The sequence below is a fragment of the Lonchura striata genome, chromosome 26, assembly GCF_050655825.1.
Source record: "Lonchura striata isolate lonStrDom1 chromosome 26, ASM5065582v1, whole genome shotgun sequence".
In the NCBI taxonomy this organism is placed as follows: domain Eukaryota; kingdom Metazoa; phylum Chordata; class Aves; order Passeriformes; family Estrildidae; genus Lonchura; species Lonchura striata.
In genome coordinates, this window is record NC_140728.1 from 5,329,695 (window position 1) to 5,470,338 (window position 140,644).

General features: G+C 55.8%; 3 protein-coding genes and 1 pseudogene across 21 annotated transcripts; all 4 read right to left on the reverse strand.

Moving 5' to 3' along the window:
• Window positions 1–266: 266 nt before the first annotated feature.
• Window positions 267–72,744, reverse strand: ATP2B4 (ATPase plasma membrane Ca2+ transporting 4). 9 transcript variants are annotated; one of them, XM_077789074.2, is made up of 22 exons: window positions 72,604–72,744; window positions 44,375–44,855; window positions 38,108–38,305; window positions 36,129–36,386; window positions 33,535–33,660; window positions 33,040–33,165; window positions 31,390–31,425; window positions 29,329–29,490; window positions 28,708–28,922; window positions 28,391–28,633; window positions 27,127–27,368; window positions 25,575–25,809; window positions 23,713–23,892; window positions 21,996–22,083; window positions 21,788–21,894; window positions 20,166–20,357; window positions 18,467–18,680; window positions 17,188–17,399; window positions 15,512–15,619; window positions 13,954–14,136; window positions 10,523–10,612; window positions 267–3,367 (listed from the first exon to the last, which is right to left on the reverse strand). In XM_077789074.2, the coding sequence occupies exons 2-22, from the start codon at window positions 44,568–44,570 to the stop codon at window positions 3,071–3,073; spliced, it is 3,708 nt and encodes a 1,235-aa protein (XP_077645200.1). In that variant the 5' UTR covers window positions 44,571–44,855; window positions 72,604–72,744; the 3' UTR covers window positions 267–3,070. The 9 variants fall into 9 exon arrangements, with proteins under 9 accessions (XP_077645200.1, XP_021394470.1, XP_085417444.1 ...); XM_021538795.3 differs by having other exon boundaries at window positions 10,420–10,612; XM_085561318.1 differs by lacking the exon at window positions 72,604–72,744 and adding an exon at window positions 66,439–66,649 and having other exon boundaries at window positions 10,420–10,612.
• Window positions 8,928–10,412, reverse strand: LOC146765284 (uncharacterized; annotated as a pseudogene).
• Window positions 72,745–102,820: 30,076 nt separating the features above from the next.
• On the reverse strand, window positions 102,821–109,095 carry OPTC (opticin). 11 transcript variants are annotated; one of them, XM_085561325.1, is made up of 7 exons: window positions 109,053–109,095; window positions 107,528–107,774; window positions 107,074–107,212; window positions 105,994–106,152; window positions 104,924–105,126; window positions 104,141–104,236; window positions 102,821–103,145 (listed from the first exon to the last, which is right to left on the reverse strand). In XM_085561325.1, the coding sequence occupies exons 2-7, from the start codon at window positions 107,747–107,749 to the stop codon at window positions 102,975–102,977; spliced, it is 990 nt and encodes a 329-aa protein (XP_085417451.1). In that variant the 5' UTR covers window positions 107,750–107,774; window positions 109,053–109,095; the 3' UTR covers window positions 102,821–102,974. The 11 variants fall into 11 exon arrangements, with proteins under 11 accessions (XP_085417451.1, XP_021394462.2, XP_085417454.1 ...); XM_021538787.3 differs by having other exon boundaries at window positions 107,528–107,787; XM_085561328.1 differs by having other exon boundaries at window positions 107,528–107,827.
• A 3,282-nt stretch (window positions 109,096–112,377) lies between these two features.
• Window positions 112,378–124,390, reverse strand: PRELP (proline and arginine rich end leucine rich repeat protein). Its single transcript, XM_021538786.4, has 3 exons — window positions 124,026–124,390; window positions 117,237–118,188; window positions 112,378–114,513 (listed from the first exon to the last, which is right to left on the reverse strand). The coding sequence occupies exons 2-3, from the start codon at window positions 118,171–118,173 to the stop codon at window positions 114,335–114,337; spliced, it is 1,116 nt and encodes a 371-aa protein (XP_021394461.1). The 5' UTR covers window positions 118,174–118,188; window positions 124,026–124,390; the 3' UTR covers window positions 112,378–114,334.
• Between the last annotated feature and the right edge of the window lie 16,254 nt (window positions 124,391–140,644).

A 140,644-nucleotide genomic window follows, 5' to 3' on the forward strand; every position in this document is an offset into this window, starting at 1 on the left:
CTGAGCTAAAGAAAACTAGATTTTTTTTTTCTTTTTCTTTTTTTTTTTTTGTTTTTTGCATAATATTTATATATAGCATTCTTTCTCCCTCCCCTCCCCACCCGCTCCTAAAATGGCAACTAAAACAACAAAAATAGAGCAAAGCAAAGGAACGACCAGACCCTTCGTGGCAAACCCTGCCAAGTCACAGATTTTTGGGAGTGACTTCGAGAGCCTCCAAAGTTGGCTTGAAGTTGTTGTTGGTTTGAGTTTTGAGTCTTTCTTAGTTTGTTGTTTTTTTTTTTTTTTCTAATTTCTTTTTTTCAACAGGTCTGAGGTATTAAAAAAAAAAAATATCAAAAAGGAAAAAAAAAAAATCGGTGCATCCCCCCAAAAAAGTATTTAATAAATATTTAGTAAGCTTGTAAGAACACCATATAATTTTTTTTTTTTTTGGCTTTTTTTTCCGCAAGTATTTAAAATAGAAAAAGTGATTTTTTTTGTTGTTTTGTTTTTTTTTTTTTTTAAAGCAACGTCACCTTTAGCACAGAACCAAAACCCCACAACCGCCCCTCGTTTGGGGTTTGCTTTTGTTGTTTTTCCTGGTGTTGAACCCCAAATCCCCTCACTCCCCTGGGTTATTTTTTTTTGGGGGGAAGGAGGAGCCGGGCATGGGGTGGACACTGAATTTGCACCCGGGACGGGCAGTGGTGGCAATTTCTTCTTCTTGCTGTTGGCAGTGAACAAAGCCCAGCTCGCCCAGCACCAGGGTGCTCGGGAAATTCGGAATATAATTTGGGATTTTTGGGATGGAAAGCTTTTCCTCAGCAGGAAGGAGCTGCTCCTTCCTCCTCCTCCTCCTCCCACGCCACGGCGGGGCCGGGGCCGAAGCGAAGACACTTGGTTTGTGTTTGTGGTTTTATTTAAGGAACACTTAAATAATAATAAACATTTAAATCCTGGCAAAGGCTCGCTCTGGGCCCGGCGTGGCAGGAGGTGCTGCAGGCAGTGCTCGGACAAGGCACGGGAGATCCCGCTGGGAGCTCCTGGTGGGATGGGGCAGGAGGAGAGCCCAGCCAGAGCCAGCCTTTCCCAAAAAACCAACCAAACAAGCCTCACTCGGCCTTTGGAATCACGGGGTTTGGGATCCCACGGTTTGGAAAAGCAGGGTTTGGATCCCAGGGTTTGAAATCCCAGGGTTTGGATCCCAAGGTTTGAAATCCCAGGGTTTGAAATCCCAGGGTTTGGATCCCAAGGTTTGAAATCCCAGGGTTTGGATCCCAGCCTTTGGATTCCAGGGTTTGAATTCCGAGGGTTTGAAATCCCAGGGTTTGAAATCTCAGGGTTTGGATCCCAGGATTTGAAATCCCAAGGTTTGGAATCCCAGGGTTTGAAATCCCAGGGTATGGATCCCAAGGTTTGAAATCCCAGGATTTGAAATCTCTGGGTTTGGATCCCACGATTTGAAATCCCAGGGTTTGAAATACCAAGGTTTGAAATCCTAGGGTTTGAAATCCCAAGGTTTGGAATCCCAGGGTTTGGATCCCATCCTTTGGAATCCCATCCCTGGGAATCCCATCCCTGGGAATCCCAGCCTTTGCAATTCCAGGGTTTTCCCATCCAGGGGTGGGAATGGCCTCGCTTCCAGCTCCTCCAGAGGGGACGGGGCAGAGCAGGGAGGTGGCAGAGCTTCCCCAGCCCTGCCTGCTGCTCCAGAGGGACAATCCAGAGGCAGCTCCAAGGAAAAGGGGAGGAGACGAGCTCCAAAAAGAAGCAGCCAAAGTGAGCTGAGGTTCCTCCAGCAGCTCCTGCCGCCATCCAAGCCAGAGCTCCGGGAAAATCTGGGATCACAGCTGGAGCAATCCCTCCCAGGATCCAGGAGCGTTCTCAGCATCCTCCACTCAGCCTCCCACGGCTTTTGGGCAGGGCTGGAGCCTCCTCCCGGATCCCTGCGGGGCTGGGGGGACCCCAAAAGCACAGAGCAAAAAGGGCAAAAATCCCCCTGCCCTGGAGGGCAGGAGCGGGGAGAGCTGCAAAAATCCTCACCCCAGAGTTCCCCAAGAGCAAGAGCAGCAGAGACCCTCTCCCAGAGGAGAAGAGAATTCCTGGAGAATTCCTCAGGAAAAAGCTGCATCCCTCACATCGGGGGGACTCTCCTCACCTTTTCCCTGGCAGTTTCACCTCCGCTTTTGCAGGAAAATCAGAATATCTCCCCTCCAGCAAGGTTGGAGCCAAGCCCCACCTTCGTTTCTCATCTCCCAGTTTGGAAACAGAGAGAGGAAAACGTGTGGGCACTCACAGAGGGAGAGCTGGAAAAAGCCCAGGTACCATTTTTGGAAGGTGGAAGACTGGTGGGCATCCCTGGATCTCTGAACCTTGGAGTAAACACCTTCCCCTGGCTGGGATTTTTTAGTTTATTCCTTAATTTTCACACTGGAGCAGTGACTGCCCCTCCCCACTTCCCACTGGGGGAACCAGGGGGGCGAATCCCACAAGCAAAGAGCAAACCCCAACGTTAGAAGGAACAAAAAAAACCCCAAAAAATCACGTGTGGAAAAAAAACAAAACCACACACACAAAAAAAAAAATAAATCAAGTCACAAGTGCACCCACAGCCTTCGGGCTGAGGGCGTGTAAGACTACAACAATTTGAATTTCCCTGGAACATGCATTTTTCCAAAGTGAAAACCCCCTGACTCCAGGTGCCTGGAGCCCAACTCTTGGAGAGGAAAGAAGCTGGCAGCTTCCCCTGGGTGAGTCCCACGGAAAATCAGGGATGGAGATGCACAATTGGTGGTTATTTTTCGTTGGTTTTTTTTTGGCTTAGCCTCTCTCCCAACACCCAGCGTGGTGGTACTCTGCTTCCCACTGCTAAATAACGGTAAAAAAAAAAAAACAAAACCAAAACCAACAAAATAAAAATAAAACCCCAAAAAACGGATAAACACCCCCCCCCCAAAACCCAGATGATGATACAGGCATGAGCAGTTTGACACGGAGTGGCCGCAGCGTGTGTGATCAGTTACTGCTGCTGGCATCACACAGGGTTGAGGTGGATGAGGATGAGGAGGAGGAATTCCAAGTTCTAGGGTCAAACAGAGGTCTCCAGGCTGTGGAAGGGGCTCCCGGGCTCGGGGAAGCTGAACTGGCTGTCCACGGCGTTGTTGTTCCTGTTGAGGGCCGTGGAGCCCCCCAGGCTGCCCCCACCTCGCTGTTGGAGTCCCTCAGGCTCGGGCTCGTCTTCGGCGCCGTCCAGGAATGGTGTCCGAGGCTCGTCTTCCTCCAGGATGAACTCGGGGTGAGTCATGAAGTTATGGATGGAGCTTCTGGATTCGGGTTTCTCGAGGCCTTCGTAGAGGGAGCTACGGAACGCATTCACCACTTTGATCTGGGCGGCGTGGGGAGGGAAAAAAAAAAGGGTCAGTGTGGTGCCAGGGGGCAGGGATGGAGGGAGAACGTGGAAAGAAACGATGGAAGACAACCGTCAAACAAACAAAAAAAAATAATAAAACAGCACAACCACGACAAAATCACCACTGAACAGACAGCTGGGTCAAAAATGAGACATCTACGGTGAACTGGGGGGGGTCAGGGTCAGGCACTACGGGGGCGGTGGGAACCCACCGGCTACGGGACGGCCTCAGGAGCTGCAAGAAAAAGACACGGGGCGACTCAAAAGCGGCGCCCCAGCACCACGGGTCTGGACGGACGGAAGCCAAAAGGCGTTAATTAGTCGTTAAGTTCGTGTGTGGGTGCGCGCGCGCCTCGGGGTGCACGGACACAGGACAATGGAGGAGGTGGGGGGAACTACGGCTCCAAAAAAGAGGTGGGTTAGGCAAAGAGCATCTACTGTGGTGTGGGACTGATTCGGTCAAAGAGAGAAACTGGGAGGTTCTAGCCAGGCAGGAGCCTGGGGAAGAGCTGGAGAGGAATGTAAATAATTCTTTATCTCTCTTCTTGTTCACATTATTTACAGTTAAGTTCTATCACTGTGTGTCAAGCACTGTACACCAATGGGGTGAGTTGTTTTCAGGACCAATGGAGTTGGTCCTCGCGGTGTATTTTGAATAAATCAGAGTTTTATTCTCAGGTTTTTTTTCCATTGGACCAATGGAGTTGGTCCTCGCAAAGCTCTGTATAAAGAGCAGTGTATTTTGAATAAATCGGAGTTTTACTTTCAGGTTTTTTTTTCCATTGGTCCAATGGAGTTGGCCCTCACAAAGCTCTGTATAAAGAGCAGTGTATTTTAAATAAATCAAAGTTTTACTCTCTGTTTTTTTTTTCCATTGGACCAATGGAGTTGGCCCTCATGGTGTATTTTGAATAAATCGGAGTTTTACTCTCAGTTTTTTCCATTGGTCCAATGGAGCCGGCCTTCACAAAGCTCTGTATAAAAGAATGATGTGTTTTGAATAAATTGGAGTTTTACTCTCAGTTTTTTTCCATTGGACCAATGGAGTTGGTCATCGCAAAGCTCTGTATAAAAGAATGGTGTATTTTGAATAAATCAGTTTTACTCTCTGTTTTTTTTTTCCATTGGTCCAATGGAGTTGGCCCTCACAAAGCTCTGTATAAAGAGCAGTGTATTTTAAATAAATCAGAGTTTTACTCTCTGTTTTTTTTTTCCATTGGACCAATGGAGTTGGTCCTCACGGTGTATTTTGAATAAATCAGAGTTTTACTCTCAGTTTTTTTCCATTGGACCAATGGAGTTGGTCCTCACGGTGTATTTTGAATAAATCAGAGTTTTACTCTCAGTTTTTATCATTGGACCAATGGAGTTGGTCCTCACGGTGTATTTTGAATAAATCAGAGTTTTACTCTCAGTTTTTTTCCATTGGACCAATGGAGTTGGCCCTCACAAAGCTCTGTATAAAGAGAGGTGTATTTTGAATAAATCGGAGTTTTACTCTCAGTTTTTTTCCATTGGTCCTATGGAGTTGGTCCTCACAAGCTCTGTATAAAGAGCAGTGTATTTTGAATAAATCGGAGTTTTACTCTGTTTTTTCCATTGGTCCAATGGAGTTGGCCCTCACAAAGCTCTGTATAAAGAGCAGTGTATTTTGAATAAATCGGAGTTTTACTCTCACAACCTTCTGGTCAGAGTCCCTTCATCCCCGTCCCGCCCCAACAGCGACACTGTGGAGCCGTGGGTGGGGTTGGGAGGGTCCTTCCTACAGCTCTGCAGAGGAATGGGGCTGCACAAAGGTGGCTCCAGGTTTTTTTGGGGCTCCTGGAAGCACCAGATCCACGTGGGTGCGTGAGGATCCAGGTGAAAATCCAGCTCGGTGCGGGGTTCCCCACACTGCTGGAGAATCTGGAGCCTTCCCTGCACCTGCAGATGTTCAGGTGGTTTGGATCTTCGTGACTTTGTTGTGTTCTTGTCCCCAAATGTCCCTTACGCCCCCAGGATTACAGGGGGGGCACACAGATGCCTCCACCAGCACACGCCAAGGACTCAGCTCACCCCCACTAATTATTGCTTCATTTTGCTTTTTGTCAGAGGCATCAACTTTCCTGCACCAAATAAATGCTAGCAAGAGGAAATTTTTGTCCTTTGAAGTGTCTAAATCCACGCAGGTGAATTTGGGACAAACACACTGCCAGGGCTGCTCCCGAAGGGAAAACTTTCAATGATTTTTGATACTCTAGATCCTTTTAAAAATGGGCACGAAAGGAAGGGAAGGGAAGGGAAGGGAAGGGAAGGGAAGGGAAGGGAAGGGAAGGGAAGGGAAGGGAAGGGAAGGGAAGGGAAGGGAAGGGAAGGGAAGGGAAGGGAAGGGAAGGGAAGGGAAGGGAAGGGAAGGGAAGGGAAGGGAAGGGAAGGGAAGGGAAGGGAAGGGAAGGGAAGGGAAGGGACCTGCACCTTCCCTGCACCTGCAGGAGACACCCAGTGGTTTCCAAAGGCAGTTCCACCAGCCTGGAAAAATGGGAATTAGATGGGGCTGGCAGCCAGTTCAGATCCTGTTGGATATTCTGAGGGAATTCCAGCCACACACCATCCTGGGAAAGCCCTGGGGCAGCTCCACCGAAACCCAGGCTCAGGCAGGAGATGCAGAGCAGCAGGGAACGGCTCTGCCACCCCCACTGCGCTGGGAGGGAGAGCTCTGGGAGCACACCCGGATGGTGGCTGGCAGGGAATTCCCTGCTCCCTCCAGATCCTCTGGAATTCCAGCCTCAAGCCCTTCCAGCTCACAGACTGTGGCTCAGGTGGGTGGCGAGTGTCACATCCCAGCTCTGCTGGGGCTCCAGGGAAGCAACAGCAGTTGTGGAGCAGAGCTGCTGTGGGACCAATCTCCTCTCCCAGACCCCTGGAGGTTTGTCCAGCACCCCTGGAAGCAGCAGGGAAGGCTCCCTGGAGCAATTCCAGTGCTGGGCTGTGCTCAGTCTCCTGCTTTGCTCCTCCTCAGCTGCCTCCCCCTGCTCCTCACCCCTGCCCGCTGCCGTGGTGCCCCCAGGGCTGAAAGTGCAGCACAAACAGGAGGAGATCCACAGATCCCACAGAAGGGATTCCCTGTGGGAATCCTCCCAGCGGAGGGAGCCGAGGGGGGACGGTGCAGAAATCCCCTTGGTGGTGAGGGGGGGCAGGGAGATCACCCCAAATCCTGGTGAGATGGGCTGGGCTAAGCTGTCCTTTATTGGAACTGTCCCTGTATTTAAATTGTCCCTCTACTTAAACTATTCCTTTTATTTAAACTGCCCCTAAACTGTCTCTTTATTTAATCTGTCCCTTTATTTAAACTGTCCCTGGGTGTGGCACCCCTCAAAGTGGGAATTCACCTCTCCAAGTAGGAATTCACCCTCCAGATGGGAATTCACCCCTCCAGGTGGGAATTCACCCCTGTAGGTGGGAATTCAACCCCCCAGCACAGCCAAAACCCTCCTGAGGATCTCTGATCCCACAAAAGCAGCACAGGGAATTCCTTCCTTGTGTCTGGAACTCTGGTGTTGTCCCTGCCCCCTCTCACCAGGGATGCCTTTCCCGGTGTGTTTTGCCCATGGATCAGGAGGAATTGCTCCCTGGATCAGGAGGAATTTCCTGGCACGGGCTCGGCCCATCCCAGCTGGAAGCAGCCCCAGGAGCTCCTGCACAGGGAGCAGGGCACACACACCTCAGCCTGGAGCACCACTGGCTTGGAAAAACGGGAATTTGAGGCAGCTGGGAGCCAGCTCAGAGCTGGATTTGTGCACCGATGACCTTGGATCAACAGGACAAGGGACACCACGGGGCCACCTCACGCTGATCATCTGCCACATCAGCAACGGCTTGAGAGCAGCAAGTCCTGAGCCCTAAAACACCACTGAACCACGGAGAACAAATCCAACCAAGCCAAGGAGAGCCCAGGGACTGCCAGAGCCACCAGGAGGTGGCCAAGGAGAGCCCAGGGACTCAGAACCACCAGGAGGTGGCCAAGGAGAGCCCAGGGACTGCCAGAGCCACCAGGAGGTGGCCAAGGAGGGGACTCAGAACCACCAGGAGGTGACCAAGGAGAGCCCAGGGACTCAGAACCACCAGGAGGTGGCCAAGGAGATTCCAAGGACTGTCAGAGCCACCAGGAGGTGACCAAGGAGATCCAGGGACTGCCAGAGCCACCAGGAGGTGGCCAAGGAGAGCCCAGGGACTCTGAGCCACCAGGAGGTGACATCTACAAGCTCAGACTTAGGAGCAGCTCCACAGAAGCCTCCCCCTCTCACGTGGGAGCAGATCTCCCCTCCCAAGCCCTGGAGATTTGTCCAGCACTGCCAGGAGCAGCAGGGAAGGCTCCTTGGAGCAATTCCAGGGAATCTGTGCTCCGTCTCCTGCTCAGCCCCCTCAAGGAGCTCCTGCTGCAGCTTCCCTCACATTTTCTCCCCCTTCTCCATCACCTGCTGTGAGATGAATTCAGCTGCTCCCTCTCCAAGGGAGGGAACAGGGAGGAAATGTGTTCTGAATGAGGCAGGCAGCGCCAGCAGAGCCGAATTCCAGCCTGGAGCTGCCCCTCCCTCCCTCCCACGGCCCAGCTCCCGCCTCCTCCCCACCTGGAAGCTTCAAATGCAACCTCCAGGCTTGGAATTGATTCCCGTGAAACCTCCACGTGCTTGGGAGGGAGTTACATCCCTCAGCCCAGGGCAGAATTCCCTGCCAAAACCTGAACATCAATTCCTGAGACATCTCCAGGAGGGACACAGCAAGTCCAGCCCTGGAAAAAACTCATCCACGGGAGAGGGAGACCACGGATCTGCGTGGAGGGAAGAGGAGATTTGGGAGAGAGAAAGAGAAGCAGCAGAGGGAAACAAGAGAAATCCAGGCAAGAAAACAGCAGGAAATTTGGAGACCTGGCTTAGCTCCTGGTGAAGTTTGCACGAGCTATCCAAGTTTTCTATTCCCTCGCTGCAAAAACATGGATGCACAGATTGCATTTTGGTCTCATTCCCACCCCCCCTCTGAGCCCCTCCAAGCAGATTTGATTCCATCAGAAAATCCTGGAGGTTTTCCCAGATGCAGGAGGAGCAGGAGGCAGCTGTGCTGCTCCAGAATCGCTGGGGTTAAACTCAATCAGCTGCCAGCCTCAGAGTCAGCTAAACAGAGAGAAAACAAAATTATCCCAAATTCTCTCTCCTCCCCCACAGTGCATAAACAGCGGAGCCTGAAAGCTCTCCAGAAAGCCACCGAGGGTTTTTCTCTAATCAGAGAACAGGGATAAGTGACTGTGCAATAAAAAAGCCAATTATCCAGCAGAGACACATTCCCTGCTCCCAGCCTGCAGACAGAATCCACGGCCATGTGCTCACCAGCCCCAACACCCGACACACACGGGGGTTCTACATCAGACAGGGCCTTTTTTGGGGGGTCTGGAAAGCCAGGACCCAGCATTCCCATTGATATCCAGCAGGAATGTGGCTTCCATGCCCTTTTCCATGCACAGTTTTGTGTCTGCACACCCTTGGATCCAGAGTGTGAACAGAGAGAGAGCCCTGCACCACACAGGGCCTTTTTTTTGGAGGTCTGAAAATCCAGTGCCAGATCTAGAACCCAGCATTCCCACTGGGATCCAGAAGGAATTGTGCTCCATGCCCTTTTCCATGCACATTTGTGTGTCTGCAGACCCTGAGATCCATCATGTACAGAGCAGACCACAATGGACAGAGAGAGAGAGAGCCCTGCACCACACAGGGCCTTTTTTGGGGTCTGAAAACCCAGAATTCCCACTGGGATCCAGCAGGAATTGTGTTCCATGCACAGCTGTGTGTCTGCATACCCTGAGATCCAGAGTGTGCAGAGCAGACCAGAATGAACAGAGAGAGAGCCCTGCACCACACAGGGCCTTTTTTGGGGGTCTGAAAACCCAGTGCCAAATCCAGGACTCAGAATTCCCCCTGGGATCCAGCAGGAATTGTGCTCCATGCACAGCTGTTGTCTGCACACCCTGGGATCCAGAGTGTGAACAGAGAGAGAGCCCTGAACCACACAGGGCCTTTTTTGGGGTCTGAAAACCCAGAATTCCCACTGGGATCCAGCAGGAATTGTGCTCCATGCCCTTTTCCATGCAGAGCAATGTCTGCACACCCTGGGATCCAGAGTGTGAACAGAGAGAGAGTCCTGCACCACACAGGACCATTTTTGGGGGTCTGAAAACCCAGTGCCAAATCCAGAACTCAGAATTCCCCCTGGGATCCAGCAGGAATTGTGCTCCATGCCCTTTTCCATGCAGAGCAGTGTCTGCACCCCCTGGGATCCAGAGTGTGCAGAGCAAGGTGGGCACTGAGGATCCTCTGCCTGCCCTGGGCACCAGCAGAAGCCCGGGGATGTCCCCAGGGCAGCACAGGGATGTCCCCAGGCCGTGCAAGTCCCCAGGTGGGGACAGAGAAGGGGACAGCAGCCCCGAGGTGTCACCAGCTGAGCCATGGGCAGGAAAAATTCCTGCTTGTCCCTCCCGGCCCAGCCAGCCCTGGGGACAGTCCCAGCAGCCACTCTGCCTCCAGAAAAGATTCCAAGCAACTCCTCTGCCCATCCCTGGCGTGTCCCAGGGCCGGGCAGTGGGAAAAAACCAGCAGGATTTGGGCTCAGCCTTGCCCTTCTCCCAGCAATGCTCGTGAACTCGGGGGTTTTTTGAGCAAGAACTGCCAATTTTTGCCCGTCCTCAGGAGGGTGGGCTCAAACACCAGCCCTGCAAAGGAGGAGAAGAGGTAAAACTGGAAGAAGCAACAAGGAACTGGGGGGGGAAAGGACCAGAAAGGTTCATAACTTTGTTAACAGCATTAAAAAACTGGGGTTTTGAAGGGTTTTGAAGGGTTTTGAAGGGTTTTGAAGGGTTTTGAAGGGTTTCCCGCCCTATCCTTCAGGTTTGGGATCGAGTGTGTGAGTGAAGGCGGAGAGGGAGCGAGAACAGGCGGGGTTAGGGGGGTGCAGGTGCTCTCTGTGGTTATTAAAGTCATGCATTGTAATAGACCATCACTCACTGCCCGCAGGAGGAGATGCAGCAGCAGCAGCAACAGCAGAAGTGGTGGGAGTGGAATTGACGGAGGAAAGAGCTACATGGGTTGGGCTAGAAACATTTTTTACATCGTGGTGCTGGCTCACGATGGAAGGCTGTCTCCTGAGGGCTCCCTGCAAAGAGGAGGCGCCGGTCTGGAATGTGTAAACTACGTCCATCTGCAAAGAACCAGAGAGTGAGATAGCGACACCCGGCCAGGGACAGGGACAGGGGACAGGGGAGGGCGGGCAGACACACAGACAGCGAGGAAGGAGGAGGATGGAAAGGTGAGGAAGAGGAGGAGGAAGAAGGAAAAAGCCACCCCACCCCGCCCCACGCTCCCCGAAAGCCACGTGGGGTTTTTGAGAATGTCTGGCTCTGCCCTTCCAGGGCAGCCAGAGCGGCAGGGAGGATCCCCCCAGCAGGAAAAGGGCTGTGGTGGGAGGCAGTGGCAGAGGAAACATCCCAAAAATCTGCAGGAGGAGCAGAGAGAGACGGAGAGGGTGGGCAGAGGTGCAAGTGGGCAGCTGGTGGGGAAGGGCTCCTGCTGCCCCAGCCCTGTGGGGCAGCTCTGGGGACACCCCACGGGCTCCCCTGGCAGCAGGAGATGCTCCAGCCCCTCTCCCAGGCCTCAGGGCTGCCCTGTGGATGTGTCCCCAAGGCTCCAGGAGCTGAGCAGCATCTGGGGAGCATCCAAATTGCTGGGTGATGCCAGCCCTGGGGCACCTTCTGGACACCTTCTGGGCACCTCCTGCAGCCCCAGCTCTGGCTGTGCGGGGGCTTCACGCACAGATTCGCTCCTGCCACACTCCCATGTCACAGCCTGGGCACAGAAAGGTCCCCCTGAGCCACACTTTTCCCTCTCTCCTGGGATTATAAGAGGAGCGAGGACCTCACCATCCAGGCTGGGAATTTTAGGAGCAAGGACCTCACTCGTTTCCAGGCTGGAAATTTTAGGAGCAAGGATCTCACTCACTTCCAGACTGGGAATTTTGTGTAACACCAGAGAGGTGCAAAGATCTCTCGTCCAGACTGGAAAATTTCTGGGACAGCAGAAAGAAGCAGAGACCTCCCAGTCAGGCTGAGAATTTTAAGGAACACCAGAAAAGAGCGGGGACCTCACATCCAGGCCCCATTCCGATGTCCCTCTTCTCCCCTGGGCTGGGGGAAGAGTCCTGTGCCCTTTTCAGACAGGAGCCCCCGACAATGCTCAGGTTGGACCCCAAAGATGCTCCAGGACGTGCCAGCACTCGTTTCTCATGTGGCAGGAGCTCAGCCCCAGCACAGGGAAACTCCCGGGAAGCTCCAGGCTCGGCCCCAGAGCTCCCAGAATTCCAGCACAGCTGCAGCACTCCCAGAAGATGCTGGAAGTTCCCAGCATGTTCCTCATGTGAGTGAAGAATGGTTCCCCCCACAAAGAGCCCGGCTGCTCCTCGGGGCTCACAGCCAGCCAGGAACCTTGAGCATCACCTGGAAGCCATCGAGGTGTCACCTTGGACATGGAGGTGACACCTTGAACATGGAGGTGACACATTGAACATGGAGGTGTCACCTTGAAGCCATGGAGGTGACACCCTGAAACCATCGAGGCGTCTACCTTGAAGCCATCGAGGTGACACCTTGGACATGGAGGTGTCACTTTGAAGCCATGGAGGTGTCATTTTGAGGCCATGGAGGTGTCCACCTTGAAGCCATGGTGGTGGCACTTTGAAGCCATGGAGGTGTCATTTTGAGGCCATGGAGGTGCCACCTTGAAGCCATGGTGGTGGCACTTTGAAGCCATGGAGGTGTCATTTTGAGGCCATGGAGGTGTCCACCTTGAAGCCATGGAGGTGTCATTTTGAGGCCATGGAGGTACCACCTTGAAGCCATGGGAGGTGTCACCTTGAAGCCATCAAAGTGTTACTTTGAGGCCATGGAGGTGTCACCTTGAAGCCATGGAGGTGGCACCGCAGAGGTGGCAGCTCTCAGAGAAAGGCAGTGAACCCTACCCTGTCCCCAGGCCTCCTCACAGGGACAGAGGAGGAGCAAAAGTGACCCAGCAGCTCTGCACGCCCGGGGACACCAGGACTTCCCTCCGTGGGACAGCTGTGGCCTGGCCTCCAGGGACAGTGAGGGGCTCCTGCTTGGTGGGAGCAGAAAACCCCTCTTGGGGTGGGGGAAAGGCAAAAATCAGGGAAAGGAGGCAGGAAAACCACGTGATGTAAGAAGAAGATGGAGAGACTTTCTCCCCTGGTGTGCCATCGGTGGCATGCCCACCCTCCTGTGCCACCAAGATGGCATGTCCTGCTGAGGTGACCTTCGGTGGCACATCCTGCCAAGGTGACCTTCGGTGGCACGTCCAAGATCCTGTGCCGCCGAGGTGACCATTGGTGGCATGTCCTACCAAGGTGACCTTTGGTGGCACACCCACCTCCTGTGCCGCCAAGGTGACCATCAGTAGCACGTCCTGCTGAGGTGACCTGATCGGTGGCATGTCCACCCTCCTGTGCCACTGAGGTGACCATCAGTGACATGTCCTGCTGAGGTGACCTTCGGTGGCACGTCCTGCCAAGGTGACCATCAGTAGCACATCCACCCTCCTGTGCCATCAAGGTGACCATCAGTGGCACATCCTGCCAAGGTGACCTTGGGTGGCACGTCCAAGCTCCTGTGCCACTGAGGTGACCATTGGCGGCATGTCCTGCTGAGATGACCATCGATGGCACCTCCTGCCAAGGTGACCTTCGGTGACACGTCCAAGCTCCTGTGCTGCCGAGGTGACCATTGGTGGCACATCCACCCTGCTGTGCTGCAGAGGTGACCATCGGTGGCACGTCCACCCTCCCCTCCTGCCAAGGTGACCTTTGGTGGCATGTCCTACCAAGGCGACCTTTGGTGGCACACCCACCTCCTGTGCCGCCAAGGTGACCATCAGTGGCATGTCCTGCTTAGGTGATCGTCGATGGCACCTCCTGCCAAGGTGACCATCAGTGGCACATCCTGCTGAGGTGGCATGTCCACCCTCCTGTGCCACTGAGGTGACCATCGGTGGCACATCCTGCCAAGGTGACCATTGGTGGCATGTCCACCCTCCTGTGCCACTGAGGTGACCATCAGTGGCATGAGGTGACTATCAGTGGCACGTCCACCCTGCTGTGCAGCCGAGGTGACCATCGGCGGCACGTCCTGCCGAGGTGACCACCAGTGGCACATCCACCCTCCCATCCTGCCAAGGTGACCATCAGTGGCACATCCAAGCTCCTTGTGCCGCTGCTGTGATCATCAGTGGCACGAGGTGACCATTGGTGGCACGTCCACCCTCCTGCTGACCAGCAGCACAGTGCCTGCAGCAGAACAGCCTCCCCACCTCCAGCTCTCCCAAAATCCAGCTTATCCCGGCTCCCTGGAGCGGCACAGGAGGAACCCTGGCCCGGGAGGTGATGGCACCAGTGAGCAGCACCTTTCCCCCCGGCAGGGGACAGAGAGGAGGGGACACAGCAGGCAGAGCCCCCCGCCCGGCCCCGCTGCCCCCCAGTACCTGGGTCTGGATCCTGTTGAGCCCCCGGAACCACAGGATCTGCCCCCGCCGCAGCTCCATCTCGGCGTGGTCGATCTCGTCCACGTCCTCGGGCAGCTCCTCCTCGGGGATCTCCTCCTTGGTGATGCCGTGCCCGGCTTCCTTCAGGAACTTCAGGTGGCTCGTTGGGACGGTGCAGATCAGCTGGGGACATTCGGGGACACAGCAGAGACTCAGCCTGAGGTCGTGCTGAGGTCTCAGGGTTTGGGTTTTATGGTTTGAGGATTCTTTAGCGTGTGGGGCTGAGCTTCGTGCTAAGTGTTGGTGAGCTCTCTTCACAGAGTAGGGAGACAAAACAGTTCCTTCCCCATGGTCCAAATTTCAGATTATAAAAATATCAGGCCCTCTCTATGATCCAAATTTCAAATGATCCAAATTTCAGGCCCACTCTATGATCCAAATTTCAAATGATCCGAATTTCAGGCCCACTCTATGATCCAAATCTCAAATGATCCAAATCTCAAATGATCCAAATTTCAAATGATCCAAATCTCAAATGATCCAAATTTCAGGCCCTCCCTAAGATCAAAATTTCAAATCATCCAAATTTCAAATTATCCAAATCTCAGGCTCTCTCTATGATCTGAATTTCAAATGATCAAAATATCAGGCTCTCTATGATCTAAATTTCAAATGATCCAAATTTCAAGCCCAAGAGCATAAACACTGTGGGCTGAAGAGATAAAAACAAGCAGGATGGGAGTGCATGGGCTAAAGCTGTAATTGCATAATTAACTCCAATATGCAAATGGAGCAGAATTGATAAAAGTGAGAGCCCCCGTGAGCGGTCGTGCATTTTGGGACCATTTTGGGTCCATCTTGGGCTCATTTTGTGACCATTTTGGGTCCATTTTGGATTAATTTTGGGACCATTTGGGGCCATCCTAGGTTCATTTTGTGACCATTTTGGGTCCATTTTGGATTCATTTTGGGACCATTTTTGTTTACTTTGGTTCATTTTGTGACTATTTTGGGTTCATTTTGTGAGCATTTCAGGTTCATTTTGTGACCATTTTGGGTTCATTTTGTGACCATTTTGGGTTCACTTTGTGACCATTTTGGGTTCATTTTGTGACCATTTTGGGTTCACTTTGTGACCATTTTGGGTTCATTTTGTGACCATTTTGGGTTCACTTTGTGACCATTTTGGTCCATCTTGGGTGCAGCCCTGGCTGGGCTCTGGTGCTGCCCAAGGTGGCTCCATGGAGGAGATCCCTTAATAAATCCCTGCTTTATCCTTTAGCTCTGTCTGGCCTCTGCTCTGGCTCAGCCTTCCCAAGGCAGCAGTGCCAGTGCCACCAGCCTGGAGGAGCTGCCAGGACCCGGTGGGAGCACTGGGGATGTCCCTGTCACCGCGGGCCGTGTCCCTCTGCAGCAGGAGGAGACCAGCCACCTCCTCTCCTGCTGCTGGGCTGAGGAGGGGCATCATCCCCTTCCTAAACACCTTCCCTGCAGAAAATCCAGGGAAAACAAATGCAGGGAGAGAAAGATGGGGCAGGATTTTGGGATTGGCCCTCACCTGGCCCCACAGGAGCTCTCCCACTCCGATGAAGATGCACCAGAACCACTGGCTCAGGGTGAGCCCGGAGCAGCTGAAGGGCTTCCCACCAAACTCCACGATAATGATCTGCAGCACACGAGACAGGAGTCACACCCTGGGCATGGAAACGTCCCCCTGAGCCACACTTTTCCCTCTTTCCTGGGATTACAAGAGGAGCGAGGACTTCACCATCCAGGTTGGGAATTTTAGGAGCAAGGACCTCACTCACTTCCAGGCTGGGAATTTTAGGAGCAAGGACCTCACTCACTTCCAGGCTGGGAATTTTAGGAGCAAGGACCTCACTCACTTCCAGGCTGGGAATTTTGTGTAACACCAGAGAGGTGCAAAGATCTCTCGTCCAGACTGGAAAATTTCTGGGACAGCAGAAAGAAGCAGGGACCTCCCAGTCAGGCTGAGAATTTTAAGGAACACCAGAAAAGAGCGGGGACCTCACATCCAGGCTTGGAACTCTATGAAACACATCCCAAATTACTCTAGACCCCAAATCCTGAAATCCCAGGATGTTTTGGGCTTCAAAGGATTTAAAGCCCACCCAGATCCACACACAGGGACACTTTCCACCAGCTCAGGTCACTCTGAGCTCCACAGAACAGAGCCTGCCTGTGCCACAGCCCCTGGTGTGAAAAATCTACTCAGAGAAAAATTCAGATAAACATTCCCAGGCCTTGCTCTGGGAAGTTTGGAGAATTAAAACCATCCTGCAGCTGGTGCTTTGAAGGTGGTGTTCACTTGCACGAGGTGCAAGAAGGGTGTTGTTCCTAATTAGCCAACGGTGTGAGGGGTGTTGATTAAGGGGTGTTGATTAAAGGGTGTTGATTAAGGGGTGTTCATTAAGAGATGTTGATTAATGAGGTCCAACTTTCTCAGAATTGTTAATAAAAGAAATGTATGGTTTCTAATAAATTTGCTTTTTGCCTTCTGAGAACTTGAAGCCTCTGTCACTTTATTCACCTTAATATGACAGCAATGGCCTGGAAACCCTTCAGACAGGATAAAAAAGCACCAAACCAGTTTTCCACCAGAAAGAAATTCCCACAGCCTGATCCAGCACTGTGCCTGGAACTGGGGTAAAAAGCTGCAAGGAAATCCAAATCCTGGGGCTACCATGGCTCTCCTGGATCCAGGAGAGACCCCAGGACAGGGCAGGTCCCTGCTCTGGGACCTCCAAGGAATTTCCAGCTGTGGATACTCTCAGTTCAGTCAGAGAGAAAAAGAAAGATTTCTGCCAGGCAAAGCCTGGGAAAAAGTCTGTGAGGAATGTAAACAATCGATTATCTTGTTTTCCATTCATATTGTTTATAGATGTGTTCTACCACACTGACCTAAGTGCAGTGCACCAGCCAGGTGAAATGTTTTTTACTCTAGGACAGATGGAATTAATGTTCGGATGTTCTCTATAAAAGAGAGAAGTGCTTTTAAATAAACGCTCATTTGCCTTCTGAAGATGGAGTCTTCCCTACCTCAACAGCAACACCAAACCCCTTACTCAAACCCAAACCAAACACCCTAAAAAAATTCCTTTTTGGCTTTTTAGTCCATCCTACAGATTTGGAAAAAGCGTTCCCATGCTCTGGAAGCCATCCCAGCGGAATAACCCACGGAGCAAAGGAAAAACCCCCCCAGGCTGGGGTCACCTGGGCGAAGAAGGTGCCCAGCACCACGCTGCAGAAGATGGGGTTGCGGTAGACGCCCTCGAAGACGTTCCTCTCGCCGTGGATCTTGCGGGCGTTGATCTCGTTGAAGAGCTGCATCATCACGAAGGTGTTGAAGACGATGGTGTAGTGCTCCGTGGGCGGGGAGTGCAGGGGCGCGTTCCGGCCGCTGTCGATGTCGAAAAACTGCTCCCCTGAGCAGGAGGAGAGGGGGTTTGGGGAAGGGAAGAGTTCTCTTCTTCCCTTTCTCCTTTTTCCCTTTCCTTTTCCCCCTTTCCCTTTCTCTTTCCTTTTCTCCTTCCCCTTTCCTTTCCCCCCCTTTCCTTCTCCTTTTTCTCTTACCTTTTCTCCTTCCCCTTTCCTTTCCCCCTTCCCTTCCCTTTCCTTTTTTCCCTTTCCTTTTCTTTTTCCTTTTCCCTTTCCTATTCCCCCCTTCCCTTTTCCTTTTCTCTTTTTCCTTTTCCCTTTCCTTTTCCCCCCTTCTTTTCCCTTTTTTCTCTTTCCCTTTCCTTTTCCCCTTTCCTTTTCCTTTTTTTCCTTTTCTCTTTTTCTTTTTCCTTTTTTTCTCTTTCCCTTTCCTTTTCTCTTTTCCCTTTTCCCCTTAACCCTTTACTTTCCCTTTTTTCCCTTTGCTTTTCTTTTTCCTTTTCCCTTTCCTATTCCCCCCTTTCCTTTTCCTTTTCTCTTTTTCCTTTTCCTCCTTCCTTTCCCTTTTTTCTCTTTGCCTTTCCTTTTCCCTCTTTACTTTTCCTTTTTTCCTTTCCTTTACCTTTCCTTTTCCTTTTTTCTCTTTTCCTTTTCCATTTTCCCTTCCCTTTTCCTTTCCTCTTTTCCCTTTTTTCTTTTTCCCTTTCCTTTTCTCTTTTCCCTTTCCCCCTTCCCCTTTCCTTTCCTTTTCCCCCTTCCCTTTCCTTTTTTTCTCTTTCCTTTCCCTTTTCCTTTTTTCCCTTCCCTTTTCCTTTTCCCTTTTCCCTTTCCTTTTCCCTTTTCCCCTTCCCCTTTCCTTTCCTTTTTCCCCTTTCCCTTTCCTTTTCCTTTTTTCTCTTTTCCTTTTCCATTTTCCCTTCCCTTTTCCTTTCCTCTTTTCCCTTTTTTCTTTTTCCCTTTCCTTTTCTCTTTTCCCTTTCCCCCTTCCCCTTTCCTTTCCTTTTCCCCCTTCCCTTTCCTTTTTTTCTCTTTCCCTTCCCTTTTCCTTTTCCCTTTTCCCCTTTCCCTTTGCTTCCCCTCTCCCGTCCCGCGCGGGCGCCGCGCTCGCTCTCACCGGCGAAGAGCAGGGTGAAGATGATGGTGAGCTGGTAGACGGCGTGGCCCAGGATGTTTTTCATCATGGTGCGGGAGATGAGCGGCTTGTTGCGCCCGTAGGGTTTGCGCAGCAGCAGCGACTCCGACGGCGGCTCCGTGGCCAGCGCCAGCGAGGCGAACGTGTCCATGATCAGGTTCACCCACAGCATCTGCACGGCCTTCAGCGGGGAGTCCTGGGGGAGAGCAGTCACACCACCAAAATAAAGATTTGTTCTCTCTTTGTTTCGTTTTCCTCCTGAAAACCTCTCCAAAATCACTCTTGGGTACATAACAACATCCCAAATATTTCTCCTTTCCTCCACGGCCTTCAGAGAAGAATCCTGAGGGGGAGAGCAGTCACACCACCTAAATAAAACTTTGTTCCCTCTTTGTTTTGGTCTCCTCCTGAAAACCTCTCCAAAATCACTCTTGGGTACATAACACCGTCCCAAATATTTCTCCTTTTCTCCATGACCTTCAGCAGGGAGTCCTGAAGGGGGAAAGCAGTCACATCACCTAAATAAAACTTTGTTCTCTCTTTGTTTTGGTCTCCTCCTGAAAACCTCTCCAAAATCACTCTTGAGTATTTAACACCTTCCAAAAACATCCCCAAATATTTCTCCTTTTCTCCACAGTCTTCAGAGAAGAGTCCTGCAGGTAAAGACTGGGAGAACACATCAACATGACCAAAATAAACATTTTTTATCCTTCTTTGTTTCACTCTCCTCCTGAAAACCTCTCCAAAATCACTCTTGGGTACTTAACACCTTCAAAAACATCCCCAAATATTTCTCCTTTTCTCCATGGCCTTCAGCGGGGAGTCCTGAGGGGGAGAACAGTCACACAACCAAAATAAACCTTGGTTCCCTCTTTGTTTCACTCTCCTCCTGAAAACCTCTCCAAAATCACTTTTGGGTACTTAACACCTTCCAAAAACATCCCCAAATATTTCTCCTTTTCTCCATGGCCTTCAGGGGGGAGTCCTGAGGGGGAGAACAGTCACACCACCTAAATAAAACTTTTTTTCTCTTTAGTTTCACTCTCCTCTTGAAGAGAACTCCAGAATTGCTCTGGGGTATTTAACAACTTCCTAAAACACCCCTCAAGATATTACTGCTTTTCTCTTGAGACTCCCATGTCCCACCCACCCAGGTGAGACCTTCAATGTCCCACCTGCCCAGATGAGCTCACCTGGGTGATGCAGGCACTGGTGAAGGCCATGATGATGCCATCACTGTGTTCCACCCAGCCAGGTGAGACCTTTAATGTCCCACCTACCCAGGTGAGACCTTCAGTGTCCCACCTACCCAGGTGAGCTCACCTGGGTGATTCAGCCACCAATGAAGGCCACAATGATGCCACCACCATGTCCTACCTGGCCTGGTGAAAATTCACATGTCCCACCCAGCCAGGTGAGACCTTCAGTGTTCCACCTGCCCAAATGAGTTCACCTGGGTGATGCAGGCATCAAAGTCCACGATGATGCCACCACCATGTCCCACTCACCCAGATGAGACCCTGCATGTCCCAGCCACCCAGGTGAGACCTTCAGTGTCCCACCTACCCAGGTGAGCTCACCTGGGTGATTCAGCCACCAATGAAGGCCACGATGATGCCACCACCATGTCCTACCTGGCCTGGTGAAAATTCCCATGTCCCACCCGCCCAGGTGAGCTCACCTGGGTGATGCAGGCGCCGGTGAAGGCCACGATGACGGCCACCACGTTGACGGTCAGCTGGAACTGCAGGAACTTGGAGATGCTGTCGTAGACGTTGCGGCCCCACATGACGGCCTTGACGATGCTGGTGAAGTTGTCGTCCGTCAGGATGATGTCCGAGGCCTCCTTGGCCACGTCCGTGCCCGCGATGCCCTTGGGGACAAAGGGACAGTTTCATGGACGTTCCCGGCAGGAAAAGCCCCCGACGCTGCCCAGAAAGCTCCAGAGCCTTCATGGACATGCTCTGAGGGAGCCCAGGTGGCCCAGACAGAGCCATGGTGCAGAAAAACTGGGAAATAGGTGGGAAACGGGTGGGAAATGGGTGGGAAACGGGTGGGAAAACGGATGGGGGAAACGGATGGGGGAAACGGATGGGGAACAAATGGAAAACTGACAGGAAAACAGCTGGGAAACAGATGGAAAACTGATAGGAAACAGACAGGGAAACAGCTGGGAAAATGCTGGAAAACAGATAGGAAAATAGACAGGAAAGCAGACAGAAATCTCCTGGAACACAGCTGGGAAAATGCCAGGAAACAGCTGGAAAATGGCCAGAAAACCAGCTGGAAAAGAGCTGGGAAACAGGAAAACGGACAGGAAAACGGACAGGAAAACAGGAAACAACTGGGAAACATCTGGAAAAAAAGGTGGAAATCTCCTGGAAAACGGCTGGGAAAATGCCAGAAAACAGCTGGAAAATAGGAAAACAGCTGGAAAATAGCTGGGAAACAGGAAAACAGACAGGAAAACAGCTCTCTCCCCATGCCAGGGATTGGCTCCATCCCGGGCTGGGCGCCTCTGCTGGGAGCTCAAAGGAGCGAGAGCTCGGCCCGGAGGTTTCTGCCCCAACCCCGGCCCCAAAAATCCCCAAAAATCCCCCAAAATCCCCGGCAGCGTCTCCAGGGCAGCGGGCCGGGCTGTGCTTCCAGGAGCCAGCACAGCGAGGCGCTCGCCCCGCAGGAATTCCAGGCAGGAATTCCAGGCTGTGCCCAAAAGGAGATTCCCCAGATCCCAATCCCACCTCAAAGGGGACATCCCTGCCCGTGGCAGCACGTGGGGTTTAGGGGAACAGCCCTCCCTGCTTCTGGAATTGCGTTTGGATGTCCAGCACATTCCTAAAAACGCTTCCCAAAAATCTCTCATTTGCTCGAAGCTCCCTGTGCAGCCTCCCCACCCAGCTCCTGCTCACCTCCCTAAAATTAATCCATAGGGAATCTGTGAAAAACAACAGGTTTATTTCCCTGCTCCTTTCAGACAGCATAAAAAAGCATCAAGCCAAAATTTTCCACCATTCCCAAAGTCTGATCCAGCACCGTGCCTGGAATTGGGGTGAAAAACTGCAGGGAAAACCAAATCCTGGGGCTCCCATGGCTCTCCTGGATCCAGGAGAGACACCAAGACAGGGCAGGTCCCTGCTCTGGGACTTCCAAGGAATTCCCAACCCCTTGCTCAGACCCAAACCCAACATCCTAAGAAAATTCCTTTTTGGGTTTTTAGTCCATCCCACAGATTTGGAAAAAGGTTTCCACGGTCTGGAAGCCATCCCAGTGGAATAACCCACGGAGCAAAGGAAAACCCCCTACCATGGCAAACCCAACGTCTGCTTTCTTCAGGGCTGGGCCATCGTTGGTGCCATCCCCCGTCACAGCCACCACCTGCCTCTGGTCACCCACGGTGCTGTCGATGATTCCTGCGAAGGAAAGGAGAAATGAAACCCCCACGGGAAGGATCCCAGCCTGGATCGGGCTGGAAAATCGCCAGGGAGGAGCCCCTGGGGAGGGCAGTGCCCACCTTTCACCAGGGTGTGCTTGTCCGTGGGCGAGGAGCGCGCCAGCACCCGCAGCTTGGGCCAGATCTTGTCCAGCTGCTCCTGCTCCACCTGCAGCAGCAGGAAAAGGGAAGTGATTCCCCCCCAGGAATCTTCTGTCCCGCCTGGGAGCAAATCCCAACTGGGACGGGGCAGTGGCTTCACCCCAAACACTGCTGAGCACCCCAGCAGCTTCCTTATCCGAGGAAATTAGGGAAAGCCAGCAGGATTCGGGAGAGGTATTGGGATCGGGAAAACCCAGCAGGGCTCGGGAAAGCCAGCAGGATTCTGAACACCCATCAGGATTCGGGAAACCTCTCAGGATTTGGGAAACCCATTGGGATTCAGGAAACCTCTCGGGAATTGGGAAACTCAGCAGGGCTTGGGAAACCTATCAGTATTCGGGAAACCCAGCAGGATTTGGCAAGCCCAGCAGGATTTGGGAAATATGTCAGGAGTTGGGAAACCCCTCAGGGTTTGGGAAACCTCTCAGGAGCTGGGAAACCCCTCAGGATTTGGGAAACCCAGCATGATTTGGAAAATTCATCAGGATTTGGGAAACCTCTCAGGATTTAGAAAATTCATCAGGATTTGGGAAACCCAGCAGGATTTGGGTTAACCCCTCAGGAGTTGGGAAACACCTCAGGATTCGGAAAACCCAGCAGGATTCGGGAAACCTAGCAGGATTTGGGAAAACTCATCAGGATTTGGGAAACCCAGGAGGATTTACAGGATTTGGGAAACCTCTCAGGATTTAGAAAATCCATCAGGATTCGGGAAACCCATCAGGATTTGGGAAATCCATCAGGATTTACAGGAATCAGGAAACCCCTCAAGATTTAGAAAATCCATTAGAATTTGGGAAACCCAGCAGGGCTTGGGAAACCTCTCAGGATACAGAAAACCCCTCAGGATTCGGGGAAACCCAGCAGGATTTGGGAAACCCCTCAGGATTCAGGAAGCCCCTCAGGATTCAGGAAACCCAGCAGGATTTAGAAAACCCCTCAAGACTTGGGAAACCCCTCAGGATTCGGGAAACCCCTCAGGATTTAGAAAACCCCTCAAGACTTGGGAAACCCGTCAGGATTCGGGAAACCCGTCAGGATTCGGGAAACCCCTCAGGATTCGGGAAACCCAGAAGGATTTGGGAAACCTCTCAGGATTTAGAAAACCCCTCAGGATTCAGGGAAACCCCTCAGGATTCGGGGAAACCCGTCAGGACTTGGGAAACCCATCAGGATTCGGGGAAACCCCTCAGGACTTGGAAACCCCTCAGGACTTGGAAACCCCTCAGGACTTGGGAAACCCCTCAGGATTCGGGAAACCCAGCAGGATTTGGGAAACCCCTCAGGATTCAGGAAGCCCCTCAGGATTCAGGAAACCCAGCAGGATTTAGAAAACCCCTCAAGACTTGGGAAACCCCTCAGGATTCGGGAAACCCGTCAGGATTCGGGAAACCCCTCAGGATTCGGGAAACCCAGCAGGATTTGGGAAACCTCTCAGGATTTAGAAAACCCCTCAGGATTCAGGGAAACCCCTCAGGATTCGGGGAAACCCGTCAGGACTTGGGAAACCCATCAGGATTCGGGGAAACCCCTCAGGACTTGGAAACCCCTCAGGATTTAGAAAACCCCTCGGGATTCGGGAAACCCCTCGGGATTCGGGACCCCCCCCAGCACTCGGGGCTCCCAAGCTGCCCACCTCTCCCTTCTCGTTGCGGATGAGGCGGTTGAACTCCTTCCCCTCCAGGCACAGGAAGTCCTCCCCGGGCAGCAGGATGCCACACTTGGTGGCGATGGCGCGGGCGGTGTTGATGTTGTCCCCCGTCACCATGCGGACGGTGATGCCCGCGCGCTGGCACTTCAGGATGGCGTCGGGCACCTGGGGACACGGGCAGGGTTGGCACTGGGAACTGAGAGTTTAACAGGGTAGCAATCCGTTTGGATTTGGGTGGAATGTGCCACTTTGAGCTTGCTAAATGTGCTGTTTAGTCTGGTGACTGCAGGCCTGGCGAAGCTACCCCAGCTAAGGAGAAAGAATGCAAATTTCCACACTGAAAGGTAAGAAACAAAAAAAAACTCCTCGGACCTTAAAACGAGCAGGGCAAAGTAACCCAAGAGTTCTTTCTGTACTTTCTGACAAAAACTAAGTACAACTAGCTGTAATCATAATGTGAAATCAGCAGAACAAACATGCATTGACCTATTGTGAAATTTTATACATATAGAAATTAATAAGAGTAACAAAAAAGGATGAGGAGTTCTCAGAGGTTCACATATCCATTAAAGGAAATGAGTCCTGACATGCGTCCACAGCACTGTAAATAAACATAACCATTCCCTACAAATCTTTATTGGAAATGTGGGGTTTGATTTTTCACCCGCGTTTCAGAACCCAAGGTGAGGGGACACAGGGGACAGGGACTTCCCCAGCAGCTCTGGGGTTGCTGTCACCACATTTTAATAAATCTTTGCCTCCTCGTCCTAAAAGGATCTGGAAAAGGCTCTGGAGGGGTGGGGGAGCTGCATCTGCCACCCCAAGGGGATGGGACCTCACTGCCACCTTGTTGTCACCTCCCTGGGTGCCAAGGCCGTCCATAAAAGCAGGAATTTCATCCTCTGCCACCCCTCTGCTGGGTTTAGCCATCAGGGAGCAGAGGGGGAAGAGAGGAAATTGGAGTGAGCAATGAGCAAATCGAATCAGGAGCCTCCAGAGCCGCTGCAGCTGGGGATCCCTAATGCAATTCCCAGATTGCCAGATCCCTGAACATCTCATCAGGGACCAGGGGAGCTCCAAACTGCATCCAGAGGCAGGAACAGGGGGATTATTGCATTAGCCAGCACACAGCTCAGAGGGAAAACCAGCTCCAGCAGCCCAGGGATTCTTCCTGGCTGTTTCCATCCGCCTTTGGCGCAGCCTGGAGCAGCACAGACCCCAAGGATCGGGAATTTTGGGTGCCGTGGCATTGTTTTGTCCAAAAGTGGGAGAGAAATGCCCACAGCAGGGAGCTGGGGGCACATCAGGGATGGGCAGAGAGGAGCTGCTGGAATTCCTGAGGGGAAATCAGGGACGGGCATAGTAGAGCTGCTGGAATTCCTGAAGGGAACATCCAGGATGGACACAGGGAGCTGCTGGAATTCCTTGGGGGAACATCCAGGATGGACACAGGGAGCTGCTGGAATTCCTGAGGGGAAGTCAGGGATGGGCACAGAGGAGCTGCTGGAATTCCTTGGGGGAACATCCAGGATGGGCATAGAAGAGCTGCTGGAATTCCTGAGGGGATCATCTGGGATGGACACAGAGGAGCTGCTGGAATTCCTTGAGGGCACAGCTGGGATGGACACATGAAATACTGAGGGGAACATCCAGGATGGGCACAGGGAGCTGCTGGAATTCCTGAGGAGAAATTAGGGATGGAGATAGAAGAGCTGCTGGAATTCCTTGGGGGCACATCCAGGATGGACACAGGGAGCTGCTGGAATTCCTGAGGGGATCACAGCCCTGAGCAGCAGGAAAAGGGCCGGGAGCAGCCCCGGCCAGGGGGGCCAGGTGGGATTTGGTACCTCGGGCCGTACGGGATCCTCGATCCCCACCACAGCGATGCAGGTCAGCTCAGACAGGATCTCGTTCTCGCTGTCCCAGTCGGGCTCCGGCTCCGCAGGGAAATCCCGGAATGCCAGGCAGATGGTCCTGAGCCCGTGGCAGGCCATGGGCTCGATCACCTTCTTCACCATCTCGTCCCTGTCCTTCACCTTGAACACCCGCGGCTCGCCGTTCTTGTCCAGGATCTTGGTGCACCTGAGGGGAGCGGGAGGTGAGGCAGTGGCACGTTCCTGGCACCCCAGCCACTAAAAAGGGGCTGTTCCTTTTTCACAGCCCCCTCCAGATTACCTAAACCCACCCAAAAACCACTCGGCACGTTCCTGGCACCCCAGCCACTAAAAAGGGGCTGTTCCTTTCTCACAGCCCCCTCCAGATTACCTAAACCCACCCAAAAACTACTCAGCACGTTCCTGACAACCCAGCCACTAAAAAGGGGCTGTTCCTTTTTCACAGTCCCCTCCAGATTTCCTAAATCCACCCAAAACACACTCAGCACATTCCTGGCACCCCATTTCCAAAAAGGGGCACATTCCCCTTCCACAACTCCCTCCAACTTCCCCAAACCCACCCAAAAACCACTCAGCACGTTCCTGGCACTCCATTCACTAAAAAGGAGCTGTTCCTTTTTCACAGCCCCCTCCAGATTACCTAAACCTACCCAAAAACTACTCAGCACATTCCTGCCACCCAAATTTCCAAAAAGGGGCATATTCCCCTTCCACAGCTCCCTCCAAATTTTCCAAACCCACCCAAAAACCATTCAGCACATTCCTAATACCCCATCCAAAAAAGGGGCTATTCCTTTCTCACAGCCCCCTCCAACTTTCCCAAACCCACCCAAAAACAACTCAGCACGTTCCTGGCACCCCATCTATAAAAAGGAGCTGTCCCTTTTTCACAGCCCCCTCCAGATTACCTAAACCTACCCAAAAACCACTCAGCACATTCCTGCCACCCAAATTTCCAAAAAGGGGCACATTCCCTTTCCACAACTCCCTCCAAATTTCCCAAACCCACCACAAAAAAACACTTGGCATATTCCACAAAAGGGGGCTAACGCTTTCTCACAGCCCCCTCCAACCTTCCCAAACCCACCCAAAAAACCACTCAGCACATTCCTAACACCCCATCTACAAAAGGGGGCTGTCCCTTTCTCACAGCTCCCTCAAACTTCCCCGAAACCACCAAAAAAACACTCAGCACATCCCTACCACCTCATGTACGAAAAGGGGCTGTCCCTTTCTCACAGCCCCCTCCAGATTTCCCAAAAAACCACTCAGCACATCCCTAACACCCCATCTACAAAAGGGAGCTGTCCCTTTCTCACAGCCCACTCCAACCTCCCCAAAACCCACCCGAAAACCATTCCTGCTTCCATCTGGACATCCCCTTTCCCTCCAGCTTCCCCAAAACCCCACCGGGCACCTCCCAACACCCAGCCCCATGCCCCCCTCGCCCCGTGGGGCAGCCAGACCCCCCAGCTCCGGGGGCTGGGGCAGCAGCGGGGTTTACTTGCGCAGGATGATCTCGGAGGCGCCCTTGCTGTACATGCGGAAGCCGCCGCCGCCGCTCCTCAGCACGGTGCTCATGGACTTGCGCACGGAGTTGAAGGTGTAGACCTTGTAGAGCTTCTCCTCGGGCACCTCGTTGCGCACGGCCTGGTAGTCCTGCTTCAGGTCCAGCACGAAGCCCAGCAGGGCACACTCGGTCTTGTTGCCCACCTGGCGGGGCAGCCCCCCTTCCTTCTCCGGCGGCTGTAAAAAAAGGATGGAGAGGTGGGGCCAACCCCAGGCGTGGCAAGCACGTTTCTGGATCTCTCAGTATTTTTTCATACAGAAGAAAGAGAACAATTTCTATTTCTGCTTCTTGTTTTTCCCACGTGGAATGTGTTTGTGGAATTCTTTACCTGGGTGATTGCTGGGTTGGATTCTGGGGAGGATTGTTTGAGCCTGGTGGCCAATCCAATCCAATCCAATCCAATCCAACCCAATCCAATCCAATCCAATCCAATCCACCTGGGGCTGGGCTCTCCAGAGAGAGTCAGGAGTTGTGAGTTAGATTTAGTAGATTTGTAGTTTTAGTATCTCCTTTAAATAGTATACTAATGTATTATAGTATAGTTGTAATAAAGAAATCATTCAGCCTTCTGAGCTGAGTCAGACATCAGTATTTCTGCCCACCAGTTCACCTGCATTTACAATAGGATGGAGTGATGATGGAACAATGGATGGAGTGATGGATGGAACGATGCCTTAACTTTCAGCTTTTATGTTTTCCAGGCTCTGTGCTGCATTAATAAATAACTCTGAACTGCACGAGCTCTCCTCACAGCTCAGGCACACAGAACAATCCTTTTCCAGCCCCACAACCAAGGGCACCGCTGCAGCTTCAGCCCCCAAAAACAACAAACAACCCCAAACAACCGGGAATAGGGGAGAGCAACCTGGGAGGATAGGACTGCATCACCTGGAGCTGGAATTGGACAATTAACCCCAAAATGGAAATGGACCAAAACTTATAAAAGTGTCAAAACTCATGACTCTGAGTCGTGGAGCCATGGGCAGGTTCTTGTGCTGGCCAAGGTGTGTCCTTGAAGGTTCACCTTGGGCGGGTAGAACAGGGGACAAGGTGAGGGGACACAGGGGACACAGCAGCTCTGGGGTCACTGTCACATTTTAATAAATCCCTGCTTTACTCCATTAACTCTGTCCAGCCTGTGTTCTAGATTCCCACTCAAGGCACCGGGACACCCCTGAGCTTCGGTGCTGCAGCTCACCAGGATTTTGGAGGTGTAGGCAGAGTTGATGGCCACGCCGTGGACGATGAGGTCCAGGATTTTGGGCAGGATGGCCTCGGGGTCGGGGATCTGGCGGTAGTGGGTGTCCCCCACGTAGGCCTGCACCACGGTCATGCGGTTCATGGTCAGCGTGCCCGTCTTGTCCGAGCAGATGGCCGTGGCGTTGCCCATGGTCTCGCAGGCGTCCAGGTGCCTCACCAGGTTGTTGTCCTTCATCATTTTCTGCAAACACCCAGAAGGTCAGGGCTGAGCTCACCCCGGTCACCCCCATCCCTCCTCACCGCCCCAAACCTCACCTTGACGGAGTAGGCCAGCGAGATGGTGACGGCCAGCGGGAGCCCCTCGGGCACGGCCACCACCAGCACGGTGACGCCGATGATGAAGAACTTGACGAAGTACTGGATGTAGATGGGGGTGCACTCGGCCAGCCAGGGCCGGCCCTGCACCCCAAAGGTGTCGATGACGAAGTAGAGCACCAAGATGATGACGGTGATGGCCGACATGATCAGCCCTGGGGACGAGGACGAGGTGAGGGGACACAGGGGACAGGGACAGCCCTTCCTCACCAGCCCTGGGGACACTGGGGACAGGGTCAGCCCTTCACCAGCTCTGGGGTCACTGGGAACAGGGACAGCCCTTCACCAGCTCTGGGGTCACTGGGGATGGGGACAAGAATGAGGTGAGGGGACACAGGACAGGGTCAGCCCTTCCCCACCAGCCCTGGGGACACTGGGAACAGGGACAGCCCATCCCCACCAGCCCTGGGGACACTCGGGACAGGGTCAGCCCGTCCCCACCAGCCCTGGGGACACTGGGGAACAAGCAGAGCCCTTCCCCACCAGCCCTGGGGACACAGGGGACAGAGACAGCCCTGTCTCACCAGCTCTGGGGTCACTGTCATTGTCAGTGTCACTCACCTGCCTTCCCGATCTGCACCGCCAGGCGCGTGAGCTTCCCCTGCAGCACCGACTTCTCCTTCTTGGGCACCTTCACCTTCTTCTTCTCCTTCTCCTCGTTCTCCACCCCCTCCTGGCTCTTCAGGGGCTGGATCTCTAAGGCCACACCATCCTGAGTTTTAGCTACAGCCCGGGGGGCAAAACAAGACACCACGTGTGAACAGGAGAGACCCAGGCCAGCCTGGAGGACACCACTGAGGAGGATGGTGGTGGCAGAGAGAGAGAAAGAGAGAGAGAGAGAAAGAGAAATCCAGGACAAGAACCACTCCCGACCACACATGCGTCCGAGCACATGGAAGCTCCGTGTCCTGGGCCCTGCCACCTCTCTCCGGGGTGGTTTTCTGCCATCTACCCCCTGCCCATGGATAAGGGATCCTCAGAGGTGACTGTGGCACCCGTCACACCTCTGCAAGAGACCCTCTAGGCCAGATTTTGGGGTCTCTTCTGGCCTCTAAGCCTGCAGAGGACTGGGAGCGCTTTGGGATGAGCCCAGAGATGCCCCCAGGTCCCCAGCAGGAACCACTGGCCAGGGAAGTGACGGAGGGGGTGGGATGGAGGGGAGGGTTAGAGACTGGCATGGAGACTGAAGAGCAGGGAGCCAGGGAGCCTCCAATCCCAGCCTGGAGCCATCCATCCACCACGCCTAGGGGACCCGAGACAGCCGGGCTTCCTGCTCCTAAAACTGGGCTCATCCAGCTGGAAGGCTGCCCTGGGGGAAACCCACGCCTGGAAGCTTTGGAGCCCACCAGAGGCTCGTGCTGAGCTGCTGGAGCAGCAGAACATCCCGGGACCTGTCCCCTTCCTGAGGCCACCCCGGAGCAGCTCCACAGGGGAACCTCGACGGTGACAAGAGACCCGACACGGACACAACAAAGCACCCGGACACACCTGAGGGCAAGGAGGGCAACTCAAACTGCTGAGAGAGAGAGAGAAACAGAAACAGAGAGAGGGGTGCAGAGAGAGGTGCAGAAATGGGGCTTCCTCCACAGCCTGCAAAGAACAGGGTGAGAAACACTGGCGAGGAGACGCTCACGGAGTCGAGGCCATGGCAGGACAGGGTGCAAGCGTCCCGTGGGCCAGGCCCTGGCAGAGATCTCATCCCAGGAATGCCAGGAGGGCACCTCAACCACCAAACCCCTGCTGGGACTCACGGAGCTATCCCAAGAAAGGGATGCCGTGCCAGAAGTCCCGCTGGAAGAGCCTTGTCCTCCCTGAAAAATGGCTTTTCCCCATGTAGGAACAGCAGGAAGGTTCATCCCAGTGATGCCTGAGGATTTTAGCTTTTATCTTTTTCATACATTTATAAATTTTAGCTTTTTTTCCATAAGTTTTATGGACATTTATAAATTTTAGCTTTTATAAATGTATACATTTTATAGATATATAAATTTTAGCATTTATACATTTTAGCTTTTCTCTTTTCTGTACATTTGTAATCCTGCAGTTCTTTAGTGTGTAAATCTAAACTCTATACACAGTGGGAGCTGCTGCTTTCCCATTTTTGCAAAACAATTCCTCTCCAGGCCTGGCAATCAAGGACACCTCACTGCCTCAAGCCAGAGAGATGGGAACAAAAATGATTTGGGGAGGAGCAAACTTGGGTTAAACGACTTCATTACCTGAAGCTTTAATTGGAAGATTAACCCCCAATACGCAAACAACCCAAACTTATAAAAGCGTGAAACCCGTGGTCCATTTCTGGCTGGGTTTCATCTGCCTAAATGTACCTGGAGGCCCTTCAGTAAATAAAACTGCTTTTTATTCCCTTCATTCTGTTTCTGGGCAGTCCCACCAAGGCACCAGCAGCCCGTGCCGGGGTTTTGGGGACAGTTTTGGGGATGGTTTTGGGGACACCAGGACGCCGTGCCAGGGGACCCTTGCACCCTGTCCCGGAGAAACGAGGCGAGAGTCCCGCCGGAGCAGCAAAGAGCACAGACTGATGAGGAGAAGGAAGGAAGAGGAAGGAGGAATGCTCGGTAGTTAGTGTGGTGCTGGTTCAAAGGATGGAGAGGCTGGCGTTACCTTTGTTGCGGTTTTCGGGGGCTCCGCTTTTTTTACCTGTTCAAAGAGAGAAAGGGGGGAGGGCTGAGCACACGGAGCCGAATTCCCCATCCTGGGATGCTCCGAGGGGGTCACTCCTGTGGTCACCCTCGCCTTGGTCCGCACTGCTCGAGGCTCCAGAGCTCCCTGGGCACCCCATTGCCAAGGATTCTGATTTTTCCCACCTGCAAATCACCCCCAAAACCCGCAGAGTGCATCGAGGGTGCTGGAGGTGCCTCAGGTTTTCAGGAGGAGAAATCATGGAGCAGATTTTCAGGAGAAGAAACCCTCCTGCAGCTCCAGGTCCTTCCCTCCCGCTGCCATCAGATCCATGGAGCAGATTTTCAGAAGAAACCCTCCTGCAGCTCCAGGTCCTTCCCTCCCACTGCCATCAGATCCAGATGGGAAGCTCAGACTTGTCCCCCACCATGGGCAGCCCCAGACCCAGAGCAGGGAGGTGTGACCGCCCCAAAATCTGTCCAGGTGGCACACGGGGGTGCCCATGGCTGCTGCACCTCCACCAGCTTCAGGTGACAAGGGTTTGATGCCACCCCACAGCTCCCGTGGGGACAAACTGGTGGCACCCCGCGGCCTGCTCTGCTCCCACATCCATTGAGCTTGAAGGCTGGGAAAGCTCCAAGCACTGGGTGGATCCCAGGGCAGTGCCATTCCCAGGGCATCTTGTCCTGCCATCTCCACGGTGGCAGCTGAACCCAGGAGCTCCAAAGCTCCCAAATCCTGGCGATCCTGGAGCTGGGAGAGGCAGGATCCAGCTGGGAGCTGGGGAAGGTAGGATCCACACCCATAGGTGGGGAGGCAGGATCAGGTTGGAGCTGGGAAAGGCAGGATCCAACTGGGGAAGGCAGGATCCACACCCAGAGCTGGGAGCGGCAGGATCCAGCTGGGGAAGGCAGGATCAAGCTGGGAGCTGGGAAATGCAGGATCCAGCTGGGAAATGCAGGATCCAGCTGGGAGCTGGCAGCCAGCACAGCCCGGGAGCCTCTCCCACCTGGCATCCCCTCCTGGGAAGGGCTCCCTGCCGCGGGGATGCCAGAGCAGCTGGCAGTGCCAGCCTGCTGCTGTTGCCAGTGCCTGATCCCAGTGAGGCCAAACCTGCTGAGCAGGGCATCAGGGACACGGGGAGCTTCCCCAGCAGGGAATAAACAGCTGGATGTGAAAGCTGAGACAGGAGAGCACTCCAGCCCCAGCACAATGGGAACACCTCGGCCTGGCTGCTGTCCTCTGCTTCCTGCCATCCCCTCCTTTCCCCCTGGGAGCTCAGGAAATGCTCAGGAGATCCTCAGCCAAGTCCTGCAGGGTTTGGATGGGCTAAAAACACCCTGTGGGCACCCAGGACTCACCTTCCCACCACCACAGGGTGGGCAACGAGCACCACGGGGGAGTTGCCCACCAGGGGATCCTTGACTCCCCCACCTCACAGCTCCAGGATGGAGAAGGGTCCTAAAGAGGTCTGGGAGCACCTGCACCAGGTGGAGGGGACAGGGAGGGACCCCCAACCTCTCCCTGTTCCTGTCTGGGCCGGGGGAGCTGACCCCGATGTGGAAGGAGCCTGTGGATGCTTCCCAGGAAAGGGAAAAGGAGGGAAAAGGCAGGTTCAGGACATGTCCTTACCTTTCTTCACTTTCTTCTCCTCGTCCCCTTCTCCTGCTCCCAAGAGGGTGAAGATGATCCCTGTCTGGGAGTTGATGCCCACGGCAGTCACCACCATCCTGCCCGAGCCCTCCATCACGTGGGTACCTGGCAGGGCAGCAACGCCGTGGGCACACAGGTGAGACCCCCAGTTCCCATCCCACACAACCCCAGACTTGGAGCTTCTAACCGACTCCTAAAAGGAGGAATTCTTTAATGATTACTTGATGTAGCAGCCCCAGTCCAAATGAATACCTACCAAGACTATTTCCCTTCTATCACATGTGTAAGTGCATTTATTTAGTATCTAGTATAAATTCTAAAAACAAAGCATCTTTGACTCAGAAGAACCTTCCGCCCCCTGCCACGGACAGGGCCAACCTCCCCTATCCCAGATTGCTCCAAGTCCCACCCAGCCTGGCCTTGGACACCTCCCTGAGAGCAGGACACACCCTGATCCCAGCCCTGAAGCCTCACCTGACAGCAGCATGGGGTCTTTATCCATGGATTTCTTCACCTGGTCTGACTCCCCTGTCAGCGAGCTCTCATCTATCTTCAGGTCATTGCCCTGGATCAGGATCCCGTCCGCTGGCAGGAGATCACCTGGGAGAGGAGGAAAACCAGGGATCAGCCCAGCCTGCCTGCCCCAGCCCACAGGAGTGCTCCAAAAGGATCCAAAACTCCAGCTCCAGAGGGAGGAGAAGCAGCAGGTGGGGGTTGTAAGGGACAGGTGCAATCCAATGAAATCCAAGAGCTCCCAAATCCTCGCTGCAGAGTCCTGGGGAGGATTTTGCTCAGTGTTTCCCCATTTGGTTTTAATGAATCCTTCCCAGAGCTCCTGATGCATCCAAAATCCACCCTATCCACCTGCCAAGTATGGAATCGGGCCCTTGGGAAAACAAACACGATGCTGGATCAATCTCCTTCCTGAATGGGAGGAATATTCCCCCTGGGAAACGAGGAGCAGGGCCTGATGGATCCCAAGGGCTGCAGCTCCTGGATAAGGAAACATCCACCAGGACCTCCAGGCCAAGGAAATATTCCCCAGCAACTCCTGGGTAAGGAAATATTCCCCAGCATCTCCTGAATAAGGAAATATCCAGCAACATCTCCTGGATGAGGAAATGTTCCCTAAAACCTCCTACATAAAGAAATGTTCCCCAAAACCTCCTGCATAAAGAAATGTTCCCCAAAATTTCCTGGATAAAGAAATGTTCCCCAAAACCTCCTGCATAAAGAAATGTTCCCCAAAATCTCCTGGATAAAGAAATGTTCCCCAAAACCTCCTGCATAAAGAAATGTTCCCCAAAACCTCCCGGATGAGGAAACACTCCCCAACATCTCCTGGCCAAGGAAGTATTCCTCAACATCTGGATAAGGAAATATCCTCAACAGGGACAAGGTTTCTGGGAAAATAAACTAATACAAACTGATAAAATACACTAATTCTGATCCAGAAGCTCCTTAAAGTTCCAGGGCAAAAAGGGAAGGTGAGTGTCCTCAAGGGAGAAGGGCTGGAGGAGTGTGGCATTCACATTCTCAGGACAGAGACACAATTCTGTCTCTCAGGAGAAGCACAGGGAGAAGAAGAGAAAACAATCTTTATCTCTGCTCCTTTGTTTTCCCCATGTGGAATTTGGTGTGGAGATTTTACCTGAACTCATTGTTGGATTGGATTCTGGTGAAGGTTGTTTGGGTTCAGTGACCAATAGAGAATATTTTGAAATATTTTGGGCAGGGTTATGGAGATCCTGGAATTATAGAATTCCAGACTGCTTTGGGTTGAAAGGATTTTAAATCCCATCCCATTCCATGGGCAGGGACAAACTTCCATGATCCCAAGGAGCTGCCAGGGATGGGGCAGACACAGCTGCTGTGCGTGGGACTCTCAGCAGAGTCATGAGTTTGTAGTTAATTAGTTAGGTAAGTAAGAATTAAGCATGTGGAATTGGATAGTATCTCTTTAAATAGTATATTAATGCAATATAGTTTTAATAAAGCTATCCTTCAACCTTCTGATGGGGAGCAGACATCATAATTTCTTCCCTGATTTCCGATGGAGAAGCGGGGAGGAGTGCAGCAGCCAGAGGCCCTGCGAGGCCTCCCTGGAGGTCACTTGCCCAAGATAAGAAGTGCCAAGTCATGATGAGTGGACCAAAGAAGCCCCTCTTCCTCCTTCAGACCCTCATGATCTCTCTGTAAGACCATAGGTGATATTCACCTCGAGCCTGGCCATCGGACAATTCCTGTACCCTACATAAGCCCCGTTTCTGCCCATTTTGGCAGAAGAGCTGACACTGAAATGCTTTGCAGGAGCTGCCAATAAAGACACAGCTGTGGAACCTCATACAGCCTTCTCCTCTCTCAGCCCTGCGTCTGCTGAGGCACTTAGTGAACAAAGAGCTGGAATCACTGAAGGGCTGAATTCACCACAGAGCTGAATTCACCAGAGCTGAAATCACCAAGAGCTGGATTTACCAAAGAGATGAAATGACTTCAGAGCTGAATTCACCAAAGAGCTGGAATCACTGAAGGGCTGAATTCACCACAGAGCTGAATTCACCAGAGCTGAAATCACTAAGAGCTGGATTTACCAAAGAGATGAAATGACTTCAGAGCTGAATTCACCAAGGAGCTGGAATCACTTAAGAGATGAATTCACCAAAGAGCTGAAATCACTGAACTGCTTAAATCACCAAAGAGCTGAATTTACCAAAGAGCTGAAATCACTTAAGAGATGAATTAACCAAAGAGCTGATGAAATCACCAGAGAGCTGAATTCACCAAGGAGCTGAAATCACTTAAGAGATGAATTCACCAAAGAGCTGAATGCACCAAGAAGCTGAAATCACTTCAGAGCTGAATTTACCAAAGAGATGAATTCACCAAGGAGCTGAAATCACTTAAGAGATGAATTCACCAAGGAGCTGAAATCACTTCAAGAGCTGCTCGCTAAGCTTGCCCACGGCTGGGACCCAGGACAGGCTGTGCCCATCATCCCAGAGCGATCCAGGACACCGCAGCTGCGTTAGAGGGGGATCCAGGGGAGGGACAGCCCCAGCTCCACTCACCGTACTTGATCTGGGCGATGTCCCCCACCACGATCTCGGCCACGGGGATCTGGATCACCTGGCCCTTGCGGATCACCGTGAACTTCTGCTCCTGCTCGATGCGGCTCTGGAGGCCCCGGAACTGCTTCTCCTTGCTCCAGTCGTTGAAGGCCGTCACCAGCACCACGATGATGACGGAGAACAGGATGGCAGCGCCCTCGATCCAGCCCGCCTGCGACTCGCCCTCGTCCTCCACGCCGCCCGTGGACTGCCCGCACACTGCCCGGGAGAATTCCCATGGGATAACCGCACACGTTGCCCAGGATAACCCCAAACACTGCCTGGGATAACTGAACACACTGCCCAGGATAACCCCACACGCTGCCCGGGATAACTGAACACACTGCCCAGGATAACCCCACACGCTGCCCGGGATAACCCCCACACTGCCCGGGAGAATTCCCGTGGGATAAACCCCACACACTGCCCGGGATAACTGAACACACAGCCCGGGATAACCCCACACACTGCCCGGGATAACCCCACACACTGCCTGGGATAACCCCAGACACTGCCCGGGAGAATTCCCATGGGATAATCCCACATACTGCTTGAGAGAATTCCTGTGGGATAACCCCACACACTGCCCGGGATAACCCCACACACTGCCTGGGATAACCCCACACACTGCCTGAGAGAATTCCCATGGGATAACCCCACACACTGACTGGAGCAGGGAATTCCTGCTTGGATAACCCCACACACTGCCCAAGGGAATAGATAACCCCATACATACCCCTGGAGAGAATTCCCCATTGGATAATTGCTCCTCCCACAGCGACCCCAAAGATGGGGAGATGCCACCACCCAACGCCCCTATCCCATCCCAAACATCCTGTTCCCACAGGAAATGGGGCACATCCCAACACCTCCATCCCAAATCCCTGCTCCCACAGGGAACAGGACAGATCCCAGGATATCCCCACAGGGAATGGGGCCGATCCTGGAGTGGCCATCCCAAATCCCTGCTCCCATAGGGAATGGGGCACATCCCAACTCCCCCATCCCAATCCCTGTTCCCCCAGGGAAGGGGCAGATCCCAGGATATCCCCACAGAGAACAGAGCAGATCCCAGAGCACCCATCCCAAACCCCCATTCCCACAGGAAAAGACCCGATCCCGGAGCACCCATCCCAAACCCCCATTCCCACAGGGAAGGACCCAATCCCGAAGCCCAACCCAAACCCCCATTCCCACAGGGAAGGGGCCGATCCCGGAGCACCCATCCCAAACCCCCATTCCCACAGGGAAGGACCTGATCCCGAAGCCCATCCCAAACCCCCATTCCCACAGGGAAGGACCCGATCCCGGAGCACCCATCCCAAACCCCCATTCCCGCAGGGAAGGACCCGATCCCGGAGCACCCATCCCAAACCCCCATTCCCGCAGGGAAGGACCCGATCCCGAAGCCCATCCCAAACCCCCATTCCCACAGGGAAGGACCCGATCCCGAAGCCCATCCCAAACCCCCATTCCCACAGGGAAGGACCCGATCCCGGAGCCCATCCCAAACCCCCATTCCCACAGGGAAGGACCCGATCCCGGAGCACCCATCCCAAACCCCCATTCCCACAGGGAAGGACCTGATCCCGAAGCCCATCCCAAACCCCCATTCCCACAGGGAAGGACCCAATCCCGAAGCCCATCCCAAACCCCTGATCCCCAGGGAAGGACCCGATCCCGGAGCACCCATCCCAAACCCCCGTTCCCACAGGGAAGGACCCGATCCCGGAGCACCCATCCCAAACCCCCATTCCCACAGGGAAGGACCCGATCCCGGAGCACCCATCCCAAACCCCCATTCCCACAGGGAAGGACCCGATCCCGAAGCCCATCCCAAACCCCCATTCCCACAGGGAAGGACCCGATCCCGGAGCACCCATCCCAAACCCCCATTCCCACAGGGAAGGACCCAATCCCGGAGCCCATCCCGGACTCACGCTCGTTGTCCCCGCCGGGGGGGTGGTAGAAGGAGAGCCCCAGGGAGATGATGGCGGCGATCTCCAGGATGATCAGCGTCACGTCCTGCAGCGCCTCCCACACCAGCTGCAGGAACGTCTTGGCCTTCTTCGGGGGGATGAAGTTCTGGCCGAAGACCTGGCGCCGCTTCTCCAGGTCCGTGGGGTTCCCGGACAGGCCTGGAGGGTGGGAAAGCAGGGATGAGGGCAAATCCCACTCTTGTCCCTCTGGAATTCATCCCGGAGCAGCTCCCTGCCTGTCCCGGGTGGTGCTGGCAGTGGGGAGCCAAGGTGCAAATAAATAAATAATTAAATAAATAAATAACAAATAAATAAATAAAATATAAAATTAACTAAATAAAAATACAAATATATAAATAAAGCATAAACAAAAGCTAAATATAAATAAATTAGAAATAATATAAATAAACTAAAATTAAAATATAAACAAAAAGTAACATATAAATAAAGTATAAACAAATAAATAAATTAAATAATATATTATAAATGTAAACAAATAAACACATAATAATAAAATATAAAGTATCAACAAATAAATGATCTAAATAAAAACAAATTATAAATTAAATATAAACAGATACATAAATTATATAAGAATTATAATCTAAACAAAGTATACACAAAGAACTAAAATTGTTAAAATGAAAATATAAAGTATAAATAAATGAATTAAAATTAAAATATACATAAAGTATAAATAAATAAAAAGAATAAAATTAAAATATAAATTAATTAAGTATCAACAAATAAATTAAATAAAGTATAAAGCATAAACAAAATATAAACAAAACATATAAAATAAAAACATAAAAATAAAGTATAAATAAATAAAATATACATAAATTATAAACAAAGGTATTAATAAATAACACATTAGAAGATAAAATAGAACTATATAAAAACATAAACAAATCAATCAAACAAACTATAAATAAACCAAACAATGAGCAAATAAATAACTAAATAAAACAAACAAATAATCTATCAGGCTGCAGCCTGGCGAGTGCCCAGGTGCTGCCAGCTGGCACCGGTAGCCTTGTTTACATCAAATGAGCCATAAATCTGGGTAAATCTGGGCAAATCTGGGCAATTCTGGGTAATTCTGGGCAAATCTGGGCAATTCTGGGTAATTCTGGGCAATTCTGGCACCGGCAGCGCCCGTGGCCCCCTGAGCCCTGCCCATGCCAGCCCCTGGAGCCACAGGAATGTCCCCAAGCCCTGGGGACACCAGACCCGAGCTGGGATTTGCTGCTGGAAAAGGGTGGGAGACAGGGAGGGAGCAGGACACGGAGCTGGGAGCGGGGATGGGGGAAAAATGGGGAAAAATGGGGAAAAACAGGGAATGAAAGGGAGGCTGAGCCCCTCCTGAGCCCTACAGGCAGCGCCGGGCAGCCGTGGCAAGGTGGCACCTCTGATACAGCCATAAATGCCAGCGGGGTTTTGGGATGGAGCAGTGGGTGACAAAGTGACAGGGCCACCTCTGATACAGCCATAAATGCCAGCGGGGTTTCGGGATGAGAGATGGGTGACAGTGGCAAAGTGACAGGGCCACCCATATTAAAGGCATAAATGTTGAGGGGGGTCCCAGGAGGGGACATGGCAGTGTGACACAGCCACCCCTAATAAAGCCATGAATGGTGACAGAGTTCCAGGAGGGGACAGGGGGTGACAGTGGCAATGTCCCCCATAAAGCCACAAGGGCTGAGGGGGCACCAGGACACAAAGCAGTGATGGTGACAATGGCAAAGTGACGTGGCCACCCCTATTAAAACCTTAAATGCTCATGGGGTCCCACCACTCAGGGGTGACAGTGCCACCCCTAATAAAGCCATAAATGCTGAGGGGGGTCCCAGGAGGGGACAGTGGCAGTGTGACACAGCCACCCCTAATAAAGCCATAAATGCTGAGGGGGGTCCCAGGAGGGAGCAGTGGGTGACAGTGGCAAAGTGACGTGGCCACCCCTAATAAAGCCATAAATGGTGACAGGGTCCCACCAGGCAGCAGTGGGTGCCAGTGGCAAAGTGACACGGCCACCCCTAATAAAGCCATAAATGTTGAGGGGGGTCCCAGGAGGGGACAGTGGCAATGTGACACAGCCACCCCCACAAAGCCACAAGGGCTGAGGGGGTACCAGGACATGAGCTGGTGGTGGTGACAGTGGCAAAGTGATGTGGCCACCCCTAATAAAGCCATAAATGCTCATGGGGTCCCACCAGCCAGGGGTGACAGTGGCAAAGTGACACAGCCACCCCTAATAAAGCCATAAATGGTGACAGGGTCCCACCAGGCAGCAGTGGGTGACACGGCTGTGTCCCCAGACAGAGCAGCCCCCCCTGCCCAGCACCACCTTAAGGGACCCCCCCACTCCCGTCCTTCTCCACCTTAAGATGTCCCCGGGCACTGCCAGGTCCCGGGATGCTCCAGGAATAATGGCCCTGGTGGCCCTGGGCACATCCCTGCGGTGCCTGGAGCAGCCTGGCAGTGACAGGGGACCCGGCCTCGCACTCAGGGGACAGCTCCGAGTCATTCCAGGGGACACCCCCCTGCCAGCCGTGTCACTGTATGGGACACCCCCTGCCAGCCCTGTGTCACTCTGGGGGACACCCTCCTCCCAGCTCCATGTCACACCAGGGGATGCCCTTCCTAACAGCCCGGTGTCACTCTGGGGGACACCTCCCTGGCAGCTCTGTCATTTCAGGGGACACCTCCCTGCCAGCTCTGTCACTCTGGGGGACACTCCCTGCCAGCGCTGTGTCACTGTGGGGACATCTCCCTGCTAGCACCATGTCACTCTGGGGGACACCTCCCTGCCAGCTCTGTCATTCCAGGGGACACTTCCCTGCCAGCTCCATGTCACTTTGGGGACACCCCCGTGCCAGCCCTGTGTCACCCTGGGGACACCTCCCTGCCAGCCCTGTGTCACCCTGGGGACACCCCCGTGCCAGCCCTGTGTCACCCTGGGGTCACCCCTGTGCCAGCCCTGTGTCACTCTGGGGGACACCCTCCTCCCAGCTCCATGTCACACCAGGGGATGCCCTTCCTAACAGCCCGGTGTCACTCTGGGGGACACCTCCCTGGCAGCTCTGTCATTTCAGGGGACACCTCCCTGCCAGCTCTGTGTCACTCTGGGGACACCTTTCTGTCAGCCCTGTGTCACTCTGGGGACACCCCCCGTGCCGCCCCGTGTCCCTGAAGCAGGATCGATCCCCTCCCGCTCCAGCCCAGCTGCAGGGAGGGGACAGCTGGCAGCTGGCAGCTGGCACAGCAGCCGGGCTGTCCCCACCCAGCCGTGACGAGGAGGCTGAGCAGGATCCTGGCATGTCCCGGCCTCCATTCCCGACCAGAGGGTGGAAAATGTGGCTCATGGCCACGGAGCCGTGGGGACACACGTGGGGACACACGGGGACACGGGATGGTCCCACAGGACACAGATCCCAAAGCAGATCCCACCCATGGGAACGATCCCAGGGCTGTCCCCCACCCTCCCTGGGGAACTGGGGGGGTTTGGTGGCTCTGTGCTGGCACAGGGAGGGTGACAAAGAGCACGTGCCACCCAAATGCCACTGCAGGGTGTGGGGGACCGATTACAAGGTGACAAAAAGCAGCAGCCCTGGGCAGGTGGCACCCATGGGGCCACTCTGGGGTCAGGACTGGCACAGAAATGGGGCAGAAATTTTGGGTGGAGGCCACACGTGACAGCAGGGAGCTGTCACCAGTCCCTGCTCTGCCTGGGGACAGCGGCTGTGGGGTGGCACGAGGAGATCCCCCGCAGGAATGGGGCTGGGGGTGAGTCAGGGTGGCTGTGCTGGCACCAGGCACCCAGGGGACACGGGTGACTCAGAGGAGCCACCACCCGCTCGTGGCACCCCAAAGCCGCTTCTGGAGCAGCCCTGAGGGTTTTGGGGCTGCTGGAGCTGCCAGAACCAGCAGACCCCAAAGTGACACCGGGGACCCCTCACTGGGGACCCCAAGGAGGGCTCTGGGGGACTGTGGACAGTGTTTGCCCATGAGGACAGTGCCAGGCTGGAGAGGGGACACCAGTCCTGCAGCACAGGGTGGCACCGAGGCTCAGAAGGGATCCAGGTGGGATCAAAGCACTCCAGAACAGGATCCTAAAGGATCCGACAGCAGGACAGGGGTGCTGGCAGGACACCCCGGGCTGGCCCTGCTGGTGACACGCAGGAGGACAAGGCCCTGTGCCACCCCAGAAGGGTGACAAGCAGAGGGACAACGAGAATGGGGATGGGGACAAACATCTGGAAACAAGGACACCAAGCTGACCCCACTCAGTGGGGTCAGACAGAGGTGCCACAGGTTCCCTTGGGGTTTTGGTCTTGCCAAAAATCCCCGAGGATTTGGAGGAGAGAACCTTTCCAGCGGGATTTGGGACAGCTCAGCTCCATGGCAGGCATGTGCCAGGGTGGGACTGAACCCTTCACCTCCCCTAGAAGAACCTTTTGGGTTCTCCTCCTGCCTCTCTTCCCGCCCCAAAGCAGCGTGATCCCACTTTGGCAAGGCCGAGCACATTGTTTTGTGACCTGAGCTTCGTATTTCCACCGGGATTTCCCCCCCTTCTCGAACGACATCCCGATATTGTCTCTCCTTCCCGGTCCCGCTCGCAGCTGGAAAGCTGCAAACCCCCCCCTTGCAGCACTAAAAATATCCCACAGATTGTCCCAGCTGAGTCCCCATCCCACAGCTACAGGGCTGAGTCCCCAAGAGTCCCCATACCACAGTTCCAGGGCTCAGTACCCACGGATTGTCACAGCATTGTCCCCTTCCTACAGCTTTTGGGCTGAGTCCCCATCCCACAGCTCCAGGTCTGTGTTCCCAACCCAGATTGTCACAGTCAAGTCCCCATCCCACAGTTTTAGGGCTGAGCCCCCATCCCACAGCTCCAGGGCTGTGTCATCATCCCAGATTGTCACAGTCAAGTCCCCATCCCACAGTTTTAGGGCTGAGCCCCCATCCCACAGCTCCAGGGCTGTGTCATCATCCCAGATTGTCACAGTCAAGTCCCCATCCCACAGTTTTAGGGCTGAGCCCCCATCCCACAGCCCCAGGGCCCAGTTCCCATCCCACAGCTCCAGGAAACCCCTCAGAGCTGGAATCAGGAGCTCTCTGCCCCTGCACCCCCTCAGTGCCACCAGCCCCGCTGCTGAGGGGACCCCAAAAGCCAGCCCAGACCGTGAGGGCAGAGGTGCCACCCTGAGATCCTTCCAGAGGTGACCCCAGGTGTCACGGCCACCACCCCAGCTGCACTGCCCAGGTTTTCCTCGGAGCACCCTCAGACCAGGAGGGACTTGGTCCCACCTCCCCATCCCTGGGTGCATCCCCCACCCCCTTTGGGGACGCACTGTCCATGTCCATCACCCAAAGTGCCACCAACAGCTGCAGGTAACACCCGGCCACCTCACCAGCGCCCTCCAACCTTTACACCTCCCCTCCCACTCCGTAAATGATTGAACAGGGAACAGCCGGAGAAGGCCAGATCCCACATCTCTGACCATCCCAGAGGTGACAACCCCAGACCATGGGACAGCCGCTGGAGACACCATCGAGTGTCACATTCATGTGGTTCCATCCCAAAAGTGACACCCCCAGGCCACATGACAGCCACCGGAGCCACCACCCTCAGATGTCACCTTCACATGGTTCCATCCTGGAGGTGACAACCCTGGAGGTGATAATCCCAGATCATGAGAGCCACCACCCTCGAGTGTCACCTTCACATGGCTCCAATCCAGAGGTGACAACCCCAGACCACCTTTGGACGATATCTCCATGTGGATCCATCCTGGAGGTGACAACCCCAGACCGTGGCAGCCACCATCTGCGGGTGCCACCTTCACATGGCTCCATCCTGGAGGTGACAATCCCAAAGTTGACAACCCCAGACCCTGCAAGCTACCATCTTCAGGTGTCACCTTCACATGGCTCCATGCTGGAGCTGACAACCCCAGATCGTGGGAGCCACCACCCTTGAATGTCACCTTCACATGGTTCCATCCTGGAAGTGACAACCCCAGAGATGGCAACCACAGACCGTGGGAGCCACCACCCTCGGACATCACCTCCATGTGTCTCCATCCTGGAGGTGACAACCTCACAGGTGACAACCACAGACTGTGGGAGCCACCACCCTTAGACATCACCTCCATATGTGTCTCCATCCTGGAGGTGATAACCCCACAGGTGACAACCCCAGCCCATGGCAGGGCCACTCACCTTCGACCGGCGACGTCTTCAACCTCTTGCAGACGTTCTGGACGCCGCCATAGGAGTCATTGAGCCGGGCCACGGCCTCGGCGCTCCTCAGCTCCATGAGGTTCCTGAGCTCCACCAAGGAGCACCCAAAGTCCCCCTCATGGCTGCCCTCGGCCACCGAGTTCCCGGGGTGGTGGTCGGCCACGTTGTTCGTCATCTTGTCGCGGCGACGGTGCCACCGGCGCGGCGCTCCTGGGGCGGCCTCGCTCGCGGCTCCGGCGGCTCCGGTGGGGGATGCTCCGTGTGGCTCCTTCCCTGGGGGCTTCCCGGGGGGAACGGGCGGCTCTATCCGAGCCCAAGTTGTCGGGATGAAGGTGTAAACAGGATGTGCATGTTACCGCGGAGGCGACCTTAGCAACGCCCGGCGTGCAGCTCCTGCAGCGGGAGGAGGAGGAGGAGGAGGAGGAGGAGGAGGGCTCCCTGGATACCACAGCAACTGGAGCTGCGAAAACAACCGTGGGAAACAAAAATATCGGCGTTAGGAGGGCTTGGGAAGGAGCGAGGCGCCCCATGGGGTGGGACAAGGGAGAGGTGCTACCCCACGGGGGGGATTTTTAGGGAGAATGCGGTGTCAGCGTGGTTTGGGCAGGAATTCCTGGGTGAGAAGTTGAGCTCGGGGTGTGGAGCAGGGGAAAGCCGCAGCTGCGGGGCCGGGCAGGAAGAGGAGCCCAGGTGGTTCTTCGCTTTCAGCCCAGACAAACCCTCCCATCGATTTTGGGTTAAAAATACCCCTCGGCAGTGGGAAACAGCTGCTTCCTCCCCTGGGCAGGACGTGGGGGCCGGAGCATCGCTCCCCGCCCTGCCAGCAGGTAGGCAATGATCCCAATATCCCAAAATCACAATGTCCAAATATCCCAATGTCCCAATAGGCCAAATTCCCAAAATCCCAATATCTCAATGTCCCGATATCCCATATTCACAATATCCCGATATCCCAATACCCCAAAATCACAATGTCCAAATATCCCAATATCCAAATATCCCCAAATCCTGATATCCCAATGTCCCAATATCCCAAATTCCCAACATCTCAATGTCCAATATCCCAAATTCTCAATATCCCAATATCCCAAAATCACAATGTCCAAATATCCCAATATTCAAATATCCCAAAGTCCCAATATCCCAAATTCCCAATATCCAACTATCCCAATGCCCCAACATCCCAAATTCCCAATATCTCAATGTTCCAATATCCCAAATTCCCGATATCCCAATATCCCAAAATCACAATGTCCAAATATCTTAATATCCAAATATCCCAATGCCCCAATATCCCAAATTCCCAATATCTCAATGTCCCAATATCCAAAATTCCTGACATCCCAATGTCCAAAAATCCCAATATCCCACTATCCCAATATCCATAGGAAAGGGGCTGCATCACCCCATGGGCTCTACATCGGCTGGGAGACGCCACAGGAACCACAAAAGAGAAGAGGGAAGTGGCAGAAAAGCCACCAAAACCTGGGATTTTGTTGGAAATCGAGGCTTTTCCTGTTCCGAGGTGGTTCCCTGAGGCCAGCGAGTGGCTCTCAGTGTCCCCAAGAGCTGCCACCTGGGGTCACAACCCCACAGCAAGCCCCTAAAACACTTCAACCAAGCCAGGCAAGGACCACGAGCATCCCACAGCTCCCCCATTCCTCAGGGATTTTGGGGCTGGGATTTCCTGCTGGCATTTCAGAGTTCTAGGGACAATCAGGGACATGGAGGGAACAGCACAGGCCAGAGGGGAAAAGGGCTTTTTGTCAGCCAGGGTTAGCTGTGTTCTCAAGCTCCAGGGAAGCTGCCGGCACTCCAGAGGCAAAAAGGCTGCGAGGAGAGGCTCTCATGGAGAGAAAACAAAATCTTTCTGAGGGCAAAATAAATAAAGAACAGGCAGCATCCGCCCCAGACGGGGCCCAGGGGTGGCAGAGCAGCCTGGGGAGGGATGGGGAGGGAGAACGTCCACGGCTGATCCCAGAACACACGGGAAGCACCAGCCCTCACAAACCCCACAGAAAGGCACCAAATCAGCACAGGGGTGTCCCAAACTGCCCCAATTCCAGCCCCAGCGCCATCCCAAACTGCTCCATCCCAAACTGCCTCAATTCCAGCTCCAGGGCCATCCCAAACTGCCCGTCCCAAAGTGCCCTGATTCCAGCTCCAGGGCTATCCCAAACTGCTCTGATTCCAGCCCCAGAGTTGCCCTAATTCCAGCCCCACATCTGTCCCAAACTGCCCTGTCCCAAACAGCCCCAATTTCAGCTCCAGGGCCATCCCAAACTGCCCCAATTCCAGCCCCAGAGCTGCCCCAATTCCAGCCCCAGAGCTATCCCAAACTGCCCTGTCCCAAACTGCCCCAATTCCAGCTCCAGGGCCATCCCAAACTGCCCCAATTCCAGCTCCAGGGCCATCCCAAACTGCCCCAATTCCAGCCTCAGAGCTATCCCAAACTGCCCTGTCCCAAACTGCCCCAATTCCAGCTCCAGGGCCATCCTAAACTGCCCCAATTCCAGCCCCAGAGCTATCCCAAACTGCCCTGTCCCAAACTGCCCCAATTCCAGCTCCAGGGCTGCCCCCCAGACTGCCCCAAACTGCCCCAATTCCAGCCCCAGGGACTTTTCAATCTCTGGAGCAGCAGAAGCCCAAAGAACCGAACCCTCCCTGCCTGGCCCTCCTTATCCCACCAGCAGCACCCCCAGGGCAGCTCCCGGCGTTATCAGGGCACCACAGGCACCAACCGAACCTCGGGGACAGCAGTGACACTGTCAGTGTCCCCTCCTCAGCAGTGTCCCCACCTCGGGAGGGACCCGTGCTCCAGCTGCAGGGAGCGGGGAGCACGGCAGGATGGGGGGAACAGGGATGGGACACAGGGATTGGGACATGGGTATGGGGGACAAGGGGATGGGGACACTGGGATAAGACACAGGGATGGGATACAGGACACTGGGATGGGGACACGGGGATGGGGGAACACGGGGATAGGACATGGGGATGGGGAGAACAGGGATGGGACACAGGGATGGGGAACAGGGATTGGGACATGGGTATGGGGGACATGGGGATGGGGACACTGGGATGGGGGACACAGGGATGGGGGACAGGGATTGGGACACGGGGATAGGACACGAGGATGGGACATGGGGATGGGGAGAACAGGGATGGGACACAGGGATGGGGAACAGGGATTGGGACATGGGTATGGGGGACATGGGGATGGGGACACTGGGATGGGGGACACAGGGATGGGGGACACAGGGATTGGGACACGGGGACAGGACACGAGGATGGGACATGGGGATGGGGAGAACAGAGATAGGACACAGGGATGGTGACACGGGGATGGGGACACAGGGATGGGGAGAACAGGGATGGGACTCAGGGATGGAAGGACACAGGGATGGGACACACAGATGGGACACTGCAGCTCCCGGGACACCCAGAGCTTTGCTCCTGCCCCATCCAGCAGGGATGGATCCCTGCCCATCCCCAGCCCCGTTCTCCCACGGCTCCTCGTGGAGCTGAGCTCATCCATCCCTGCCAGGCAGCAGCTCCCAGCAGCGGGAAGCAGGAGGTGGCAGGCCCAATTAAGCAGGCTCCTGCTGATTAAGAGAAAAAACGCTAATTCCCCCACCCCACCACGCTCATTTCCTTCTCTTTCATAGCAACCGGCGCTGTCTGAGGAGTGCTCAGAGGTTAAGAGGGAGACAGTTAATTAATACTGTAACGGCCTAGCCCTTAATTACCCCTGACAGAGCTCAGGGGGCAGCGATCAGCACCATCCCTGTGTCCCACTGCAAGATTCCAGCCTGGAATTCGCTCTGTCCTGAGGAGAAAGGAGGGACCCAGCACCATCCCTGTGTCCCACAGTCAGATAGATTCCAGCCTGGAATTCGCTCTGTCCTGCGGGAAAGGAGGGACCCAGCACCATCCCTGTGTCCCACAGATTCCAGCCTGGAATTCGCTCTGTCCTGAGGAGAAAGGAGGGATTCAGCACCATCCCTGTCCCACAGTCAGATTCCAGCCTGGAATTCGCTCTGTCCTGCGGGGAAAGGAGGTATTCGGCACCATCCCTGTGTCCCACCCTGCAATCCCAGCCTGGGACCGAGGTGTGGGATGGCTCCTGTCTGCTCCAAGCATCCTCCCGCAGCCCTTTTGGGATCACAGCCCCGTTCCCAAACCTGCCCCATCCCACCAGCACGGCTCCCTGGCCGAGCTGGGAAGGATCCACCCGGATCAGAGCCATCGCTCTGAGGAGATCCCAGTGACTCCAGCGGGTTCTGTCCTTCACTCTGGGAATCCATTCCCAGAGCCCCAGGCCCTGGAGAGGAACAAGCGCTCCCTGAGGGATGAAAACAGCCCAGGTGGGAGAGGAGTGTGAGGGGAGGAAGGAGAGGAGTGTGAGGGGACAAGGGAGAGGAGTGTGAGGGGATGAAAGAGTGTGAGGGGAGGAAGGAGAGAAATGTGAGAGGACAAGGGAGAGGAGTGTGAGGGGAAGGAAGTGGGGTGTGAGGGGATGAAAGAGTGTGAGGGGAGCAAGGAGAGGAGTGTGAGGAAAGAACACGGAGTGAGGGGAGGAAGGAGAGGAGTGTGAGGGGACAAGGGAGGGGAGTGTGAGGGGAAAGAGTGGGGTGTGAGGGGAGGAAGGAGCGGGGTGTGAGGGGAGGAAGGAGAGCAGTGTGAGGGGAAGATGGAGTGGGGTGTGAGGGGACAAAGAAGTAGGGTGTGAGGGGAGGAAGGAGAAGAGTGTGAGGGGAGGAAGGAGCAGGGTGTGAGGGGATGAAGGAGAGGCATGTGAGGGGAGGAAGGAGCGGGGTGTGAGGGGAAGATGGAGTGGGGTGTGAGGGGAGGAAGGAGAGCAGTGTGAGGGGAGGAAGGAGCGTGCGGGCTCCAGGCAGGAGGAGCTGGCGAGGAGCGGTGGAGCCGGTGCTGCAGCTGAACCTGCCCGGAATAATAAACGGCAGCCACGGCACCTCTGTCCTGCCAGGGACAGTGCCCGCAGCCAGCGCCACCGCCCCAGCCTGGCCTGTGCCCACCCCAGCCCCAGGACCTGCTGGATTTACCCTCGCAAAGCGCTCGGAAAGCGACGAGGAAAAATTAATCAGCTGGAGGTGCCACAAGTGGCAACTCCAGCCACGCCGTGGGGTGGCCCTGCTGCCGTGCTGGTGGCACCAGGAGCTGGCATGTGCCAGCAGCAGCCCTGGTGGGTCCCTGGGTGAGGACAGGGATCCTCCTGCCTCAGGACATCGGATCAAATCCTGATGGACAGCGGGAGCTGCTCCATCCTCCCAATGGAGCAATCCCTGCCCAAGCTCAGGAGGTTTTTCCATTGGTCCACGAAGGAGGATGAAATCCGTGCCCCAGCTGGGACATCTCCCACCCACAGGCCAAGGAAAAGCATCACCAGCCACCACATTCCCTGCCCAGAGCCACAAATACCAGCTCAGATCAGGTGGATCAAGGTGGGATCACCTTCCCCGAGCACCTGGATCCCAGCCCCACACTCTGCCCCTCTCAGCAGCACCCACCAGAGTCCAACTCCTCTCCCAGTTTGGGAATGGGGTGTTGGGAACACTTGGCTGCCGGAGGTTGCCATGGCAAACTCAATGTAAAGCTGTCAAGGATGCTGTTTATGTTGCCAAGTGGGGAGGAAGGGAAAAAAAATAATAAAAAGAAAAAAAAAAACCCACATAAAAATCAACTCCCCCAAAATTCCCCTTCCTTGGCTCGGGTTTGAGATTTTTTTTCTCGTTGGGAATCTGAAGCTGCATCTGCAGTGGGATGAGAGAGGCTGCACGGACAGGGACGTTCTCCAGATGCACAGACGGACTCCACGAGCCAAAGTTGCCAATTAAAGGAGAAAAACGGCCTTGGAGCACCTTTGCTGCCCCTGGAGAGGCCACAGGGAGGTGAAAATCCCCTGGAATGGCTGAATCCAGGGAGGAATCACCGGGAGAGACCCATGGGGTGCTGCCATCACCGTGGGGAGGTTGAGGAGGGGACGAGACCCCCCTGCAGCCCCCCAGAGCCAGGGGAGGCGCCTTCCCAGCGGGAATGTGGGACCTGGGCTCTGCACTGGCACCTGGGCACAGCGTCCTGCCCCGCACCAACAGGTGACAGCCCTGGGGACAGGGAGGGCACCGTGGGGCTGTGGTGACAGCTTTGGGGACAGGGAGGGCACCGGGAGAGGGGTGACAGTCTTCGGGACAGGAAATGGACAGCGGGGCTGTGGTGACAGCCTTGGGGACAGGGAGGGGACACAGGGAGGGGACACAGCGAGGCTGAGGTGACAGCCTTGGAGACAGGGGGCTGCGGCAGGCAGGTCCCCGTCCCACCAGGACACGGCCACGTGGAGCAGGTGGAGCCCAGCCCGGCTGATGGGGGATGCCACGGGGGATCTCAGGGGGATGCCACGGAGGATTTCAGGGGGATTCCAGGGGGATGTCACGGGGGACTTCAGGGGGATGTCACGGGGGATTTCAGGGGGATGCCACAGAGGATTCCAGGGGGATGTCACGGGGGATTTCAGGGGGATGTCACAGGGGATGTCACGGGGAGTTTCAGGGGGATTTAAGGGGGATGTCACGGGGGATTCCAGGGGGATGTCAGGGGATTTCAGGGGGATGCCACAGAGGATTCCAGGGGGATGTCACGGGGGATTTCAGGGGGATTTCACGGAGGATTTCAGGGGGATGTCACGGGGGATGTCACGGGGAGTTTCAGGGGGATTTAAGGGGGATGTCACGGGGGATTTCAGGGGGATGTCACGGGGGATTCCAGGGGGATGTCACGGGGGATTTCGGGGGGATGTCACGGGGGATTCCAGGGGGATGTCACGGGGGATTTCAGGAGGATGCCACAGAGGATTCCAGGGGGATGTCAAGGGATTTCAGGGGGATGTCACGGGGGATTTCGGGGGGATGTCAAGGGATTTCAGGGGGATGTCACGGGGGATTTCGGGGTGCCCAGCGTCGCCCCGGAGCCGCCGCGGGCAGCGGGGGGCCCGGCCGCCCTGGGCGCCCCTCCCCTGCACACTCACCAAATCGCAATGTGCAGATGGCAGCGGCTCCGCTCCCGCTCCTGCCCGATCCCAGCAACACCCCTGGCAAGGGAAGCCTTCCCTGCTTAACCCCTGCGGCGCCGGGCCCGCGGGGGACACCGCCGGGCTGGCACCTCCCCGGACGAGGCGGGGGCGCAGAGGGACGAGCCTCGTGCTCAGGGCTGGCTGAAAGGGGCAGGGGACATCCCAGCCGGCATTGTCACCTTCGGGGAGGAGGGGCAGGGTGGCAAGAAGGTCACGGTGGGGGAACCGCCATCCCGGTGTCACGGAGAGGAGAAGGGGACAAAGCCAGGCTGTGACAGACCCCGGGACAAGCTCAGGGACCTTGTGCCAGCTCAGGAGGATCTGTCCCCTTCCCTCGGTCACGCTGTGCCGACAGCAGAAGCGGTGGCACCCGGGGACAGCCACCTGTGGCACCCGCGGGATGTCCCCTCCTCCCGCAGCAGCATCCGCTTCCTCCGCCAGGGGTGGGGACAGCGACACTGCCCTGCCCGCGGGGTCACCCGCACCCGGCAGCGACACCCCCGCCACACCCGGGGGACACTCCAGGGCCAAACCCTGGCACGGGGGACACCCCGCTGACCGCCAGACCCGGCCCGTTCCTGGGGGCAGACGGGGAAGGAGCCCGCAGGCTCCATCCTGCGAGAGGGGATGAACCTGGGGGGGATAAACCTGGGGGGGATAAACCTGGGGGGGATAAACCTGGGGGGATGAACCTGGGGGGGATAAACCTGGGGGGATGAACCTGGGGGGATGAACCTGGGGGGATAAACCTGGGGGGGATGAACCTGGTGGGGATAAACCTGGGGGGGATGAACCTGGTGGGGATAAACGTGGGGGGGATGAACCTGGGGGGGATAAACCTGGGGGGATAAACGTGGTGGGGATAAACGTGGGGGGGATGAACCTGGGGGGATGAACCTGGGGGGGATGAACCTGGTGGGGATAAACGTGGGGGGGATGAACCTGGGGGGGATAAACCTGGGGGGATGAACCTGGTGGGGATAAACGTGGGGGGGATAAACGCGGGGGGGATGAACCTGGGGGGATGAACCTGGGGGGGATAAACCTGGGGGGATGAACCTGGGGGGGATGAACCTGCTGGGGATGAACCTGGTGGGGATAAACGTGGGGGGGATGAACCTGGGGGGATGAACCTGGTGGGGATAAACCTGGGGGGGATGAACCTGGGGGGATAAACGTGGTGGGGATAAACGTGGGGGGGATGAACCTGGGGGGGATGAACCTGGGGGGGATGAACCTGGTGGGGATAAACCTGGGGGGATGAACCTGGGGGGATGAACCTGGGGGGGATGAACCTGGGGGGATGAACCTGGGGGGGATGAACCTGGGGGGATAAACGTGGTGGGGATAAACGTGGGGTAAAAGCCCTGGAAAAGGAGCAGGAAAACGCCCAGGAAGCGCTGGGGCCTCATGGAGAGCGGCGGCAGCAGCAGCGCTGTGCCAGGGAAACTGAGTCACCAGCAGAGTGACAACGGGGCAGGACGCGGGGCTGGAGGCGCAGCCCGGGAATTCCTGCGGGAATTCCTGCGGGGATCGGCCCCTGGGGCTGCTCCTGGGCAGGGCTGGGCAGGGCAGGCTCCCCTCATCCCCGCGGGTCCCCACGAGTGACAATTCCTGTCTCCTGCAGGTGACAATTCCCGACTACCGTGAGTGACAGTTCCTGTCTCCCACGAGTGACAGTTCCTGTCTCCTGCAAGCGACAATTCCCAACTCCTGCAAGTGACAGTTCCTGTCTCCCGCAATTCCAGTCCCCCACGAATGACAATTCCCATCTCCTGCGAGTGACAATTCCTGTCTCCCGCGAGTGACAATTCCCATCTCCTGCGAGTGACAATTCCCATCTCCTGCTAGGGACAATTCCAGACTCTCGCAAGTGACAATTCGTATCTCCCCACGAGTGACAATTTCCATCTCCCGCAAGTGACAATTCCCGACTCCCACACCACTCCTCCCCGTCCACGACATGGGGTTGGGGACGAGGACGGGGACACGCCACAGCTCCCACGGGCTCAGGGTGCCACACGCTGCGGGCAGGGAGCCGCTGTCCCCGCGGTGTCACCGTCACCCCCGGTGCCAGCCCCGCAGTTTTTCCTCCCACACGGCTGTGCCAAGCACACAATTCCCGGTGCCAGCAGGCAGCCACGGGGCTGCCACGTGCAGGGCACAAGGCTGGGGGCCTGTCCCCAAACCAGCTGTCACCCCCTTGGCCGTAGATCCTCGTCCCCACACCGGTGACACCGAGGGTGGCGATGCCAGCAGAGCGTTGTCCCATCCCTGCCTGTGTCACACCATCCTCCTCCTCCTCTCCTTCCTCCTGCCAGGCCCGTGGGACCCACAGGAGGGATGGCAGCAGGGCCAAGGTCACAGGGAAAGCAGGAGAAGGCAGGAGGAGGTGACATTCCCCAAAACGAATGTCCCTGCCGCCACCCTGCAGGGCACTCACGCGGCCGCCACCGCCCCGCTCATTCCAGCTGCCCTGGCTCCCATTTTGCTCCTATTTTGCCTCCTGCTAATTGACGTTGGAAAACTGCTGGGTTTTGGCGTGCCCAAGGCAGCAATTAACTCCCGCAAAGGGCAGGGAAGAGGCTGGAGGCGGAACGCTGGGCACAGCCTTGGCACGGATGCGGCCATCCATGACGTGGCTCCCCAAATCCCGCTGCCCTGAGCCCCAAAATCTGCATCCCTCAGCCCCTAAACCCACAGCCCTGAGCCTCAAACCCCCCAGCTCTGAGCCTGCTGCCACCAGGGGCTGTGACAGCTCATGGTGTCCAGGCTTCCAAAAGTGTCACATCCACGTGCCAAAGCCACCACCGGGCACAGCTGGCAGTGCCGGGGGTCAGGAATCTGAATCGGGGCTTCCCCGAGCCTCAGGGTGCAGCAGCCCAGGAATTCCAGGGGGGGTGGAAGTAAAAGAAAAGCAGGGAGCCTCCAGGCGAGCTGTCAGGGGGAATGTTTCCATCTAAGGCCTTGGTATTTCTCCGGCGGCGCCTGCACTAAATCAGCGCCGCTCCTCTCATTATTCTCTCCGTGCTTTACAAGGTAGCACGGTGCAGGAACGCAGGAGGATGGGCAGCAAAGCCAGCCTCTCCTGCAGCAGCAAACACCTGCAGGCCTCACCCTCTGCAGGGGCACAGCATCCCCCTGGGGACAGCCCCTCTGCCACCTCCCGAGCAGCCTCGGCGCTTTCAACACCAACACGGTTTTGTTTGTGATCATCCGGCCACCAAAATCACAGAATACATCTTTCACCTGCCTGTAACACCCAGAGGATTTCAAAGGACATGTTGATGTGGTGCTCAGGGACATGGTGTAGTGCTGGATTTGGCACTGCTGGCTTAAGGATTGGATTTGACAATCTTAAAGATCTTTTTCAACCCCGACAATTCTGTGATTCTACGCAGCAGCCCTCAGGTAGGGAGGAGCTGGGCTGCCTTGCTCTTTGCTCTGTGTCTGTCCCTCTCTCCCCCAAATTCACCTGCTCCCTGGAGGTGACAGTGGCACAGCCCCGGTGCTGCCAGGTTGGCAGGACTGTCCTGGATGCCAGCACGAGGTTTTGCCCGCTCCTTCTCCATCCCACCTGGCACCAGGAAATGGGTTCTTCATCGGGGAGCCACCACGGGGTGATGTGGCAGCAGCTGGCACGCAGTGGGTGCCCCTTCTCTGCTCTGTTCCCTTCCCTCCGGGCAGATCTGCTGCAGGGACGTGTCCAGGGCAGCAGCTCCCACCCCGCTGCCCCCTCCACCTCTCCTCCCTCCTCCAGACCCATGCTGGGCTCAGCTTGGCGCCGATTCCCAGCCCCAGAGCGAGCCCAAAGCCGAGGTTTGGGATTTGGACAGCTTGGAATTGTGGAGCAGGACTGGAGGATAACAGCAAGGCAGCAAACCAGGCCCTGGGGCTGCTCTGGCAGCACCTCCAGGATGGACACGGGGCAGTGGCCACATCCCAGCCCTGTCAGAGCCACCTGGACCCTGCCAGCCGCTGGCACACCTGGCCAGCCGGGAGCTGGCACCGGGAATCCTGGCAGGATGGGGATCCCGTTGCCAGGGTGGTGCTGCAGAATACTGGAAAGATGGTCTCTGTAACATTCGGGGGAAACCGAATATCCTCAAAAAGTGACATAACAGATTCAAAAGAGAAGAAGGAAAGGAGAGGCTGAAAAACCTCAACCCCTGCTCCTCCCCTAACAATTACTAATAAACCCCCAGAACATATTACTGGAACTAGGATGCAGGGGAGGATGAAAAACCATAAACCATACATATCTTGAACAGACTCCAGTATCTTCACAAGCCTTAAAAATCACTTTCACTGTCCTGGGAGGTCCCTGAGGAGCAGGAGAGGCCAGGGGAAGGCTGGGGGCAGTGTCCAAGCTGGCCAGGCTGGAGCAGAGGGCAGGAGGGAGGAGCCCGGAGCCCTCTGCTCCAGAGCCGTTCCTGGGCAGAGCCCCAAGCAGGATTTTTTTTGATTTTTGCATCTCAGGATGGACAGCGGGATTTTGGCAGGAGATGGGGCTGAGCCTGGTGAATCCCAGCCCAGGGAGGGATGCTCCTGCCATCCCATCTCTCTCATGGGATGGGGCAGCCCAGGAGCAATTGGTGTCCAGCTCATCTCTCCACACACCTGAGATCTCCCAAATCCCGATTCCCACCTTCCCACATCCCGTTTGGAAAGCGCAGGAATTTTAAAATCGGCTTAAATTCCATCCAAACCCAGAGCACGGCGCAAAACAACACTCGGGGGGACAGGAGAGCCACCGGGCAGGACAGGAGGACACAGGCCCGGTGTTTTCAGCAAGATTCCACAGGGACAGGGGATTCCTACCCCGAAAATCCCTGGGGGCTGAAAATAGGGCCCCGTCCCTTCCTCCAGCAGCAGCAGCCGGGGGAAGCATCAGCTGCTGCGGGAAGGCAGGAGGAGGAGAGGGGCAGCCCGTGGGATTTTTGGGGTGCCCAGGACACCCTGGGGCACCTGGTGGCTCACCTTGTCACCGCCGGGAGCTTCGTCCTCCCTGCTCCGTGAAGAATCCCGTGGGGAAAATCAAAAAATTAAAAAAAAAAAAAAAAAAAATCCCAAACCGGCAGCAATCCCTCCCAAAAACGCCCCTGAGGAAACTGAGGCAGGAGAGGCAGAGCTGGTGGGGCAGCACAGGGAAATTTGGGGGATCCCCTAAAGCTGGGGTTGTGGCAGGAGGGGATCACCAACAATTCCAAATGTGCTGTAGGAGAACCCCACCAATTCCAGATGTGCTGTAGGGAATCACCAACAATTCCAGATGTGCTGTAGGGGAACCCCAACAATTCCAGATGTGCTGTAGGGAATCACCAACAATTCCAGATGTGCTGTAGGGGAACCCCACCGATTCCAGATGTGCTGTAGGGGAACCCCAGCGATTCCAGATGTGCTGTAGGGGATCGCCACCAATTCCAGATGTGCTGTAGGGGAACCCCAGCGATTCCAGATGTGCTGGAGGGTGACAATTCCAGCGGGCGGATCCCGAGGGTGGTGGCAGCCCTGGGGACACGGGGAAGGGCTGGGGACAGCGCTGTCCCTCCTGCCACCGCGTCAGCTGGGAGGAGCGTCCCGGCTCCGAGAATTCCCGCTCTGGATCACATCCCTGCCAGCCCGGCTACCTGCAATCACTTTCCCCACACTCCTCCAGCACTAAGTATGTATTTTCCCAACCAAAAAAAACCAAAAAAGCAAAAAAAAAAAAAACCAAAAACCAAAAAAACCCAGAAAAACCCCAAATAAACCAATCAAACAAAAAAATCCAGGAAAATCTCAAAAAAGTAAGAAAAAACCCAAATAAACAAAGCAAACAAACAAAAACCCAAAAAGCAAAAAAAATCCCAAAAAAACCCCAAATAAACCAAACAAAATGAAACAAAAAAAACAAAAACATCAAAACAAAACAACAACAAAAAAAAAACCAAACAAACCAAACAAAAAAAACCCCAAAAACCCCTAAAAAACCAAAAACAACAAAAAATATCAAATAAACCAACCAACCAAAAACCAAAAAAAAAATCAAAAAAAAAAGCAAAACAAAAAATAACCCAAATAAACCAACCAACCAAACAAACAAAAAAAAACAAAACAAAAAAAAATCCACCAAAAAACCAAAACAAAACACACACAAAAAAAAAACAAACACAAAAAAGCCCAAAAAAACCTCCTAAAAAAAACCCCAAAAAAACCCACCAAAAAAAACGAGCCCTGCACCGATTTTCTAAGGGACAGACCCGCAACGACGAGGGATGGAAGAGGAGTACGAACAAATGAAATAAATAAATTTAAAAAAAAAAAAAAATTAAAAAAAAAAAGGCTGCGAGCGCTTTTCGCTGCCGCAAAAGGGTTAAAAAAATAAAGTCGGGAAAAGCGATAGGAAAAACACACGCGGCTCCCAGGGAAGAGCGCGCCCGGCTGCTCCCGTTTCCCTTCCCAACATGCCCCGCTCCTGGGAAAGTGTGGGATGTTTTCCATATATAACTGCAAACTGTTCCATGCAGTAAGAAGTCTAATTAAAGGGAGCCAGGCGAGCAGGGAAGGAGATATTTACCCGGGAGAAAAGAAACCCCCGACCCCATCCGTAAAAAATCCGAAATGCAGACCCTCGCCCAGCAATGGGGGGGGAGGAAGAGAGAAAAATAATAATAAAAAAAAGTAATGTGGTGGTGGGTGTGGGAATCGCCAAAAAAAAAAAAAAAAAAAAAGGAAAAAAAGGGGAAAAAAAAACCAGGCGGGAGAGGCAAATCAGAGGATGGAAAATATGGAGAAATAGGAGGGGAGAGCCAGATGGGCCAGGAGAGCATAGGGAGGGGCAGGGCAAGAAATAGGGAAAGTTCCTCGGAGCTGGGATGAGCTGGGAATAAACTGGGAATGAGCTGAGAATAAACTGGGAATGAGCTGGGAATAAACTGGGAATGAGCTGAGAATAAACTGGGAATAAACTGGGAATGAGCTGGGAATGAGCTGAGAATGAGTGGGAATAAACTGGAAATGAGCTTAGAATGAGCTGGAAATGAGCTGGGAATAAACTGGGAATGAGCTGGGAATAAACTGGGAATGACCTGAGAATGAGGTGGGAATGACCTGGGAATAAACTGGGAATGATCAGGGAATGAGCTGGGAATAAACTGGGAATGAGCTGGGAGGGGGCACAGCCACCCGCCGGGAGCCTCCCAGGCTCTTCCCCCCCAGGTGGAGAAGCGAAGATTTGAGCAAAGCAGCCGGAATGGGCTTGGAAAATCAATGGAATCAATCGGAAAGGGAATCTAGGCGGGCGGGAGAGATGGAAAGGGGGTGGGCAAAGCCTGGAGGCACCGCAGGGCCCCAGGGTGGGTGGCAGGGAAGGGGCAGCACCCTGGGCACCCATCCCGGGCACCCACAGGCTCCCAGCCCGGCCCAGCTGAACCCCACCGGTGTTCTGGGGGAGCTGTCTCTCTTCCCGCGTCCAGGGGGATGGGAAAAATCCTTGGGAAAAGCCTGGATGTGCTTTCCAGAGGCGCTTCCTTCGAGCTGAGCTTCCCACCAGCGCCAGGCACTCGCCTCAGCCAGAGCAGGGACGGCGTTCCCGCTTCCCGGGGCAGTCACAGCAATTAAAAACCCTGAGCAGGCTTTAATTAAGTGCTGATTGATTATATGAGTTTGGGGAGAGGCACCACCACCACCACCACCACCATCATCATCATCATCATCATCTCCATGGGTGATGATTCCAACTGGATGCGGCTCTTTGCTCCCTAAAATTGCACCTTGTCCTGTTGCCACCCCGCAGTCACCCCGATCTGCAACCATGGAGTCTGGGGTGTCATTCCCGGCCCTGTCAGTCATTCCCAGCCCTGACATTCCCAATCCTGTAATTCCCAACCCCGACATTCCCAGCCTCACCTCCACACCCCTGCCCTGCATCCCAGCATTCCTGACCTGCCATCCTGTTCCCTCCTCCCAGCAGCTCCCAGCTGCACCAGTAACCCCGGCAAACTGGGATATCCCTCCATAAACTGGGATATCCCTCTGCAAACAGGGATATTCCTCCATAAACTGGGATATCCCTGCAGCAGACTGGGATATTTTTCCATAAACTGGGATATCCCTGTGCAAACTGGGATATCCCTCCATAAACTGGGATATTCCTCCATAAACTGGGATATCCCTCCCCTGGGACAGACATCCCTGCCAGGAGGGATTGGGGTCTTCCAGCCCTGCTGCACGGCCCCAAAACCAAGCGCTTTTTTTGCCATAAACGTGTCACAAATCCCAGCTAACCCCAAAAAAAAACCCACCTGCAGCGACACTGGGATGGAATCCCACCATGGTTTGGGATGGAATCCCACCATGGTTTGGGATGGAATCCCACCATGGTTCGGGATGGAATCCCACCATGGTTCGGGATGGAATCTCACCATGGTTCGGGATGGAATCCCACCATGGTTTGGGATGGAATCCCACCATGTTTTGGGATGGAATCCCACCATGGTTCGGGATGGAATCCCACCATGGTTCGGGATGGAATCTCACCATGGTTCGGGATGGAATCCCACCATGGTTCGGGATGGAATCTCACCGTTGTTCGGGATGGAATCCCACCATGGTTCGGGATGGAATCTCACCGTTGTTCGGGATGGAATCCCACCATGGTTCGGGATGGAAGCGATGAAAAGAGACCTCAAAGCTCATCCCATTCCCTGGGCAGGGAAACCTCCCGTCATCCCAGGGTGCTCCAAACCCAGCGTGGCCTCGCTCGGCTCAGACACAACGGGAACCAGGACACAGCCCAAACGACGTCCCAAAAAACCCCAAAAGCTGCGCCCAGCCCCCGGGCAGGAGGGACGGGCGCTCTGGGGTCGGCGGAGGTGACGGTGGCCACCGGCCCCGCTGTGCTGGCCCGGGCCCAGGGGGGCCCCGAGCAGCAGCGCTCATCCCGCTAATCCCGGGATAATTGCGGCTTTAGCAGCGATAGGGCCCAGATTAGCGGGGAAATCCCGGAGTTAGGGGCACCCAGCTGGCACCGAGCGGCACCGAGGGAGCCAGCGGAGAGAGGGATCCCGGGAATACAGCGAGGGATCTGCGGGATACAGTGAGGGATCTGTGGGATACAGCGAGGGATCTGTGGGATACAGCGAGTGAGGGATCCCGGGAATACAGCGAGGGATCTGCGGGATACAGTGAGGGATCTGTGGGATACAGCGAGGGATCTGTGGGATACAGCGAGTGAGGGATCCCGGGAATACAGCGAGGGATCTGCGGGAATAGAGGGAGGGATCTGTGGGATACAGCGAGTGAGGGATCCCAGGAATACAGCGAGGGATCTGTGGGATACAGCAAGGGATCTGTGGGATACAGTGAGGGATCTGTGGGATACAGCAAGGGATCTGTGGGATACAGCGAGTGAGGGATCCCGGGAATACAGCGAGGGATCTGCGGGAATAGAGGGAGGGATCTGTGGGATACAGCGAGTGAGGGATCCCAGGAATACAGCGAGGGATCTGCGGGATACAGCAAGGGATCTGTGGGATACAGTGAGGGATCTGTGGGATACAGCGAGTGAGGGATCCCAGGAATACAGCGAGAGATCTGCAGGATACAGAGAGTAAGGGATCCCGGGAATACAGCGAGGGATCTGTGGGAATAGAGTGAGGGATCTGCGGGATACAGTGAGGGATCTGTGGGATACAGCGAGGGATCTGTGGGATAAAGTGAGGGATCTGTGGCATACAGAGAGGGATCTGCAGGATACAGTGAGGGATCCACATGAATACAGTGAGGGATCTGTGCAAATATAGTGAGGGATCTGTGGGATAAAGTGAGGGATCCACAGGAATACAGTGAGGGATCTGTTTCATACAGCAAGGGATCTGCGGGAATATAGTGAGAGATCCACAGGAATACAGCAAGGAATCTGTGGGATACAGTGAGAGATCTCTGGGATAAAGGGAGGGATCCACAGGAACACAGTGAGGGATCTGTGGGAATACGTGAGGAATCTGTGGGATAAAGAAAAGGATCCACAAGAATACACTGAGGGATCTGTGGGAATGCAGTGAGGGATTCAGGGGAATACAGCAAGGAATCTGTGGGATACAGAGAGGAATCCTGGGAATACAGTGTGGAATCCCAGGAATAGAGTGAGGGATCCCAGGAATACAGTGAGGGATCCATGGGATACAGCAAGGCATCCATGGGAATACAGTGAGGGATCCCAGGAATACAGCGAGGGATCCACGGAATACAGTGCGGGATCCCGGGAACACAGGGAGGATTCCCCGGACACCGGCACCCAGCAGGGACACACACACCCAGCCGTGGCTCAGGGTGTGATTCCCGCCCCCCATCCCAATGGAAAAATGCCAAACCCACGGCCAGGATTCCCCTCCAGCCCAGCTGTCCCTGCCGGAATCCCCTCCGCTCCCGAGGCTCTGCCTCCTTTCCCCTTTCCCAGCATTTTCCCTGCAGGATCAGGGGCCTTCCTCACCCTCTCCATCACCTTCCAGCACGGCCAGGGGCTGGGCAGGGGGGTTCGCTCCTGGAGTAACGAGGTGAGTGGGAATGCAGGGTGGAAGCTTGGATTGGGGCTGTCCAGAACTGTGTGGGATCCTCCAAAACTGGGTGGGATCCCCCAGACCTGTTTGGGATCCTCCATAACTGTTTGGGATCCTCCAGAACCGTTTTGGATCCCCCAGAACTTTGTGGGATCCTCCAGAACTGTGTGAGATCCCCCAGAACCGCTTGGGATCCTCCAGAATTGTTTGGGATCCCCCAGAACTGTTTGGGATCCTCCAGAATCATGTGGGATCCCCCAGAACCGTGTGGGATCCTCCAGAACTGTGTGGGATCCCCCAGAACTGTTTTAGATCCTCCAGAACTGTGTGGGATCCCCCAGAACTGTTTTATATCCCCAAAAATTGTGTGGGATCCCCCAGAACCGTTTTGGATCCCCCAGAACTGTGTGGGATGCCCCAAACCCTTGTGGGGTGCCCCAGCACCACCCTGGCTGCTCCCACACTCGAGGGGAGGCAGGTCCCGGGTGAGCAGGCTGAGATTTGGGAAAATCCCTCTGCTCCCTGCTGGCTTTTCCTGGATCCCTTCCCAAAAGCCCCGTTCCCAAAGGATCACCCCGAGAGGGGACAGATCCCAGCCAGCTCCCGGGCACGGAGACCCAACCGAAGCGGGCCAGCGCCGGCAGCTGCGGCCGGGGCAGCGCCAGGAGGAAGGGAGGCTCCTCATCGTCCTTCCCAGAGGGAAAAGGGACAGTCCCGAGCCTGGAAAGGCCAGGGAACACTTCCAGCTCCTGGCTCTGACCCCCGGGGCCGCAGGGCCACGTCCCCCCGGCGCTGCAGAAATTCCATCCGCAGCATCTGCCCGGGATTCCATCATGCACTTCACGTCCCACTGCAGGAGCCGGAGCATCCCCCGGCTGCTGACCTGCACGGAAACACTGACTGCTGCTGCTGCTGCTGCTGCAGGGAGCTGCAGCAGGGCAGGAAAAGCCATTCCTGCACCTGGCTCCAGGCAGGAGATGCTGCAGCAGGTGCCCGGTGAGGTGAGACAGGCACAGAGCGCACCCACGGATGGGGAGAGGTGGGAAAACAGCGCCAAAAAAAGGGAAGCAGGGAACGGGCAAGAGCTGGCACAACAGAATCCAGCGGCGGGGACGGAGCTGGAGCACGGTGGGGATGGGTTTTGATGGGATGTAGGCATCCTGGGGAATTCATGGATACTGTGGGAGTCCAGGGCTTCCCTCTGGCTGCCCTGGGACCCGGCAGAGGTCAGGAACCCCCCTGGACAGAGCCCCCAGAGACACTGGCTGTGATCTCTGGCCATGGAAAAGAGTTTTCAATCTTACAGGATCAATTACCAGCTCTGAGGGTTTGATATAAGGAATAATTAAGTGTGGCACAGGTGCAAAAGTAAAATTTTAGGATTCTAGATGAGGGGTCCAAAGGGGACAAGAGGGAGGAAATTGGGTGTGCCTTGTCCTTTTTCTCCTTCTTCATGCCCTCCATGTCTCACTGTGGTGTTGGCATTTTTCTGTTGGTTCAGGCTGGGGACACACTGTCCAACGTAGGTGACAGATATTGGCACGTTCTTGTAAATGCAGCCCAGGGAGTTTCTGGTATTTAATGTTTGTCACATCCCACTGAGGGCAGAGCCCCACACGCTGCCCTGCAGGACAGAGCTGGGCAGGGCAGCAGAACATGTGAGAGATAAACAGAATAAACAACCTGGAAACCAGCACAGACCAATTATGGCTTCTGCTTTGGCAGCGGGGCTGACAGAGACTTTTACAATCTCAGAATCATCAATACCAAAAATTCCGACAGATACCATCACAGCCCCCTCTGGATGAGCTTCCCCCAAAACAAGAAGAATCTCAGCACCCTGCACGTGCTTCCAGCCTTTTCCACCTCCTCTAGGAACCCCAGCCAGCACCCAGCGCTCTCCAATAAATCCAAAATGTCCCTGAGGTGAGAAACCCGTGGATTTAACACCCCGTGGAACAGCCAGGGGCACAGCACACCCCAGGGACGCCAGAGCAGGCAGCAGGATGAGGTTTTCCAGCTGGATTGCCCCATGGGGATGCTGTTTACTTTCTCCTTCCCCCAGGAAATCTCCTGCTGGCTCAGGAAACACCCTCAGGCACAGCTCTGCAGGGAGGAGACACTTCCCAGCCACAGCTTTGGTCCTCCCTTTCATTTTTTTGGCCAGTCCACTTGGGGTCAGATTGGAGAGCAATCAGTCACTTGGGAAATAACACCACTCCAGGCCTCCTCCCTCAAAGAAACCTCAAAAGACAGCATTTAAGACGAGCTTAATTTGGACAACTAAAAATAGCCAGCACCAGTCACACTGGAAAATGCAGGATGTGGAGCTTCACCCTCTCCCAGCTCCAGCCTGCACACAGCGGGGGGGTTGTGGCCTCCAAATTTTGGGGATTTGTCCCACAGGGAATCCAGCAGGACCCTCTGGGGCCCATCCCAGAGCCCTGCCCGGCTGCTCCGAGGGAAGTGCGGGGACCCAAAACTTTCCCAGGCAGGATGTGGTGACTCAGAGCCACGTCTGCAGCGGGACACCCAGGAAAGCTCCCAGCCACGCTCCCCAGCTTCTCCCAGCCCAGCCATGGCTCCGATCCCAGCTCCTGCAGCTGATCCAGCTCCCAGCCAGGCCTGTCCATCGGGATGAATCCTGGTTGTCATTCCTGCTGCTCCAGAGGCTGTCACCCACGCTGTCACCCCTCTTCCAGCCTCGCTCCGGCCATCCTGGGGTTCACCCAGCGCCAGCCTGCCCTCATTTCCCTGCACTAATCCCTCCCTGCTCCAGAGGCAGGAATAATTTTTAACTCAAGGTTCACGCCTTCAGGATTCAACCTGAATCCTGGTTGTCATTCCCGCTGCTCCCGAGGCTGTCACCCACGCTGTCACCCCTCTTCCAGCCTCGCTCCAGCCATCCTGGGGTTCACCCAGTGCCAGCCTGGCATTCCCAGCTGCAAATCCAGCCTGCCCTCATTTCCCTGCACTAATCCCTCCCTGCTCCAGAGGCAGGAATAATGTTTAACTCGAGGTTCACGCCGGAGCACCAGCTCCCTCCCAGCCCGGGTCAGCCCCAGGCGTGTCCCCGGCGCCGAGGCCGTGCCGGATCCCTGCCGCTGGCACGGGCACGTGCCCGGCTGTGCCAGGAAGCCCCTCCGGAGCTGCGGGAAGCTCCGGGAAGCTGGCACGGCGCGCTGCCAGCTGCAGCCATCCGTCACGCCGGGACTGGGACGCAGCCGGGCTGAGCTCTGCAGGTGCCACGAGAAAATCCCACATCCCGCTCGGAGCCGTCGCATCTCCCCCGGCATCATCCCAAAATCAGCGGCCTTCCACGGAGCAAGGAGGAGAGGGGGCAGTGCTGGAGGACTGAGCCATCTCCCGGCTCGTCCCGCTGCCCCTGGGCTGCCTGTGGAATGGCAGGAGTGGGAAAGCAGCCTTCCTCCAGGATCCTGGGCTGTGTCCCCAGCAGCACGGGGTTATTTTTAAGAAGCTGGAAAGTGAGGCGAGGAGCTGGAATAGCGAGGGGGCCACGCCACTAAAAGCCTCTGGAAAGGCTGGAGCCCTGGAGAGGCGAGGGGAGGCATTCCCAAACAGGAACAAAAGGCGAGAAGCGAAAAGCCGAGGGCATTCCAGGGGCCAGGAAGAACCGAGGGCATTCTAGGGGCCAGGAAAAGCCGAGGGCATTCCAGGGGCCGGGAAAAGCCGAGGGCATTCCAGGGGCCAGGAAAAGCCGAGGGCATTCCAGGGGCCAGGAAAAGCCGAGGGCATTCTAGGGGCCAGGAAAAGCCGAGGGCATTCCAGGGGCCAGGAAAAGCCGAGGGCATTCCAGGGGCCAGGAAGAACCGAGGGTATTCTAGGGGCCAGGAAAAGCCGAGGGCATTCCAGGGGCCACGGGCACCTCCCGGCTGAGCGAGGGGTGTCGAAGGGACACTAAAGCTCCAGCTGCTGCTGCAGGGTCCTTAATTAGCATCTCGAGAAACGGCGCCGAAAAATCAGACACCTACCGCCCGAAATCCGAGCCCGGAGCTGAAAATCCGATCGCCGACCCCGATGCTCAAAGAGCAAAGGTCACTTCCAGCCCCACGCCAGCCCCGCCACCACCCCACGGTCCCCGCGGTGCCCGGATTCACCCCCTGCCCACCGCCACCCCCTCGCAGAGGCAGCACGGCGAGGGCCAGCGGCTTATTTTTAGCCTGGAGAAGGCAGGAGCGGCCATCCCGACTCTTGTCCTTGGCGTGGGACACGCCGCTGTCCCCCCCCGGGCCACCCGCACCCCGCTGCCCCCCGGCTCTGCAGCGCTGCGTCCCCCCGGGGCTGGGCTGCATCACCTCCTCGGGCAGGAGCAGGAGGATGCTGGGCTCAGCCCTGGAGCCGCGGCACACGGAGCGGGGATTATTTACAGCTCCTTAACGGAGCGAGGCAGGGCTGACCTTTGCGAGCCGCAGACAAAAGAGGAGATGTCGGGAATCGCTGCTGCGGGACCCGGCCCGGCGCGGAGGGATGGCAGAGCCACGCTGGGGAGAGTGGGGGGGGTTCGGCAGAGGGGAACCGGCCACGCAGAGCCGAGCTCCGGCGCTGGGATCCCAGCCTGGGAAAGGAGGGATCGGATTCCTTCCTCCCCGGCCCCGCCGGACAAACTCTTCCGGGTGGGGACTCCTACGCGCCGGGCTCTGCCCAGGCACGGCTCGCTGCTCCTTCCCGCAGCAGCCACGGGGGCACGGGATGGGAAAACCGGGACTGCTCCTCGCCCCCGGCAACGCGCTCGGCTCAGCCCAGCTGCCGACTCATCCCTGCCGGGGAAGCGTGGAAGGAAAAGTTTCCCCGTCAGCACAAAGCGCGGACACTTGGCCGGAGCTTCCCCTCGGCCGGTGCTGCCCCGGCCGGGAGCTCCCCACGCTGGGACACGCCAGGGCTCGGCCACGGGTGGCCGCAGTGGGTGGGGGTGGCAAGGGACAGGCCCGGGGTGGCACTGCGGTGGCACTGGGGTGGCACTGGGGTGGCACACAGCCCCTGGTGCCGCAGGGAAGGGAAGGATTCCCGAGGCCGGCAGCTCTCCCATTGGCACTGGGCTACGGATGATCAATCCCGTCCCCTGATGGACGATCGATCCCACGATGGATGATCGATCCCACAATGGATGATCGATCCCGTCCCATGATGGACGATCGATCCCACGATGGATGATCGATCCCACAATGGATGATCGATCCCGTCCCATGATGGACAATTGATCCCACAATGGATGATCAATTCCATCCCATCCCACAATGGATGATCGATCCCATCCCATGATGGACGATCAATCCCACAATGGATGATCGATCCCGTCCCATGATGGACGATCGATCCCACGATGGATGATCCATCCCATCCCATCCCATCCCACAATGGATGATCAATCCCACAATGGATGATCGATCCCGTCCCATGATGGACAATTGATCCCACAATGGATGATCAATCCCATCCCATCCCACAATGGATGATCGATCCCACAATGGACGATCGATCCCACGATGGATGATCCATCCCATCCCATCCCATCCCAAAATGGATGATCAATCCCACAATGGATGATGGATCCCACGATGGACGATCAATCCCACAATGGATGATCGATTCCATCCCATGATGGACAATTGATCCCACAATGGATGATCGATCCCATCCCATGATGGACGATAGATCCCACAATGGATGATCAATCCCACAATGGATGATCGATCCCATCCTATCCCATGATGGACAATCGATCCCGCGATGGACGATCGATCCCACAATGGATGATCGATCCCATCCCATGATGGACAACCAATCCCACAATGGACAATCAATCCCACAATGGATGATCGATCCCATCCCATGATGGACAATCGATCCCACAATGGATGATCGATCCCATCCCATGATTGATCCCATGATCAATCCCACGATGGACGATTGATCCCACGTCCCTTCCCTCACCCTGAAGCTGCAGGATTTGGGCAGAGGGTTGCTGGTGTCACCGCTGTGTGTTCCCTCCCCAGCCAACACTTCTTGGTCCATATTTAGGTCCCCATGTAAGACTTGATGCCATGATCCAGAAATCCCAGGAGAACTCCACCAGGGTCCCCAGCCTGTCCCTTGTCACCAGCCCAGGCTGGTGGGACATGGGGACCCTGGTGGAGTTCTGCACCCTGGAGGGAGCAGGGCCAGCCCCAAAAGGGAATCCCAAAATCCCAAAATTCCCGGGACCTCGCTGTGCATCAGCTTCCCACGTTCAAATCTGAGACCCCTCCCAGAAGCTCACAAATGCAGGAGGACTCTGAACTCAGCTCTTACTCACAGAGAGTTCTCCCAGGATTTAAGGTGCTTAATTAGCGGTTTCAAAGAGTCACCAGCGGGCTGGGTGACACCCCAGCGGGTGTCATGCACTCCACAGGGCTCCAAGCTTCCCTCCTGTCCCTACCCAGCCTTACCTTGTGGCTTTTTTCCCTTTTCCTAACGATCCAGCAGAGGGGCAGGGTTTATAAGTCCATAGAAACTCTATTATCCCCGTACATTAAAGCCAAAAGCAACTAATTAAAACATCAAAGTCACAGGGTTCATTAGCTCAGCCTCAGCGCTGGTAGGAGGTGACAGGGATTGTGGCTGTCACCCGACTGCTCCCAGCGATCCCTGCACCCCAAAACACATTCCCTGTCCCAGTGTCACTGGGAAAACCAGTGGCTTCCACTGGAAAACCGCTGGGCTGGGCAGGATCCCGTCACCTGCCTGTCCCTGTCCCCCAGCTGGTCACCTCTGCCTGCACCAGTGTGGAGAGGAAGGAGGTTGGGGACAGCTCTGCCACCTCTGCCATCAAAGCTCCTTCCCACAGGAGCATCTCCAGCCCCATCACCACCCATCGGATCCCTATTCCCCCCAGCACAAGACAGGGGGACAGGGATGGGTTCAAATTCCCAGCTCTGCACACCAGAGCCCCTCCGGCGTGCCAGAACAGCCATTCCTTACTGGGAATGCTGCAGCATCCCTGGATCCAGGAGTTTCCAGCCAGCCACAGGAGACGGGGGACACCAGGGAAGTGGCACCGCCTGTGCTGCAGTGGCCACTTCCCACCTAAGGGCCTGCATCCATCAGCGTGGTCACACCGAGACCTGGTCACTTCCACTGCTATGGTCACCTCAGTGACCATTGGTCAGTTCCCACTGCCATGGTCACACTGAGCACTGGTCACTGCCATGGTCACACCAAGCACTGGTCACTTCCACTGCCATGGTCACCTCACAGTGACCACTGGTCAGCTCCCACTGTCATGGTCACACCGAGCACTGGTCACTTCCTACTGCCATGGTCACCTCCCACCGAGCAGTGGTCACTTCCACCACCATGGTCACTCCCACTGCCATGGTCACAGTGACCACTGGTCACTTCCACTGCCATGGTCACACCGAGCACTGGTCACCTCCCACCTAAGGGCCTGCATCCCACTGTTGTGGTCACACTGACCATCGGTCACTTCCCAAAGGACCCGCACCCATTCCCACACCCACACTGACCATCGGTCACTTCCCAAAAGATCTGCATCCCATTTCCACGGCCACACTGACCATGGGTCACTTCCCAAAAGATCTGCATCCCATTTCCACGGCCACACTGACCATGGGTCACTTCCCAAAAGATCTGCACCCCATTTCCACACCCACACTGACCATCGGTCACTTCCCAGAGCCACACCGTGTCTCCCCGCCGGGTCTCGCTGTCCCTGCCCGGGCTCTCCCGGACCCAGCGGGATGCCCGGGCTCTCCCCGCAGGTTTTCCGGCTCCTTTCCCAGCAGGGCGCAGCCGTGCCCGGCGGGGAGGAGCCCTGGGCGAGGAGGAAGCCGGAGCTGCCAGCCCAGCCCGGCCCAGCCCTCGGCCGGGCCGTGCTCGGGGAGCAGCAGCAGCGAGCGGGCGGCGGCTGCGAGTCCCCCCCGGCACCGCAGAGATTTGGGTCCCCAAATTCCCCGCAGGCTCCAACCCTGCGGGAAAACTCCGCTCGTGGCCTAGCAGGGAGGAGAAACAGGAATAGAAAAAAAAAAAAAAAACTAGAAGAAAACACATAACCCGAGAGAGGAGCGGGGAACGCGCGGGGAACGCGCGGCCCCGGCGAGGGGCGGGCGGGGAAGGAGCGGGCTCGCCTCGCAGGGCTTGGGGACAAGGGGAAACTCCAGGCTCAGCTCCACCCCGGAGCTTTCGACTGCTAAACAATAGTGGAGAGGAGCAGGCGTCCCTCCCTGCTGCTCTTACTCATCCTGCCCAAGGAGCCGTGCCACCCTTGGGCTGCCCCCGCCCTGCCCGGGGGCTCGGGCGCGGCGGCTCCCGGCTCCGGAGGCGCAAGGCTGGGGTGACAGCGGCAGATTCCCCCGGGAAGAGATGCGGACCCACGGCACGCGAGCGGCGAGCCGGCAGCGCAGGGAATTCCCTCCGTCATCATCGCCAGCGGAAAAAAAAAAAAAAATACAAAAAAAAAAAAAAAAAAAAAAAAAAAAAAGGAAAAAAAAAGGAAGGAGAAAAGAAACCAACACCCAACAACAGAATGCGCCCTCTCAAACCTCTCTACCTGCAGCACTTCTCAGCGCTTTTCCAGCCGGGAAGGAGCCGGGGTAGGTAGGACGGGGAGCGGCAGCCACGGCCCCGCCGGCGGCCAGGGCGGGCCGGGGCCGGAGCCCGCGGGGAACGCGCGGTGCCGGGGCCGGAACGGGGAAGCGCTGCCTCCTCCCAGCTCCAGCCGCACCATCCCGGCACCGGCACCTTCCCCGTGCCGCGGCCATCCGCCAGCCCAGGCGATGCAGCCGGGCCTCGGGCACTCACAATTTGGCCTCCAAGCCCACCCAGCGCCCACCTTTGAGGAAGGGTCCTCCGCCGCTCCGATCCGAAGGGCACCTCCAGCCCCCCCGAGCCGCCAGCCTGGCCGCACGGAGGGGTCCGGGCGGTCACCCGAGGGGGCAGCCGGGGAGGGAAGCCCAGGGCCGGCGAGGGATCCCCGGGGCGCGGCGGGGTGGGGCTGGCGGAGCGCGGGGGCGTCAGCCTCGCTCGCTCATGATTGAATAATTTAGGTGCGTTTCAGTGCTCGGAGAAGCGAAAGATTGAGGGCAATGTCTGGAGGCAGGCAGGGCGCAGGCAGCGGTGCAGCCCCTGCCTTGCCCACGCAGCCCAGGGGGTTTGGGATGGGGGGCTCACCTCGGGGGTCCCCCGGCCCCAGGACGGCTCTGGGTGCCCCATGGCGAGCTCCGAGCACTCACCTCCACCCCGGCTCGCTGCCCTCGGCTCCTGCCCGTCCACCCACGTCCGGGGCTGCCAGTCCACGGCCACGGGCAGAAACTGGCTGCACTGGTTTGGGCTTCGCAATGCAAACCCCCACCCAAGCTCAGGTCTCCAGAGATAAGAGCACAATAACCTATTGTCCCTCCTCCCCTCCCAACATCTCCACTCGCCTCTGGCGAAGCGGGGAGGGACCACCCAGCTCCGCACAGCCCCCCCGCCCCCGCCGCCGGCAGCCCACGGGGGACACGGACCCACCGAGCCAGGCCAGGGATGCTGGGAGGCTCCGGAGCCGGGCTGGGATGCAGCGAGAGCGCTGGGGACAGAGGCAGGAGGAGGCGGACGAGGCCAGAGCCTGGCCGAGCTTGCAATAGATTTCCTGATTTATTTTTTAATTTATTTTCCGCCTCCCCACTCCTGTTTTCTCTGCTGTGGCTCTGCCCAGCTGGATTGGTGCAGGCAGGAGGGAGACGTGCCCAGCCGTGGCGTGGGCAAACCCCCCCTCCCCTCCCACGCACCTCCCCACCGCATCCCACCCTCCCCACGCGCCCCCCACCCGAGTCACCCCACTCCAGGCAGGGAGCAGCCCCCTTTGCTGCCCCACGCGTGGGGGAAAAAAACCACCCCAAACCCACCCACGCAGCACCTTCCCCGCTCTGTCCTTGGGCTGCCGCAAGCCCCCCTCCCCTTCCCCCGCCTCTTCCTTCCTCCATCATCCTCATCCTCCTCCTCCCCGCAATGCCACAACCCGCTGCCTCCCAAAAAATCCAGCAACACGCGCGACCGGGAACCCCGCACCGTCCTCCCCCCCGCACACACACAGCCACCTCAAGGGCGGGCAACAAGTTGTAGGATCCGACCGGAGCATCCTCCCCACCCCAAAACCCGGGGGGCTGCCGGAGTTACCCCCCCCACGAGAAATTTGGGGGCTGCACTCCCCGCAGCCGCCCACGCCCCGGAGCGGCCGGACCGCGGTCACCCCACCACCCCACCCTTCTCCCACGTGGGATTGGGGTCTGGGGGGGGGGTCCCACACCGACCCCCCCGTGATGTAGAACCCACGGCGAGCCCCCCCATCCCACCTGCTGCACCGGGACGGAGCGGGGCGGTGAAACCCCCGCTGCCAGCGCCCCACCGCCCCCACGGCGGGGGCGGCGATGCTCCCACCCCCGGCCCCGACACAGACCCCCGCTCCGCAGCCACCCCACGCCACTCCCGTGCGTCCCCCCGCCGTGTCCCCAACACCTCAAACCCCCCGCGGGACCCCCGTACCCCCAAGCTCTCGGGGTCGTGTCCCCCCCACCCCTTGCACTCACCGGCTCCGGTCCCACGGCGCCCGGCTGGCGGCGGAGCCCCCGCGACTGGCCATGGGCTGGAGGGGGAGCGGTCCCGGAGCTAACGGGAGAAAATGCTTGTCATGGCAACCCCCCGTGCCGTGCGGGGCCGTGCGGGGCCGGGCCGGCGAGGGAGGGGACGGCGGGCAGGGAGGGGGAGGGCTCGTCCCAGCCCGCCGGGGGAGGGGCTCCCTTAAGGTGGCTGCACGCCCCGACGGCCGCTTAAGGGGGACGGCGACAGGAACGGGGTGAAGGGACCAGCGAGGGGGGGGACAGCGGCGTGGGGGACCCCGAACATGGCAGGAGCCCACGGGCAGAGCGGGGGGTGCACGGCTGGAAAGGGTGGGGGCACCCCCGGGTAATATCGGGGACCCCCAAGCAGGGTGGGGACACGCTGGACAGGGTGGCAGATGCACCCCCAGAAAGAGGGGAGACTCCCCCGGGCAATGTGGGGACACCCCCGGGTAATATCGGGGTCCCCAAGCAGGGTGGGGACACGCTGGACAGGGTGGCAGATGCACCCCCAGAAAGAGGGGAGACTCCCCCGGGCAATGTGGGGACACCCCCGGGTAATATCGGGGTCCCCAAGCAGGGTGGGGACACGCTGGACAGGGTGGCAGATGCACCCCCAGAAAGAGGGGAGACTCCCCCGGGCAATGTGGGGACCCCCCCGGGTAATATCGGGGTCCCCAAGCAGGGTGGGGACACCCCCAGGTAATGTGGGGACCCCCCGAGCAATGTGAGGACCCCAATGGGCAATGTGGGGACCCCCAGGTGCCACCCCAGGTACCCCCAAGCAGTGTGGGGACCTCCCCGGACAATGTGGGGACACCCCCGGGTAATATCGGGGTCCCCAAGCAGGGTGGGGACACCCCCAGGTAATACGGGGTCCCCCAGGCAGGGTGGGGACACGCTGGACAAGGCAGTGGGTGCACCCCCAAAAGGGTGGGGACACCACTGGGAAATTTGGGGACACTCCCTGGGCGATGTGGGGACACCCCTGGGAAGAGCTGGGGACACCCCGGGGCGCTATGGGGGTCCCCAAGCAGGGTGGGGACACGCTGGGCAGGGAGGCAGATGCACCCCCGGGAAGAGTGGGGACCCCCCGGGCAATGTGGAGACCCCCAGACACAGCCCAAGGTGCCCCCAAACAGTGTGGGGACCCCCCCGGGCAATGTGGGGACCCCACCCTGAAAGCAGATTGGAGTGTGCACCCCCAAAACCTGTGGGGACCCCCCAGGGCAGTGTGGGCACCCCAAAAACCGCTGGCACCCTCATGCCCAGCCCCCTCCCCACTCCAGCCGTGGAGGTGGCAGAAGGAATTCTGTGACCTGGGACAAAATTGGGGGTTTTTGGGGGGTTTTAGCACTTTTGGGGTGGCTCTGACCCACCCTGTCCCCTCATAGGCAGCACAAATTTGGGGGTGCTGACACCTTGAGATCCAGCACGCCCAACCCCCCCACCCCAAATCCCACCCTCGCCCCTTTTCCTAAAGGAACCCGGATAAAATTCCCCATGGAAGGATTCCATGCAGGGCTTCGAGGGGGTTCCAAAAATCCCCTCCCAAATCCCAGTTTGGGCTCCAGCTGTTCCAGTTTAACCAGTGCAACACCCCTGCGGCCACAGCCCCTCATTAGCCCTCGTTAATTAGCCCCTCATTAGCTATCCCAAGAGGTTTGGGCCTGCACCTCGGGAATTCCACGTTGCCAGCCCTGGGAATTCATTTCCACCCCATTTTCCAGCAGAATTCCTCCCTCAGCTCTCCGGGATGGACCTTCTCGCCCAGCCCAGCCGATCCAGGGGATTTTTTTGGAGCTGGGAATGTTTTTTTGGAGTCACCCGAGCAACATCAGAGCTGCCCGGGTTGGATTTCATTCCATCTCCGCATCCTTTGGAGCACGACTGTGAAAAATGCAGATTTTGTGATTGGCTTTTCGCAAATGGCACGAAGAATATTATGTGTGTAATGTTAGAAAGTGATGCTGTGTTAATTCTCTTCGGTAGTGTGTTAAATGTACTTTTAGGTTACAACTTAATGTTAAAATATAGACTATGTATGTGGGGGAAGTTGTTTTTTTTATTTTTTTAGGAATGAGATACTCGCTTCAAGGAACACCAAAATCTTCTAAAAGAGAAGAATTTATGGCTTCTTATCAGAATAAGCTTAATTTCTTCAGGCCTTGCTCAGATCGAAGACGCCCAGGGATTAAAGGAAACAACTGACATACAACAGACAGAGTTTGTTTTAAATAAAATATATGCATAACCATGAAGGATATATGAATATGCAACAAGTGGATTGGTTTAAGGATGATTCTTTTGTTCACAAGTCATGCTTTTCATGACTTAAAGCACCCAAACATCCATAATTCTTTGCTTTGTATTGTCTTGTATTGTCCTAACTCTAAACTTTATTCCTCTAATTGTATTATTATTTTTATAACCATTTTATTATTATCGAACTTTTAAAATTTTAAAAAAAACAAGTGATTGGGCATTGTTCGCAACCACCTTTGGGAAGAGGAAAATGCCCTGGGTTTGGAATTCCTCCTCAATTGCTCCTTGGGAGTTTCCAGGGTTATTCCTACTGAAAATAAAACATATATATAAATTTATTTATTTATTTATTTATTTATTTATTATGTATATATGTATATATTTCTAGATTTATAGGTTTATAGATTTATAGCTTTATAGATAATAAAATATAAAATATTTCAGGGCTGGGCATTCTCATGACAAAGACTCAAAAACCAAACTCAGGCCCCTTTCACTCACTCCACGTTTGCCCGCCACACACAAAAAAATGGGAATAAACACAGGGATTTTTATTCCTCCACCAAAATCTGCCAGCCCTGAGCAGGCTGGTTCACAGAACAGCTTGGAAAAGAGGTGTTGGAGCAGCTGGCAGGCACGGCTTCCCATGCAGAGCTGCTATTGAGACATAATGGCCTTTTCCAACAGGTTCTGGGAGCTTGGAAGGAATCTCTGACCATCTGGATTTGGGCTCCTGGAAGGAAATCAGCCTTCCTGCCCCAGGGAAGCCGTGTGAGCAGGAATTTGCCGGGAATTTGCAGCATTGGGTTTGGGTTAAAAAGGGGAAAAACAGGTTTTCCACCCCAGGGTAGCGGCTGCGGGAGGGAGCAGCCAAAATCCCGAAATCCGTGCGGGGAAATGTGATTTTTGAGAGGCATGAACGGCCCCAGAGCTTCTTCCAGGCCACGTTTAAGGAGAAGCACATGGAGGAGAAGGAGCAGGAGCAGGAGTGTCACCTCCAAGTCAGCACCGAGCTGTCCCCACGAGCTGCAGATGGGAAAAATTCCTTCACAGAATATTTTGGGACCCTCTGTGTTGGTCTCTGCTTCCCTCCTGCTCCACTCACCTGCTCCTCCCGGTGGCTTGGCCACCCCCGGGGAGGTGACAGAGGTGTCCCCACGCTGCTCGCACTGGGACAGGCTGGATTTGGGGTGGCACTGGGGACAGGATGGTATAGGCTGAAAGAAGAGACAGGCTGAATTTTGGGTGACAGGCTGGATTTGGGGTAATGATGGGGACAGACAGATTTGGGGTGATGATGGTGACGGGCTGGTATAGGGTGACAGATGGGACAGGACGGATTTGGGGTGACAGCAGGGACAGGCTGGATTTGGGGTGACAATGGGGACAGGATGGATTTGGGGTGAATTCCAGGGTGGATCCCTGGGTGGATCCCTGGGTGAATTCCCAGTTGGATTCCTGGGTGGATTCCTGGGTGGATTTCCGGATGGATTCCCAAGTGGATTCCCAAGTGGATTCCCAAGTGGATTCTTGTGTGGATTCCTGGGTGGATTCCCAAGTGAATTCCCAGATGAATTCCTGGGTGAATTCCCAGATGGATTCTTGGGTGGGTTTCTGGATGGATTCCCTGGTGGATTCTTGTGTGAATTCCTGGGTGGATTTCTGGGTGGATTCCCAAGTGAATTCCTGAGTGGATTCCCAAGTGAATTCCCAGGTGAATCCCCAGTTGGATTCCTGGGTGGATTCCTGGGTGGATTCCCAGGTGAATTCCTGGGTGGATTCCCGGGTGGATTCCTGGCTGGATTCCCGGGTGGATTCCCAGTGGATTTCTCTCATTCATTGCACCCAGCTCCTCTGGATCCCCACCACATCCCTGAGGCCTCTCCCTTCCCATTCCCTGGAAAATCAGCCAAACTCCCCCAGTGACCGGCAGCACCCAAATTCTCCACCAAGGACCTAAATCCCCATGGGAATCTCGGCTGTTTTCCTGATTTTTGCCACCTCTTTTCCTCCCCCAGGCTTTTCTGGCTGCTCTGGAAGTGAAGCAGAGCAGTGGGCAGTGCCAGGCCTTGAGGCAGCACCAAGGTAAAATAAATAACCCCAAAATAGAAAACTTCTCCCCCAGGCTCTTCCCTAAAAAAAAAAAAAACCCAAAATAATAATAATAAAAAAAAAATCCACCTTCCCTGATGATTTCCCTTTAAACCCAGCCTCTAATATTTGGATTAATTTGCTTTTAATGCCTCCCAGGCTGGGAACTTGTAGGTGGAGTTTTTGAGCCTGAAAAATGAATTAAATCAGCCGAGTTGTATCAGCCAAGTTACAAACCCATCAAAACCCGGGGCCAGATCCTGATCTCATCCCCGGAGGGGGCGGACGGGGTAAATCCAGCGCTGCTGGAATACGCGGGGAAGGATTTTGGGAAGGATTTTGGGCAGGATTTTGTCACGGAGCTCCGGATTGGATCCCCCCCCACTCCCCGCGGGTTTCTCATGGAAACACTGAGTGACTTTTGGAGCACAAGGCAGAGTCAGGCGTCTGTAAAATCTCTCTCCATTCAAGGGCTAAATATAGGGAGAGCAGCGATGTGCTCGGGGATAAATAAACCCTGGAGAGGCTCTGCCGGGAATGCCGGGGGTCCTGGAGGCACCACGGAGCTGGAGATGCTCCCACAGCTGATGAAAAGCGGATTTAAGAGATTTTTTTCCTGCTTTTTCTCCCTCTTTTCCCAATGCCTGCTCACCCCTGAGCTGCAGCACCCCGAGGTGCCTGGTCAAGGTTTGGATTCTTGCCTGGAATTTGGGATGCCCATGGAAAATGTCCCATGGCATCCACACCAATTCGCTGCTCACTCCAAGGTCTTTGGAGACCCCCCTCCCAAAAAAAAAAAAAAATTCCCGCAGCCACGGAAGTGCTAATTACCCATCACTTCACTAATGAACCTTTCCTAGCCTATTCCTCCTCCCAATCACTCCAACAGCCCCATTAATTCCTAATTAAGCAGCTCCTTCATTAGGGAAAAGGGCCTTGACAGGAGAGGCCAGAGGAGGAATTTGGGGATTGGGAGGGATTTTTTGCTTTATGGCCGTAATTAGCAGATGAAATTATTTGCTCACCTACAGAATTGATCACCAGAGTGCCTGGGAGCCTTTCCCTTCCCCATCCCTGCGCGTTCCCGGTTGGAAGCACGGCGGGATTTAAATTTGTTTATTAAATGTGGGAATCCAGGGCATCCCTCTGCTTCCAGGGCAGCCAGAGGGATGCTCTGGATTCCCATCATTAAACCCCCAAAATTTGTGAATTTGAGGCTCAGGAGGAGCCTCTGGGCTGCTCCTTCCCAAGCATCCCTGCTGGGGATGAGGGGAATTCCGGGCTGCTGGATCCGTGCTTTTCCATGGATGATGAAATAGAATAAAATTTAACAAGGTAAAAAAATCTATTTAGATCTAAGTCAAGTGTACTACACAGCTTACTAACACGAGTAAAATCTCCTGTTTAGTCTGTTAACTATACTGTGCTTGTAAAACTGTCCCAGCTAAAGTAAAAAAATGTGATTTCTAAGGTGAAGAGATAAGAGGAGCACCTTAAACTCTAAAACTAAGAAAATAAAAGTCTGCAAGAATAACCAAAGAGATTAAAGAGTTCTCTATACAAAGGGCCAACTATAAATTGCAACTCAAAATTAACAAAATAACTATGCATAAAATCATATAATCATATTATAATCATATGCATTATAATCATGACAATCATATACTGCATCATATAATGCATATAATCATATTATAAGATTCTATGTATATATAAATTAGTGCAGAATAATAAAAGGAATTTTTGTGCGTGCCCTTTGAAGGGGATCCCTGCGGGAGGGGAAATCCCAGCGTTAAAAAAATGAAAAGTTACCGTTCCCTACAAATCTTTATTAAAATTGTGACATTTTGATTTTTCATCTGGCGAGCTAGCCAGGAGATTTTCTGTCCCCGCAGGGGCAGAAAACTGTCGGAATCCGAGGTATTGATGATTCTGAGATTGTAGAAAGTTTTGGGGGGTTTTTCTGCCCCGCTGCCAAAGCAGAAGCCATAATTGGTCTGTGCTGGTTTCCAGGTTGTTTATTCTGTTTATCTCTCACATGTTCTGCTGCCCTGCCCAGCTCTGTCCTGCAGGGCAGCGTGTGGGGCTCTGCCCTCAGTGGGATGTGACAAACATTAAATACAGAAACTCCCTGGGCTGCATTTACAATAACGTGCCAATATCTGTCACCTACGTTGGACAGTGTGTCCCCAGCCTGAACCAACAGAAAAATGCCAACACCACAGTGAGACATGGAGGGCATGAAGAAGGAGAAAAAGGACAAGGCACACCCAATTTCCTCCATCTTGTCCCCTTTGGACCCCTCATCTAGAATCCTAAAATTTTACTTTTGCACCCGTGCCACACTTAATTATTACTGATATCAAACCCTCAGAGCTGGTAATTGATCCTGTGAGATTGAAAACTCTTTTCCATGGCCAGAGATCACAGCCAGTGTCTCTGGGGGCTCTGTCCAGGGGGTTCCTGACCCCTGCCAGGGTCCCAGGACAGCCAGAGGGAAGCTCTGCATTCCCACAGAAAACACCTGCAGGGAAAATCCCCACCGAGATCCCGAAATGAACATTTTTTTTTTCCCCCCTCCAGTTCCGACCTCGTTTCATTCCTGCCATCGAGGAGGAACCTCGTGCGTGGTGTTTGCAGCGCGGTAACAGCTCGGGGACCTTGGTGGGCCCCAGGAAAGTCCCCGCTGCTGGCGGTGACAGCGCGGTGGGTGGTGCTGAAAGCGAGGGGTGCCAAGTGACAGCTCGGGGACAGGGAGATGAAAGCTCTGCCCGTCACTCCCGAGCTGTCAGCCACGAGCTGGAGAGGCGGAGGAGCTCCCGAGCCCCACTTTGGGGCTATTTTGGGGTCGTCCTTCCCTCCAGGGATGCGGGGAGAAAGGGTTGGGAGAGCTGGAGATGCCCTCGGTGCCACCTGGGTCACGGAGCGTGGAGGGGAAATGCGACAGCCAAAGAAGGGATGATCCCAACAATGCCACTTTTGTCACCTTCACTAAGTTGTGTGGTCGGGAACGGCTTTTCCAAAATCTCAAGGCGCTCCCAAAATGGGAAATCTGGAGGCTGGACCAGCGGTGAAAACCCCAAAGCCACACGGAGCCTCCGGACATTCCCGTCCTCCAGGATTCTCGGGATTCCTGCTTCCAGAAAGGTCCATTTCCCTCCTAACCCCACCTGCAGGTGCTGGGGGACAATAAGGGGACATCGCGGGTGTTGATGCCACAAGGCAAAGCTGTGGTGACACCCAAAAGGGGGGTGAAATACCCAAAAAAAGGGGTGAAATACTGAAAAAAGGGTGAAATAGCCAAAATGAAGGGGTGAAATACACAAAAGAAGGGTGAAATGCCAAAAATGTGGTGAAATGCCCAAAATAAAGAGGTGAAAATACCCAAAATAAATGGTGAAATATCCAAAATAAAGAGATGAAATACCAAAAGAGGGGTGAAATACACAAAATAAAGGGGTGAAATACCAAAAGAGGGGTGAAATACCAAAAGAGGGGTGAAATACCAAAAAGGGGTGAAATACGCAAAATAAAGGGGTGAAATACCCAAAATAAAGGATGAAATATCCAAAATAATGAAATTAAATACCCAAAAGAGGGGTGAAATACCAAAAAATGGGGTGAAATACCAAAAAAGGGGTGAAATACCCAAAAAACGGGTGAAATACCCAAAAGAAAGGGTGAGATATCCAAAATAAAGAGATTAAATACCCAGAAGAGGGGTGAAATACCAAAAGAGGGGTGAAATTCCAAAAAAGGGGTGAAATATCCAAAATAAAGGGTGAAATATCCAAAATAAAGAGATGAAATACCCAAAAGAGAGGTGAAATACCAAAAGAGGGGTGAAATACCAAAAAAGGGGTGAAATATCCAAAATAAAGGGGTGAAATACCCAAACAAAGGGATGAAATACCAAAAGAAGGGTGAAAATTGGTGGAAAAATCTTGGATGCCAAGGTTACCTCTTCCCAAAAGAGGGAATAGGGGAAACCAGACACGTCTCCAAGTGCATCCCCGGGAAAACAAACCAGGAACCTTTATTGGAATAACAACCATCAATAATGCATTGCTAAGGAGCTGCAGATGAGTGCAATTAAAAACAACAACAAAAAAAAAAATAAAAGCAGTGCATTCCCCAAGCAGAAAAACCAAAATTATTCCTCACAGCTTCCCCAAGATTTATGGAAATGAAGCAGTTCCTGGAGCTCGGCAGGGGAGAAAGGGAAAGAAAATTTTAAAAGAAGGCAGGGAAAAAAAAAAAAAAAGAAAAGAAAAAAGCCCCTAATGTAGGGATTTATAAATATTTTACAGCTGAGGAGGAGTGGGGAGCCATGGATATAGATGGGATTGAGGGCGGCCGTGGTGGGAGGAAGGAATTAATCACAAAAACGGAGGAGCAACTTTCCTCCAGCAGCACGTGGCCGCACCCACGGCTCCCCAGGGGCTGCCAGGGAAAGTTTGGGGTTTGCTGGGCGAGGTGCAGATGTGACCCGCTGGTGGTGATGCCCTCCTTCTCCTTGGCACCGTGCCCGGGCCTGGAGGAGGCACCAAGAATTCCTTGGGAGAGGCGGGAGTGCAAATCTTGACCGGGAACAACTCGTGGATAAGGGCTGGGAAAGCCACGCTGAGGAACGAGGGGGTGATGTGGGATTTGGGGCCGCTCAAACACCCCAAAAATTCCTATCACGGGGCGGTGGGATGCCAGGGAGTGGGATGATCCCGCAGCTTGGCATTCCCAAATTCCTGCCGCTGTCCAGAGGGGCCCGGGACTGGGCTGGCAGCTCCCTGCAGCTCCTGCTGGGACGGGAGCAGGGAATGGGCTCCAGGAAATGTCACCTGGGATGGGGACAGCAATGCCCTGTGTCCCTGGGAGCGTCCCCTGCTTCCCTGGAGAACAGCAGAGGAGCAGAGGGAAGCCAAGGACGTTTCATGGGATCCTGGAATGGTTTGGGTGGGAAGGGACCTTGCAGCTCATCCCTGGGGACAGGGACACGTTTCTCTCTGCCAGGTTGCTCCAAGCTGGCCTGGGACACTTCCAGGCAGTGCTCCAGGAGCCATTCCCACCCTCCACAAAGAGCCAGGGGGAGGCTGGGGCTCCTCAAAACCTGCAGGGATCCTTGTGAGGCCGGGATATTTTCCTTTTCCTTCCCAGTGTTTTGCTTGTGCTTCCCAGAGACTTGGCAGCAGCTGGAATGTCCCATCCTTGTTCCAACTGCTGAGCACAGGGACGATCCTGCACCAGTGTGGGATCCCATTCCCAGTCCAAATCTGGCTTCATCTGCTGGGTCCTGGGTGCTGAGATCTCCTTGATCCCCATCCATGGATCCATCCATGGATCCATCCATCCATCCATCCATCCATCCATCATCCATCTAGCCATCCATCCATCCATCATCCATCCATCCATCTATCATCCATCCATCATCCATCATCCATCATCCATCCATCCATTCATCTATCATCCATCCATGGATCCATCCATGGATCCATCCATCCATCCATCCATCCATCCATCCATCCATCCATCATCCATCCATCATCCATCCATCCATCATCCATCCATCAGCCATCCATCCATCCATCCATCATCCATCCATCCATCCATCCATCCATCATCCATCCATCATCCATCATCCATCATCCATCCATCCATCCATCCATCATCCATCCATCCATCCATTCATCATCCATCCATCATCCATCCATCCATCCATCATCCATCCATCCATCCATCATCCATCCATCCATCCATCCATCCATCCATCATCCATCCATCCATCCATCATCCATCCATCCAACCATCCATCCATCCATCCATCCATCCATCCATCCATCCATCATCCATCCATCATCCATCCATCCATCCATCATCCATCCATCCATCCATCCATCCATCCATCCATCCATCCATCCATCCATCCATCATCCATCCATCAGCCACTGTCAAGCTGATTTTCCTGGATTTTTGGTGGGATTTTCCCTGTGGACTCCAAGTTTTTGGCCCCATTTGGAAAAGCAGATCCCTGCCTCGCTTGGGAAGGTGACGAGGACACCCCAGCCACCTGCTGGCCACACACCGCCCCACCCAGGGGAGGCTCAGCTTGGTCACCAGGAGGAATTTTTCCTGGAAAAAGCAGGATTGGAACTGCCCGGGGAGCTGTGGAGTGTCCATCCCTGGAGGTGTCCAAGGGAGGCGTGGGTGTGGTGGCAACGCGGGGACAGGACACGGCTCCACGCTCCCGGAGGGACCCTCCCACCACCGAGTCTGGGATTTTGGGAACACGTCGGGCTGCAGGAATGCCCTCGGATCCCCGGGCTGTGGCTGGGACAGAGTGAAGGTTGAACAGGGTAGAAATCTGTTTAAATTTGAGCAAAATGGGCCACTTTGAGCTTGCTAAATATGTTGTTTAGTCTGGTGACTGCAGGCCTAGCAAAACTACCCCAGCTAAAGAGAAAAAAATGCAAATTTCCACACTAAAATATAAGAAAAAAAACTCCTCAGACCTTAAAACAGGGCAGAGTGACCCAGGAATTCTTTCTATACTTTCTAACAAAAATTAAGTGGAAGTGTGACTAGCTGTAAGTATTATGTGAAATCAGCAGAATAAATATCCATTAACCTATTGTGAAACTCTAGATAAAATTTCATATAAAATTAATATTAAAATTTCATATAAAAAATAATAAGAGTAACAAAAAAGAACCGAGGGTTCTCAGAGGTACGCGTGTCCATGGAAGGGCAATGAGTCCTGACAGGGCTGTAAATAACCATACCGCTGCCCACAAATCTTGATCAAAACTGTAGAATTTAATTTTTCGTCCACGTCTCATGGCACAGATGTCCCTCCCTGCCTGCCTGCCGTGCCTGTGTCGCACATCAGCGGTGACGCCAGCAGCTCCTGTCCCCGCTGACTGCCGCCACAGCGGCTCCCAGCTCCCGGCTCTGACGTGGGAATGTCATTGCCAGCGCCACCGAGCTCTTTTATCCCTTTTTTCCATCCACGCACCGAGCCCCGCGCGGCTCCAGGCGGGGATGGAGCGCCGGGAGGACGCGGGTTTGGCACGTCCCGGCAGCCCGAGGAGCGGGGAAGATGATGAGGGTGATGGGATGGGCCCCGGCAGCTCCTGGTGAACCCGGGTCAGGAATGACACATCTGATCCATGAAGGATGGTGATGGATGAGGCTGAGATCCGGGGAAAAAGAAAAACCCAAAAAAACAACAACAACAAAAAAAAAAACCAACCCAAAACCAAACCAAACCAAATAAACCAAAACCAAAAAGCAAAAAACAAGGAAGGGCAGGAGGGGATGGAGAATCCATCCCCAAAGCCCGGGAAAGGGATGAGGGATGAAGGATCTCTGCAGGGTTGGGACAAAGATCTGGGGTAGGTGTTGGAGGTAGGGATGCAACCCTGAGTCCAGGTGTGCTCCCAGAGCCAAATCTGAGTCCAGGTGTGCTCCAGATCCAAACCTGAGTCCAGGTGTGCTCCAGATCCAAACCTGAGTCCAGCTGTTCTCCAGAATCCAAATCTGAGTCCAGGTGTGCTCCCAGAGCCAAATCTGTGTCCAGCTGTGCTCCAGATCCAAACCTGAGTCTAGGTGTGATCCAGGAACCAAATCTGAGTCCAGGTGTGCTCCAGAATCCAAATCTGAGTCCAGGTGTGATCCAGATCCAAACCTGAATCCAGCTGTGCTCCACTGGCTGATCCCAGAGAAGAACATCTGGTGGTGGAAGTGGTCCTGGGAAGAGCCCCCTGTGCTGGGGGTGGCACAGGGCACCTGGCCTGATCGGGCATCTGGAGGAGCTTCTTGGATGGGAGATCTTGGAGCCTCTTCCAGGGCCTGAAGGGGCTCCAGGGCAGCTGCAGAGGCACTTGGGGCAAGGCCTGGACGGGCAGGACCCAGGGAATGGCTCCCACTGCCAGAGGGCAGCAATGGGTGGGAGATTGGGAATTGGGAATTGTTCCCTGGCAGGCAGGGGAGGAGCTGGGATGGATTTCCCAGAGAAGCTGTGGCTGCTCCATCCCTGGAAGCATCTCAGGCCGGGTTTGTGGGGTTTGGAGCACGCTGGCATAGGGGAAGGTGTCCCTGCCGTGGCAGGAGTGGCACTGGGTGATCTTTACGATCTCTTTCCACCCCAGCCGTGCCAGGGTTCCACAAAGTGAAGGATGGAAAGAGAGTGGTGGCTGATTATCTGGTCTCAGATGAAAGATAGAAAGGAAAGGGTAGAAAGGAAAAGCAGCGTGCATATTTTGTCTCATATTTGAGGTAAATAAGTTAGGTTTTTTTGACATGTGTTCTACAGGGAGTAGAGAAATGCAGCGTTCCCCAGGTGAGCTCTGGGAGCTCCTTCCCGTGGCTGTGCCCCCAGCGAGCCCCGGTTTGCAGGGAGGGACCCGCAAAGGGCTGGGAGGGTCCCGCAACCCCCGGGGAGCCGCAGGCTCCGCGCTCCTCCCCGAGCTCCGCAGAGCCGGCTCTGCTCCCTGTGCCCGCGGATCCCAGCTCCGAGGAGGAGGAGGAGGAGGAGGAGGAGGAGGAGGAGGAGAAGACTTTGACAGGTCCCTCAGGGCACCACGGCCACAGATGTGGGATCAGCTCTGCCCAGCAGAGCCCAGCAGGCAGCAGGGGCAGGAGGCAGAGATTGCCTGTGTGCCATCCAGGAGGGATTGAACCCTTCAGCCCTGCCACGCAGCCCCTCCAAAGATGGCCTGTGTCCCCGTCCCCTTGTGCTGAACGTCCTTCCTCCCGTTCTCCCTGCGCTGAGCCAGGATTGGGACCGAGGATTTGCAGCACAGGTCCTGGAGGAGAGCGGGCAGCTGCAGCCTGGCAGAGCAGGGTCAGGTTTGTGGGCACATCAGAGTCGTCAGTGTCCGGTTTGTGGGCACATAAGTGTCCATCCCCTGGGCACATCAGTGTCCATCCCCTGGGCACATCAGTGTCCGTCCTCTGGGCACATCAGTTTCCATCCCCTGGGCACATCAGTGTTCGTCCTCTGGGCACATCAGTGTCCAGCCTGTTGGTACATCAGTGTCCAGCATGTGGGTAGAGCAGTGTCTGGCCTGCAGACACATCGGTGTCCAGTCAGTGAGCAGATCAATGTCCAATTTGTGGACAGAGCAGTGTCCATCCTGCAGACACTCACTGTCCATCCTGCAGATGCTCAGTGTGCATCCTGTGGACAGACAGATCAGTGCCCATCCTGCAGGCACATCATTGCCCATCCTCTGGACACATCAGTGTTCATCCTGTGGACAGACCAGTGTCCAGTCGGTGGACAGATCAGTGGCCATCCTGTGGACACATCAGTGTCCAGCTTGTGGGCACATCAGTGTCCAGTTTTTGGACAGAGCTGTGTCCACCCTGCAGACAGATCAGTGTTCTTCCTGTGGGCACACCAGTGTCCAGCCTGTGGACACGTGTGGCATGTGGACAGATCAGTGTCCATCCTGTGGACAGAGCAGTGTCCATTCTGTGGACAGAGCAGTGTCCATCCAGTGGAAAGAGTAGTGTCCAGCCCGTGGGCACATCATTGCCCATCCTGTGGACAGACAGGTCAGTGTCCATCCTGCAGACACTGAGTGTCCATCCTGTGGGCACATCAGTATCCAGCTTGTGGACACATCATTGCCCATTCTGTGGACAGATCAGTGTCCATCCTGCAGGCACATCAGTGTCATCAGTGTTCATCCTGTGGACAGATCAGTGTCCACTTTGTGGGCACATCATTGTCCATCCTGTGGGCACATCAGTGTCATCAGTGTCCATCCTGTGAACACTCATTGTCCATCCTGTGGACACTCAGTGTCCAGTCAGTGGATACATCAGTGTCCACCCTGCAGACACTCAGTGTCCATCCTCTGGACACATCAGTGTCATCAGTGTCCATCCTGTGGTCACATCAGTGTCCATCCTGTGGGCACATCATTACCCATCCCATGGGCACATCATTGCCCATCCCGTGGGCACATCATTGTCCATCCCGTGGGCACATCATTGTCCATCCCATTGTCCATCAGCTCTTTTTGTGCCTCATTCTCGGTGGGGCAGCAGCAGCCCCGCGGCGCCGGGCACGGAGCAGATCGGGATCCTCATTCCAGCGGCATTTTCCAGGGAAAAGCAGCCCGAGGTGCAGGAGCGCGCTCAGCCCATGATGGCCTCTCCCTCCCTCCCTCCCTCTCTCAGGAAGCAGAAGTTCCTCCTTCCCTCTCTCCCCACTCAGATTTTCCAGTGACCCAGCGCTGATGGAAACTCGGCCGCTCTCCGGCTCTTTCTTCTTCACAGTGTTTGGGTGTTGTTTATTTTTAATTTTCCAGCTGCACCCCCCCCAGCCCTGCCGCCTCTGGAGCTGGCACAGCGCAGGGCTCGCCCGGTTCTGCTCCGAGCAGGGGAGATCCGCAGGGAAAAGTGGAAAATTCCCGTTCCCAGCTCCATTGGGAATCCCCAGCAAAGGGGAGCAGCCCAAAGCAGGGCCCACCGTGACACAGGGACTGGGCCTGGCCAGGGACAGGGAAGGGACAGAGAGGGGACATGGATGCAGCATCCGCTTTTCTTTGGGATTCCTTAGGGAAAGCTGGAACAGAATTCCCTTCTCTTTGGGATTTCTCAGGGACAGCCAAGAACAGCATATCCCTTTTCTTTGGAATTTCTCAGTGACAGCATTCCCCTTTTCTTTGGGATTTCTCAGGGAAAGCTGGAACAGTATTCCCTTTTCTTTGGGATTTCTCAGGGACAGCGTCTCCCTTTTCTTTGGGATTTCTCAGGAGCAGCATCTCCCTTTTCTTTGGGATTTCTCAGGGACAGCCAGGAGCCCAAGGGGACAGGCAGAGCCCAGCCTGGGACACCCAAACATCCAAAAGGGACAGCCCTGTCCCCCGTCCAGGTGACACTCTGATAACGCAGTGGAAAAATCCGATATTTAAGCATATTTTGGGCATCTGGAAGCAGCTGTAAAAAGCTTCCCAGCCATGGAGAGCCGCGCTGGAGCTCCCCAGCAGAGCTGGGCGTCCCGGCCACATTCACACCTCCTTTTCTGGCAGCAAAACCACTCCCGGCAGGGCTGGATCCCGGCTGGATCCCGGCTGGATCCAGCATCTCCAGCTCCGTTCCCACCAGCTTAATTAACTCCTCAATTAGTCATTAAAAGCCCCAGGTTGGAATCCACAGCCCGCGCTGGAGCGGAGGCACCGGCGGCCAAGCCGAGCCCTCGCAGCGCTCCTTCCCTAAATCTGCTCCTAATTAGGAGTGGACTCACCCCTGTAATTAATTGCTGGAGTCGTTCATTAGCGCCTGCATACCCGGCTCTGTTTGGGAGAGGAGGCGGCGGGGTAATTAATCAGGTTGTGACTAATGAGGGGAGCGTCCAAACCCGTGGCAAAGTCCCCGTACCTGGCCGGGGGACAGCTGGTGGCTTCCAGCGGAAAGTTGGCTTTGGGACAAGCGGGATTTGGGCATTTTTTCCCCCGGCTCTGGCTGCCCGTGGGTGCTGGCAGCTCCAGGGATTGACGCTTGGCGTGACAACGCCGCTGTCCCCGCTCGCCCCGGCCCCGTGTCCCCGCCGAGCCCCGGGGCAGCCGGGCTGGAGCTGGCGGCTCTGATCCCTCTGATGGTATCACGAAATTTAAGGCAGCAAAATCCCATTTTCCCCCCGTTTCCCCCACGATTTTTTTCCCTGCAAATCTTGGAAATCCTCTCGGGGAAGGACAGGGAATATCCCCCATCCTGCGGCACCGCCACCACCCTCAGAGGAAACTCAGGAGGAGCTCAGCGTTTTCCCAAACCTCCTTAAATCCATCCCGTGCCTCAGTTTCCCACCCCCGCAGGCTGCACGAGGCTCGGGGCACCCGCTGAGCCCGAAAGCTCTGGCTGCTATAATTAGGATTTAGGGAAGTGAGAGTCTTTCTGTGCCTCAGCATTTTCCTTTTCCCTCAGCGTGGAAAAAAAATAACACCCCCCGCGCAGCCAGACCCCCCAGGAAATCAGCGCTGAAATCATCTGGGTGAAGCTCAGGGTCATTCCCGGGGGTTTCGAGCAGCTTCCAGACGGTCAAGGATGCTCTCCGGGCTGTTTTTGCAGCTGTTTGACCATAATTGGGTTGGTTTGGGGAGGCACAAACCTTGGGCTCCCGCCACTTTTGCCGGGTCGTGGCGAGGGTCCCAAAAAAAAGTGAGGATTTTGCTACCAAGGCGGTCTCAAATGGAGATATTTAGGGGAAAGAATAAAATAAAATAAAATAAAATAAAATAAAATAAAATAAAATAAAATAAAATAAAATAAAATAAAATAAAATAAAATAAAATAAAATAAAATAAAATAAAATAAAGAAAAATTTAGGGAAAAGTTAGGGGGGGAAACCGCTGTGAGGAGAGGGAGGGGCAGATCTCCGTTCTGGGCTAATGGCTGGTGAAATTACATTAAAAAGTGGAGCAAAGCAGAGCCTGGAAGGCAGATCAATGCGAACAGCACGAGAAACTGGGACGCGGCTCCCAAGCCGGAATGTTTCTGGCTGGATGGCTCCCGCTGGCCTCGGCCAACTGGTCCCAGTTCCCCCCGGGCACTGGTGCCGCTCCAGGCTGCGGGATCACAGCCCAGGATGGGCTCGGTGACCGCACCCCGCTCCTAGCGGGGACAGATTTCTGCGTGAGGCAGCGCCGTCCTCACCAAATTGTGTTTTCGCAGCAATTTCCAAATTTTCCAGCCGGGCTGGAGGGGTCAGGGAATTCCCTGGGGCAGGCGGGCTCTGCGGGCAGCCTCCCAAGGAGGGAATTCCGCGGTTCGTGCCCGCCTGAGGGGGGTGAGGATAACCCAGGAGAGGGAGAAATCCCCTAAAAATCCCTTCGAGCCCTGAGGCAGCACCTGGGGCAGGTGGGCGAGGGGGATAAAAGCGAGGAAATCCATGGAAAACGGGCACAGCTGGGCACGAACAGGCTGGAGAGGGCAGGGATGGGTGTGCAAGGTGCCAGGGCAGCGCAGCAGGACGGGCAGAAAGTCCCCGAAGAGGCGACGATAATGATAATTGTCACGTAACCACGATGATAATTGGGAATATGATACTTGTCATCGTGTTCACCATGAATGGCAATCAGGAATTGGGATAATTAACAAGCTCCGCGGCTCGCTCGGTGAGCAAGGTCGGTGCCACCGCCAGCCCCGGGGCCGCGGCGACATTGACCGGTTTTGTCACCAGAACCGTGGCAGGCGGCTCGGAGTGACGATCCGACCGAGACACCCGGGGCAGCTTTCTGGGAATGGGGTTTTAAAGTTTTGGGGTTTCCTCTCCCAATTCCTGCCTCCCTGGAGCTGCGGAGCTCGCCCAGCCCGGCGGGGACCGTGCCCTGAAGGGAGAGCAGCCAGGCTGCGACAGAATTTATCCCAAAATTCCGCTCCGGAGCCCAAAGTGATTCCGGGGATTTTTCCTCCTTTTCCTCCACTTCCATTTCCCCGCTGTGGCTGCTCCTCCTGGGATCAGGAGGGGGAACATCCACCCATCACCCCGGTGCTCCAAGGGGACCCCCCCAGTTCTCCCCCGCGGCTCGGAGGCCCCCCAAATCCAGCCTCTTGTGCCTCTCGGGGGAATTTGGCAGCAGCGGCCGCTCCTCCCGGATTAATCCCGCTCCTCGGCACGGGCCAAGGGCTCCGACAGGAATAAACACATCCCAAATGCCTTTCCATAAGGGGAGCGAACCTGCTGGCCGAGGTGCCGCTCTCCCGGCTCCTTTCCAGCCCCGCGGTCACCGCGGGCCAGCGGGGAAAGGCTCCGGCACATCCCGGAGTTTTTGGGATGATGCTGGAATTTGTAATGTTGATGATTCTGAGATTGTAGAAAGTTTTTGGGTTTATTTTTTGCTTTGTTGCCAAAGAAGAAGTTAAAATTCGTCTGTACTGGTTTCCAGGTTGTTTATTCTGTTTATCTCTCACATGTTCTGCTGCCCTGCCCAGCTCTGTCCTGCAGGGCAGCGTGTGGGGCTCTGCCCTCAGTGGGATGTGACAAACATTAAATACCAGAAACTCCCTGGGCTGCATTTACAAGAACGTGCCAATATCTGTCACCTCCGTTGGACAGTGTGTCCCCAGCCTGAACCAACAGAAAAATGCCAACACCACAGTGAGACATGGAGGGCATGAAGAAGGAGAAAAAGGACAAGGCACACCCAATTTCCTCCATCTTGTCCCCTTTGGACCCCTCATCTAGAATCCTAAAATTTTACTTTTGCACCCGTGCCACACTTAATTATTACTCATATCAAACCCTCAGAGCTGGTAATTCATCCTGTAAGATTGAAAACTCTTTTCCATGGCCAGAGATCACAGCCAGTGTCTCTGGGGGCTCTGTCCAGGGGGTTCCTGACCCTGCCAGGGTCCCAGGGCAGCCAGAGGGAAGCTCTGCATTCCCACGGGATGACCCCAAAGCCACCCCACGGCAGCACCTCCGCCCCCCACCCCAAACGTGCTGGGGACGGCCGTGAATTAATGAATGAGTGTTAATTAGCGATAAGGAGTGGGAGCTGGCTGTGAAGGGGGACAAAGCAGGGGGTGGCTGCGCCCCTCGCGGGTGTCACCCTCACCCCCCCAGCCGGGATTCCCGAGCAGCTTTTCCCATTCCCGAGTTTTCCCATCCTGTCACGGAGATGTCTCCTTACATAAACCCTGCTAAGTAGGGCGGTCTCTTCTCTTCTATCTGCTGCTGCCATCGCTGCTGTCGCTGCTGTCGCTGCCGGTGGCCCCGGGTCACCGCGCTGTCCCCTCCGCCCGCCCCGCAGCCGAGGGTGAAGCTGGGCTGCCCTGCTGCCCTGCCCCGTGCCGTGCTTTTGGGGTGGCCGTGGGGACAGGCTGGTTTTGGGGTGACAACGAGGACAGGCTGATTTTGGGGTTAACAGGCTGATTTTTGAGGTGGCAGTGAGGACAGGCTGGTTTTGGGGTGACAGCAGGGACAGGCTGGATTTGGGGTGATGTGGGAACAGGCTGATTTTTGGGGTGGCCATGGGGACAGGCTGGTTTGGGGTTACAGCAGGGACAGGATGATTTTTTGGGGTGACAGTGAGGACAGGCTAGATTTGGGGTGATGTGGGAACAGGCTGATTTTTGAGGTGACACTGGAGACAGACTGATTTTTGGAGTGGCAGTGGGGACACACTGATTTTTCAGATGACAGTGAGGACAGGCTGGTTTTGGGGTGACAGCAGGGACAGACTGGTTTCTGGGGTGACAGGCTGATTTTTGAGGTGGCAGTGAGGACAGGCTGGTTTTGGGGTCACCCCCAGCCTGGCCAGTTCATCCAGCAGGGTCCTGGAGGTCTCTGGGATGGCTTTGGGGCAGGAATTGGGATTTTGGTGGAGGGGCTGAGCCCTCCCCGGGGTGGGGACACTGAGCAGGCCTTGGTGGCTCTGCTGGCTCCCAGCTGGAATCAAACCCTGAGCATTGGACCAAAATCCCATTTTCCAGCCCCAGCCTGGCTGTGGGACCAGGGAGCTCCCGGGGCTCTGTTGGGATCCTGATCCATCAGGATCCTGATCCCAAACTGCTCCCAGGCCCAGCTCCTCCATCCTGAGGGAAGCAGCCAAGAGGAACCAAACGCTGGCGGAGCTGGAGCAGCAGCAATTAAACCCAAGTGATTAATCACAGAGAGCGGCCATAAAACTCAGCAGAAGCAGGGAGAGCTGGAGAGGCTCTGGAGCAGGGCTGGGCTTCCAGCAGGATTTGGATTTGGGATTGGATTTGGGATTTCCCTGGTTTCTGAGTTCCCTTTCGGACTGGGAGAAGGATCAGCTTTGGCTTGGGGTTTTTTTTTGGCCGGGAATGTTTTCCCAGCTGGATTTTCCTCCAGGACAACCAGGGCTGCTCTCCTTGGGCTGGAAAACCAGGGCCAGGATTTGCCCAGGGCCTGGAATCCACCTTGGAATGTTTTTGGGATCTTCTTCCACCCCAAAACTCAGAATCCAGGGGAGCATCCAGGGCTTCATCCCGGGGCTGCACCAGGATTGTTCCCCAAGCAGGGACAGGATGCGGGTGGTGGCTGCAGAGGAGCATCCAGCGATCCCAGCCCTTGGAATTCCAGGCTGGATCGCCACACGGCGATGTGGAGCAGGAGTGCAGGGCTGTCCCGCTTCTCGGGATGGCTTTGGGTTGGAATTTTCCGTGTTTGGTGTCCCTGAACACGCGTGGGAGTGGCGGCAGCAGAGCCTGAGCTTCCCACGGCTCCGGTCCCGCATTCCCAGTGCACCCCACAGCTCCAATCCTGCATTCCCTCAGCTCCAATCCCGCATTCCCAGAGCATCCCACAGCTCTGGTCCCACATTCCTAGCACACCCCACAGCTCCAATCCTGCATTCCCAGAGCATCCCACAGCTCTGGTCCTGCATTCCCAGCACACCCCACAGCTCCAATCCTGCATTCCCAGAGCATCCCACAGCTCTGGCCCCGCATTCCCAGCGCACCCCACAGCTCCAATCCTGCATTCCCAGAGCTCCAATGCTGCATTCCCAGAGCATCCCACAGCTCTGGTCCCGCATTCCCAGCCCATCCCAGGCTCCGATCCCACCGCATTCCCAGCACATCCACAGGTCTGATCTCACATTCCCAGCAGATCCCATGGCTCTGATCCCGCATTCCCAGCGCATTCCAGGCTCCGATCCCACCACATCCCAGGCTCTGATCCCACCGCATTCCCATGGGGCTGATCCTGCATTCCTAGCCCATCCCACAGCTCTGATCCCACATTCCCAGCGCATCCCACAGCACAAAACTTTCTTCCCCCCAGGAGAGGAAAGCCGGGGACCAGCACGGCTCATCCCGGAACCCGCAAACTTCCATCGCAAAACAGCCCAGGGCCCGCATCCTGCTCCTCATTTTCCCTGCCCCATCCCTTCCCGGCAATTCCAGGGTGTCAAAATCCCGGTGGGAACTCCAGGAGAGGCCAAGGAATGTCCACAACACCCTCCTGTCCCCCGGAGAGCCAGGAAAAGGCTCCTGGGGGACAGGGATGCTGTTTCCACATCCATTTTTAACGAGGGGTGTCCATCTCCCCTTTCTCTGTGGGAACCGGGAGGCATCGCCGTGCTGGGAATGCAAATCCATTTCCAACACTTGATTATTCTTGTTAATAATAATTTTAAAAATTGGCTGGAAAAGGCGTCGCTGACCTTGGCACAAAGAGCGCGCAGGGACTCGGCACCGGGTGGGGTAAATGGGATTTTTGGCCTCATCCCAAATGACCAGCTCCTCCCGGAGCCGGTCATTAATCCCAGGAAATGCCCTGGGGCTTGGGGCAGCGCTGATTTATTAATGCGGGCTCCCATCCCCGCTGTCCCGGGGCCAAATCCTGAAATCATCCCGTGCACCGCTGCCCCTGGCCGAGGGAGCTGCTGCCAGGCTGCAGGGCCGGCGGGGTGTGCTGTGGGTGCTGGGGGATGTGTGTGCTGTGGGATGCAGGAATTGTTGGGATTCGGGTACTGTGGGATTTGGGTGCTGGGGGATGTGGGTGCCGCAGGATTGGGGTGCTGTGGAATGCGGGAATTGTTTGGATTCGGGTGCTGAGAGATGCAGGAATTGTTGGGATTCGGGTACTGTGGGATTTGGGTGCTGGGGGATGTGGGTGCCGCAGGATTGGGGTGCTGTGGAATGCGGGAATTGTTGAGATGTGGGTGCTGGGGGATTTGGGTGCTGGGGGATTTGGGTGCTGTGGGATTTAGGAATTGTTGGGATTTGAGTGCTGTGGGATACCAGTGCTGTGGGATTTGGGTGCTGGAGGATGTGGGTGCTGTGGGATTTAGGAACTGCTGGGATTTGGGTGCTGTGGGATGCAGGAATTGCTGGGATTTGGGTGGGATGTGGGTACTGTGGGATTTGGGTGCTGGGGAATTTGGGTGCTGGGGGATGTGGGAGCTACAGGATTTGGGTGCTGTGGGATGAAGGTGCCAAGGGATGCAGGAATTGTTGGGATTTGAGTGCTGTGGGATGCAGGAATTGTTGGGATGCAGGAATTGTTGGGATTTCGGTGCTGTGGGTGCTGTTGGGATGCAGGAGTGAAGGGTGAGGGTGCAGCAGGATGTGGGTCCTATGGGATGCAAGTGATGCAGGATGTGGGTGCTGTGGGATGCAGGAATTGTTGGGATGCAGGAATTGTTGGGATGTGGGTACTGAGAGATTTGGGTTCTGCAGGGTTTGGATCCTGTGGGTGCTGTGGGATTTGGGTTCTGCAGGATGTGGAACCTGTGGGATTTGGGTTTTAAAGGATTTGGGTTCTGCAGGATTTGGGTGCTGTGGGATTTGGGTTTTAAAGGATTTGGGTCCTGCTGGATTTGGGTTTTGCAGGACTTGGATCCTGTGGGTGCTGCAGGATTTGGGTGCTGCAGGATTTGGGTGCTGCAGGATTTGGATCCTGTGGGTGCTGCAGGATTTGGGTGCTGCAGGCACTGGCGAGCCCAGTGGATAATCACCCCCACCTGGATCCAAGGATAACATTTCCTTGTGGATTTGGACCATCCCACAGCCAGGAAACCCCTGTGGGGTGAGCACACCCCTGATCAGTGCAGCACAGCACCCCAAAAATGCGGGGCCACCTGGAAAACCCTCACCCCTTCCCATATTCCCTCCCTTGCTGCAAGGAATTTTCAGCATTCCCTCGCTTCCCCCTTTATCCCACAATTTTTCCCAAATGGAAAAAAACCTCAGCACCTCCTTTTCCCTGCTCCTGCCCTGCTCTTTTTCCACGATCCCGCTCCTTGAAAGCGAAATAAACCCCATTTATCACCGGAACGATTTTCATTTCCCGGCTCTCCGCTGATTTATGGAGCTGCTTCCCGGAGCTGCTGGAAATTCAGGAATGGGCTGGGGGTGGCGAGGGACGCTCGGGGACACCGTGGGCTCCCGGAGAGTCCCGTGGCAGCACGAGCCACGGGAAAAGGCTCAAAATAACCCCGGGAGGGGGGAGGTGACAGGGAAGGGACATTTTGCCATCCCACAGCACGGACTCAAACTACGTCAGGGAAGGTTTAGGTTGGATATCAGGAAAAAGTTTTTCACTGAAAGAATAATAAAATACTGGAATTGTTGTCTTGGTTTGAAAAGACAGGAGTCTGTGGAGGAAGGCAAGAGCCTCCTGTGAAATGGAAAAGGTAAAACCCCCTCCCTCCGAATTTCCACAATTTTAAAAAAGGCTCTCAGGCAAAGATATGGGAATGGGAATAAGAGTTCTTTACTAGGAGAAAAGCGAAATAAAAATAATAATAATTAAAAAATGTAATTAGTACAAATGAAACTAGTGATGGAGTCAGAAGCCTGACACCCTGAGGAGTCAGGATGTTGGGAATAGTCCAGTTAAATGGTGGCTGCTCCTCCTGCAGTGGCAGATTGCTGGAGCGGGGATCTGGAGAAGGGTGGAGTTTTCTCTGGAGGTCTGGGGATGGAGGAGTTGGGCCTGGTCTTCCTCTGGGAATCCAGCAGGAAAGAAGCTGCTCCTCTGGGAATCCAGCGAAGTGCTCCCAGTGTCCCAAAAATGCTGATTTTCTGCAGGTAGGAATGCTTGGCTCCTCCCTCTGGGTGGAGCATCTCACCATGGGCTGATGGAACTTTCCCAGCCATGCAGGGAGTCATTAATGACCCATTAACAGAAGATATCTCCCTGGAGGGAGACATTGTTCTTGGAGAGATAAGAAAACTGCCCCGCCTCCAACAGATGGCAACAGAATCCGTGCTGATCTTACAAGCCAGGACAATTGTCTTCCCAGGGAGGCGGTGGAATCTCCATCTCTGGATGTGTTTAAAAAAACCCTGGACTTGGCACTTGGTGCTATGGTCTGGTTGTGGTGTCAGGGCATGGGCTGGACTTGGTGATCTCAGAGGTCTCTTCCAGCCTCATTATTCTGGGATTTTGGGTGTGTGAATCCGCGTGTCCTGGCTTGTAAGATCTTTTTTTCCCTTATTTTTCCCCCTTTCCACGTCCCCAGCGGCCACACCAACCTCCACCCTTGGGAGGAAAAAAAAATCAATATCAAGGGGGAGGAATTCAAATTCCCTCACCTTGCTCTGAGTGCACAAAGGAAACCCCCCCAAAAAAACCCCAAAAAAGGAGAATTTCCCCCAAATCCTCACATCCCAACGAGCAGGGCCGGGAAAAATCAGCTGGGAAAGGTGAGCAGGAATAATTCCTGGAGCAGAAATTTGGGCTAAGCCTGCTATACGTTCCCACAGTTTTCCCTGTGGGGAAGATTTTTCCCTGGATTTCTCCTCAGCTGAGCCGGGTCCTTTCCCTGCAATCTTCCATCCCCAACATTTCTCTGATCATAAATTAGCGATCCTCGCGCTCGGCTCGCTCCGAGCTGTTTCTCTCTTCCCCCTCTGCAGGTTTTTCCACATCCTACAGCGAGGGAAGATCCAAGCTCGGCGTGGTTCTTTTAAAAGATCCATTGGAGTTCCCCCTCCTCCCGTCCGGATCCTCGGCTGCTGCACCCTCTGAACCCCTCCCGAGCAAATCATCCCCCCCAAATCCCACTTGGGAGAGATGGGAGTTAGGTCAAAATTTAAAAAAAAAAAACAAATAAAAATGGGGGAGCGCTGAATTCCCACTGGGATGCTGGATGTGGTCCTTGGAAAATGTGTGATTGAGGCATGGAATTGCCATTCCCGCTGGAATTTTCCTCCTTTTCGTCCCTTTTCCCTGAAGGAGATAATCCCCTGGGAATGAGGGAATTTTCCCTAGAGTGAGATCTCCCCCAAATCCCACTTGGAAGAGCTGGGATTTAGGTAAAATTTTTTTAAAAAACAAACAAAAAAGGGGGAACACTGAATTCCCACTGGGGGAGGGCCTTGTGCCCATATGGATGCTGATCCTTGGAAAATGCGGGATTGCGGCATGGAATTGCCATTCCCACTGGAATTTTCCTCCATGTCGTCCCTTCTCCCTGATCTGATGGGAGAAGATCCCCTGGGAATGAGGGAATTTTCCCTGGAGCGGGATCCGGGATCAGCAGCAGGGTGGGAGAACATTCCCTGCTCTGCTGTCCCCCCCCAAGGAGGTGACACCGCCACAGGGCCACCGCCTCTCTGTCCTGGGATACTCCATCCCCTCCCAGCACCCCGAACTCCCTTCCCCCCAAAAGGAGCCGCTCCCGGGTTCATCCCGGGCCCGCATTCCCGGCAATTCCCGCTTCCCATCCCGCAGCTTTTCCCAGCCTTTGCCAGGGCTCCTGTTGACAGCACCTAACGCGTGGCTGCTAAAAATAGGATGTGGCAACCACATCTCCCACCCTGGAGCCGCGCAGGGCGCAGGATCCCGATCCCAGAAAAAGGCAGGAAAACCCCAGGATGCTGCAGGAACCCCCAAACCCTCGGGAATGCTGCAGGGAGGGGGCTGAGGCGGAGAAATCTGAATTTTTGCGGATTATTTTTATACAGCTCGAGGGGGAGGGGGACGTGGAAAAAAACAAGAAATGTGTTTGCTGCATTTTGCTGCGTTTTCCCCTCCTCCTTTTTTTATTTTTTTTTAATTTTTTTGTTTTGTTTTGTTTTTTTTTGTTTTTCCAGTGGTGAAGGGGAAAATGGGGAGAAGAAAAGCTCAGGCTGTTCCCCTCATCCCGTTCCCATTCCCATTGTTGAGTTTCCCTGGAGGGACCCCAGAGCTGTCTGCACCTCAGGGATAATTCATGGGTGTCCCTTCCATCCCCTGCTCCCACCTAATCAATCCCAGCACTGGGATATTCTGGAAAAATAAAGGGGAAAAACTCCACAATTGGAGCAGCATCATTAATAATCAGAATAATCTGTTAATCCCAGGGGGAATTAATGACTCCAGCAATGACCCCATTGGGATTGGGGCAGGAAAATGAGGTTTTGGTCATTCTGGGGGATCTTCCCTGATTTTCCAGGGCCCAGGAGGATGAAAAGTTCCATCAAGGGACACCAGGGGATGGTTCTGTCCCCACGTGGTGGCCAAAGGGGAAAAGGGAGAAGGAATTTGGGTGGGAGCAGGGAGAAAATTGGGAATGTGGATTTGGAGGGGGACACTGCCGGGCAGAGGGGATGGAGGAACTCCTGGGCACGCACAGGGTCCCCAGGATGTCACCTCAGGGGTGTCACACAGTGTCCCCAGGGATGCCACACAGAGTTGCCCAAAGATGTCACCCCGTCCCTCAGGGTTGTCACACGCTGTCCCTGTGCGATGTCACACGCATCGCCAGGGATGTGACACTCTGTCCCCCAAGGATGTCACCCAGGGCACCCAGGGGTGTCACAGAGTCCCCCAAGGATGTGACAGAGAGTCCCCCAGAGATGTCACACGCTGTCCCTGAGGGATGTCACACACATCGCCAGGGATGTGACACAAGGTCCCTCAGGGATGTCACACACTGTCCCTGAGGGGTGTCATGCGCTGTCCCCCAGGGGTGTCACACTCTGTCTCCCAGGGATGTCGCCCGCTGTCCTCCAGGGGTGTCACACAGCTCCCTCAGGGATGTCACCCGGAGCCCTCAGGGATGTCACACAGCCCCCAGGAATGTCACCCAGAGCCCCCAGGAGTGTCACAGTCAGCCCCCAGGGATGTCACCCACTGTCCCTTACAGCTGTCACCCAGAGCCCCCGGGGATGTCACCCAGAGCCCCCCGAGCCCCAGAGCCCCCCGAGGTGTCCCCGGAGCCCCCAGGGATGTCCCCCAGAGCCCCCCGGGATGTCCCCCGGAGCCCCCAGGGATGTCCCCCGGAGCCCCCCGAGGTGTCCCCCGGAGCCCCCCGAGGTGTCCCCCGCTGTCCCAGCTCCTCCCAGCCCCAGCGAGGCCCGTGCGGTGCCCCCCGAGCGGAGCGGGTCCCGCTCCCCGGGGCTCGGGGCGTTCGCAGAATTCCCCGGCTGAATTTTGGGGCTGGGAGCAGAGCGGGGAGGGGCGGGACGGAGGAGGAGGAGGAGGAGGAGGGGGAGGAAGAGAAGGAGAGGAGGGGGCGGGGGCCATATGGAGCAGCCGCAGGATGCGGAGCCGGCGCTGCCAGAGCCGAGCGATCGATTTGTGCCAGCCCAGCCCCGCCGGGGGAAGGTGACCTTGAGCGGCAGAGCCACACGGCAGGGCCAGGAATCCACCCGGGAATGTTCCCCGGGCGAGGGAAAAGGGATGGAGGGCAGGACAGGGATGAAACCCCCCCCGGGGAGGGCTCTGTGCCCTCCTGGCTGCTCCAGGACAGATCCCGGCGCCTGGGGACAGTCCCTGCCCACGGAGGGGACGAGTGGCAGGAGGCGGTGGCAGTTCCCAGCGAGGACACGAGGGCGCGATCAATAACTGCCCCAATAATCAATAACCGACCCCAAACCAGCCCCAGCTCGGCCTCTCCTGCCCCACCCTGGTCCCTCCTCCCTGGGGGTGGCAGGGACACAAAAGCCACCCAAAGGCACCCGCCCTGAACCTCAACTCTCCCAGCAAAGCCCCGACAGAGCCGTTCACTGCTCTGGGCAATTTGGGAGTTCTGTAAATCCGGGAGCCATCCCCGCGCTGCCCTCACCCTCCTGCCGCAGCCCAGCCCCCGCAGCTCCTCTGAGCCCTTCCCCGGAGCATTCCCGGGCTGTTCCCGAGCCCGGCGGGCATTCCCGGGAGAAGCGGAGGTTCCAGGAGGGAAGGTCCGGCATTCCCGGCGCTGCCTTTGCCCTCTAGCGGGACCAACGCGAAGGACCCGGCGGGGAAAAAATCGACCAAAAATCCACCCCGCTGGAGCCGGATTTGCAGAAATCCCAACTTTTCCAAAAGAAATGAGGAGCTCCGAGGCGGGGTTGCTGCAGGAGAGTTGGGATTTAGGAGCGTTGTCTTGCCTTGGGTGGCTTTGGGGTCCCCTCAGCCAGGATGGGACGGGGGGGGGTCCCACCTTTTCCAGAGCTCTGGAGGGGCAGAGGTGGGGCTGGATTTGGGGAGGGGGTGCTGGGGGCTCCATCCCGTGGGATCAGCGGGATGAAGGCTGGTGGGAAGGTGTTGGAAGGGTGGGTGGGGATGGAGGAGGACGCGGGGGCAACGGATCCGCAGGCTCGAGGGTGACACGACAACAGCGGCTCCAAATCCTGGAATTCTGGATCAAACAACTCCAAATTCCCATTTCCCAAGGATTTTGGGCCAACAATCCACGCCTGGGCTGGGTTTTGCATGGAAAAGGGGAGAGAGGAGGTGCCCACACCGTGCCAGCGCCGCAGGCGCCGCGTCCCCACGGATGAGGAGCCGGATCCTCTTCCCAAGTTTTCTCCAGCCGCCTTCGGATGCCTCCCCGGGCTCCGAGGATGTGGGCTGAGCTCCGTGGTTTCACTTCAGGGTTTTGGATTCTCCAGGGATGTGTCATCCCCCTCGAGGTGTTCCTTACATGTGGATAAAAATACAAGGGATGAATACATCGCCTCGGAAATATCCCACACCGCTGGGCAGCTCCTCCTCTGCGGGGAGCCGGGATCATCCCGGAGATTTCGGCTCCAGGCTCAGGGACTTGGGGATCTCCAGGTTTCTCTGTGGTTCCAAATTCATAGGTACTGTCCCAAATCCATGGATAACATCCCAAATCCACTGACATCATTCCAAATCCATGAATACCATTGCAAATCCAGGGATGTCCTCCTAAATCCATGGGCACCATCCCAAACCCATGGATAACATCCCAAATCCATTTATACCCTCCCAAATCCATGGATACCTTCCCAAATCCATGAGCACCATCCTAAATCTAGGAATGCCCTCCCAAATCCAGGGATGTCCTCCCAAATCTATGAATGCCATCCCAAATCCATGGACACCATCCTAAATCCATGGATACCCTCCAAAATCCATGGGTACTATCCCAAATCCATGGATACCCTTCAAAATCCATGGATACTGTCCCAAATCCATCAATACCATCCCAAATCCATGGGCACCATCCTAAATCCAGGAATGCCATCCCAAATCCATGGATACTATTCCAAATCCATTTATACCCTCCCAAATCCATTTATACCATCCCAAATCCATGGATGCCATCCCAAATCCATGGATACTGTCCCAAATTCATAGTTACACTCACAAATCCACGGGTACCGCCCCAAATGCAGGGATACCCTCCCAAATCCATGGGCACCCTCCCAAATCTAAGGATGCCCTCCCAAATCCAGGGATCTCCTCCCAAACCCATGGATACCATGGCATGCACTGCCCTCAGGGCGGTGTTTACATTTTATGTCAAAAACAACGTGTGCCACGTTTACAATAACCTGCCAAACTCTGTCATTTATGTTGGGCAGTGTGTCCCTACCTTAAACCAACAGAAAAGTGTCACCATCACAGCAAGACATGGAGGAGAAGGAGAAGGAGAAGGAGAAGGAGAAGGAGAAGGAGAAGGAGAAGGAGAAGGAGAAGGAGAAGGAGAAGGAGAAGGAGAAGGAGAAGGAGAAGGAGAAGGAGAAGGAGAAGGAGAAGGAGAAGGAGAAGGAGAAGGAGAAGGAGAAGGAGAAGGAGAAGAGAAGGAGGTCAGGACACACCCAAATCCCTCCATTTTGTCCCCTTGAACCCCATTTTAAAAAGCCCCAAAATTCTAATTTTTCACCCCGTGTTAATTCAACATCCACACCACTCAAACCCTTGTGGTTTGTAATTCCTTATACAAAATTGGCAGCTTTTTCCATGGGCTAAAATTGAAGCCACAGGTGTTTTTGACTTCGTGTCAGGGTCTCTGAGCCCCCTCCAGGGTCTGGAGACAGCCAGGGCAGCCAGAGGGATGTCCTGGATTCCAACAGCTCTGGAGGGAATGAGGGAGAAGCGGGTTGAAGGGAAAATCCAACTTTGCAAATCCAAGCAAAGCTGCTGGGCTGGGTCTGCATTCCCAGCTTCTCTCACTGTCAAGAACAAGGCTTTGAATGCATTTTAAAACCTTTATTTTACTTTCTTTTTATTTTACGCATTTGCCCTGGGATGGAAGACCTCCACTTCCACATTTTCCGTGGAGCAGCGGGGTCTGAGCGCTGTGGGACGGGATCTGGGAACATTTTCCTGTGTCTGCAGCAGCAGGGGCTCAGGAGAAGCGGCCGGTGGGCAGGCGGGGCAGGCAGGAGAAGGCGCTGGCGAAGAGGCTGAGGTTGATGGGGTTCCCGTCCAGGCGGATGTCCTCGAGCGCCCGGCGGATCTGGCCCTGCTCCTGGCGGTCACAGAACGTGTCCTCGTGCATCGTCCGGATGTTGTTGTTCTGCGGGCATGCAAAGGGGACCCGAGTCACGGGAGCAGGAGAGGAGGAGAACCAGGACAAGGACCAGGACCAGGGCCAGGACCACGACCAGGACCATGACCAGGATCAGGAAGAGGACTGGGAAAAAGACCAGGACCAGGAAGAGGACCAGGAAAAGACCAGGACCAGGACCAGGAAAAGGACCGTGACCAGGGCTAGGACCAGGAAAAGGACCAGGACTAGGGAAAGGACCAGGGCAAGGACCAGGACCAGGATCAGGACCAGGACAAGGACCAGGACCAGGACTAGGAAAAGACCAGGACCAGGAAAAGGACCATGACCAGGGCTAGGACCAGGAAAAGGACCAGGACTAGGAAAAGGACCAGGGCAAGGACCAGGACCAGGACAAGGACCAGGACCAGGAAAAGGACCAGGACTAGGAAAAGGACTGTGACCAGGGCTAGGACCAGGAAAAGGACCAGGACCAGCAAAAAGACCAGGACCAGACCCAGGACCATGACCAGAACCAGGGCCAGGATCAGGGCCAAGACCAGGACCAGGACCATAAAAAGGACCAGGACCAGGGCCAGGAAAAGGACCAGGATCAGGGCCAGGGCCAGGACTAGGAAAAGGACCAAGAATAGGACCAGGACCAGGAAAAGGACCAGGACTAGGACTCAGACCAGGGCTAGAGCCAGGACCAGGACCAGAAAAGGACCAGGGCTAGAGCCAGGACCAGGACCAGGAAAAGAAAAAGGACAATGAAGAGGAGGAGAAGGAGGAGGAGGAGGGGGAGGAAGATCTGCTAAACTCAGGTAAACCTCATCCCACCTGGAGGTTCAGGGAAAGGGACAAATCTGAGTCAAAGGGATGAGGAGGCTGAGCAGGCCCAGGCCTAGGCCCAGGATAAGGAGGACCAGGACCAGGAAGAAGAGGATGAGGAGAAGGAGGAGAAGGAGGAGGAGGAGGGGGATGAGGGCTCTGCTAGGCTCAGGTACAGGCCAACCCTGTCCCACCTGGAGGTGCAGGGAGCGCAGGCTCTCGGGAAGGGGCACCGGGATAAAATCCAGCTGGTTATCGGAGAGATGGAGGAACTGCAGCTGCTTCAGGTCCTGCGGGGAGAGGGCAGAGGGGAACCCCTAAAGATGAACCCAAATAGAGATGGACCCCTAAAGAGGGGAACTCCTAAAAATGAACCCAAATAGAGATGAACCCCTAAAGAGGAGCCCCCAAAGATGAACCCCCAGGAGATGAACAATGATACCCCTAGAGATGAACTCCCTAGAGATGAACCGCTAGAGACGAACCCTTAAAGATGACCCCAAAAGATGAACTCCCCTAAACAGGAACCTTCCTAGACATGAATCTCCCAAGAGATGAACCCCTAGAAATGAACCAATGAACCCCCTGGAGATGAACCCCCTAAAGATGAATCCCACTAAAGTTGACTCTCCCCTAGAGATGAAACCCCAATAGAGATTAAACCCCAATAGGGATGAAACCACAACAGAGATAAAACCCCAAAAGAGATTAAACCCCAATAGAGATTAAACCCTGAAAGAGATGAAGCCCCAGTAGGGATGAAACCCTAATAGGGATGAAGCCCCAATAGGGATTAAACCCCAGTAGGGATAAAACCCCAATAGAGATAAAACCCCAATAGGGATGAAACCCCAATAGAGAAGACCCCTCTGGATCTGACCTCCCTAGAGCTGACCCCCCTGGAGCTGACCCCCCTGGAGTTGACCCCTTGTCCCACCCCTCCTCACCCCTGTCCCCACTCCGGAGCAGGGACCCACCCGGAAGGCCTCGGGGCGCAGCCCGGCGCTGGCGATGCGGTTGTGGCGGACATCCAGGCGGACGAGGCTGCGGGGCAGCTCGGGCAGTGCCGGCAGGCGGTTCTCGGGCAGCAGCAGCTCCTGCAGCCGGGGCAGCCGCCGGAATGCGTCCGCGTCCACCCACGAGATGGAATTGCTGCTCAGGTCGATGCGCTCCAGCTTCTCTGAGGGGAGGACGAGAAGAGGGACAAAGCCAGGGTGGTTTAGTCACCTCATTCCCTGTGGGAATCCAGAGCTTCCCTCTGGCTGCCCTGGGACCCTGGCAGGGGTCAGGAACCCCCCTGGACAGAGCCCCCAGAGACACTGGCTGTGATCTCTGTCCATGGAAAAGAGTTTTCAGTCTTACAGGATGAATTACAAGCTCTGAGGGTTTGATATAAGTAATAATTAACCCTACAAAAACCCAAATATACCTGTTCAATATCCCAATTAATGAACCCTACAAAACCTTCAAAACCATACTTGCTAAATATCCCAATTACTTAACCCTACAAAATCATCAAAGCTCAAATATAACTATACCTGTTAAAGATCCCAATTAATTAACCCTATTAAAACCATCAAAACCCAAATACACCTGTTCAATATCCCAATTAATGAACCTTATAAAACCCAATTCTAGGTGTGCCCGTCACCACCAGGCTAAAACTCTGCTTTTTTTACTTTTAAACTTATTCTTCCCATAAAATCCTGCACTTCAACTTCCCTCCTCTGAGGCCACTGTGGGGGATTTGTCTCCCGGGTTCCCCGAGTGGTGACCCCGACGTGCCGGGGCCTCTGTGGGGGATTTTGGTGACCCTGATGCACCGAGGCCGCTGTGGGAGATTTTGGTGACCCCAACGTGCCAAGTCCACTGTTGGGATTATGGTGACCCCGACATGCCAAGTCCACTGTTGGGGTTATGGTGACCCCGATGTGCTGAGGCTGCTGTGGGGGATTTGGTGACCCCGACATGCCGAGGCCACTGTGGGGATTTTGATGACCCCGACGCAATGAGGTCACTGCAGGGGATTTTGGTGACCCCAACGCACCGAGGCCGCTGAAGTCGGCAGCGCGGACAGCCTCGATGCGGTTGAAGCGGGCGTACAGGTACGCGGTGTCCGGGGGCAGCGCTGGGATCTGCTCCAGCTCGGTGTCGTCGCAGTACACCGAGGTGCCGAGGCACAGGCACAGCTGGCAGCTGTGCAGCCCTGCGGGTGCGTGGAAATAAAGTCTGACCCCATAAAATACCCCACAACAGCGGGAGGAGCCCACTCGGCTGTGGGGATGTGGCTTTGTGGCACACAGAGATGTCACAGCCTCCTGACCCCATAAAATACCCCAGAACAACACAGGGACATGCTCACACTGTGGGGACACAAAATCCATGTCACTAAAGCTGTCATAGACCCCAACCCCACAAAATGCCCCACAACAGTGGGATCTACCCACCCTGTCATGGGGACATGGATCTGTGACACCCAGAGCTGTCACAGCCCCGCAGCACCCAGGGAAGGGACAGAAACTCCCAGAAAAAAAAACCAAAACCCAAACTGTTAAAAAATGAAGTGCCCAGGATCAAATCCCTCCTGCAGGAGGAGGGGAGATTAAAGCCCCCAAATTCAGCTTTTTACACCCAAAGCTCTCCTGGCCCCCTTAATTTTCCCACTGGAGGAAGAAGAACTCAACAAAATTCTTTTGGATCAAGAAAAAATCTGTCTCAGCTGCCCCCAAGGCCCCAGCACGGGGGGCAGGAGGGGTAAAACCAAGCCCCCCCTCCCACCCCTTCAAGGGGGCTTCAAAGCAGCTCAGCACCGATTTCCTTTCTCCTCCCACTTAATTTTTCTTGGCCTGGAGTGACAGAAAAGGAATAAAGATATTTATCCTCGCTGCAGGATTTTAATTGTCACTAATCTAATTGCCTCTGCCGCAAAGGCTCTGCTCATTAAAGCCTCGCTGCTTTGCTGGAGTTCATTTTTTCCCCAGTAATTTCTTTCTCTGCAGCCCTCCTGCCTCGCTGTGCCAGCAGATGCAACCCCAAAACCCTGCAACTAGCTGCTGGCAGCACCAAAATTCCCATTTTTCCCCCCAAAACTCCACTCGGGGATGCATCCCAAGGGAACACAACTCACCCTGCCCGGGGATGGGCGCTGGGGGCACGGGGCCAGCACTGCTCGGGGGCTGTGGTTTTGGGGTTCCAGCCGTGGTTTCACCCAGCCCTGGGAGGGGTTTGCGGTCCTTGGGGCGAGGAGCCAAGGTGCCAACCTCGATCTGCAAACACAGCTGGGTGTGAGGGGGGGTGGGTGACTTGTGTCCTTGTCCCCTCCGGGGTGGTGGCACCGGTCAGGGTTACAGGTTGGGATCATGAATTCCTTCTTGGGAAGCTCCACAGGCTCTCCAAGGAACCCCCCTGGCCCAGAGGGATGAAGGAATCCTCACATCCAGGAGCTGGCAGAGCTTTGGCTCGGGTAAAACCTTGCCCAGCGCCGGGAGAGCTGCCAGGGCTGCTGCTGCCAGGAGCTGCCGTGCCTCATCCATCCCTGGCACCAAATCCCTGTCCCGGGGGCTCTCCTGTGTCCCCCTCACCTTCGAGACAAGGTCCTTGTAGTCGTAGAGCTCCTCGTAGTTGCTCAGGTCCAGGATGTCCCCGTAGTTATCCAAGGTCACCTCGTAGTTGCCCAGATCCAGGTTTTCATAGAGGGTCAGCTCAGCCTTGGGCTTGTCCACCTTCATCCTCTTCTCAGCTGGGACAGCCCAAAGTGTCCCCAAGCACAGGCTGGCCACACCCAGCCAGCCCAGGGGACACATCCTGCCCCGGCCGGGGTCACCGTGCCTGGGGATGGGACCTGGATGGGTCACCAAGGGCTGGGTGGGTCACCAAGGGACCTGGAATGGCCACCAAGAGACCGGGAATGGCCACTAAGGGCTTGATGGGTCACCAAGGGCTGGATGGGTCACCAAGGGCTGGATCGGTCACCAAGGGACCTGCAATGGTCACCGAGGGACCTGAAATGGTCACCAAGGGCTGGATGTGGGGACGGGATGTGGCTGAGCCAGCCCTGGGGTGAGTGGGACAGACAGCCCCAATCCCGGGAGGGGACAGAGAGACCCCAAACCCCGGGGTGGACGGGACAGAGGGGACCCAACCCCTGGGGGGGACAGGCAGACCCCAACCCCTGGGGGGGACAGGCAGCCTCAACCCCTGGCAGAGACAGGCAGCCCCTTCCCAGAGAGGACAGACAGCCCCAGCCCCAGAGGGGACAGACAGCCCCCGGCCCTGGGGACCTTCCGTGACCCTTTTCAGCGCGTTTCACGCTCGGCTGTGCAGGAGAGGCCCCGCGGGGCTGCCGGGGCTGCCCGGATCTCCCAGCCCCGGGGAGTGCGGAGGGGTCGGGAGGGGATGGGGGGGTCGGGAGGGGAAAGAGGGGTTGGAAAAGGATGAGGAGTTGGGAAAGGATGAGGGGCTCGGGATGTGATGAGGGACTCAGGAGGTGATGAGGGACTCGGGAGGTGATGAGGGGCTCGGGAGGTGATGAGGGACTCGGGAGGTGATGAGGGGCTCGGGAGGTGATAAAGGGGTCCCGGCGCTTGTGGCAATGGGTGGAACTGTCCACTGGCCCATCAAGCCCAGTGGCCAGGGCCCAGGGGCCCTGGAACTGCTGCTCCCCACTTCTGCTCCCACATCCAGGTCTAAATCCCAGTCTCAATCTGCTTTTCCAACACCCTGGTGGGCCAGAGGCCACAGGATCCATGTGACAGCACGGGGACCCCTCCCCACAGTCCTGGCAGCTCCACATCCAAACCCTCCAGGGCCCATTCCCACAGAATTCCCTCCCATGGGACACCCACGGCAGAGCAGGGGGAGGGTCCCGGCCCCCTCCAGCCTCTCCCAAATCCCAAATCCCAAATCTCAAATCTCAAATCCACCACCCAGCCCAGAGTTTTTTTTCACTCCATCCTGAGGATGCTGCTCCCAAATTCCTGCTGTTTTCCCCCAAATCCACCCTTCCCCAGTGCGCTGAGCCCCCTGCACCCCCCAAACCCTCCCATCCCCCAGCTGCCCCAGCCTGGGGGGCTCTGGAGGAGCCAAACGAAGCCGGGACAGACGTACCCCCGTCCTTCCTCCTCCTCCTCCTCCTCCTCCCGTGGGCTGCAGGGGCTGGGGAAGGGATGCCGGGCTTTTAAGGCACGGAGAGGAGGAGGAGGAGAGGAGGAGGAGGAGGAGAAGGAGGAGGAGGAGGGGGCTGCTCGGGGGTCTGGCCGAGGGGACAGCCAGGATGCGGCCAATCAAACCGGCTGTCCCCTGCATTGTCCTTGCATTGTCCCCAGGCCCGGCTCCGCTCCAACAGCCCCGTCTGGGGCTGGGAGCGGCGGGATCGGAGGGGAACGAGCGGTGGCAGCTCCCCGGTGTCCCCAGGGGCGGTGGGGGACAGAGCCAGCCCCCAGGGAGGTGGGGAGACAGAGCCAGCGCCACCCCAGGTGGTGCCACCAGGGAGGGACCCGGGCTGTGTCCGACCCCAGGGACGCCCCAAAGCACTCTGGGGGGGTCGTCCCAATGAGCAGCCCAGGGTTTGGGGGGGCTGCAGAGACCCCCAGAGACCCCCCCGGCAGCCGATGGATGGGGACATTGAGCTCAGCCAGCCCAGGTCCCCTCCTGGGGGGCTCAGCACCCCAAAACATCACACACTGAGAGGTTTTGGGGATTTTGGGGGAGCTGGAGCCAGTGTGGGTTCAGGGGGAGGGGCTCAGCACCCCAATCTTCACTCTCTGGGGTGGTTTTGGGATTTTTGGGGACAATGAGACAGTGTGAGTTCGGGGGGGGGGCTCAGCATTGCTCCCCTCATTGGGGCAGGGTGGAAACCCCCCACCCCCACGTCCCCCCGCCCCATGTCCCTGGGGACAGAGGGACCACGACCCTCCTGGGGGAGGTCCCCGCGGGGCTGGCACACCCCAGGAGGGGCAGGGCGAGCACGGCAGCCCCTCCTGGGCATCCTCGTGCCCACCCACGGCCGCGAAAATGTTCCTGTCGCCAGCCGCGCATCGCCCCCCACGCACCCACCCACCCTCCCTGCGCACCCATCTGCTCCGGGGGCGGCCGGGGACACCCCCGCAGCCCCCCAGCCCCCCGTGGGCACCCGCAGCCCCCAGCCCCAGCCGTGTGCCCCCCTCGCTCAGCACGCAGCGCCGCTAATCTTCATTAAGGCGCTCATTAAGCGGCTGGGTGGGCACCGTGACGGAGCCGATGTGGCAGCTGGGGGGGCACAGCGCGGCCGGGGGGCGCTGCTGGCAGGAGACAGGCGGGGCTGGGCCGGGGTCCCCTGGGCAGGGGGTCCCCGGGGGTGAAGGGTCCCAAAAGATGAAGGGCCCCAAAAGATGAAGGGGTCCCCTGGGGTGAAGAGCCCCAAAGGGTGAAGGGGTTCCCTGGGGTGAAGGGTCCCAAAGGACAGTGGGGTCTCTGGGGGTGAAGGGTCCCAAAAGATGAAGGCTCCCAAAGGACAGTGGGGTCCCCAGGGTGAAGGGTCCCAAAGGGTGAAGGGGTTCCCTGGGGTGAAGGGTCCCAAAAGATGAAGGGATCTCCACAAGGGGTCCTCAAGGGCAGTGGGGTCCCCCAGGCAGTGGGGTCCCCAGGGATGAAGTCCCCATAAATGAAGGGATCTCCGGGATGAAGGGGTCCCTGGGCAAGAAGGGGTCCCGGGGAGTGAAGGGTCCCAAACGATGAAGGGGTTCCCTGGGGTGAAGACTCCCAAAGGACAGTGGGGTCCCCAGGGTGAAGGGTCCCAAACATTGAAGGGGTCCCCAAGGATGAAGAGTCCCCATAAATGAAGGGATCTCCAGGGGTGAAGGCGTCCTCAAGGACAGTGGGGTCCCCCAGGCAGTGGGGTCCCTCAGGGGTGAAGGGTCCCCTCAGGGTGAAAGGTTCCCAGAGCAATGGGGTCTTTGGGGGTGAAGGGTCCCAGAGGGGTGAAAGGCTTCCAGGGGTGAAGGGTCCCTGAAAAGTGAAGGGTCCCCCAAAGGTGAAGGGTCCCCTGAGGGTGAAGGGTCCCCCAAAGTTGAAAGGTCCCCGGGGCAGTGGGATCCTCGGGGGTGAAGCGTCCCCAAGGCAGTGAAGGGTTCCCGGGGGTGAAGGGTCCCTAGGGCAGTGGGGTCTTTGGGGTCTTTGCTTTTCTGTCCTGGCCCCGGAATGATGTCCTGTCCTTGTCCCCACCAGCAGCAGACTCCTCTTGTGCCCCCTCAGCGTTCCCCGCACCGACGGTGTCACCTGGAAGGTTCTGTCACCATCCCAAATGTCCCTGAGTGCCCCCATAAAGGGTCGCTGCCAGCCCCTCAGAGCGGGAGGTCCCTGCTCAGCACCCACAGAGGGGGTTGGGGGGTCACAGGCTGCCAGGGGGATTGACGTGAGCCAGAATTCCCCCTGATCCCAATCCCTGGGAGCAGCTGAGGAGCCCCACCCCTCCAACCCCACTCCTGAGGGGGTCCCAGCCTTGCCCGTGAGCCCACAGGAGCAGCTCCCCACAATGCCAGCCCCAATCCCAACCCCACGGGGGCACCGAGGCTTTGCAGGGAGCGGCTTTGGGGCGCTCAGCTCCCATGGGAGACGGCTCCGACTTCCCCGGGGAGGGAAAATCCCGTCGGGAGTGGGGGATTCACGCTGGGGATGGCGAGGGGGGGGGCGGGGGGTGAGTGCCGTGCACATAAAAAACACACACGGAACCCCTCAGCCCCCCCGGGAGAGGCCCCCTGATTTTGGGATGGGAATGTGACCCCTCGGATGTGGATGCAGGATTTTGGGATGGGAATGTGACCCCATGGATGTGGCCACTAATCCCAGGTTTTACAGGGAAGGATTCAGGATTTTGGGAGTGGGCCGTAACCGCATGGATGTGTCTCTGAATCCTTAGGTTTTACAGGGATGGATTCAGGATTTTGGAATGGGGCTGTGGCCCCATAGATGTGACCCCAGATTTTACAGGGAATTTTGCAGGATGCTGGGATGGGTCTGTGGCCCCATGGATGTGGATGCAGGATTTTGGGATGAGGCTGTGACCCCATGGATGTGTCCCTGAATCACAGATTTTTCAGGGAAGTATTCAGGATTCTGGAATGGGGCTGTGACCCCATGGATGTGGCCCTGAATCCCAGATTTTTCAGGGAAGGATTCAGAATGCTGAGATGAGTCTGTGATCCCCTGGATGTGTCCCTCAATCCCAGATTTTACAGGCTGCTCCAACCTAACTCTGGACATTTCCAGGAAACCAGGGACATCCACGGATTCTCTGGGAATTCCATCCCAGCCAAGAATTCCTTCCCAAATTCACCATCCCTCCAGCCAAAAACCCCAAGCCCACCAAACCCCAAAAACTTTGGGAGAGTCATCCCCAGGAAAGGAAATTTTGGAGCTGGAAGAAGGCGAGGATGGATCAGGGAGAGGCTCGGGGTCCCTTGTGAATGATTTTATTTCCACTGCTGCAGGGAGTGGGAGTGAAAATCCCATAAAGTTGCCGGGTGGGGAGGTACACGCGGCTTTAGGAACGTCTGTACATTCTACCAGTCTATATACACATCAGATATAAATATCTATAAATCCAGGGGGTCCGTCCAGGTTTAGGGCTGAAACCTGTCCCAGCCAACTGCAGAGAGAGCTGGAAAGGGGATTTGATCATCAGGGAAAACCTCTCATTAATTCGCAATAGGTTTTAATTAATTAATTAATTAATCAAGTAATCAATTAAATTGTATTAATGTAAATTAAAATTTTAAAATATTAATTAATTAATCAAAACATATTAATGTAAATTTAAATTTAAAATTAATTAATTAATTAATTAATTAATTAAAATTAGGTTTTAATTGATGGAGAAAGGGCAGCATCCCTGTGCCGGCCGCAGGGGTTTGGACACGCTGCCCGTCCGTGGCAGTTCTGCTGGCTGGACACAAAGGAGTTTTCTTTGGTTTATTTAATGCTCGTTGCAGTTGGATTTTGAATTATTTTTAATTTTTTTTTTCCTCTCTAATGCTCGGCATTTAAATCCAAATCCTGAGACTCGGGAAGAAAAGAAGAGAATAATCCCCCCCTAAACCCGGACACCCTATAAATGCAGGTACAGCTACGGGAGGGGGAAGCGATACATGTGAGGATGGGGAAGAGCAGGGATAAAAATAGCCCTTCCAAAGGATGATTCTTCCCTTTTCTTCTCCCTTCCTTTTATTTCTAATTAAAAAAAAAAAAAAAAAAAAAAAGGCAGAACCCAGCCTTGTGTGTTGGCTCCAGAGAGAAACTGAGCCGTGGATGTGGCCCTGAATCCTCAGATCTCAGAGGAAAGGGTGCAGGATTTTGGGAAGGGGCTGTGACCCCACAGATGTGGTCCTTGATCCCAGATTTTACAGGGAATGATGCAGGATTTTGGGATGGGGCTGTGACCCCACGGATGTGGCCCTGAATCCCAGATTTTACGGGGAATGATGCAGGAATTTGGGATGGGGATGTGACCCCACAGATGTGGATGCAGGAATTTGGGATGTGGCCATAACCCCATGGATGTTGCCCTGAATCTCAGGTTTTAGAGGGAATGATGCAGGATTTTGGGATGGGGCTGTGACCCCATGGATGTAGCCCTTGATCCCAAATTTTACAGGGAATGATGCAGGATTTTGGGATGGCCTGTGACCCCATAGATATGGCCCTGAATCCCAGATTTTAGAGGGAATGATGCAGGATTTTGGGATGGGGCTCTGGCTCTTTGGATGTGGCCCTTGATCCCAGATTTTACAGGGAAGGATTCAGGATTTTGGGGATGTGGCCCCATGGATCGGTGCTGGGATGGGGGATTTGAAGCCGGGCAGGGTCTGCTCTTGCCCAGGGGGTGTGGGAAGGTGGGACCCTCACAGGGGCAGGAAACCCTCCCTGCTCCATCCCGGCAGATCCGCAGCTCCAGGAGGGATTCGGATCCTCCTCCCGCAGAGAAATGTGGAGCCGAAGCTCTCCAGAAGGGCGACAGGAGTGTCCCCACCCCCTGGCATGGCCTGATTGTCCATCCTCCCTCTTCTTCCACCGCTCTCAATCCATTCCCATCCCATCCCTGCTCCAAAATCCAGCGGGAACGGCTCCCCGGGAGCGGGGAGCGGCTCCATCCCCACCGACCCCAACCCCCGAGGGAGAGACGGAGCCGCTGCGGGCTGGGCCGGGGGGACAAGGACAGGGAGCTGCGACCGGGGCTGGCACAGATCTGTCCCCAAGGAGCCACCAGCATCCCTGCAGGGCAGGAAAAGGAGCGAGGAGGAGGATGGAGGCGGGGAGAGAGCAGGGGGAGAGGGAGGAGAGAGGGTCCCACGCGTCGAACGGCGCCGGGGGTGAAACGTCCGAGCGAAGCCGGGGCTGGGAGAGGCGAGGCAGGGCTAAAACACCACGGACTGCAGCAGGCGGAAGCACAGCATCAGGTCCAGGGGGATGGGCGGCTTCAGCAGGTTCCCGTCCAGCCGCAGGTAGCGGAGCCGCGGGACGCTGTCCAGGTCGGAGGGCGAGAAATCCTGGATGGACACCAGCGAGGTGGGGCAGATCTGCGTGCCGTTGATTTCTGCGGGCACAGGGGGAACAGCGGGATGAGGGTCAGGGAAAAGGGATGGGGAGGGAGGGACAGCGGGATGAGGGTCAGGGAAAAGGGATGGGGAGGGAGGGACAGCGGGATGAGGGTCAGGGAAAAGGGATGGGGAGGGAGGGACAGCGGGATGAGGGTCAGGGAAAAGGGATGGGGAAGGAGGAACAGCGGGATGAGGGTCAGGGAAAAGGGATGGGGAGGCAAGGAGGAGTGGGATGTGGGTTAGGGAAAAGGGAATGAGGGCAGGAGGAAGAGCGGGATGTGGGTTAGGGAAAAGGGAATGTGGACAGTCAGATGTGGGTCAGGGAAAAAGGGAATGAGGGCAGGAGGAAGAGGAAGGTGGAGAGGAGGAAGAGCAGGATGTGGGTTAGGGAAAAGGGAATTTGGAGGGGAGGAAGAGCAGGATACGGGTTAGGGAAAAGGGAATGTGGAGAGGAGGAAGAGCAGGATGTGGGTTAGGGAAAAGGGAATTTGGAGGGGAGGAAGAGCAGGATAAGGGTCAGGGAAAAGGGAATGAGGGCAAGAGGAAGAGCAGGATGTGGGTTAGGGAAAAGGAAATGTGGACAGTAAGGTGTGGGTTAGGGAAAAAGGGAATGAGGGCAGGAGGAAGAATGGGATTCAAGTTAGGAAAAGGGAATTTGGAGAGGAGGAAGGGCAGGATGTGGGTTAGGGAAAAGGGAGTGAGGGCAGGAGGAAGAGCGGGATTCAGGTTAGGGAAAAGATTATTGAGGGCAGGAGGAACCGGAATGTGGAGAGGAGGAAGAGTGAGGTGTGGGTTAGGAAAAGGGGAATGTAGGCGGGAGGAAGAATGGGATGTGGGTCATGGAAAAGGGAATGTAGAGAGGAGAAAGAGTGGGATGTGGGTCATGGAAAAGGGAATGTAGAGAGGAGAAAGAGTGGGATGTGGGTCATGGAAAAGGGAATGTAAAGAGGAGGAAGAGTGGGATGTGGGTCATGGAAAAGGGAATGTAGAGAGGAGAAAGAGTGGGATGTGGGTCATGGAAAAGGGAATGTAAAGAGGAGGAAGAGTAGGATTCAGGTTAGGGAAAGGGGAATGTGGAGACGAGGAACAGCGGGATTCAAGTTAAGGAAAGGGGAAGGTGGGCAGGAGGAAAAGCGGGATATGACTTAGGGAAAACCAAATTGAGGGCAGGAGGAACAGGAATGTGGAGAGGAGGAAGAGCAGGATTCAGGTTAGGGAAAGGGGAATGTGGAGATGAGGAAGAGCGGGATTCAAGTTAGGGAAAGGGGAAGGTGGACAGGAGGAAGAGCAAGGTGCGGTTTAGGGAAAAGGGAAAATGGGTAGGGATTTTTTAATCCCCCCTGTTATTGAACCCCAAATTGGGGTTGTTTTGCCACCAAAAGGGATAATCCCAGGCTGTTCAAAGAAAGAAATTCTGGCTTGTGATCAGGAGCGAAGTAGGTCATGTTCCTGTGGAGCGCAGCAAGGGATGCGGTGGCATTCCGGAGAGAAAAGGGATCATCCCGCTCCCGGAACCTGCCGAGCCGGCCCCGAGCTTCCCAAAAAAACATCAAGGAATCCCGCTCCAGCCCTTCCACGTGTCCCTGCCCAGCCGGGGCATGCGTTATGGAAAATAAACCGCAGGATTCTGATGTCAGCACGCAGCTTCAGGGATGGGAACCTTCTAAAAACCAGGGAAAACAGGTGAGGAAAAGCTGGGTCAGGGCGTGCACTGGGTTTCTCTCCGTGGAAAACCCCAGCAGCGCTTGGATACGGGGGGTGTGGGAAGACAGCAGGGGTCACCACCTGCACCCCAAGGTCCCTCCCGGCTCAGATTTGGTGGTGTTTGATTCAAATTCAGATTAAAGAGCGGATGTGATCACAGCGGGGTCCTGGAGCTCCAACAGAGGAAACATCTGGGGAGACCAAGAATCCTGGAATGGTTTGGGTTTGAAGGGACCACAAAGATCACCCAGGGACACATTCCACTGTCCCAGGCTGCTCCAAGCCCCGTCCAGCCTGGCCTTGGACACTTCCAAGGGTGGGGAAGCCACAGCTTCTCCAGGAATTCCATCCCAGCCCCTCACCGCTCTCCCAGAGAAGAATTCCTTCCCAGTATCCCACTCATCCCTGCCCTCTGGAGGTGGGAAGCCATTCCCTGCGTCCCGTTTCTCCATCCCTCATCCCAAATCTGTCTCCAGCTCTCCTGGAGCCCCTTTAGGTGCTGGAAGGCTGAATGGGAATGCAGTGGGATTCTGTCTCCTCCTCTGTGCCCGCTCTGTTTCCACACATCCCAGGCTCCTCTCCCCTGGAATTGCAGCTGGATTTCCCTGGAATGGTGTGAGACAGCCCTGGCTGCTCTGCCTCCATGGCAGCCTTGTTCTCCCCGTTCCTTCCTCACTCCGGGATGTTTCCTCACCATCCCCAGCTGTTTGTTTTGCCATATTTTGTTCCTAAAATGTGAGCACAGGCTCTCCCGGTTGAATATCCCGATTTTTGCCCTGGAAAGAGCGCCTCCAAGGGCAGGTGGCCCCAAAGAAGGCAGCTGGGAAAAGTCCTGCAGCACCAAGGGGGGGTTTCACTCTGCTCCTTCCCTTCCACCCTTGCAGCTCCCCCCTCATCCCACCACCGCTTCCCCCTCGGAAGGGATCACATCCCACCGGGTGAGAAACGACCCTTCCAAGGTTTTTCTCCCCAAAAAACCTCCCCACATCCCCCAGCCAACCCGAGTGGGACTCACTCTCGATGGAGTTGTTGTTCAGGTAGAGGTGCTCCAGCTTGGGGCTGATGAAGGGCACGTTGGTGAGCTTGTTGTGGGCCAGGTGCAGCACCAGCAGGTTGGTGAGGTTGAAGGAGTTTTTGGGCAGCCCCTTATCCGAGATCTGGTTGTAGTTGAGCCGGATGAAAGCCAGGTTGGGAAACTCCTTGAAATAATCGCTGGGGATGTCCTCGATGTTGTTCCTGTCCAGGAAGAGCTGGTGGATGGCGCTGGGTACGCCGGGAGGCATCTTCCTCAGGATGTTGTGGGCCAGGTTGAGCTGCATCAGGTTCTTGAGCCCCTTGAAGGTGTTCTTGTTGAAGACGCCGTCGCTCAGCTTGTTGTGGTGCAGGTCCAGCAGCACCAGGTTCTCCAGCTTGTTGAAGACGCCGGCGGGGATCTTGGAGATCTGATTCCTGCTGAGCCGCAGCTGCTCCAGGTTGGGCGGCAGGAAAGCGGGCACCTCCTTCAGCTGGTTCCTCTCCATGTAGAGGAAGATGAGGTTCTCCAGCTTCTCCAGCACCTTCCTGTCCACCTTGCGGATGCGGTTGTTGTCCAGGTTGACCCACTTGAGGCCGGTGGCGTTGCGGAAGGACTCCTCGGGCAGGTCGGCGATGAAGTTGTTCTGCAGGTACAGGTAGTGGATGCGCGGCGGGATCACCGGCACCGTGCGCAGGTTGCGGCTGTCGCAGTACAGCGCCGACGGGAAGTCCGGCGGGCAGTAGCACTCCCGCGGGCAGTCGGGGAAGACGGACGGAGGGCCCGGAGGGAGGGGAGGGGGCAGCTCCGTGGGTTCCGCCGGCTCCTCGAAGGGCGCGGGCGGCCGCGTGGGTCTGCGGGGAGGTTTCCGCCGCTGCCCGCCGGCCGCCGGCACCAGCGCGAGCGCCAGCGGGAGAAGGAACGCCAGGGCCGCCCTCATGGTCCGGGTGTTTTCCTGCAGGGACACGAGGAGAGGGGTTGGGAAGGGGTCGGTTGAGGAATTGTCACCTCCCCACCGCTGGCACGCAGGGGTTTGTCCCTCGTCTCTGCCGCCTGCCTTCCTCTCCCCTTCCTGCTGGAAGTCATCTTCCAATCCAGCCCCTCCCCAGAGCAGGAGTCAATGAGGTTCTTATCACTGTTTTCCATGGAATTCCTCCCTGTTATCCATGGAATTCCTCCCTGTTATCCATGGAATTCCTCACTGTTATCCATGGATTTCCTCTCCCTGGCTCACTGCTATCCATGGATTTCCTCTCCCTGGCTCACTGCTATCCATGGATTTCCTCTCCATGGCTCACCATTATCCATGGAATTCCTCTCCCTGGCTCACTGCTATCCATGGATTTCCTCTCCATGGCTCACCATTATCCATGGAATTCCTCTCCCTGGCTCACTGCTATCCATGGAATTCCTCTCCATGGCTCACCATTATCCATGGATTTCCTCTTCCTGGCTCACTGCTATCCATGGATTTCCTCTCCATGGCTCACTGCTATCCATGGATTTCCTCTCCATGGATCACCATTATCCATGGAATTCCTCTCCCTGGCTCACTGCTATCCATGGATTTCCTCCCCATGGATCACCATTATCCATGGAATTCCTCTCCCTGGCTCACTGCTATCCATGGATTTCCTCCCCATGGATCACCATTATCCATGGAATTCCTCTCCCTGGCTCACTGCTATCCATGGAATTCCTCTCCATGGCTCACCATTATCCATGGATTTCCTCTTCCTGGCTCACTGCTATCCATGGAATTCCTCTCCCTGGCTCACTGCTATCCATGGATTTCCTCCCCATGGATCACCATTATCCATGGAATTCCTCTCCCTGGCTCACTGCTATCCATGGAATTCACATCCAGCACAGCAGAGTGGGATTCGCTGCCCATCCTCCCTTTCCAGCCCATTGCCAGCTCTCCTCACGCCTGGAACTCCCAATTTCCATCATCCCCGGAGGGAAAAAAGGACCCTCCCAACCCAGGAACCGGCCACACCAACCCCCTGCTGCTTTCCAGCAGGATCTGCATCCCACCCTGGATGAGCCACCCTCACCCAGGGCCAGCCCCAACTCCCTCTGGAGCGATCCCACGCTTTCCTGGAGCTCCAAGGAGTTGACTTTCTCCAGGAAAAGATCCTGTTTTCGCCCCTCCTGCAGGCCCGGCCTGTTCCTCCCGGCTCCCATCTGGCTCTGGTTAACCCCGCACGCCTCCCGAGCCGGCTGCTTTCCATCAGGGCTCTGGCATCTCGCTGGGGGAAGGGAGGAGCAGGGAAGGAGCCAGCAGAGCCCAGAGCTGCCGGATCCTGAGCCCAGCAGCGCTGCAGCAGGTCCTGGTTGGGGATGGACGTGATCCTGCCTCTGCATTCCAGGTTCAGCATCCGGAAAATGGGAAAATCTGCGACAGGGATCTGCTGTTTGTGCAGTGCCCTTCCCACTCCGTCAGCATCCTGCTCTTTTCCCAGCCGCAGCATATGGATCTGGCTCTGTGTTGTCCCAGAGCTTTCCATGGGGTCCCAGAGCTTTCCATGGGGTTTTTCCTCTGCTCCAGATCCTGGATTTTAACCCCCACAAACGCCCGAGGGAGCGGCGGGGGCTGAGGTCTGAGCTTGGCCCGGTGCAGAGGGGAGGGAGCAGCTGGGAGGTGATTTTCCAGCTGGGAGGTGATTTTCCAGCTGGGAGGTGATCTTCCATCCAGGACACAATATTCCAGCCAGGACACGCTGGGATCCAGGTGTTGGATCCACTGAGGCCACCCAGCAATGTCCCAGCAGGGTGGGGGACAGGGCAGCGCTGTCACCCTGTGCCCTCCACACGAGGATTTGACATTCCAAATGTTTGGGGAGTCACAGAGAGGGAACAGCCACGGCTGGAGGGTGACAAAATCCTGTGGAATTCTGTCAGCAGTGGCAGGAGGCTGACACCACCTTTTTATCCACCTCACGTCTCCACAGGGACTGTCCCAGCCCTGTGACACTGCCACCACCAGAAAGCAGGACCCACTTCCAAGCAAACTGCAGCAAAGCAGCGACATTCCCAAAAAAAACAGGGATGCAACAAGCCTGAGGCCACCACAACGTCACAATCGCTGGAAGGTTCCAAGCCAGCTCTCCCGGGATCTGGAAAAGCTGGAAGTCCGTTCTCCATCCAGTCGGATTTACTGGCACGAGTGCCAGGAGCAGAATTCCCAAATCCCACCCCCTGATCCCACCGGAGCCTCCCCTCCCCGACGGACGGACGGGGCAGCTCCGATTCCAGCTGCCCACAAGGAATCCGCGCCACTGGAACAAAGTTAAGTCATGGAGCAACGGAGGAATTCAGGAAACCGACGGGCTGGCGTGGAAAGAAGGCTCAATTCATGGATCAGACCAGTCCTGACACCTCCCCAGCCGCTGGGCTCGGCCTGCCTGCAAGGCCGAGGCACCCGACAGATCCCGGGGCTTTTCCCAGCAGGAGGCAGCTGCTTCCTCAGCCACCCCAGCTACAATGGATGAAAAATAAATCCGGTGCAACAGCTGGAAATTCCAGCCCCGAATGCCACTGGGGTTTGCTTTGCACATAGTTTCTCTTCCCCGCATCCCAGTAACCCCCGGCTCGCAGCGGCGCTGGCTGCCAGCCCCGGGATGGGAGCCAAGGGCAGGGAGAAGCCACCACCCCGGGGCGAGAGGGAGCCATGCAAAGGTCACCGCGGGGGATTTGTCACGGGCCAAGTCCCCTCCTTGTCCCTCGTTGTCCCTCGGGTGCCTCCTGCAGCGGTGAGGGGAGAGGGAGCAGCTGGATGCGGGTATTTGTCCAAGATCCTGCTCCCGCAGAGGGATAAAGGGAATTTTAACTCTGGGAGAGGCAGGAAAAGCCTGGATGACTGGAGCAGGGCCCCTTTCCAGCTCGTTGTTAGCTCTGCTCACACATTCCCGCAATTCCCATCACCCCTGGTGGGGGAAAAGCCCCTTTCCAGCCTGGGAACGGGAATGTCGGAGCAGAACAAGGAGAGCAAGATAAAAATAACCACAAGGATCGGGCAAAGCTCCTTCCTTGGCTTCCCTCGCGTCCAACACCGCTCGTGTCTCTGCGAGAGCGTGACCCAACATGAAGATTGTCATCCAGCGGCTCCGGAGCGCTGGGAATCGTGGAAAAGGGGGAGGGCAGCCAGGCTGTCACCCAGGCGTCGCCGGGGTCCCTTGGGAAACGCGGCCCTGACGCAACAACACCGCGGTTCTCGCCCTTTCCCAGCCCTTTCCCAGCGAGCAGCGGAGCTGGGACTGGGTCATTCCCACTGGGATGGCGCTGTGTCCATGCAGGGACCGGTGACACCCACCAGGGCTCAGCCTGGACACGGCGACAACATTGGGGTGCTCCTGGAGGAAGGGCCCCACAATCCCCGGGATCCTTCCCAAAGGCTGATCCCGTCCCCTGCTCCTGGGTCCTCATAATCCCTGGGATATTTCCCAAAGGCTCATCCCGTCCCCTGCTCCTGGGTCCTCATAATCCCTGGGATATTTCCCAAAGGCTCATCCCGTCCTCTGCTCCCAGGTCCCCACAATCCCCGGGATCCTTCCCAAAGGCTCATCCTGTCCTCTGCTCCCGGGTCCCCAGAGTCCCCGGGATCCTTCCCAAAGGCTCATCCCGTCCTCTGCTCCCGGGTCCCCACAACCCCCGGGATATTTCCCAAAGGTTGATCCCATCCTCTGCTCCCTGGTCCCCACAATCCCCGGGATCCTTCCCAAAGGTTCATCCCGTCCTCTGCTCCCTGGTCCCCACAATCCCCGGGATCCTTCCCAAAGGTTCATCCCATCCTCTGCTCCCTCCTCCCGCGGCAGCGCCCGTGGGAAGGCGGCCCTGGCCGGGAGCACCTTCCCGCTGCTCTCCCGGTCTCAGCAATTCCTCCCTCCCTGCTTGTCCCGACCCTTCCCAGCGCCGCTCCCGGCTCGGATCCCGCTGCCGCACGCAGTGGGAATGGCTGGACAGGGACAAAAGCGGATCCTGGCTGCCAAAGCGCCGCCGGCCCGGACCCCACACACGCCCCGCTTGGCCCCCCAAGCAGCCGCCTCGCCCCGCTCCGCTTCTCCCTCAGGCTGGGAAACGGCTCCGGCGCCTCATTCCCTCCTCTCCAGCCTCTTCCAAGGGCAGGGAAAACCTCCCGCGGCTGCGCTTTGATCTCTTCCCGGGCTGGAAGCGCTGATCCCTCATTCCCCGCGGAGCAGGGAGAGAATTCCCGCATTTTGGCTGTCCCAGGAAAGGGCGCTGCGCTGCCCGGGAGGCGGCTCTGGGATGCCCTGGGCGCCACGCGAGGCTGGGCCGGGATCGAGGGATCCCAGAGTACCAGAATCGCACAGGATCCCATTATCCCAGAATTTCAGGATCCCAGGGTTGGAGGATCCCATGATCCCATGATCCCAGAATGGCAGGATCCCAGGACTGGAGGATCCCATGATCCCATTATCCCAGAATTTCAGGATCCCAGGGTTGGAGGATCCCATGATCCCAAGATCCCAAGATCCCAGAATGGCAGGATCCCAGGACTGGAGGATCCTATGATCCCATTATCCCAGAATTTCAGGATCCCAGGGTTGGAGGATCCCATGATCCCATGATCCCATGATCCCAGAATGGCAGGATCCCAGGACTGGAGGATCCTATGATCCCATTATCCCAGAATTTCAGGATCCCATGATCCCAGAATTCCATGATCCCAGAATCCCAGGATCCCAGGGAAGTTTCCAAGCCCTCACGAGCCGCACGCCAGTGGGATGCATTCCCATGTTTTGTTTTGGAGCTGCTTTTCCCTAAACCTCTCCAGCCGCCGGGCAAGGGCAGGTTTGGGATGAGCCTCTTCCCAGTAACAAAACCCTTTTTTCCCAGGATTTCAGCGAACATCATTTCCCGTTTTCTCCTCCCGTGGGGACAAAGAGCCGGCTCTAAACGGGACCCCCGCGGGGAGGGGGCTGCACCTCCCCTCCCACCTGGAGCTGAGCCGGCTCCGGGCAGGAAAAGTGGCATTACATGTCCTGGGAATGCTCGGTGCGATCCAGGCAGGAAAAAGGGACTTTACCACCTACATTTCGGGCAGAAAAGCAGCGCGTTGGAATTGGGGAACAGCAATTCCTGGAGCTGTCGGGCTGCTCGCCCCCACCCCGCTCCGGTCCCTTCCAAAACTCCCTGTTCCCACTCCGGCACGGGGAGATGGGAGCAGCCCCCCAGAGCCCCCCCAAAGCTCTACCCGGCTGTCGCAGGCAGGACAAGGTGCTCCGATGTTCCCGGAGGATCCCGGTGGCATTCCCGGCTCCGGAGGGGTCCCTCCTCCTCCTCCTCCTCCTCCTCTCCCTTTCCTCGCTTGTTTTCCCTCCTGTTTCCCAAGGCAGGGATTGTGCTGGGCATGGCCGGGGCTCTGCAGCCCCCCCGGCTCCCCCAGTTCCGACCCCTGGCGCCCCCAGTTTGGCTGCAGAGCCCATCGTGCTGGGGTTTGGGGTGTGGGGACGCACAAAGGACACTTCATGTCCCCCCAAAAGCGCCTGGCGGTGGCCGCAGCGCTGTCACACCCCCCGAGCTTCCCTGTGACCCCCCAGCCCCCAAATCCCCCCCTCCTCCAGCCCACGGCGAGAGAAACTCCCGGAACCGGAGCGGAGAAAGAACAAAGACTCCAGAGCGCTGCAGGACAGAAGAACCAAGAGGAGAGGGGGAAAAAAGGAGGAAGAGCAGATGTTTTTGGGGATGGAAAGGGAGGCCGGAGAGGGCAGGAGCATCGTGGCACCCTGGGTGGGAGGCTCAGGGGGGCAACACCTGCCCAGAGCTTACCTGTGTGCACCTCTCCCTCCTCCTGCCTCCTATTAATCCCCAAGACAAGTTTCTCTCTGGCTTCTCTCTCCCTCCTCCTCCTCCTCCTCCTCCTCCTCCTCCTCCTCCTCCTCCTCCTCCTCCTCCTCCTCCTCCTCCTCTCCGCTCCGCCACGGGCGAGCCCGGCCGGGGCGCGGGGGTTTTGTGGCTGGGAGCGGTGGGAGCGCGGGGGGCGGAGGGCTGGGAGGGGAGGGCTGGGAGCACTGGGAGCACTGGGAGGGCTGCGAGCGAGGCACGGTGACAACAATCACGTCTTTCTCTGGCAGCCGAGCGCGGCGGGCTCGGCGCACACGCGGCTCTGGAGCTCGGCAACAATTCCTCCTCCTCCTCCTCCTCCTCCTCCTCGTCTTCCTCCTCATGCTGCTGCCGCAGCTCCTTGTTTCAAAACAAAGCTAATTAATCACGGAATAAGCCCTGCCCTCGCCGCCGGCTCCGCTGTCCCCGCAGTTGTGCTGGGTGGGTGTTCCTTGTCGCCGCCCGCTGTCCCCACATCCCCAATTCCATCAGGGCAGATGAAAGCTGGAAATTGGGGTGCAGGGTTTGCTTTGCTGCCAGCTGGGAATGAGCTTGGATTGAAATCCCGGTGGCACTCGGTGAAGGCAGGGTGGGGGTGACACGGTGGTGGCACCAGCTGGGTGTCCCTGCCCAGGGGACACTGGGTTTTCCTGGCTGGGAAACAGCGGCGCACAGAGGGGACACGGCCAGGAGCACCCGGGGGGACATTTGTGCTCCAAAAGGGACATTTTTGTCCACGAGGGGCTCAGAGGAACCGGGACCTGTTGCGTGTTCAGAGCTCTGAGGGATCCCGGGGGGCACAGCAGCCCCCCAGCCCCGGGAATTGCTGTCCCACACCCATCCCTGTCCCGGAATTCCTGGGATTTGGGATCCAGGGGGGCACAGGAGCCCCCCAGCGCCGGGAATTGCCGTCCCACACCCATCCCTGACCCGGAATCCCTGGGATTTGGGATCCAGGGGGGCACAGCAGCCCCGGGAATTGCCATCCCACATCCATCCCGATCCCGGAATCCTTGAGATGTGGGATCCAGGGGGGCACAGCAGCCCCCCCAGCCCTGTGAATTCCCCTCCTGCATCCATCCCTGTCCCGGAATTCCTGGGATTTGGGGTCCGGGGGTCTCCTCCCTCCCTCCCCACCATCCCCCTCTCTCCATCTACAGCAGGACCGTGAAACCCGAGCTGCTCTGGCTCCTCGAAATCCCAACCCGGCCGTGCCAGGGGCTGGCAGCCCCCCAGGAGGGGCTGCTCCTGCGCTGCCACACCGCGCTGGCAGCGGCTGGCAGCCGAAACCGGAGCTTTTCCCAAAATTCCCCCTCTCTGCACCGCCCCTTTTTTTTTTTTTGCCTCAAATATATTTCTTGCCAACACTTTGAATTTCACCCCAAAACCGGGGGATGGCTCCTTGCTGAGGGCCTGGAGCAGGATGATCCCGAACCTGAAATCCAGCAGGTCGATGGAGTGGGAGGCAGGAAAAGGCATCGAGAGGAGCCACGGAGGAATTCCAGGCTGTTTAAACAAAAAATCGGGATGGAGACTGGAGTTTGCCAGCTGGAAAAGCACCAGGATCGATAGGGAATGGAGATGCTGTTTGGAAGGAGATGCTGCTGGAATTTGAGGCTAATTCCTTTCAAAACCAGTCCAAAAAAACCCAGATCCATGGGGACATGTTCCATGTTTTTGGTTTTTTTTTTTTTTTTGGTGTGTGTGTGTTTTTTGGGGTTTTTTTTTTTGGTGTTTTTTGTTTGGTTTTTTGTTTGGGTTTTTTTTTTTTTTTGTTTGGTTTTGCTTTTGCTTTTTGTTTTTGTTTTTGGTTTTTTTTTTTTTTTTTTAATTTTTTTGTAATTTTTTTTTTCCCTGCTAATTTACAGCTTTTCAGCCGGGCATGGAAAGGGAGAAATTGAGGCACCAAAGGGGCAGTTCCTGGCACTGAAGCCATGCCAGGCATGGAAAGATGTTCACATCCAGACCTTCTCCATGCTCTGCCCGACCTCTGGAGCCGCTCCCACCCAGGAAAACTCCAAATTCGGGAGGCCGAGCCCCCTCCCAGCGGCTCTGGTGGTGACAGCGAGCGCTGCTCTCAGCCAGGGCACTTTGTTTGTTGAATTTTCTCCCTGCAGGAATTCTTCCCCCGCCGCAGCCAAGTTTCGGATCCACCTTCAAAGGCGCCCTTTGACATTTTTCAAACCTCGGACGTGGCTCCCGGCACCGTTTTTTCCGTGTCTGGAGCAAAATCCAGCCCTGCTCTCGCAGGGAAAGGAGGGCTGTGTGTCCCCAAGCTTGGGGACATCGCAGTTCTGGTGGCCCTGATGTGGATTTTCAGCCATCCTGGTGGTTGATCCCATTTTTCCTGGTTTGTCCCACAGGGATTTGGAGCCAAACCCCTCTTGGGTCTGGCAGAGGTGGGAGAGGGAATGTCTGGGGTGTGGGAATGCCGGGGGACAGGGCCAGGAGAGTGGGAATGGACAGGGGGACCAAGGACAGCACGAGGGACAGAGGTGGGAATGGGGAGACACGGAGGGATTTGGGATTTGGGACCTGGCGGATCCCAGTGTGTCCCACCAGGAATGGGGAGGTTGGAGCACTGGTCAGTCCGGCCATGTTCTGGCCACTCCATGGTCATTCTGGATATTCCGTGGTCACTCTGGACATTCTCAGGGAAGGGAAGGGAAGGGAAAGGAAAGGAAAGGAAAGGAAAGGAAAGGAAAGGAAAGGAAAGGAAAGGAAAGGAAAGGAAAGGAAAGGAAAGGAAAGGAAAGGAAAGGAAAGGAAAGGAAAGGAAAGGAAAGGAAAGGAAAGGAAAGGATAAGAGGGGCGCAGGGATCCCCCAAAAAGGACGTCTGGCATTTTGGGACGGCGCCATTCCCGCAGGATGCGGTGGGATGGGGCCCGTGCCGCCCTTCCCGGGGCTCTGCCGGGCGTTCCCGGTGGTGCCAGGCTGGAAAATCGCGCTCAGCTTCCCCCGGGCTCCGCCGGGAACCGGGAGCGGCTCCTGCCCAGCCCCGCGGCCCCTCCGCCCCGCGGGGAGCTCCGGCAGACCCGGAGGGCCGGGCCGGCGTCACCGGGAGCCCGGGAGAAGCGCTTGGCTCCGGGTGAAAGCTCTGGAGTTGGGAATGAGCGAAGGGGAAAAGAATTCCGGGATGTGAGGCGGGGATCGCGCCTGATGGGGCCGCGGGGAGCTCCGGCTGGGCTGGGGAGGGGGAGCAGATCCACAGAGCCCCGCTCGCCTTCCCAGCCCCGAACCGGCCGGGAACGGGCTGGGAAAGGAGCTGGAGCAAAGCTGGCCCGGCCCCAAAGCGCTCCAGACGGATTTGGGAATTCAGCTCGGGCACTTTGGTTATCCCAGCACAGGGATCCACAGGGAGGAGGAGGAGGAAGAGGAATTCCATGCAGATTCCAGCCATCCCAAATGTCCATCCGTTCTTCCCTGGTGTCCCCACGCATCCCTGAACATCCCTGAGCCTGGAGAAGGATCCCTGAGAATGGAATGGGATCCTGAGCCTGGAATGGGATCCCTGAGTCTGGAATGGGATCCTTGAGCCTGGAATGGGATCCTGAGCCTGGAATGGGATCCCTGAGCCTGGAACGGGATCCCTGAGCCTGGAACGGGATCCCTGAGCCTGGAATGGGATCCCTGAGCCTGGAACGGGATCCTGAGCCTGGAATGGGATCCCTGAGCCTGGAACGGGATCCCTGAGCCTGGAACGGGATTCTGAGTCTGGAATGGGATCCTGAGCCTGGAATGGGATCCCTGAGCCTGGAATAGGATCCTTGAGAATGGAATGGGAACCTTGAGTCTGGAACAAGATTTCTGAACCTGGAATGGAATCTCTGAGCCTGGAACGGGATTCCTGAGCCTGGAATGGGATCCCTAAACCTGGAACAAGATGCCTGTATCCCCACATTCCCTGTATCCCCACATCCCTCGTCCCTACACATCCCACTCCCCTGGCCCATCCCGGCTCCGGGTTAATCCCGATTTCTCCCAGCCCATCCCAGCTCTGGGGTTAATCCCGATTTCTCCCGGCCCATCCCAGCTCCGGGTTAATCCCGATTTCCCCCGGCTGACTCAGAGCCGGCCCAGCCAGGGCTGAGTAATCGCCGCTCTCCGCAGAGGTCACCGCGCTCCTCCCACCCTCCTCTCTCCCTTCTTCCCAACACCCTTGGTGTCAATCACTTAAATTAGTTTAATTACTGCCGTTAATTGCCCGGCCAGCTCCCATCCGAGGGAGCCAAGGCCGGCGCTGGAGCCGCCTCAATCCAGGACATCCATCACTCCCTGCTCGCAGATCCAGCCCCCGACTGTGGCATTCCTAGAGGAAAGAAAACCTGGATTTATTCCCCACAAAGCCTCGGAATCGCTGAGCTCCGTGCCTGTCTCTGATTCCGGGCCCCGGGCGTGCAGGCAGGTGCCAGGCTGTCCCTAGAGGGACCAGGACAATTAATCACGGCAAAATCAGCATTTAAAGCACTTTAGCTCCCGAGCAATCAGCATTCCCAGGCTGTATTCCCAGGTTTTATTCCCAAATTTTTATTTCCGGGTTCCTACGAGGCACCGGGGCATCCACAACGACTTCGCTGCCTTTAATCAAATCCCTTCATTAGGTTGTTTAATTAGCACGGGAGCTCTGGGAGCGCTCCCAGAAGGAATTTGTGGCAGAGCCATTAAGGCCCAATTAATCCAACTTTAATCTTCAGGACCCCACTTAAATCTTCCCCATTTCCCACTTGGAATCTTTCCCCGCTGTCCCTGGTGACCCTCGGCCACCCCACGCCAGGGGACATTTCCCCAGAGGTTTGGGGGTGCTCCAGGTGCCCCCTTGGAGCATCCCAACATCCCATTGCAGGGAATTCCTGCATCTCACCCTGCAGGGATTGTGGGGCACAAAAAGTGTCAGAGCAGGAGGGGAAAGGCTCCTCATCCCCAAAAACCCCCAAATTAATTGGAGTTTCCCAGCAGGGAGCAGGTCCCACTTTCCAGATTCCACCAGGAGCTGCAGCTGTTGAATTCCATGATTTTCTTAATCCGTATTTCCCAGCTCTCTGCAGCCCAGGACAGCGACAAGACCCCAGGAGTGGGAGCTGTGTCCCACCCTCCACCCCCGAGGCGCCTCCGTGGCCCTGGGGCTGGGCTGGGAGGGCCGAGGGAACATTTTTATCCAGGGAATTGCGATCCCAGCTGGCACCCTCGGGACAGTGAGGCTGCGGCCAGAGCTGAACTCAGGGGGCTCCTGCCAGCGCTGGGTTTGGGCAGAGGTCAGCCCAAACAGAGCCACTGGAGCTGCCAAAATCCTTGGAAAAGCTGGGATTGGAGCTGACAGAGCCCCTTTCCCAAAAAAGGGCACCTCTCGCAGCTCTGGTGCTGTTCCAGGGTTCCTTCCAGATGGATTTGCTTCTCATTTTCCCAACTTCTGGACCTTTGTGCTTCCTGCGGATTTTTCTAACCCCGCTGTCCTCTCTGGAATTTGCAGATCCTCCCAGCCCAGCATCCTCGGAGGGTTTTGTGTTATTTCCTCCCTCGCTCCCCAAGCCCAGTAAACAGCCGGTCCTGCAGGCCACCTCCGGACCTGCACTTTCCATCTTCCCGGGATTTCAGAGCCCTGAAAATCCTCGCGTGGAGGCACAAAGATTTCCACAGCAAATCCCAGCCCATGGACCCCCGGCTTGGCTAAAAACCCTTCAGGCAAAACTCAAATCTCACCCGGAGCCGCTCCCTGCAGTCCCAGGTGTCCCCAAATCCCAAAAATGCTCCAGCCCAGGGTGAAGACCTTCCGTGGGTCATCACCACTTCCCCCAGGCTTGGAATTTGGCTGGAATTTCTGGCTGAAGGTGCGAATTTCCATCGCAAAGGAGCTGAGTGGGAGCAGCTCAGGGTGTTTGGTCTCTCCTATCATTTTTCCTCAGGTGCTGCTCATCCCACCTTTGGGAATTCTGGGGTTCGAGGTGCCTTTCCTCGGAGATCCTCAGCCACATTCCCTTTCCCAGCTCCCTGCATCCCTGAGCTCCATCCCTTGGGAATTCTGGAATTCTCTGGAATTCCTCAGGCTCCAAGGAAACCTTGGCGAGGTGTCGAAGCCACCTGCACCTGCCTCATCCCACGTTTTCCCTTTCTTTTTGTCTTCCTAAGGGAAACATCCTCTTCCAGGGATGAATACCTGTCTCGGGGGGTGAACTCCCAGTTCTGGGGGTGAACACCCAGTTTTGGGGATGAACACCCAGTTCTGGGGTGAAGACTCGCTTTTGGGGGTGAACACCAGCACTGGGGATGAACATCCAGTTCTGGGGGAGAACAGTGGGTTCTGGGGATAAATTCCTGGTTCTGGGGGTGAATACCCAGTTCTGGGGATGAACACCCAGTTCTGGGATGTGAACACTGGGTTCCTGGGGATAAACACCCAATTCTGAGGGTGAACACCCAGCTCTGGGGGGGAACACCCAGTTTTGCGGGTGAACACCCGGTTCTTGGGGATAAATACCCAGTTCCGGGGATGAACACCCGGCTCTGGGGATGAACACCCAGTTCTGGGGGTGAACACCCAGTTCCTGGGACAACAGCAGGGCCTGGCTCCTGTCCAGGCTGCCCCGGAGCTGCTGCTGCCCTGACACCTCCTCCTCCTCTTCCTCCTCCTCCTCCTCCTCCCTGTCCCCATGACAGCTCCAGCAAAGGAATCTGGAGAGCTCCCAGAGCCGCTGCTCGGCTGTTCCCAAATGTCAGGTGGAGGTGGAGGTCCAGGAAGTATTTTCATCCCCGAGGCATCCGCACCGCCGCTTCCAGATGCTCCGGGAGCTGCTCCCGCGGCCTCCCGGGACCGATCCCTCCTGCCTGGGGATGCTCCCAACCCTTTCCCGCAGTCCCCAGAGTGGTGAGAGGGACGGAGCAGCTGGAAAAGCATCGCTGGTTCCTGGTCCTTGAAGAACCAGCCGGAACAAGGGAGGTTCTGGAAGGGAAGGGGAGGCACCAGCAGCCTGGATGGATGCATGGATGGATGGATGGATGGATGGATGGATGGAATTCTGCATCCATCTCGCTCTGGAATGGGGATCCAGCATCCCCCAGAGGGGCTGTGGGGCTGGGAGAGGGAAGCAGAAGGCAGCAGGTGCCCCCTGATTGTGTTCCAGGCCTGAGGCAGGAGGAATCCATGGCCTGGAAAAGCCGTGTTTTTCTGGGAGGAAATGAGGCAGCGCTGCTTTAATAGGAAATGAAAACATCGGAGGAGCACGGAGCGGGACACGGGCCCGGAAAAAAGCGGAGCTGGCCAGGGGTGTCTGGCCAGCAGCTCTGATACAGCCAGGGCCCGGCGGCTGCACGGCCACACGGCCCCGATCCCAGCGGGAACGTCCCAAAAAACTCCTCAGGGATTCACCTCCTGCTCCCCTCGGCCCCTGTGGGGAGGCAGAGGGGCTGGGGGAGAGGGAGGGATGGATGGATGATGGATGATGGATGGATGATGGATGGATGGATGGATGATGGATGGATGATGGATGGATGGATGATGGATGATGGATGGATGGATGATGGATGGATGGATGGATGGATGGATGATGGATGGATAATGGATGATGGATGGATGGATGATGGATGATGGATGGATGATGGATGGATGGATGATGGATGGATGATGGATGGATGATGGATGGATGATGGATGGATGGATGGATGGATGGATGGATGGATGGATGGATGATGGATGGATGATGGATGGATGGATGGATGATGGATGGATGATGGATGGATGGGTGGATGGATGGATGGATGGATGATGGATGGATGATGGATGGATGGATGGATGGATGGATGGATGATGGATGGATGATGGATGGATGGGTGGATGGATGGATGGATGATGGATGGATGGATGGGTGGATGGATGGATGGATGATGGATGGATGATGGATGGATGGGTGGATGGATGGATGGATGATGGATGGATAATGGATGGATGGGTGGATGGATGGATGGATGATGGATGGATGGATGGATGGGTGGATGGATGGATGATGGATGGATGGATGGATGGATGGATGGATGGATACATGGATGGATGGGTGACCACATCAGCAGATCCAGCTCCAATGAAAATCACTGATGCTCACCACCCAACTTCCCTGACATTTCCAAGCAGGAACAATTCCACACCCACCTGCAGCACTGGCTCTTGGAAACTCCCCCAGGATTCCGTGGTTTCCTGCAGGATTGGGAATGAACACGGATACAGCCTGGCAGGGAGAGCTGGACGTGTCCGAGCCCTCCTGGGGCAGGACTCAAACTCCTCCCGGAGCTGTGGAAGCCAAAACCGGAGTGAGAGATGCAATCAAGGGAGGTTTCCATGATCCAGCCCTGTCCTGGCTGTCCCTGGGAGCTGCACCCCGAGCTCCAGCCACGCAGGAGGGGCTGGGAGCTGGAATCTCAGCCTGGAATTCCCTAAAAACTTTGGTTGTGCCGTGCCTTTGTTATCCCTGTGCCCATCCTCGCATTCCTGCGTCCACCCGGAGCTTCGAGAGCTCCGAGAGAGGAGAAATCCTTTGAAAGTTCTCCTCAGAGGCGACCTGCTGGGATTTCTGGAGCTGTGGAGCTTCTGAACAACCTCGCTCTGCAGCGTTTAATTGGGAGGGCTGGGAAGGAGCAAGGAGGGAGCCCGGGGAAAGGCTGGATAAGAGCTGGGAGCTCAGGGATTTGGGCTTTTGTGTTGTCCCAGTGATGCTCCAGCACCGCAAATCCCCCGGGATCATGTTTGGGAAAAGCTGGGAGAAGGAGGGCAGGAGGAGAAACCTGGAAGGACATCCCAAATAATTCCCGCAGCCGTTTTCCCGACAAAAAGCCCCTTCAGCCGCGGCCAAGGGCAACATTCGCGCCTCTGGAGCTGCAGGAAACGCGGAGATTTTCCAGCACATTCCCTGCCCCGCTGGCTCGGGGGGAGAGGCAGCGACCGGGGCGGCTCCGGGGGCTGCTGGGACCGGGAGAAGCTTTCCCTGGATCAGCGGGATCAGCCCCGAAAGCCGCCCCACATCCCTTCCTAATGATCTCGGAGGTGTTTTCCAAGCGAAATCATCCCGGGATTCTTCCTCCCGGCCGCGGGACAACCCCAAAATCCCACGGGACACCCTTGCCGGGAGCGTGGGACACGGCTGGGGGGGTCCCCATCCTGGTGTCCGCTACAAGGAGAGCGTGGAAGCTGCTCCCCAAATCCTGCAGGGCCCTGGCAGAGCTGGAATTGGGGTGCCCAGGGGGTCCCCTCGCACCCATGGGTGCTGAGCCCGGCTGGGGGGGCCCCCCATGCACTGGCCACGTCACTGCGCAGCTGCTTCCTGCCCAGGGGGGGTGTAATTAGTACCAGACTTCGTTAGGCTGCTCGCTAATTAACCCCGCGCCTCTGCGGCTTTCCCCGCCAGCACGGCAGCGATTTCCTCATGGATTTGGGGGGCAGAGCCAAGGAAAATGCTGGGAAACCCCTCCAGGGAGTGAGGGGAGCCCCCCCGGGATCATCCCTGGCACCATCCAGGGGTGAAACTTTTGTGGAGTCCAAAACCAAGGAAAAAAACCTTTCCCACCCCTCCCGAGTGGCAGCGAGGGGAGGACCCAAAATCCTGCCAGGATTTTGGGGGGTGATTCCCAACCCGACACCTGGGGGGGGGATGGGGGGGGGTCTCCCGGCGTTTGCTCCTGGCTCCCTGTTAAACACACCTGGATGGAGACATTTACCCAGGAGCTGCCGATATTGAACAGCCGCGGCTGGAAAAGGTCGGGAAAAGCAAAAAGCCGCTGTTATTTCCCAGAGGGAAAGCTCCGGGAGAGAGAGAATCCTGCGGGGTTTTCCTCAGGCAGCTCCACAGCAAAGAGGAAATTTCCTCCTTTAAAGCACCCGGAGAAAAATAAAAATAACTTCGCCAGAGGGAAGGACCGGGATGCGTTGCTGGAATATCCCGGAGCCATCGCGGGGCTGGGATGCTCCTGGAGCATCGCCGGGATCATCCTCATCCATCCCCATCCCTCCGCAGCCCTCGGGGGCGTTCCGTGAGAGGATTGATTCAATTCTATGATGGTGAATTATTCATCCCTCCAAAAACGCGGCTGATTTATTAATGAAAAGGTCAGACTCGCTGCAAGCCGGAGAAATGTTGGGAAAAGCGCTTTGGGATTGGGAGGATTCGCTGCTGGGAGCAGGGACGAGGCGGTGCGAGCTGAGCTGTTCCTTGCAGCCCGAAATCATCGCGGAGCCGCACGTTCCCGCTGGAAAAATTGGGAATATCGGAGTGTGGAGAGAAAAAGAGGGAGGGAAGGAGGAGAGAGAGGAGCGGGCGCCGCTGCCTCCTCCCGGCAGGAGAACCTGGGGAGCCGAGCAGACCCAGAGCTTCCACATCAGCAGGGCAGCGATCCCTCCCGGCGGCGCCGGCAGGGAGCGGCGGCAGCTCCCAAATTCCGTCGGGAATGCAGGAAATCCCGGGAGCAGGAGCGGTTTTCCATGGGGTTATTCCTGGGGTGGGGCTCGCAGCCCACCCGCCGCTGAGCCCCACCGTGAGGTTGGTCCAGATTTGGGCACCCCTTTCCCTTTCCTTGGATTTTCAGGAGGAGAAAGGCAGCCAGCGTGGCCTTTCCTGGGAATTGTAGGAATATTTCCGGGCTTTTCACACCCCGGGGTTGCCCCGTGGCCCTGTGATAGCAGGGGGACAGCAAAGGGAGGGCTCAGAGCATCCCAAATCCAGGTTCAGCCCTTCCCTCATTCCCTAAACGGCAAAAGGAACGTTCAGAGCACCCCAAATCCAGTTTCAGCCCTTCCCTCATCCCTGGGACAGCAAAGGGAGCACTCAGAGCACCCCAAATCCAGGTTCAGCCCTTCCCTCATTCCCTAAACAGCAAAGGAAGAGCTCAGAGCATCCCGAATCCAGGTTCAGCCCTTCCCTCATCCCTGGGACAGCAAAGGGAGCGCTCAGAGCATCCCGAATCCAGAGCCATGGCCCCGGTTCCGCCCTTCCCGCATTCCCGGCGCAGCTGTGCCGCGTGTCTGGCTCCGTGGCCGGCTCCGAGGGTTCCCTCCGGCTTTGAAGGGAGCGATAAAACCGAGCCCGGGAGCCAGGGAGAGGCTCCCGTTCCATTGTGCAATTCCAGGGGGAAGGATGGAGAGGGGGAAAGGGGGGAGACACCCCCCCAAAGGCTGGGATGGAGCCGAGGCGCAAACCCTGCGCAGGTGGAGGGGTCAAGGCCGCGTTGTTGCAGCTGTTTTTGGGGAGAAAAGGGCTTTTCCAGCTGTTTCTGCCGGGATGAGGCTGGGGCACGGCTTGCCACGGATTCCTGCGTGGTCCCTCGGAGCCGAGCATGGGGCCAGGGGGCAGGAGAAGGAGCTGAGCCCCAAAAATGGCTTTTCCCGGCCCCCGAGGGCAGCAGAGGCAGCGGTGGCCGCTCGGGGACAGCTCGGAGCTGTCCCCGCTCTAAAGGAGCCCTGGAGAGGCGGAAATCCAGGGAAAACGGCAGGAATTGATCCAAGCGCCAGCGGGCACGGCTCAGCCCCGGGAGCCGGGACGGGATGAGGGAGCAGAGCTCTGCCCGCTGCTGGCTGCGGGGCAGGGGACAGGGACAAGGGACAGGGACACCGGGATGGGACAGGGGAATGGGGCAGGGACACCGGGATGGGACAGAGGAATGGGGCAGGGACAAGGGACAGGGACACCGGGATGGGACGGGGGAACGGGACAGGGACAAGGGACAGGGACACCGGGATGGGACGGGGGAATGGGGCAGGGGACACCGGGATGGGACAGGGGAACGGGACAGGGACAAGGGACAGGGACACCGGGATGGGACGGGGGAACGGGACAGGGACAAGGGACAGGGACACCGGGATGGGACGGGGGAATGGGGCAGGGGACACCGGGATGGGACAGGGGAACGGGACAGGGACAAGGGACAGGGACACCAGGATGGGACAGAGGAATGGAATGGGACAGGGACAGGGACACCGGAATGGGACAGGGGAATGGGGCAGGGGAATGGGACAAGGGACAGGGACACCGGGATGGGACAGGGGAACGGGACAGGGACAAGGGACAGGGACACCGGGATGGGACAGGGGAACGGGACAGGGCAATGGGGCAGGGGACACCAGGATGGGACAGGGGAGTGGAATGGGGCAGGGGACAGGGACAAGGGACACTGGAATGGGACAGGGGACAATGGAATGGGACAGGGGACAACAGACTGGGACAGGGGAATGGGGCAGGGGAGTGGGACAAGGGACAACAGAATGGGACAGAGCAATGGATAAGGGACAGGAGACAGGGGAATGAGACAGGGGACAATGGAATGGACAGGGGACAAGGGACAGGGGACAGGGGAGTGGGACAGGGGATGGGAATGGGACAAAGGACAACAGAATGGAACAGGGAAATGGGACAGGGGAATTGGACAGGGGAATGAGAGGGGACAATGGAATGGGACAGGGGACAAGAGACAGGGGACAGTGGAATGGCACAGAGGAATAGGGCAGTGGAATGGGGCAGTGGACAGAGAAATGGTACAGGGGACAGGAATGGGACAAGGGGCAGTGGAACAGGCAGGGGACAGGGGAATGATCCCAAATATCCCAGAGCTCCTCCAGCCTTCCCCAGCTCCCCGGGGCCCTGGGAATGATCCCAAATATCCCAAAGCTCCTCCAGCCCCTCCCAGCTCCATGGGCACAGGGAATGATCCCAAATATCCCAGAGCTGCTCCAGCCTCTCCCAGCTCCCCAGCGCCCTGGGAATGATCCCAAATATCCCAAAGCTCCTCCAGCCCCTCCCAGCTCCCCGGGGCCCTGGGAATGATCCCAAATATCCCAGCTCCCACCCTCCAAAGGGGGAAAGGGGAGCAGGGCTGCACCCCAGAGCTGGGCCGTGGCCCAGAGGGACCCCCAAACCCCAGGGGACGCATCCAGCTCCTCCCAGATGTTCTTTTGATGCCCCAAAATCGCTGCCAGGACCCCCCAGCCCCCTCCCAAATCCTCGGTTCAGCTGCAGAGCAGCAGCAGCACCGCCCACGCTCCTTCCTCTTGTTTATCTCTGAGGACTTTGATTTGGTTTTTATTTTTTTTAATTTTTTTTTTCTTCTTAAAAAAAATTCCCCCAAATCCTTCTGCCTTTCTCCCTGAGGAGTTTTGCAGCTGGGCAGAGCTGGAGCAGGGCAGGGAGGTCAGAGGTGCCCTCCCTGTGCCCCGCAGAGTCTCCGGGGTCGGGAATTTTGGTGAATTTTGGGGAATTTTTGGGATGCCAGGTGGCAGGAGCAGGCAGGAACACTGATGGCTTTCCCAGGCAGCTGATGTTGCTTTTTTCCCTTTTTTTTTTTTTTTTTTTTTTTTTTTTTCGGTTCATATTTTGGATGCTTTGCAGAGACAAACAGCTCCGGGCCATGACCTTCCCGGAGCCAGGGGGATCCTGAGGGATCCGGGAAGGGCAGCTCATAATTAATTCATTTCTCTCTGGAATTAATTTATCCTGCATGGATTTATGTTTGTCCTATACAGATTTACATTTGCCCTACAGGGATTTTATTTATCTTATTTGGATTTATTTCTCTTATGGGGATTTTATTTGCCCTACGGGGATTTTTGTCTTATATGGATTCATTTTTCCTAGATGGATTTATTTGTTGTAAAGGGATTTTATTTGTCCTTAGGGATTTATGTTTGTTCTATAGGGATTTTATTTGTCCTTTATAGATTTTATTTGTCCTATAGGGATTTATTTCTCTTACAGGGATTTATATTTGTCCTATAGGGGTTTATTTGTTTTATAGGGATTTCCATTTGCCCTATAGGCATTTTATTTGTCCTATAGGGATTTATTTCTCCTCTATGGAATTAATTTTCCCTGAATGGGCAAAATTTTATATTTATATTTGTTAGATTTATATTTGTTTCTATTTGTTTTAGATTTATATTTGTCCTATAGGGATTTATTTCTTCTATGTGGATTTCATTTGTCCTATAGGGATTTATTCCTCCTATAGGAATAAATCTCCTAGAGATTTATTGGTTTGTAGGGATTTTATTTCTCTTATAGGGGTTTTATTTCTCTTATAGGGATTTAAATGGAAACACTGCAGGCCTTGGAAAACAGGGATTTGGGATCCCAGCATGGGAACTCTCTGGGATTTGGAAAACAGGATTTGGGATCCATGGGAATGCTGTGGTTTTCCCGCTGCTGCACCTGGAGGCCTTTGGAGCCTTGATGTTCCGGAGGGGAGAGGCATCTGGGACCTGGAATCATGGAGCAATTCCCCCTGGAAAATATCCTGGAGCTCCCTGTGCCCTCCTGGGGCCCCACCAGGGACAGGGTGAGGGGGGTGCTGCCACGTCCCACCGGGATGGAGCTCAGGGCTGGGATGGGATCAGCATCCCGATCCTGCCGGGATGGGATCAGCATCCCGATCCTGCTGGGATGGGATCAGCATCCCGATCCTGCCGGGATGGGATCAGCATCCCGATCCTGCCGGGATGGGATCAGCATCCCGATCCTGTCCTCTCTGTCCTGTTCTCTCAGCAGGATTTGCCCCAGGATGACCCCAGCAGGATTTGCCCTGGGATAACCTCTGACAGATTTGTCCTGGGATAATCCAATCAGGATTTGTCCTAGGATAATCCCATCAGGATTTGTCCTAGGATAACCCAGGCAGGATTTGCCCTGGGATAAAACCAGCAGGATTTACCCCAGGATGATCCCAGCAGGATTTGCCCCAGGATAATCCCTCAGGATTTGTCCCAGGATAACCCTGGCAGGATTTGCCCCAGGATAATCCCTCAGGATTTGTCCCAGGATAACCCTGGCAGGATTTGCCCCACGATAACCCCAGCGGGATTTGCCCCAGGAAAATCCCTCAGGATTTGTCCTGGGATAATCCCGGCAGATCCTCTGGAAAGCCCAGCGCTCCCAGATGTGTTTGGCTGTGTTTCCATGGAGGTGTCAGAGCAGTCCAGGGACAGGAGGGAACGTCGGGATGAGGAAACGCTTCAGAGTTTCCAGCTCCGCTCCAGATGAATCCCTTAACCTTTTCCAAACCCTTTTTTCCAGTGGCTGCGAGGAGCTCGGAGCCTCCTTGTGGGGGCTATTCCATGTGAGGATATTCCATAGGGCTGGGAAAGGATTCCATGGGGCTGGGAAAGGATTCCATGGGGCTGTGGTTTGGGATGGGCTCCAAGGATATTCCATGGGACTGGGAGTTTGGAATGGGATCCAAGGATATTCCATGGGGCTGGGAGTTTGGGATGGGCTGTGAGGATTCCATGGGGCTGGGAGTTTGGGATGGACTCCAAGGACATTCCATGGGGCTGGGAAAGGATTCCATGGGGCTGGGAAAGGATTCCATGGGGCTGGGATTTTGGGATGGGCTCCGAGGATATTCCATGGGGCTGGGGATTTGGGATGGGCTGTGAGGATTCTGTGGGGATGAGAGTTTGGGATGGTCTCCAAGGACATTCCATGGGTCTGGGAAAGGATTCCATGGGGCTGGGAACTGTCAGGACCGAGCCCAGCCCACAGCCACCTGCAGACCCGGAGACACCAGGCAGGAACCACATGAGATTCCAAGCCTGGAATTAGGGCGGGATGGGGAAAACGCTGCCCCTGTATCTCCAAACATCTCCCAACATCTCCCAATATTCCAAACATTTCCCAACATCTCCCAGTATCCCCTAGCATTTTCCAGCATCTTCCAAAAATTTCCAGTATTTTCCAGCATTTCCCAGCATCTCCCAATATCTCTCAACATTTCCCAATGTCTCCCAACATCTCCCAGCATCTCCCAGCATCTCCCAGTATCTTTCAGTATCTCCTAGCATTTTCCAGCGTTTTCCAGCGTTTTCCAGCATCTCCCAAAATTTTCCAGCATTTTCCAGTATTTTCCAGCATCTCCCAGTATCTCCTACCATTTTCCAGTATCTCCCAGCATTTTCCAGCATCTCCCAGCGTTTCCCAACATTTCCTACCATTTTCCAGCATCTCCCAACATTTCCCAGCATCTCCCAGTATCTCCTACCCTTTTCCACCATTTTCCAGCATTTCCCAGCATTTCCCAATATTTCCCACCATTTTCCAGCATTTCCCAGCATCTCCCAAAATTTTCCAGCATTTCCCAACATTTCCCAGCATCTCTCAGTATCTCCTACCATTTTCCAGCATTTTCCAGCATCTCCCAGCGATTTCCCAACATTTCCCACCATTTTCCAGTATTTTCCAGCATCTCCCAAAATTTTCCAGCATTTCCCCACATCTCCCAGCATCTCCCAGCATCTCCCAGCCCCCAGCCGGGGCCGGGAAGGGCCGATGTGGGATTTTCTGTCCCTCCCTCAGCGCGGGCAGCTCGCCCCGTGCCAGGGAAGCTGTGGAGCACCTCCCATGGAAATCTGGCGGTTCCAGGAGCTCCGGGAGCATCCAGCCGGGCCGGAGCAGCCGCGCTCAGAGTTTCCAGCCGCTCACTCGGCTGTTGCTCCGTCTCCGGGTGACCGACTCCCTCCAGATTCCCTCAAATCTCCATCCAAGAATGTTGTTTGGGCTGAAGAATGCGTGGCTGGGAAGGGAAAAAAAGGGAAAAGGGAGGCTCGGGG

Coding starts and splice junctions, on each gene's coding strand:
- PRELP (XM_021538786.4), bottom strand. CDS start 118,173: ATGAGGGCGGCCCTGGCGTTCCTTCTCCCGCTGGCGCTCGCGCTGGTG. Junction 114,514..117,236: donor GAACAACAACTCCATCGAGA/GTGAGTCCCACT, acceptor CTGTGCCCGCAG/AAATCAACGGCACGCAGATC.
- OPTC (XM_085561325.1), bottom strand. CDS start 107,749: ATGTGTCCCCTGGGCTGGCTGGGTGTGGCCAGCCTGTGCTTGGGGACA. Junction 107,213..107,527: donor ACAAGGACCTTGTCTCGAAG/GTGAGGGGGACA, acceptor CTGTGTTTGCAG/ATCGAGGTTGGCACCTTGGC. Junction 106,153..107,073: donor AGCGCCCATCCCCGGGCAGG/GTGAGTTGTGTT, acceptor ACGCACCCGCAG/GGCTGCACAGCTGCCAGCTG.
- ATP2B4 (XM_077789074.2), bottom strand. CDS start 44,570: ATGACGAACAACGTGGCCGACCACCACCCCGGGAACTCGGTGGCCGAG. Junction 29,491..31,389: donor CCCCGAAAACCGCAACAAAG/GTAACGCCAGCC, acceptor CCCGGGCTGTAG/CTAAAACTCAGGATGGTGTG. Junction 20,358..21,787: donor CAGACGTTGGGTTTGCCATG/GTAGGGGGTTTT, acceptor TTTGTCCCCAAG/GGCATCGCGGGCACGGACGT.